Source organism: Podarcis tiliguerta, assembly GCF_965153285.1.
Source record: "Podarcis tiliguerta genome assembly, chromosome: Z".
NCBI lineage: Eukaryota > Metazoa > Chordata > Lepidosauria > Squamata > Lacertidae > Podarcis > Podarcis tiliguerta.
This window is the reverse complement of record NC_139553.1, coordinates 40,009,237-40,152,876: the sequence shown is the minus strand read 5'-3', so window position 1 is coordinate 40,152,876 and position 143,640 is coordinate 40,009,237. Positions and strand designations below refer to the sequence as shown.

General features: G+C 44.5%; 3 protein-coding genes across 7 annotated transcripts; 2 read left to right on the top strand and 1 right to left on the bottom strand.

The window, feature by feature from the left end:
* Positions 1–23,633: 23,633 nt before the first annotated feature.
* Positions 23,634–37,638, bottom strand: FAM199X (family with sequence similarity 199, X-linked). The gene is made up of 6 exons (XM_083422347.1): positions 35,734–37,638; positions 32,417–32,636; positions 32,002–32,151; positions 31,330–31,491; positions 29,565–29,825; positions 23,634–27,684 (listed from the first exon to the last, which is right to left on the bottom strand). The coding sequence occupies exons 1-6, from the start codon at positions 35,934–35,936 to the stop codon at positions 27,514–27,516; spliced, it is 1,167 nt and encodes a 388-aa protein (XP_083278473.1). The 5' UTR covers positions 35,937–37,638; the 3' UTR covers positions 23,634–27,513.
* Positions 37,639–41,543: 3,905 nt separating this feature from the next.
* On the top strand, positions 41,544–81,705 carry COMMD5 (COMM domain containing 5). Of its 2 annotated transcripts, none has more exons than XR_014506943.1 (7): positions 41,544–41,796; positions 57,911–58,071; positions 59,265–59,293; positions 65,717–65,767; positions 66,557–66,652; positions 72,036–72,633; positions 76,670–76,924. XR_014506943.1 is itself a non-coding variant. In XM_083422361.1 (7 exons), the coding sequence occupies exons 1-7, from the start codon at positions 41,631–41,633 to the stop codon at positions 81,479–81,481; spliced, it is 681 nt and encodes a 226-aa protein (XP_083278487.1). In that variant the 5' UTR covers positions 41,547–41,630; the 3' UTR covers positions 81,482–81,705. The 2 variants fall into 2 exon arrangements, 1 of the variants encoding a protein (XP_083278487.1); XM_083422361.1 differs by lacking the exon at positions 76,670–76,924 and adding an exon at positions 81,380–81,705 and having other exon boundaries at positions 41,547–41,796; positions 72,036–72,111.
* A 2,791-nt stretch (positions 81,706–84,496) lies between these two features.
* Positions 84,497–141,387, top strand: LONRF3 (LON peptidase N-terminal domain and ring finger 3). Of its 4 annotated transcripts, XR_014506938.1 has the most exons (13): positions 84,497–87,380; positions 94,683–94,801; positions 96,120–96,242; positions 102,387–102,542; positions 105,917–106,139; positions 108,500–108,590; positions 115,214–115,328; positions 117,017–117,138; positions 129,806–129,964; positions 131,321–131,483; positions 133,167–133,316; positions 134,186–135,114; positions 135,552–141,387. XR_014506938.1 is itself a non-coding variant. In XM_083422307.1 (12 exons), exons 1-12 carry the CDS (start codon positions 86,519–86,521, stop codon positions 134,339–134,341), a joined length of 2,313 nt encoding a protein of 770 aa, XP_083278433.1. In that variant the 5' UTR covers positions 84,497–86,518; the 3' UTR covers positions 134,342–141,387. The 4 variants fall into 4 exon arrangements, 3 of the variants coding, with proteins under 3 accessions (XP_083278433.1, XP_083278432.1, XP_083278434.1); XM_083422307.1 differs by having other exon boundaries at positions 105,917–106,013; positions 134,186–141,387; XM_083422306.1 differs by having other exon boundaries at positions 134,186–141,387.
* The last annotated feature ends 2,253 nt before the right edge of the window (positions 141,388–143,640 follow it).

The window sequence follows — 143,640 nt, the reverse complement described above, 5'->3', positions numbered from 1 at the left end:
ATGGGCGCACAACCCTAGAGTCTGTCAAGACTGGCCCGTACGGGCAGAGGTACCTTTACTTTTACCTAAGCCATGGATGGAGATACGTGCAACCAGAGCCAATGCCCCAAATACTCATTTGCTTTGTTGGAACGTATTTTTAAAATGACACCACATTTTTATAAAAAGAACATTACCAAAACTGTCTACCCCAAAGGAGAACGTGAAGGGGTTTGAAGCTATCGTTGGCTCCAAATGGACGTGGTTTTTCGTTTTGTTTATTTATTGTTAACTTTTGTTGTTACATTCTAAGAATTAAATAAAAATGTAAACAAACAAAAATGTTATGATGGGATGCGTTTTTAAAACAACCCATTTTTATAAAAAATATTACCACCATTTTGACATTGTCTTCCCAGAAAGAAGATTTGTGGAGAGCAAAGTAAGATGGTGATAATGATATGATGACGATATGATGATGATATGATGATGATGATGATGATGACTGCCTGGGTCCATCTTGGATGACCTACTAGGGATGGAAAGACCTGTCACTTTCAGTTCTCTCAGTTTCTAATCTTTTCTATCTGAAATTCACTTCTCCACATTTCTGCAGCAATCTGTAATTTTAGTATGAATTTTTCCTTTTTATATGCAGTTTTGACTAATGTACATATTTTTGCCAACAATTTCTCCTAATATAGTGCATTTTTTGTATGATATGTTCACTGACAGGTTCATATTTTATGCAAATCCCCCCCCCCCAATATATTGCTTTCGTAAATAATATTTGGTTCGAGAACTGCATCGTAAAATTCAGATGTGCAAGTTTCGAAGGATGTCTGTGGATTGGTTCTCATATTGTTTTGTAGTGAATGAATTTGATACATTTCACTTTAAATGCAACCTGAATCAAATTTCTCCCTTCCCCTTTGTCCTACACTTGCTATGCTGTAGCATCATAGAAGAATGTCTTCATTTACACCTGTGTCTCCTTCAGACGCCTTGGTCTCAGTGCTGTCATCCCAAGTTGCTAAGCAAGTTAATATGAGAGCCAGGACCTTTTAAGTGGCTGCTCCATTACTCTGAAATATCGTCCCAGATAAAATTTGTCAGTCCCTCTTCCCCTTGGGGCAATTTTTTATACTGAGGTTGAAAACATTTTAATACTCGTAGGCTTTTATTCTCCTTCTAGGCTCAGGGAAGAGCAGTAACTAAGCAGCACACAAAAGATATCAGGTCCAATTGCCAACACTTCACAGAATCACAGAGTTGGAAGGGACTCTGGGGATCATCTGGGGATCATCTAGTCCAACCCCCTGCAAAACAGGAATATGCAGCTGTCCCACACGGGGATCGAACCTGCCACCTTGGTGTTATCAGCACCATGCTCTAACCAGTGATGTACCTACAGCTTTCACCGCTCAGGGCGGTCACTGACTTAGCTGCCCGTCTCGCTGTTCCTCATCCAGGAGGCCCACCAGTTGGCCGCGAACCTCCCCTCCGCTCCACCTGCCCTTCTTTCCCCCTGCTTTTCAAGGGGTGGGAAGGAACTCTGTTCCTTTTCACCTCAGACTCCTGCTCTTCTTCACTCTACTTGTACAGTAGCACCTTCGTTGCTGAATGCCTTGGAACTCATACGTTTCGGCTCCCGAACGATCAAAACCCAGAAGTGAGTGTTCTAGTTTTCAAACAATTTTCGGAAGCTGCACATCCAAGGGCGGCTGATGCGGCTTCTGATAGGCTGCAGGAAGTTCCTGCAGCCAATCAGAAGCCGCGCTTTGGTTTCTGAACATTTTGGAAGTCGACGGACCTTTTCCCTCTTGCTTCAACCACAGACAAATACTACAAAAACAACACAATGTACAGTGGTACCTCGGGTTAAGAACTTAATTCGTTCTGGAGGTCCGTACTTAACCTGAAACTGTTCTTAACCTGAGGTACCACTTTAGCTAATGGGGCCTCCTGCTGCTGCCGCCACCGCACAATTTCTGTTCTCATCCTGAAGCAAAGTTCTTAACCCGAGGTACTATTTCTGGGTTAGCGGAGTCTGTAACCTGAAGCGTATGTAACCTGAAGTGTCTGTAATCCGGGGTACCATTGTATAGGGAAATAAAACACTATGCTTAAAACTTTAATTCCAACTGATCTATCCCAGCTTGGCCTGGTCATACTTTTGCAAACGCACCCCTGCTTCCCTACTGCACATCTTGACACTCACATATTGTGCTTGTGTGGCGATTTAATATGCTTGCATTGGGTGTTCGCCGTGACCAAATGAAACCTCCTTTCTAGGTCTACCCCACCATGTCTCACTGATTTCTTTTTGAAAAGCAAAAGCTTAAACAGTACTTAAACAGGGGACGGACAAAATCATATATGCCTCCAGTTTGCTCACCTCCCATGTGCACATGGACATCCAAAGCACACAACCATCACAAAACATGGGACATATATGTTTCAGAGTGAATATGACACTTTTGACACGAGAATAGCAGAGAGAGGTGTCCATCGCCAGTCCTCACATCTGGATGACAACACTTGTTTACCAACCAAAGCGCCAGTATCAAGAATATTTGTTGCAAAAGACTAAATAACTTCAGTAAGTATTTGGGTATAATTGCTAGTCTTCCTGTGAAAGCCTGTATATTATGTCTATGTCACATGCACAAAAACATGCTCATCATTTCTTTCATATGATTCACTAAGTACAGCAGTCTCCTTAGAGGAACAGAGTTCCTGGAAAAGATTTAAACTATGCAGAGCATTTCTCCCCAATTTGTGCACGTGCTATGGAAGGACACAACCTTCCAAGTCCTGCTCCTTAGCCCACATTTCAAGGGAAGCACTGGGAAAGATGCTACATCCTTGCCAACTCCCAATTCACCTGCATCTGCATCATTAAAGAGGCTGCTCGCCTTGCTCACCTTGTCAGGTTTGCATTATTTGGTACAGAAAGTAAACCAATTCTAATTAATTCAAGAGAGTTCTGGAAGCTTCTCTGGCTGATGCCAAGCTGGTGTAAGCTGGAAGTTTCAAGCTGATTAGTAAGTTCCTATTCTGCCTGGAAACAAGCATAAGGTTCCTGATGTTTGAGTTATTCCTTCAGAAAAGATGAACAGCTGGTTCAAACTGGTTCTGTTACCTCTTTCTGTCAAGGTCATTGTGTCCTGTAATAAAAGGTCAGAAGGAGCCTGGGTTTCATTCTCTGTCTCTCTTTCCTTCTGGTGTGGTGTTTTGTACATAAAGTCATACCTTGGTTCTCGAACATAATCTGTTCCGGAAGTCCATTCAACTCCTGAAACTATTCGAAAACCAAGGCGCAGCTTCCAACTGGCTGCAGGAGCTTCCTGCACTCAAGCGGAAGCCATTTCGGACGTTCAGCTTCCAAAAAATGTTCAAAAACCAGAACACTTATTTCTGGATTTTCGGCGTTTGGGAGCAAAAATGTATGAGTACCAAGGCGTTTGAGAACCAAGGTATGACTGTAGTATGTTTAAGTGCTAAGATTTTAGTCCTGTTGTAAGTTTATGTTAAGTCTGCTGCCACTGGATTCTTAAGGACTGTGCCAATCCTGAAGATGTATGGATTTGTGACCATTATGCTCATTTGCAATCAGTAGTAAAAAGCTCTGCTGAATTAAGCTGATTGCCTCAGAGTTATTTTTTGGGAACCCTGCAACGTGTTTAAGCTTTTTACTCTGCAAGCTATACGTTGAGGCCTGCTCTGGATCGATACAGAGCAAAAGCACGACACACCTGCCCACCCCTTTCCTGCTCCTCTCCTTCCCAGCTTTCGGTCTAAAGTCCCTGGCTTTGCTAGGAAGCAGAATGTGTTATTGACAAAGGACCATCAAACAAGCCTCTTTCATCTTCCTCCTCCTAACTCTGCATTTTGTTTTTGTTTTTTGCTTGGGAGTGCTAGATAGATTCATCCTGGAAGCGAAACCCCCAGGACATCCCTCCTGCTCCCAATCAAGTTCAAGACTTTTCCTCCAAGCTAACAAGCTTTTTGCAAGGCAACCTCAGATAGCCCCGCTGGGCCAATCCAAAGTGCATCAATAAATGACAGGCGGAGCTTCGGGGAACTAGTGGGGTAGGTACTCGTTTTCCCCATCCAAGTACAACTCTCTCTCTCTCTCTCTCTCTCTCTCATTCATCTTTTTTTCCCCTGTAGAGTGGGACGGGGAGAGGAGGCTCACTAAGGTTGTAGTTGGAGGATTATTGCATGGCCCAGATTATGGGTGGCTTCTTGGTGCACTGGCAAGAAAGCAATGCCTGAGCCAGAGGAGGTAGCAAGTCATGGCTGTGGTGCTGCCCCCCTAAAAAAAGGTGCCACCTGGAGCAGTGCGCCCTCCGCGCACTCCTTAGCTACACCAGTGCTAATTGAGCTATCCATGTCAGGTTCAGAAAGTCTCCTGCCTGAAGCCCAGAAGAGCCAGTGCAGTCAATGCAGACAATACTGAGCTAGTTGGATCAACAGTCAGATTCAGTTATGTAGCAGCTTCCTATGTTCCTAAAACTATTTTATTCTTGAGCTGCTTCCTTTTGATTGTGTTTTTCATAAGTTGGTGTTTTTGTTTTGATGCTCATTTGCTTTTAACTGTGTTGCGCTCTGTATTGCTAACTACTTTCAGCGCTCTATGAGCAGACAAGTTGGGTAAATATGTAAAATTACTTTTTTAAAAAACCTAATTACAGTGGTACCTTGGCAAAAAAAAACCTGTACAGTGGTACAGACACTTCAGGTTACAGACACTTCAGGTTACAGACTCCGCTAACCCAGAAATATTACCTCGGTTTAAGAACTTTGCTTCAGGATGAGAACAGAAATTGAGCTCCAGTGGCGCGGCGGCAGCGGGAGGCCCCATTAGCTAAAGTGGTATCTCAGGTTAGGAACAGTTTCAGGTTAAGAACAGACCTCCAGAACGGATTAAGTTCTTAACCCAAGGTACCACTGTACTCATTTAGAGGAGGAGTCTGTAGGAAGTCATTTTCAGCCAAGTTCAAAGGTCTGGTTGTGGTATCCAAAGCCTGATAAAGCTTGGGCCCAATAAACCTGAAAGATTGTATTGCTCCAGTTGCATACCCTCCAACATTTCTCTGATGAAAATAGGGACGTGGGGAAGCTTCTCCCACGTTTGATCTCGCCGCAAACATAGATGTCATATACTAATCTACATCTGTCGCCTTGAGCCAAGTGCAACCTCTCAGCCTAACCTTCCTCACAGGATTGTTATAAAGAAGCAAGAACTGACAAAGCAACAAATATTACCTTTGTACAGTAGGCTACATTCCAGACAAGCAGAAGTCAGAAGCTTCTTCATCTACGCAAGCCAGAGGCATTGTCACGATTCAGAGACAAATTCCAGGCAGAGGAAAGCATTTGAGGAGAGTGACCAGTGATCATGTGCCTGAAGAGAATCCAAAGGCCAGATAGAAAGTGCCCCCACAGGCCTAAGGTTCCACAGCCCCTGATATATCGATAGAGACAGCCTTCAGAAAGCTATTTTGACACAGGAAGGCCTCACACAGTGCTGCAAATCCAGTGGAGATCGCTGGAAAACACAAAGGCTGTTTTGAACAAACCAGAGGCTTTAAGGGTGAGGGGGTAAATAAATACAAGCAGCAATCTAAACAAATTTTAAAATAATTTCACGAATGGTTTCCCTTTGGGGAGGATAAAGAACTCTGGCTACTTTTGAAGTCACTTTCGATTGATAGCCCTCTTATTAGACAAAAATTAGTGTCCAATCAACTGTGAAAAAGGCAAGCCATTATACGTTAGGAGAGCCGTCAAAGTGACATGGACCACTGTACATCTTGACACTTACTACATAATCAAAGTAAACTTTACTCTCCATTGCAGATCTAATGCAGCTGTTAGTTTATCACCTTCGCCTGCTCAAATGGGCCCATCGTGTCACCTAGGCAGAGATGACAAACCAAATAAATAAATTGCAATGTTATCTCTTTGCGCTGCTCAGGTACAGCAAACAGGAGGAACAGCATTTAGTATTCCGTAATGGAGTTAGGAGTAATTTACTGAGAGATAATTTCTTTTGGACCTAAAAGTGTCCTGCCTCCCTGCCGTGCAGACAAATAGAAGTGGCTGGCAGGAAATGGGGCATGATAATACCCCCCTTTAAATAGAGTAACAAAATGGAAATTCAATAGGCATGCATTACAAAATATACAGCTACCCGTTATTCAAACCTTTGATGTGTTTTTTTTTTATAGTTGTTCACAGCACACACAAGGGGAAAAAATATTATATTCGCTCTTAGAGCCCATTTGAAATAGAAGGAAAGTTTAATCCACGTGCTGGGTGTGTGTTTTAAAGGACTTGCTTGGAAAAGTTACTGTATTTTTCGCTCTGTAAGATGCACTTTCACTCTCCTAAAAAGTAAGGGGAAATGTGTGTGCATCTTATGGAGCGAATGCAGGATGCACAGCTATCGCTGAAGCCAGGAGAGCAAGAGGGATCGGTGCGCACCAATCCCTCTTGCTTTCCTGGCTTCAGGGATAGCCACACAAAGCCTCTTGAGCGCTGCGGGAGTGCTCCTGCCTCTTCGCTCAAGAGGCTTTGCGTTGCTTTCTTGTTTCTTGTTTTCCTCCTCTAAAAAGTGGGTGCGTCTTATGGCCGGGTGAGTCTTATGGAGCGAAAAATGCGGTAACTAGCGAAGGAAATTTTAGGCCACCTCTCTGCACCATATGTTTAAAGGGCTCTTAGAGCACTTCAACAGTCATAGTTTCACCCAATGAATCCCAGGAACTGTAGTTTGTTAAAGGTGCTGGGAAACGTAGCTCTGTGAGGGGCTTTCCATAGTGGGAAAGGCAACCAATGGCTACTATGAGGACTACCCATCTGTGCTACCCATGATGCCTTTGAATAATACCTTAGGTCCTACAGATGTTGCTGGACTAAAACTCCGATCAGCACTGGCAAGCATGGCCAATGACCAGGGATGATGGGTTGACAGAGCATGAGACTCCTTATCTCAAGGTTGTGGGTTGGAGCCCCATGTTGGGCACAAGATACCTTCATTGCAGGGAGTTGTACTCAGTACTATTTTTTCTAGAAAAAGAGTTGCTGGAACTCACCATGAACACCTCCCTCATTCTCTTAGAATGGGAATGGTGAGAGGTGCCAGAACTGAGTTCTGGAAGCTGAAAAAAAGCCCTGGTCCCTCCCAACTGTACATTTCTATGAGTCTAAGAGTTGCAATCCAGCAACTTCCAGAAGGCCAAAGATTCCTCATAGCTGGCCCTAGGGATTAATTTATTTGCTCTGTCCTATCTCCCTGCCAGGGTTTCTTTTTCCCCTTTTTCCCCCCTTTCCCTTTTCCTTTTTTGAATAGCTCTCACCAAACTTTTTTTAAAAAATAAAAACCCACAAATATTTACTGTTTTTTAAGCAAATACAAATGCAAGAACCATTAAACACTTATCCAGCAGTACATCTAAATGGTGTTTGTTCTATCCATTGACTTTAGACACAAGCTCACACATTCAGTGTTCGTAACCTCTCCAGTGAGAAGACTGAGCGGCTGGTATAACAAGGTCTTGGTTTTGGCCATTAACATGGTTAAAGGAAGCGGTCCACATTTCTTGGATGGTGTCTCTCTTTGTTATGCCTTCAATTCCCCTCCTGTGTCTGGTGGGACACTCAGACATTGCCGTATCCCAGATATTATTTTCCCATATCTTCTGGGGTATTCCATTATTGAGCTATTGCTAATCGTGCTGTGGTCAGTAAGAAGACCACTGGTTTAGCATTTAAGTATCTGCTTATAACCACAGCATACAATTTCCATCAGAATCCTTTTGGATACCCAGTACAGAAGCTAAGCATAGATTTAACTGTTATTGGGAATAACTCCAATATTTGCATCACCACCCCACTGCCTAATAACAGCATCTTTCATAAGAACATAAGAAGTTCTAAGCACCTACTTGTCTGTTTCCATCTTTCCCTTTCCCACCTCTGTTGCCCAGGGTGGATCAAGACACCGGGGGGGGGGGTCACTATAAATAAGTCAGAAACTAGCTCCTTATAACTAGGGTTGAAATATAAAAAAATGAAAATCTGGAAACAAAACTTTTTTTGCCAAAGTTTTTGAACTTTTTTTTTTTTTTGCAAATTCTTTTCCTTTTTTAAGTTTTGAGCTATTCTTAATTACAATTACTGCCAATTTCTACACTTCTGACATGAGCTGCCATACATCCAGATTTTCCCGGACATTTCATCAGTTTCCAACTGGAGACTTTTTCAGACGGCCAAACCCCGGCTAAGTCCGAGAAATTCCAGATGTACAGCAACCCTGTTTATAACAAAAAGGGGGGAAATCTCTATGGAAAATCATGTTTTAAAATTTCCTGCTCTCTGGCACCATCTGGTGTTGGATGTTTATAGCATGTTCAAATCACTGTCTCTTTACTAATGTAGCTGAGTCCCCAGTCTGCTTAGGACGCCTTTCTTTCCAAGTTACTTTGATCACCTTTCCAAGTTACTTTGATTACTTTGATCCAGTGCCTTCATAGGTGGGGGGATCAAAAAAGAGCTAGATGAGGCACACAACCTGGAGGCTTAGGCAGACCCAGTGGTATCTTCAACTTGTCCTCTTTGACCCTGCTGCCAACTTCCAAATTGCTTTCAAAAGTTCTACACACTTCAAAAAGTGGGTTCCCGTGTAACATGGGGAGCTGCTGTGCTGTTCACGGATCATGGCCATAAAGTCCCCTTGGGCACATTGCAGGTCAAGTCACACAGTAGCCCTTTCAATTCCAGCCTTTGTTTTTAATTGAAAATATAAAGAGACTTCCATCAGAATCTGTTAGATGGAACTTCAGTCTTGTCTCTCTCCCCAGATGACAAATTACTAAATTTAGGTGGAGGGGGCGGGCAAATAGGATATAAAGAGCTACTGAACCAAAAATGATTGGCATTAGCTTTAAAGCTAGTGATTCTTCCCCCCCCCCATCCCCTTATTGATCTAAACAGAATAAATCCGTAAATGGTAATAGAGTTCAATTTAAATTACTTACAGCAAATGCTGCTTTTCAGCTCTTGTCAGACAATCGTGCTGTCAAGTCCATTTTATTCTGACAAAGCAAATTAATGAGGATAAAAAACAGCAGTAATTTGAAGACAGTTTCTGCAACTTAGCTTTTACGTAGCACTCTGCAACCAGGATTCAGATTTCACTCCAGTGCCAGGAACATCTTTAGCCTAATTACCACTTTCAACCACCATATATAAAAGCTTGCCCAATGGGCAAGAATGATGGAAGTAGGATTCTAGAAACAGTTATAAATGCAGCAGCTATCACTGAAGTATACCAATAACAACATATTGGGAAAATACAACAGTTATTTTTTTTTAATTATTATTATTATTATTATTATTATTATTATTATTATTATTATTATTTTATTATAATAATAAAATCCAACAAAAATATTAAAATACTGTAATACATCAAACATTAAAAGCTTCCCTAAACAGGGCTGCCTTCAGATGTCTGGTAGTTGTTGTTGTTTGTTTTTTGGAACAAAAAAAATGTATTCTATTGTTTCCAGAAAACAGAGATAGTTGTAACTTGATGGAAATGCTCTTCCACAAAACAGGAGCCACCACACTAAAAGCCCTGCTCTGAGTCACTATGGAGCAGGCTTCCGAGATCCATGGAACTTGTAAGAGAAGTTTTTTTCAGCGGGCAGGAAATGTCATGTAGCATATACAACTCTATCCACCCAACTGAGGGGTACAGCAAGGAGGGCTTAGGAGGAACAGCCAAGGAAAATCTGCCAATTTAGGCAGATGCCTTACCTTGACTAATGGTAGGGGCGGCTCTAAGGGATGCAGATGGCACTGTGGTCTAAACCACTGAGCCTAGGGCTTGCCAATTAGAAGGTCAGCAGTTTGAATCCCCACAACGGGGTCAGCTCGCGTTGCTCGGTCCCAGCTCCTGCCAACCTAGCAGTTTGAAAGCATGCCAGTGCAAGTAGATAAATAGGTACTGCTGCGGTGGGAAGGTAAACAGCGTTTCCGTGCGCTGCTCTGGTTTCACCAGAGGTGGCTTAGTCATGCTGGCCACATGACCTGGAAAAACTGTCTGCGGACAAACGCCGGTTCCCTTGCCCTATAGAACAAGATGAGTGCCGCAACCTCAGAGTCATCTGAGACTGGACATAACTGTCAGGGGTCCTTTACCTTTTTAGGGGCGGCTCTGTGGTTGGGAGAGTATCTGGAATTACTTAGATTGCTGTTTCTGTTCACAAATGAATCTTACTGTTCTCCAGGTTGAAAGGAGCTTGGCTGAGCAAAGCAGATAGGACTGGAAGGGGGCTTTTGGAGGACATGATATCAACAGGCAGGAAACTGCCCCTTCGCTGCAAGCATTCTCTTCATATATATGCCTGGCATATGTTAGGTGAAAGTTCCTGTATTTTGTACAGTATTTTGACAATATATGCAGGTCCCGCAGGACACAGGACTCCAGGTGGGGTATGATCAAAGCAGAATAGAGCAGAACTATTACTTCCCCTGATCGGGACACTATGCTTCTCTGTAGCCTAGAATAGCATCACCTTTTTTGCTGCTGCATTACATTGTTGACTCATGTTAAGCTTGTGGTCTACTAAGACCCACAGATCCTTTTCACCTGTACTGCTATTGAGATTCATTTTGTTAGTTTGGGCCCAGTTTTCCAGTATATTAAGGTTACCTTGAACCAGATTCTGCAATGAGTGTCTACAGTCCTTCACCATCCCACCTGAATACCCTAAGCTATCCTGCTCTACACCTACTAAGCTAGCCTGCTGCCTTCAAATTAGGGATATGAGACATCCATTTCCATCCCATGCTGTGTCCATTTCAATCTCTGTTTCCATTATGCTACAGTTCAGTTTATGCTGAAACCTATCCTATTTATCTCACTATGCCTTAATTATCATAATCAATCTTAATTAATTGCTTGATGCATTTCAATGGAAAGGAAATGTCAAAAACAATTCAAAAAACAATGTAATTATTTGCATAACAGTTGCAGACTGGGGGGAGGAAGTGATAAGAAATACCATTCATATCTGCTTGCATAATTTCTGTTCCTGACCTCAAACAAACATGCAAATTTTGGTAATTTCTCCTTCTATTTACAACAGAAGTATCTAATATCCCTGTTTCATATTCAGTAGTGGGTGCTGTGCATTCAAATAAGGTTCAACTGATAGGGATGTTTCAGTATGTGGGATGGGAGTTCTCACCACAGAGAGCAAAATATCGCAGGGCACTTCTGACCACTGTTTTTTTTTCATGACATTCCTTCTCTCAGAAGAACAATGTTCCATGCTAAGCTGATGCCTGTGATATAAGGTGAAATATAAACAGTAATGCTTAATCTTCAAAGAAACCCCTTGAAGATATATATTGGGAACTAGACATTTACAAGACAGATTTTACTAACTTAAACAAAGTTAAAATTACAGATTGTCATTTCCCACCCCCTGAAAACCTTCCATTTAGGGGAAAGCAAATAAAAACGGCAAGTCTCTTTGTCCTTCACCTCCTACCTAGAAGCCAAACCGATGCTATGGCAAAAAAAGCATTAGTATCTAACAACTCAAGGAATTTCAGATTACTACATTGTCTTCTAAATTGCAGCAATCATGTTCGCTACATACGTTGCTGTAAGCAACTGTAAAGTCTCATGTTATTGGTTTGAATTGTTAAGAGATTACCGTTGCTCAAAATTCCTTGGATCAGCATCCGCTCAGGAAGGAAAAACAAAATATTTAGAATTTTGTTCCCAAGAAAAAGCTTCAGACGGACATGGAGAACTGAACTGTTCATTGTTTTGTTTTGTTTTTTTAAAGTATGTGCCAAAGCCAAAATAGCCAGAAAGCAGAATACCAAACTTCTTCTTTTTTTAAGTATAATTGTTAATGGCTTAAAACGGGAGCTGTTGCTCAATTAAAGACATTCTAATCTAGAGCAAAGGGACAAGTTGGATGAGGAATGTGTATTGAAACCATGCATGCATTACACTGGTCAACAACAAATTTGTTTGCGTTTTTTCAGTTGATTTAGGATGAATCTGATGCGCTGAATCCAAAAATCACATTGGTTTTGCTCAATCAGGTCAAGTTTTTGAGCTATGGCCACATGTCATTTTTTTATGTTTTTGTTCACATGTACGCTTGTATGGAGCATTTTAGGAGAAGTTGGTGGGGTAAAATGCCATGTCGAATAATTGTTTTGATTGGAAATGATTATTTTAATGACAAGAAGTATTCAGGTCCGATAGTTCTGGGTGATTATGTCGAAAAGGGTCAGTTTGAAGTCATAAAACCTCGAAATCTTCCATAAATTGGTGCGGCAAAGCATAAAGTTGCTTGCCATGCTTATTTTCGTATTAAACTTGGTGACCAGGATAAAGCTTGGGCGCCACACATGGTGTGCAAGGCATGCACCAAGACTCCATGTGGGTGGACCAATGGCAAAAGGAGTCTGAACTTTGAAATTCCCATGGTTTGGAGGGAGCCAACAAACCATGTCACTGGCTGCTACTTCTGCACTGTTGATGTGACTGGGATCAACAGAAAGAACATGAGCAGCCTCAAGTATCCTAATCTTCAATCAGCACGTCGTCCTGTAGCTCATTGTGATGAAATTCCAGTGCCTATCTTCGGAGAACTTCCTAACATTAGTGACGAAGATGCCTCCAATGTTGAAGAAGAAGAAGTGGTTCTTGAAGATGATGCTCCACATCCATTTTCCCAAAAGGAGTTGAATGATCTAGTTTGTGACCAGATTGGCATCCAGATTGAAGGAAAAAACCTCCTCTCTGACAGTGCTCGCATCAGCTTCTTCCGCAACAGGCATCAAGAGTACCTCCGTTTTTTCTCGGAAGAGAAGGACTTGGTGTACTGTGCAGATATTGCACAGCTTCTGCTCAAGCTTGGAGTGCCACAGTATGAACCCAAAGATTGGAGACTGTTCATTGACAGCAGCAAGCGATCACTGAAATGTGTTCTGCTACACAACGGCAACCAGTTTGCCTCTATACCCCTGGCTCACTAGAGTACACTGAAGGAGAACTATGAAGTAGTGAAGTATGTGCTGGAGAAAATTGGTTATGATCAGCATAAGTGGTTTATTTGTGTTGACCTGAAGATGGTGAACATTTTGTTGGGACAACAGTCTGGCTTCACCAAGTACCCATGTTTTCTGTGCATGTGGGATAGTAGGGACCGTGCTCAGCATTACACGAAGAAGGACTGGCCTGTGCGGGAGGAATTGGTGCCTTGCAAAGAAAGGAACGTCATCAACGACCCTCTGGTGGACAGAGACAGAATACTCTTCCCACCGCTGCACATCAAGCTCGGCTTAATCAAGCAGTTCACCAAGGCTCTGGACAAGGATGGTGACTGCTTCACTTACTTGTGCCAGGCTTTTCCAGGATTGACCATGGAGAAGTTGAAAGCTGGCATCTTTGACGGTCCTCAGATCCATCAGCTCATCAGAGATCCAGAGTTCGGAAACTCAATGAACGAAGTGGAACTGGAAGCATGGAAGGCATTTGTTCTGGTAGTGAAGAACTTTCTTGGCAACAATAAGGCCAGAAACTACGCAGAACTTGTCAACAACATGCTGACTGCTTTCAGAAACCTGGGCTGCAACATGAGCGTCAAGATGCACTACCTATTTTCACATATGGACCAGTTTCCTGAGAACCTGGGTTCAATGAGTGACGAGCAGGGGGAGAGATTCCATCAGGACATGAAAGAGATGGAGACCAGGTATCAGGGTCGCTGGGATGCAGTCATGATGGCTGACTACTGTTGGACTCTGAAGAGAGACCTCCCTGCCGCTGAGCATTCCAGGAGTTCCAAGAAACGGAAGTTCAAGCCCTGAAGTTTGAAAAATGGTGAAGCAACATGCAATTTATGTGTACTTACCTTTATCAATGCCCACCATTCAGTTTACAGTAATCAATGTTTCTATCAGGTAATCAATATATGTTGTTGGGAAAACATTATTTTCTCTTAAAAACGTATTTAGGATGATATGTGTTGACAAAAATCAGCCGATAATGCCACAAAAATGTAATCGGTTTTGTCATTTTTTTCAAATCAACATAGCACAAAACCTGACCTGATGGAGAGAAACGGATGCCATTTCCTGATTCAGCAGTGCAAAAATACCCTAAAGCAGTTGTAGAAATCTAGACAACATTCAAAAAGTAAAAAATTGTTGCACAGTGATTATTAGACTGCTGTAATAAGTTGTGCATGGGGCTGTCTTTGAATACTGTTTGGACCAGTCTTCAACAACCGCTTGCTCCCCAGTTTTTTGGACTGCAACTAGCATGAGTCCCTGCCAGAGTGGAGTAGTAGCCCGAAACATCTGGATAGCACCAGGTTGGTCAAGGCTGGTTTGGAAACAGCAGTTGATTTAGAATGCAGCTGTTTGATTGCTATTGAGACACTTAGAATCAGTTAACACTTTGTCAACTGCCCCAGGTCCACATCTGTTTCCAGGATCAGTAGAATATACTGGTTTTGTTTGTTTTTTAAATCAAAGCACAGTTTGTGACAAGGACATCCAAAAGATCAGTCAGTAAAGGCCCTTCCATAGATTTCTCCACCATCCAAGGCACCGGGGAGCAGTGGCCGTGCCATGATTGTGAAGTGCTCTCTTTAAGGACACTTAAAGAGTTCCATGCCCAGTGTCATTTCAGCATCTGGCAAAAATCTTTTTATACTCCATTTGATCTTTTTTATACACTGCCACTAAGGATTTTTGCCTTTTTTACATATTACATATTTATAGGGAGATATCCAGTGTTTGCCATACAGAGTTTTCTTTTAAGTTGTTTTAACCAGCCCTGGAGCCTTATGGTGAAGGGTATATAAGAAATCTCATAACTAAATAAAAAGACCCATTGAGAACAAAGGATGTGCAGAACTTAAATCCATTTCTTTCAATGGGAATGACTTAGTTGCCAGTTTATTTTATTTTGTGTACAGTGGTACCTTGGTTCTCGAACTTGATCCATTCCGGGAGTCTGTTCGACTCCCGAAACCATTCAAAAACCAAGGCACAGCTTCCGATTGCCTGCAGGAGCTTCAATTGGAAGCTGCGGTAGCCCCATCGGACGTTCGGCTTCCAAAAAACATTTGCAAACCAGAATACTCACTTCTGGGTTTGTGGCATTCAGGAGCCGACTTGTTCAGGAGCCAAGTCGTTCGAGAACCAAGCTACCACTGTAGTTGTAACTGCGTCACCCACCCTTGAAACTCTACTGAAAAGTGGAATATAACTATTTCCTTCTGTGAAGAAGCACTTTTTTTGGAATGTCACGATCTTCCAACATTGGGCTTCATCGGATGGCCCCAAGTTCTCACAGAACCCAAGGCAGCATACATGAGTTTCCTAGGCGGTCAGTCACACATTGAGACATCACTGACCAGACTCAGACCTTTGCTTCAACAAGCTTGTCCTGCCATCTGGAAAGCAGAGTGCAATAAACTCTTTGCCCTTTTCTTTGTGAAAGCAACAACTTGCAGTCTTGGGAATGGGTTCTCTCAACAGGAACACAGGAAGCAGAACATAGGAAGCCACCTTATATCGAGCCAGATTGCTGGGTCCATTTAGTTCAGCATAGTATACACACAACAGTGGCTTCCCAGCATTTCAGGCAAAGGTTTTCCCCACATTACCTGGAGATGACAGGGATTGAACCTGGGACCTTCTGCATGCAAAACAGATGCTCTGCCACTTGGTCTTAGCTATCTCTGTTCTTGCATGCTTTCCAACCAATATTTCCATCTTATTCAGATGCAGTCCTGCCCAAATGAATTTCAGTGGTTCCCAATCGGCTAATTACTGAGGAAACCCCGATTTTTCAAAAGCCAAGCCATGGACCCCTCTACTTTTGCTAATGTTGATAAGTCTATGGTAGTGAACTGCGCAAAGCAATTTGGGGAGGGGGGGAATGTGGGGTTGCCCCTAATAAGCAAAGGATTTTGGGTATACAGTGGTACCTTGGTTTTCAAATGTAATCAGTTCCGGAAGACCGCTTGACTTCCGAAACGTTCGAAAACTGAAGCATTTACTTCCAGGTTTTTGGCATTCAAAAACTGAAACATTAGACTTCCGAGACATTCGAAAACAGAGTTACCACTGTACTAAAAAAACAAACCATGAAATTTTTTTATATTACTGCGCAAAAATGACGAAGATTTAGTTGGGGGAACAGAAATAAATTGAATTTTATTAACGTATAGTACAAGCAAAGAAATTATGACATGTCAAGCAGCTACTAAACCTTAATAACAGATCTAGATCCAGGGCTCTCTTTTTTCTAGAAAAAGAGGTGGTGCAACTTGCTGAGCTTTTTTTTTATGGGAGCACCCACCCATAGTTGTTGAGCTCTTTGTAGGGGGAGCAGCCAAAGTTGTTGAGCTTCATCATCATCATCATCATCTTTATTACGGTCACAGACCAGCATAAGTTAAAATAGAAACACACAGTAATTTAGGAAACAGAACAGATAAAACAGGTGAATGGGGTGACTCAAAGAAGGGGGAATGCGTGAGAGAGACTTAAAATCAGCTAGAGGGTTAAGAGCAAGCAGATGCAAAAGTAACTATAGAAGGGAGGGTGCAAGAGAGGGAACGGGTCTTGAGACTGAGCCTTGTGTTTAGGTCTAGTGTGTGACCCAAACCATCACAGCAAAGCAAAATCTGGCTGAGTATATTATGTCTGGGTTTGCATCTTGAAGTAGCAAGGAGGTACAGTGGTGCCCCGCAAGACGAATGCCTCGCAAGACGGAGAACCCACAAGACGAAAGGGTTTTCTGTTTTGGAGGTGCTTCGCAGGACAAATTACTCTATGGGCTTGCTTCGCAAGACGAAAATGTCTTGCGATTCCTGGGTGGTTTTTTTCGCTCCCCACCCCCTTTTTCTAAGGCACTAAGCTGCTAATAGCCTTTTAGCAGCTAATCCGCTAATCCCTTAAGCCTTTAATAGCCGCTAATAGCCACTAAACCGCTAATAGCGCTAATCCGCTAATGGGCTTGCTTCGCAAGACGAAAAAACCGCTAGACGAAGAGACTCACGGAACGGATTCTTTTCATCTTGCGAGGCACCACTGTATAGAGTTGCTCTGTCCATCCAGGAAATTTGCGTACTATTGACAGGATGAACCTGACTTGTATGTCTTTATAATACCGGCAGTGGAAGAAGACATGTTCAGTAGTTTCTAGTTGCCCTGAGCCACGGGGGCACTTCCTCTCCTTGTACGGTACCTTCCTAAAATAGCGTTCCTGGATAGCTTGAGGGGAGGGCCTGGCACTGGGGCAAAGTGAAGGCCCTTCACTGTTTTGGTGTTTCTGGGTTGTTTATACATGGCATTTGGGAAGATTTATGGCATTTGGGAATTGACCGCTGTGGCGTTTGCCCTCCTAGATGTGTGACATCATACTGGGTTCATAAGGAAAGGGTTAACTTATTGTAAAATGACTAACCAATGGGAACCCAAGGGGGCAGAGTTAACTGTGTATAAGGTTTAAGCACAGAGGGTTTTTGGGAGAGTTAGCGTTGAGAAGACAGTCTGGAGTTAGAAGAGATGGAGAAGAGAAGTTTGTGGGTTGGGCTAGTCTGATGTGAGAGAATGAGAGAATTTGTTGAGGAGTCAGTCAAACAGTTGATATAATCAATCAGAAGGTATTAGGAAGGTATAGGCCGGTAAAGAAACTAAAGTTAAGAAACTGACAGGAATATTATCTGAGAAACCATAAACTTGTTCATGTTTATAAAACAAACCTGTTTATTTGGTTCAATTTTAACAACTGTCTGGACTCAGTGTTTTACCCAACAGTAACGGGTTGGTGGCAGCAGAGAAGCGAGCACAGTGGTGGCACAGCGATCAATAGACCGTTAAACATCCGGGGACCCTGTGTGATCGCCACAACTGCCAGCACACAGCCCCAAGCAAAAAAGGTGCCAGAACATACCTAAGAGGTGCCGGAACTCAGTTCCAGCAAGTTCTGGTTGAAAAAAGCCCTATCTATATCTATATATCTATATATCTCTATCTCTATCATCTCTATCTCTATCTCTATCTCTATCTCTATCTCTATCTCTATCTCTAGCTCTATCTCTATCTATCTCTATCTCTATCTCTATCTCTATCTCTATCTCTATCTATCTCTATCTCATCTCTCTCTCTCTCTCTCTCTCTCTCTCTCTATCTCTATCTCTATCTCTATCTCTCTCTGTCTACTCTCTCTCTCTCTCTCTCTCTCTCTCTATCTATCTTTCTCTCTCTCTCTCTCTCTCTCTCTACTCTATCTCTACCTCTATCTCTCTCTATCTCTCTCTCACTCTCCTCTCTCTCTCTCTCTCTCTCTCTCTCTCTCCTCTATCTCTCTCTATCTCTATCTCTATCTCTATCTCTATCTCTATCTGCCACCATCTGGCTGGGTTGCCCCAGCCACTCTGGGTGGCTCCCAACAAAACGTTAAAAACACATTAAACCTAAATGTGATGGGAGAAATCGTTTCTCTTTTTGTCCTGAACAATCCCCTTCCACATCCGGTTCAATATTTCCTACTTTTATTCTAACATCTGGTTCAACATGCCTGGCACCAAGCTTGAAGCGGCAGCCATCGTCATTCCCGCCAAGTGCTCCCTCCTGCAGCCCCTCTTCATCCCCCAAAAGAATCTGCCTGAGGCCAGCCCAACCCCTCAATGTGGAAGCGGCAGTTGTGGTGGTGGTCTCAGTAAAACACGACCCCTTTCCTCTCCTCATCCCCAAGGCCAATGGGCACAGAAGCATTGTCATTTCACCTGGTATGGTTTCCCACACACAGGTAACAAAAAAGAAAAAGGGGAAAACTTTATCCCCACCCCAATGTACATCTTTTCATGCTCAGGGAATTCCAAGCCAAAGGGCTGGTGCATGCTGGTGCCCACTTCAGGCAGCTCAGGAAGCTATCTTAGGGCAAGCTTGAAAACTGTCCTGGTTTCACCACCACCACTTGGGACCATAACTTTCCTGACTTTTAGCTTTGTACTCTGAGAAATCTGGAGGAGAGGTAATTTATGGGAAACTTTCCTGGTTTCCCCAACCACCACCACCCCAGATCTGGTTCAACATCAAGCCGATTTCTGTGCTTGTTCTTCATATAACAAACTGTTGAAATGTTTGTTCACAAATATATGTGGAACAAAAGGGAACTAGACATTTCAAAGCTTTCTCACCTAACTTCTTATAATCAGCGAAAACCTTCACCCAGAATTGGTCCAGTCCACATTCTTTGAAAAATTATTTCAATGAACTGTCACAAGTTACGTCAACAAGTGCCTATTGCTCTTCCACAGACAGAGCCGTTAGTTGTACATCACCACATTCAAAAGGATTCCTTATCCATGAGTTTTCAGGATTTGGTGCAGGGAAGTAATCTTCTGGTATCAATTCTTTGTCAGTGGTCTCCAGTGTTGGGATGCTAATGAGGCTTCCACCTTCTACTCAGCTTGCCCATAACCTTATTTTTTTAATCACTGCCTCAATCTTATCTTCAGTGTAGAAAATATTCACATCACTACCTTGAAGGCTTGTGTTGAGAGTCTTCAAGTATGTGAAAACATCTGCTAAGTAGGCTACCATACACAACCTCAAAAAGTTGTTCAACTGATCATGTGGAAATTTTCAGAAAAAGTCATACTTCATCACATAACTCAAAGAATCGCTTCAGTATTTTCATCCTTGACAGCCAACACACTTCTGTATGTAAAAATAACTGCATATGCAAGCAAGCAGGCATTGGTCGCAAGCAGAGGCTGGGGTGGTCCATGGAAGGCTTTCACTGTGCAATTAAGAAGATAAGTGAGTCCCCCCAGCAGGGGATGGTGCTGCGGACCCCCAGGGTGCATTCTGCAGACCCCCAGCTGTCCCCGGATCCCTAATTGGGAACCACAGTATTGGATCATAAAAGGATAAATTTCTGTGCATGAAATCATTCAACAGAGATGCAAACCGAGTCCAGTTCTATGCCAAGCTCTGTAGGAAGCTGCTACAGAATCTCTGAGGAATGTGCATACTTAACAGCAGACGGAAGCACACACTCTTAGTAACAATTAAGTGCTCCTCAAGAGAGGCCTGCAGACTTCTCCCTTCTTCTTGTCTAGCATGCATGCCCTGCCCCTTCTCTGGTTGATCTTAACCATGGTTGGATTGGTACACGCATTCATACTAAACCATGATGAAGGAAAGGGATGCACATGGGGCCAGCCCAGGACATTTTGCTTCCTAAGGTGAAGGACAAGGTGGTGCCTCCTCCCCCTTCCATGTACAAAAACCATTTGGATGGGCATTTGAATCTTACATCAACACAAGTGGTGGGATAGCATCCTCTTCTGCACCTGAAGCAGCAAGCTAGTTTAGGAGTGAACTGCCCTGCAACAGAAGGGGATGACTAAAAAAAACTCAGGAGGAACAGCCAGAGGGATTACCCACCACCACTGTCCCCCAGCATCTGCAGAAAGAATTGCTTGCTTCTCTCTGCCAAATGGTAGGGCTGGCATTAAACAGATACAAGCTTATAACCCATTCCCATTCAGTTATCTATAGAGAAGAGAGCAGCAGTGTTACATTGGTCTGTACCATGTGATTACAGTTGGACAATGGAAGGCACATTGGAAAGAAGAGGTAGGGTGTCCAATATCCACATTAACAAACACCCCAACATCCATCTTCTCACAACTGTATAGCCGAAGCATATTCACAGCCCAACATTGGCTGGATGAATGTAAGATAAATGGACTTAATGCAACTAAGCAAACATGACATTTTCCTTGCACTGTGATCACAGATGAGTCATTAAGTAAAATGATTAATCACAAATCAATGTTACTAAGCTCCTTTAGAGACGATGTGGCCCTTGTCATGCAAGTATAAGCTCTCCATTTATGGGCTAATGCATTAATTCTCGCTCTCGGGCTGTTGTTGTTGGTCTTAAACATCAGAGTCTGCCGGAAATTTGTGTGCAATTAAGCTCAAGTGATGACCTCCTTATACACATTTTGGCACTTTTTATCTGGTAGCATGCTGTGCAAATATATAAATGAATTCAAGCATTATATGGAATTGCATTAACTGTAATTTCCAGGCAGACAGATATATTTCAGAATTTTAATACATTCACCAACAAGGTATTCAGCACCATAAATTACTCATTTTATCAGTCTGCAAATAGTTTTATCGGTCAGTGAGTGGATTTGTTCTAGGGCATTATGATCGACTGTTTTGCAGCTGGACAAAACGCAGCTGGTTCCTTTCAACTGTTTTTTTTTCTTCTTCCCCTTTTCCCCAGATCTACTGGTTTGGAAAGAAGGAAGTGGATTTGTCCTAAGAATTACACAGAACATCTGTTTTGAAAGGAGCATGCTGACTGCCAATCCACTACTGAGCCAAATTCAGGGTTCTTACGTTGGCTTATAAAGTCCTTAAATTACACAAGGTTTGGATACCTAAAGGAGTGTGTCTTCTCCCTTAAAGATCTTGGTCCATGAGATCTTGGGGGGAGGTCCTTGCAGCTCTAACGTGGGCAGCTGAAATTCACCATGTGGCAATGGGTCTTCTTGGTGATAGTGGCACCCTGGCTACATGATTCTCTCTCTTCCCAAGATGCAACTGGCACCGATTCTTTTAAGCCATTAAGGTGGGTGGACATACACACCTAAACATGGGTTTGTCCAACTGAGAGCGCCAGTATTCGTGCACATGCTTTGAATGGAAAATAGGTCTCGGATTCAATCCCTGGCATCTCCAATTAGGATGAGGCATCAAGTGGCAGGAAAGAGCTCTGCCCGAAACCCTGGAAAGCTACTCCCAGGCTCTCCCAGGCTGCATACACAATTAAAGCACATGGCTCACCCCCAAAGAATTCTGGGAACTGTAGTTTGATGTGGATGCTGGGAATTATAGCTGTGTTCAGTGCAAACTACGGTTTCCAGGATTCTCTGCAGGAAGCTATGTGCTTAAAAACAGCCCCAGAGTAGACAGTACTGAGACAGGTGGGAGACCTGGTTTGTGACAGCTTCCTATATCCACTGATCATTCTCCCTCGTCGTTTAAAATAGGTTTCCGGCTGCATCTCAGTGACAGACTAACTGCTTCATGTCCTTATTCAACTCCTGCAGTGTCCCATCAACCCCAAGGGGGTCAATAATTTGGGAGATGCTAACCTAGTGCCTAATCCTTGGCTCTTATTGCAACTCAGCCTAAACATGTGTAATTGAAATGATGACATAGTCTTCCCTTGCCCCCTTCTCTAAGGTTTCACTGTGCCTCTTTTAGGCTATCGTACCTGTATTTTGGAAAGTATCAGGAAAGTATCTTTAGAGAGGGGCTCCTAAACTGTGATCTGTGGCCCAAAAGCTTCATTCAGGTGATCCACAACATGTCCACATTAAACATCCATATTGATTCTTAATTGTATTTGTATTGCCTCTTTTTATCTTATACATTGTATAAGACGTATTGCTCCGTATTACAATTTTTATTCTGTGGCATTCAAATTACAATACAATAAAAAAGTAATACTCAATAAAAATACAGTTAAAAACCATGAGCCACTGAGCACAGTGCATTACAATTGCTACAATAGGCAACGATAATGATAATAATAAAATCAGTAACCAATTTGTAAGTGGTCCAGCAGGTGTGGTGAGTTTGGGAACTGGTCTTAAGACAGGAGCTACTGGACACTATCTGGCAGAGTGCTGACCTAAATGGCCTCCAGATATAGTTGTCTTTCAGACTTCACATTTGGCATGTTAATTAGATGCCACCAGTAGAGCATGATCTCATTTTGCTAGAACATATTTAAAAACACCGTTTAACCTTTACTTACAGAAGCTGCCCAGTATCATCTTCCAAGGATCCTTATGCTAATACACATACCATTTGATATCTAAAGGATGGTCCACACAAGTATGTCGGGGGGTGGGGTGCACACATGCAAAAGCCACCACATATACATTTTATCATTCTCATGGAGAAAGCAAACAGGCAAACACCTTTATATGTGTCTAAAATTCTGCTCTGATTGGTTTTGCATTCCAGAAATTGTTTATCTGCACCTACTTGATACATAAGCAATAACTTTTGCTTTTTAAACCAAGGGCTTACTATTTGTGTGGTTGCAGCATGCCCTCTAGTGGAAACCAAAGGTGCTTGCAAGCAAATTAAGATGAAAACAGTACAGTACATTTTTAAAAATTCCTTCTGGCAGTATTAAGTAGTTGGTGCTGTTGGGTAGATGTCAAGGCTGAGGAGGGGCCCATGATGACACACCAATTCTGTCATTTCCACCAGTCCCTGTCCCTGGGAAAAGGTGTTGCAATTAAAGACAATAGGAAGAGCGCTGCAGAAACACTGTAAAGCTGCTACCAGTCTATGATGATACTGAACTTGGTAAGTCAGTGGTCTGACTTGATAGGAATCAGGTTGTAAGCTTCTTGAGAACAGGGATCTATCTGTTTCCTGACTCACTCTGCAAAGCACCATATGCAATGACCGTATAGTACACATAATCCATTTATCTGTAGGAGCAATCCAAGTATGGCACTGAACACATATAGTTGCATTATTATGTTTCTTTTTAATATTATTCCAAACTATCATATCCACTAATTTAAAGTACAATTAAGGGCTTAAGGGGGAGAAAAGTAAAACAGTACCCTATTGGGAAAAACCTTCACAACATCAAAAAATAAAGGAAGAACAGAGTTTTCCACAAACATCATAGTGAGCAGATACAGAATGTACAGCAAACAGTTGTATGTACATGTGCATTTCAGCATACAATACACTTTTGCAGAGAACCTGGAAAATAGTCCAGATTTAATATATCTATTTGTATTTAAGACCATCTGAAGTATATTGCCAAAGGTAAACATCTTCTTTGCTTTGGTTATGAAGCACACATCCTCAGAATGCCAATGCCATTGGCCCTTACAAAGCAACTCTCAACCATGTTTCTGAACATATTTGATGCTCCCTGCATCTCTCTAATCTCTCCCCCCCCCCCCGGTCACAAACCATCGCACACACACCCAATGCATTCTGATCCAGTATGATGCACATGATCTGATAACAGCTCAGGTTATAATGTTAATTGCCCCCCTGCTGCACTGATTTTGGCCAACATGACAAATAATAATCCAAAATAATCTGCAAGACACAGGGAGTATAATACTACTGATCCAAGATGGAACATATTGAAGTGGCTAAACTGTACATCCACCAGATGTGGTTGGACTTCACCTCCCATCAGCCTGAGGGATCAGCGGAGTTGCAGCCCAACAGCATATGGAGGGCCACAGGCTAGTCACCCACAAGTTAAGGTTTCCAGATAAGTGATGAGAATCTGATCTACTGGGAAAACCTGTTTGCAAAAAGGAAGAAAGTCAACAGCATGCTAATATTTAGAAGGCAGGTGTGCCAAGGGGGTGGGGGAAATATGACCACTAACAGGTCCTTTTATTTCAGCATTAGTAAGAAATTTGGCTAATGTCCTATAAGATTTTCTACAAGTGCTGGACACCAGCCTTAAGATGTTTTTAAGTCATATATACAATCTGATGTAATATTTGTGTGAGAAATTCTCTATGGTTTTCTTTGACCAACATACAGAAAAAAACAAAACAAAAACTTATTGCGAACCACAAGATCATCTTAAATGTTGAGATCGCCAACTTCAGCGAGCATTTTGAACAGAACCAGGGTATAGCATCCTATATCCTGCCTTACACAAATGTCACTGCTTTATTTCAATCAAAACATTTCTATCAGAAAATGAAACCAATGCAGATGCAAGAACAAGATGTAAAACAGATCTTATTAGGCTAAGAGAACAACTTTTTCCCAATCAAGTTTTCAGTGCTCCTTCTAAGCTTTGTGAGATCAGCAATTCCAAAGAAGGTGAATTGAGTATTTGCTCACTTGCACTAGTTAAATTATTTATGCATCTTGTAAAGAATTCAAGATAAATAGGACCCAGACAAAAGTCTACCAAGCAGACCCCCCAACTTGCTTCCATTCTATAACAAGTGTGTGTGAATGGGGTGCGGCCTCAGCTATAGTTCCATTTTCACTTACAATGCTAGTTTAATTCAAAATGAATGTTCACTGAGTGACCAGTGTGTTCAGTTTAGACAGAGAAGCACCTTAAACACAGTACATTATGTGCTCAATAGAATGGAGATTAATGGGGGTGGGGGTTTAAAGGGAAACTATAAAGTGTTATGCAACCATTCAGCTACAAAAATCAAGATCTAGGAGGGAGGCAAAATAGATCAAACGCTCAAAAAAATTGTCATAATGGTGTCATAATGTGGTCTTATCCTATTTACTCCAAAGTATTTTACCTGTGAGTTATGAGCTACTTCAAAAAAACAAATGTTTCCTGCTTTGGGGGAGGGGTATGTGTGTGTGTTATGTGTGATTGCCTAATGAAACAAGACTTTAGTAGAAACTTTTTAGAATTAGAGCCAGGAGTATCACATCATCAAGAACCGCTTTTAAAGCAGAAATCCCTTTATCTAGTGAATGTCCAACACTTGTAACTACTTGAAATTCACCCACAGTATCATCAGTTCCTAAAAGTTAGATGTGATTCAGAAACATTAAACTACAGCTTAGCATTGCATGCATGAACCTGCTCCCCATTTCATTCTCTTTATCCTGTGTGGCCGTACAGAGATCAGTAACATCCACTTCAGTTTTAAGCTAACCAGAGTTTGCCACATTCACCTGAGTTGGGAACTACAGTTGCTTTTAACCATGGTTTATGCAAAAGAGCCAAGATCAGAAACCAACCTTTGATTTGGCGTCTTTAGACAAACAGTAGCTTACACTAACCAGTTCGAAAACACTTCAAGTGAAATAAACAGAGGTTAGTCGAAAATGGAAGAAGGTGCTTCCTAGCTGGTATCGGAGGATGCACATAACGCTGAATTTAGGGCATCTCCCACAGATTCACGCTATGAAAGCTAAACAAATGTAGAGGCAGCAGTAATGAAGATGTGCAATGGGTCTTTTAAACACACCTGGTTAACTCTGTTATAGCAAATAATGTCATGAAACCACTCATAAATATTAACCAAATGAGATCACTTTAACCATGAAACTGAATAAAGAAATATGTGGTTTTATGCAAAAACATAAGGTCAGGATGGAAATCTCTCAACCACTGCCTTTTTCCCCCAAAAAGCTGAACAGGGCTTTGAGAAATAAACATTATTATCTTTTTGAAACACCAGGAAAATGCTATCTGCTTAATTTCAATTTTGCAATATTCTCCTCAAAACCTTCACTTTAAAGAAAAGGTCTCAAATAAATTTTAAGGCACATGACACTACAGTGATTTGGAACATATACACACATGCATCTAGAGGGAGGAAATGTGAATTTGTTTCTAGAAGTTTCCTTCACCAGATTGTCCTATTGCTTTGTAACACCACATCAGGCCTTCACACCATGAATGACCCACCCGGCTATATGTAGCCATATTTCATGGCCTGACAGGCACTTGCAAGCACTTCCTGCCTGCCTGGTTTTGAATCCCTGGCAAGCAGAAACGCAGGTTCAATAGTCCCTTGTGGGATACGTATATGTTAGTCATGGGGTGCATTTGGCTTAAAAGGTTCCCCAGTCCCTGCAGTAGATGAAGCCATGGGAGGATTATTGGGGTTTCTTTGTTTCTGTTTTTATTATGTATTCTTTTTTTATTGTAACTGTATGTTGCGAACCGCCCTGAGTTCTATGGGCATAGGGCAAAATAAAAATTAAATAATAATTATTTCAATAAATCTAAAAATGATTTTGTGTAGCCTTAAAGCCTTGATATGATTGCAGCAGGAACAAAAATGTGCGACGTCAAACTGTAGTGTCTTGCTTGTGCAAACAGGACTTGCCCTTGTAGCCCTCCCCAACATTCCCAAAATCTGCTCTGCAAAAACTGAGGGATCCTTCAGAGCAGATGGGGAGGACGCGGGGGGAGGAGAAGGAAGGGCAATCCTGCCACGTCCACTGGGAGAACATGTCACCCAGTAACTATTAATGGAGTTGCAGTTTTTTGTTTTGTTTTTTAAAGGAAATAACATTAAGCCATTCAGGCCAAAAAGCAGGTAGAGGGGGAAATACTCTTACCCAAAGAACAACTATTATATCTATCTGGATAAGGCGGAATTACAAACGAAATGCAAACTTTTCAGTAAAGTACTCACAGATATTTGAAAGCAAAATAAATTAGCCTTAGTTTCTTTTTCTTTCTTTTTTTAAGTATCCTCTTAATCTCTTATCACATGCCTTTTTTTTGTTTTTAAACTATAGATGAGGGACACAGGCTAACTAGCCCCAGCTTCAATCAAAATTTTGGTAAAAATATATGTAAACAATATAATAGGCTTAAGGCTTAGAAAGAACACTGATTGAAAATAAAATAAAAAATCACCCCTGTCACATCAAGACATCCACATCTCTTTCATGGTCGTCCTCAGTGACTTTTAAAGAAAGAACCTCTTCATTAAGGAACAAACCACTCAGTCTCTCCTTTCGAGCCTGCCGTTGCTCTTTCAGTTGTCTCTTGCGCAGAGCCTTTTGCTGAAGCTTGCGCTGTTTAGAACGTTTCTGTCAAAATAAAGGAAATGGCCAAAGTCAATCCCAGTCTCTACACAAAACTGTACACACCACTGTAAAACAAGACACATATTTAACTAGGACTTCATACACACAATACATTTAAAGCACCCCTCCCCCAAGAATTCTGGGAACTGTAGTTTGTTAAGGATACTGAGCATCACAGCTCTAAACCACAGTTCCAACTAGGGTGGGGAGATGTGCTTTAAACTAATCCAATATTTTCAGGTAAACATCTTTTACTGGGATACTGGGATGGAAGAGGAAGAAAGGAACCCTCTTCTACATGCCTCATAATATCCAGTTACATATGGCAATAATCTGATGATGCTGGAAGGCTCCACCCACAGAGATATGCCAACTCTATCCTCCCTACACAAAGTTCAATGAGAAAGGACTCTTTACAGAAATCTGCATGAAAGCAGATTTATAGCAAGGTGGGTGACAGGACCTTTTCAGTGGTGGCTCCCTGGCTTTGGAATGCCTCCCTAGTGAGGCACATTTGTCTCTACCGTTATTAATTTTCAGGAGGAATTTGAAAACATTCCTGTTTGCCCAGACATTTGGTGGCTGAAGAATATTTGTTTCTGGCAATCCTGTAATGATGGGATGGAATAATGTAACTGTAACTGGTTTCCTAATGTTTTAAACTGTTTTAGAATGTTTTTGCTTTCTTTTCTTTTTTTAAGTTGCATATCTGTTTCCTGCCCTGGGCATCTTGAGGAGGTAGGGTGGTATATACCATATTTTTCGCTCTATAGGACGCACTTTTTCCCCTCCAAAAATTAAGGGGAAATGTGTGTGCGTCCTATAGAGCGAATGCAGGCTGCGCCGCTAAGCCGAAAGGCAGAACAGGGAGACGGAGCGCTGTGGAGGGCTCCGTCTCGCTGTTCTGGCTTGGGGACGGCTGCGCGGAAAGCCTCTCCAGGGCAGCGGGGTGCGTTCACCCTGCTCTCTTGCAGAGGCTAGCAAGGCTGTTCCCAAACCAGAACAGCGAGACGGAGGGCTCCGTCTTGCTCTTCTAGCTTGGGGACGGCTGTGCGCAAAGCCTCTGCAGGGCAGCAGGGCGCTGCACTCCAAAGGCTTCAGGGATCTTTGAGGCTGGGGGTGGGGAGAAGCAGCGCTTCCCCCCACCGCCAGCTCCACACGCTCGGGTGAATGCACCTTGAACGCACCTTGTTTTACAGGGGGAGAACAAGGAAAAAATATTTTTTCCCTGTTCTCCCCTCCTATGGTCCGGTGCATCCTATGGTCCGGTGCGTCCAATAGAGCGAAAAATACGGTAAATCCAAAAAACCAACAATTTCTTTTTTGGAGCTATAAATTTAACAACAACATAAGACCATATTAATTGCTTTATTTGGTTCAAAACGTGACTCGACTTGGGAATGGCTGCTTTCCTTCACCTTTGATTATATAGAAATAAAAATTAAAAAAGAAAACAAAAAGGAGAAATCTTAATGACATTTTCTTTGACTACAATCCAAAGTTAACAGCTAGTTTCCCTTTGGGGTCAGGAGTATCCTATGGCTTTCCTGAAGAAATAATATGAGTAATTGAAATTGATGGTGCTATACTGAAAGTGCTAATCTTTCAAAGTTCAATTGTCCACAATGCTAACAAATACTGAACTTGTTTGTTTAAGATGTTTTAGCTCTTATTCCATACTTTCAAATCTGATGGCAAAATAAAAGAGCGTTAGAGCTCATTAAGCTGCAAGTTACCCACAGGAAAGGTGGGCTACCCTTTTCTCCGGAATCCTCAAAAAATAACATTCATCGAGCTTTTGCAACATGTAAATGCATTTATATTTTAACTGTAATGATTCAAAGTATACTAATAAGGTTTTTTTAATGAATCTGAAGCTTTACTTTTGAATCCCTGATTCGCTCTGCAGCACTTGCAGATAAGTTGCTGTCGCTGTGAGCCCGGCTCATGTTAGCGCTGGAGTTTGAACCAGAGTTGCCAATGCTGGAACCGCTACTGCTCGCTGAGCTGACCATGCTGGCGCTGCTGCTGCTGGCGCTGGCACCGCTCACTCCACTGGCACTGCCACAACTGTAGCTGCTTCGCTTCCAGTTCTCCCTTGCAGACCGCTGCCGGGGGCCATGCTCCTTGATATAATTTCTGACCTAAACACACAAAGAAAGAAGTCAAGGCAAAGAGTCGAAGTGGCAAGCGCTTGGATACACCTGGCCTTCAAAAGACTGAGGCCACATCCACACAATAACATCCAAAGCACTAGTTACAGGTAGGTAGCTGTGTTGGTCTGCCGTAGTCGAAACAAAATAAAAAAATTCCTTCCAGTAGCACCTTAGAGACCAACTAAGTTTATTATTGGGCTGAAGTGTGCATGCACACGAAAGCTCATAACAATAACAAACTTAGTTGGTCTCTATGGTGCTACTGAAAGGATTTTTTATTTTATTTTGTTTTGATCCAAAGCACTATTATACTAATTTAATCATGGCTTCTGGCCAAAAAATCCTGAGCACTGTGGTTAGTTAACGATGCTGAGAATTATTAGGAAAACTACTGTTCCCCTCACAGAACTAAAATTCCTACGTGGTTAAGCAATCAATCTCTCTCCCCAAGAAAATCTGGGAATTGCAGCTCTATGAGGGGAACAGGAATCCCCAAATAATTCTCGGCACCATTAAAAAACACCACCCCAAAGTTCCCAAGATTCTTTGGGGAAAAGTCATGACTGTTTAAAGTGGTATGATACTGCTTTGAATATCTACTGCAGATGGGGCCTGAATTAGTGCTGTATGGTCCACATGATGCTATATGAAGATTGTTCAGAAACTTCAGTTGGTTTTAAAAGCAACTACAGGGGGAACCCTACTAGACACACAGGTGCTTTACCAGGTCCAATTGCTGAAATATCCTAGAAGAAACTTTTAAAAATGGTCTTGAACAGGTTGCTAGGCAACAGAAAATTTCCCCAGCAAAAGGTGTTCAACTAAGTCTGGGTCAGTGTAAATGAGCATGTGAAGGAGTCAGCATTAGGTCTCTGGCCGGATAGTTAAAAGAGAAAAAGATTATGTTGCTTTATTTGTTTTCTTTATTAAATGACCAGTGTAAAGTTTTGTAAACAATAAAGGCTCTGAGAAACAGAACCAAATGGTGTTTATTCCTGTAATGGGAATTTCACTAAGAGCTGCAATGCTGCTGCTGTAAAGAAGTAAAAGATGCAGGAAAACTTTTCTGTAAAAGGAACTCTGCTGCAGAAAGAAAGGAAAACCCAAGAGTAGATGCTCACCTACCAACACCAATGACTTTCCCTCCTTTTCAATATACTTTAAAGCCCTAAGTAGCCTGGGACCAGGATATTCAAGGATCCCCATCTCCAGAGAGTATGCTGATAGACGATGATATCCGCAGGCCACTACCTTCAATAAGTATCTCTTTATTAAGTAAGGTGTGGTGGAAATGTTTTCAAGTAAGCACATATGAGTAACAAAAAAAATATGATGGAGAACGAAAGGGATGGAACAACCCTGACACAATTGTAGAAGTATGTATTCTTACTCTTGAGGGGCCCAACAAAGAGGGCTCTACCAGCAAGATCATGCATACCAGAGTAAGACAAACAGTTGGTTTAAAAAGAATCTCAAGCTCAGTTTCACATACCTGTTTCAGCTTTTCATCAGTGAGGCAATTTAGTTCGATAATAAACTCATTGTCTGTAGGAGAAATCTGAGCTGTGGGATCAATAATTTTAATGATGTCAAGCTGCTCTCGAAGCCCCATCTCCATGCTGACTTTACGACTCAGATATTCAATATATTCCACCTAAGAAAACATTGGAACAGGTAGTTAGTTACCAATGATGCTCACTGAGAATTCCACATTCAAAGGGAGACGTGTTGTGAGAGGAGGACAGAGATTTTTTGGCTGAAGCCTCCTGCCTTTGGATTGCCCTCAGAGAAATCTGGGTAGTATCATCTCTGCTCTCATTAGACAACAAGCCAAGCCTTACTGTCTATCCTTCCTAATCCTTTCCTACCAGTTGCTATCTGCTAGTTATGCTTTATCCTCTATTTAGTTTATTATGGATGGCCTTTGGGGGGCTTTTAAAACATTTTTATTAGATGGAGGCAGGGTATAAATGTCAGCTCTTTCACAATTCAAGATACCTTGAATAACAGCAGAGAAAAATAAAACTTGAGAAATTAACGTTCTCTATATAATTAAGAGAATTAGCACTTACTGTTGCAAACCAGAGTTTTATCTGCTATGAATAATTTAGCCCTTAAAAATTTGTTTACAAGCATGCAGTCTCCAAATGCGAAAAGGTTTTACCTGTTCATCGTTAGTCATTGCACTCCATGGAAGCTCATCAAGATTCCTGTGCTTGTTTTTCTTTTTTGGGAGCATGCAGGGAGAGCTTGATATACTGGGTATGATGTCAGAAAGCACATCACTTCCACTTGCAATGTCACTGCCAGGCAGCTTATAGACAAAAAAATACATATATCTGATCAATTTCAGAATGAAGCAATGCAGTCCAACATTCAGCAACAAACTAAAACACTAGAATTAGATACGGAAAATTAAGGCTTCAATCCTAAACACACCTACATGGGAGCCAACTATGTTAGGAAAAGTAGCATTGACTTATGGCTACTGTCTAGCTGGAAACACAGTGCTTTCAATGTTGTTATACAGACCACGGCAGTTTATTAATGCATGGGACAGCCTATAAAAGCATTTTTACCTGCCATTCAAATTCACTGTCTGACCAGTCCCAATATGTACTAATGGAAGAAGAGACATCGCTGCAGACACTACCCTCCGGGAACAGATCAAAAGATGTCAGGTCCTGATCATCCAAAAGTGAGAAGCAGTCATCCTGGTCACCGACAGAGACAGACGAAAACAGTTCTTCGCTGCATTCAGAGCTGGCTACACTCGTGCCACATGAAGTCAAGTTCCACCTGCAAAACAGAATGGCAGTCACATTTGACCTTAGTATTTCAGTAACATTCAATGTTGCTAGCTTACTTGGAATTAAAAGCCAACTAACGTAAGCACCAGGATGAACAGCTGTTGACAGGTATCTGTCCCCCCATGTCTTGCATCAAGCTTCAAAGCAGCCATTCAAAATATGCACCAGTTATGGGGCAACAAAGGGTACATGGCAGATTGGGGATTGTTCATGTTCAGCTCACAGTGAGCCAGACAATGGCCTCGAAGGATGACAAAATAAGCCCTAAGTTAGATCTCTAGTTAATATTTCTTAAGCAATGGTACCCCATCTATAAACTCCATTATCCCATCAGAGGTCCACAAGCTTAGCAGCTTTCCGGGCTTCAGAAAAGAAGTAAATGCACCTCTTTTTCAAATGAACTTCACAGACAAAACTTTAGGTTTCAATATGCTGCTGCATCCAGATGTGTTAATAACTGTAAATTGAAATTGTTTACATTCATACACCATTTTATATGTATGCAGCCTTTCCATAATTCAAACCATGCTCATGGCGGCTTGCAAAATGGGGGGGGGGGGGGAGGAATGCTCAACTACAAAGAAAAGTAGTCATAAACAATAAAACATCAAAATTACATGACCAAATTGAAAAAATTCCACATAAATCATAATCAGACCTAAAATATACAAAAAAAAAAAAATCAAGAACAACCCCCCCTCCAAGCAAATTCCCGAGTATTGTATAATGCTTTATTGTTATAAGTATTTATCTTGCAATTTGTGTGTTTCAAACTGCTTCAGGGATCCAACAGGCAAAAAAGCAGGAATAATGTCCCACTGATTTCTATGACTACCATGAACCCTTCCGAAGTTTATCATTGTTTATTTTCTCTATTAGGGGTTCTGTACCTACAGGTGGAACTCAAAAAATTAGAATATCATGGAAAAGTTCATTTATTTCAGTAATTCAACTTAAAAGGTGAAACTAATATAGGAGATAGACTCATGACATGCAAAGCGAGATATGTCAAGCCTTTATTTGTTATAATTGTGATGATCATGGCATACAGCTGATGAAAACCCCAAATTAACAATCTCAGAAAATTAGACAATTAAATGAAATCAGCAAAACAAGGATTGCAAATAGAGCAATATTGGACTTCTGAGAAGTAGAAGCATGCATATGTATTCAGTACTTGGTTTGGGACGCTTTTGCATCAATTACTGCCTCAATGTGGCGTGGCATGGATGCTATCAGCCTGTGGCACTACTGAGGTGTTATGGAAGACCAGGATGCTTCAATAACAGCCTTCAGCTCTTCTGCATTGCTCGGTCTCATGTCTCTCATCTTTCTCTTGGCAATGCCCCATAGATTCTCTATAGGGTTCAGGTCACGCAAGTTTGCTGGCCAATCAAGCACAGTAATCCCATGGGCATTGAACCAGGTTTTGGTACTTTTGGCAGGAGATTTTGGAGCCCTTCATGCTTCCTTCCGCAGACGAGCTTTATGGGGATGCTAACTTTATTTTCCAGCAGGACTTTGGCACCTGCCCACACTGCCAAAAGTACCAAAACCTGGTTCCGTAATCCCATGGGCAATCTGTTATTGCCACGCCGCATTGAGGCAATAATGGATGCAAAAGGGGCCCAAACTAAGTACTCCGTATATATGCATGCTTCTGCTTCTCAGAAGTCCAATATTGCTCTATTTGCAATCCTTGTTTTGCTGATTTCATTTAATAGTCTAATTTTCTGAGATTGTTAATTTGGGGTTTTCATCAGCTGTATGCCATGATCATCACAATTATAACAAATAAAGGCTTGACATATCTCACTTTGCATGTCATGAGTCTGTCTCCTATATTAGTTTCACTTTTAAAGTTGAATTACTGAAATAAACGAACTTTTCCATGATATTCTAATTTTTCGAGTTTCACCTATACATTACAGGCAGATACAAGACAGGGCAGGCTTCACTCTGCTACAAAAAAAGAAATGAACTTCTTGAATTTCTGCTTTTCAGGAAACATATTAATGGCACAGAAACTTGCTTAGTGTGCAAATATTAACAGTGTAAAAGGCTTCCGTGGGAATATGTTAAGGGCACAGGAGCTCTGCTAGAAAAGAAGCTGCCATCTCTACCCACTGAAAGGGTTGCCACCTTCTCTTCTGACCCTGCTCCTCTGCTCTGAACAGCAGTACTGCAAATAAAAAAACTGAACAAGTGACACCTTCCCTGGTACAGATATATCAGCAATGGGAACGGCTCTGCCTATTAATTTTCTGCATGCCAAGCAGGTTATTAAAAAAAGAAGTGGCAAACCTACCTAGCTTCTACTCAGCCTCAACCACATCAGTGTACTGAAGCCAATATGTTAGTATTTAGTCCCGTCTCTCCTTAGTTTTATTAAGAAAACGTTTTTTAAAAGTCCATACAGTCCCCTCACCCCCAGCAGTCTTCTTAGCTTCCTTGTTCCCAAACACCATGTGCTTTTCAATGCACAATGCGTATGCGACTGGTACCAATTCCCCCCCCACACACACACTGCCTCTCGCCATTAGTGTTGCTCTGAGACTTTTGGGGTGCAGGATTTAAATACCTCGTGGAGAGAATTCTCTTACCTGCCCTCTTCCCAATGGGAAATCAATAAAAACAAAAATATGGGCTTCTACTAAAAATGTTGCATTATTAAATACTACAAAAAAAAATATTATTATTATTAGATGTTGAAGCAGAAGAAGATATGAAAAGATAACCCCCTCGATTCATTCTTCCAGATAGGGAAGGTGTTACAATGGGCATTCGGGCTTCCAAAAAGGAAACGTCTAACTTTCCCCCCACAGCTTCCCACGCAGTTAAGAGGCTTTTAAAGCTGGTGAGGGGAGGGGAGGAAGAAACTATTCGGGCGAGCACGATCCGCAGCACCTCAAACCCGCGTCGACGACCCTTTGAACTCCCACGGCTCTCCCATTCCCTTTCTTCCCAGCCTCCACAACAACCCTGCGAGGTAGGCGGGGGATGGGGCGCCGCTCCATCGGGGGCCCACAAGACCACCTGAGACACACTCCCCCCACACCCTTCGCCCCCACCCCACCCGTTCTCGCCTGTGGGCGTGGAGGCGGCGCAGAGGGTCCGTGCGGTGGCAGGAGGAGAGGTGGCAGCCGAAGTCGCTGACGTCCAGGCAGGCGGACCCCTCATCGCACAAGCCGAGGCCGCCGGCGACGCCGTGCGCGCGGGGCGGCGCGGAGAAGAGGAGGGCGCTGGGCTCGTCGGGGGCCAGGAACTTCTGCGGCTCCTCGCCGGCCATGGCGGAGGCGGCGGGACCTACGCGGCCCTCAGGCGCCCGCGACGGGAAAGCTCAGCCCAGCCCCCATAACGGGAAAGAAAGCGATTCTCCTCCGCGATCGCTGCCGGCTTCCAAACGGAGCCTCCTGTCAGAGATCCAGCGGCCGATCGGACCGGAAGCCTCGATCGCCAGCTTCCTCCCTGAGAGGCAAGTCTCTATGCTGAGCCGCGCGCCTGCCTAGGAGGGGGGGAGAAAGAAGAAAGCCCGTCTCTCCCCCCCTCTCTCTCCCTGCAGCGCCCCCTGCCGTGGAGGCGGGCAATAGCAAAGGGGTGCAGCGAGCTCAAGTGGGCGTTGAAACTAGAGTTTTAAAAAATAGAGCGAAATTGTGGGGAGCATGGTTTCCGCGAGAGTATTTGAAGGACTAGACGGTTGCAAATTTAGAGCCAGGAATGCTCAATTTGTTGTAAAAAATAAGAGGGCACTAGCCTCGGTCTGGCTAGCTGCAGGCGATTGCTAACAGGAGAGGCGTGTGAAACAAATTATCTCTCCTGGTTTGGAGGCTTCAGCACAGCTGTTGCTGGGTGCTACTCAGGTTTGCAATAAAAAGGCTATGTGCTTTGTTGGAGAGGCTCATAACGCGCTGGGTAGCCTTGGGACAGAGACACAACGCTACCACCTTATCAGAAATCTCCAAATTTGAGGCGCCGTTGCTGGCACCAAAGCAGCGTTACGATGGAAGACAACACTGAGAACATCCCTATGTATGAGGGAAATATATTTGGTGTTGATATGGGAACGATCAACGAGTTAATGAGAGACGACAGCATCATAGACTGCTTTGTCGTCAACCCGAGAGATGAAAGTTCCCTCATGGACTGTGACGACGACTTGAGTGACATTTTCGGAGAGGGCGACCATGGCTTGATCCCCTTTGCAGGGCTTTTTGACGACGACGAAGGAAGCATGTCGGAAAGTGCTCCTTTGGAAAGTGAAGTGGCCATGGTGGACCTCCCTCCGTCACCTGCGGATAAACCAACTGTGGCTCCAGAGGCGGCGGCAGCGGCGGCGGCAGCAGAACCAACTGTGGCTCCAGAGGCGGAGGCGGCAGCTACCAAAAAGAGGGCTGGAGGGGAGCCGAGTGTGACAAAGGGTTTCAAGAGTACCGAAATGCTTCCATCCTCTGAACCGAAAAAGAAAGTGAGAAAGACAAATCGAGAAGTGCCAGATGAGGAGCAGCCCTCCTGTAGCTACCAGGAAGCCCCTTCCGAAGCCTCACCTCCGTACAACGTGGAGGAAGCAGTTGCTGCTGTAGACGCGAGGATGAAGACTTTGGTGCCATTGCGGACAACTCCAGAGCCGCAGCTCTTAAGTGAAGTTGACGTGGGGGAACTTCAATCAACCGAGGATGAAGGAGAAGAGGAACGCGAATGGAACAAGACCCCTCAGAAATTGCTCCGTGTTCTTCAGCAGAAAGTTGCCACAACTGGCAAGGAAACCATCAGCTTTTTTGAACTAACATATAATATGGGCTGCAAGGAAGTAGGAGGAACATTCTACTGTTTGTTGGAGCTTGCAAATATGCGAGCTATTGACATGAAGCAAGAGGACATATGCAGTGACATTACTATAATTCCTGCTGACAAATTCTATGAGCTTTGAATGTTTGGCTTACTGCATTGTTAGCACAATTAGTGGTCACCTATAGAAGAAAGGGAAAGTTTATTGTCTGCAGAGTTAATGACTTTGGGGTTTGACTTTGGAGTTTGGGGTTGTTGCATATCTATTACTATTTTGCACTGGGTGCAACTGCATTGATGAAAAAAAAATAAAAAAAATTGGTTCACCTAACTATGACTAATTCACTTCTTTACAATTATCTGCTTAGTAAACTAGAATGCTATGTATTTTAATTAACTACGTATTTTAATTTAAAAAAACTAATGAGACAATAGGTTGCCCATTTTGGGTCTTCTGGACCCAAAATGGGCAACCTGTTTTTGTAATAGTTTTTGTAATAGAACGTTCCCCGGGAATGGAAGGGTTAGCGACCTGCATTCCAACGTACTTTAAACAGATGCAGGTCCTTGCAACTATCATTTAAGTGCAAGAAACAATGCGTGTTAGATTTTGCATTCCTTTACTGTCCATTTCCGATAGCTAGTTGCAAGCAGGGGAGAATTCCGCTACCGAGCACAAATTGCAATTAAGTTTCCTTCCCCACTTGTCGCTTTGTAAACTCTTAAGCATTTTCAAGGCTATGTAGAAATGCCATACATCCCGATTACAGGTTAAAGGCAAATTGCAAGCCTTGAGGGAGCGGGTGCCCAGGCGGCTTAGCATCAGTGTACAGTGCACTGGGGTGCGGGGGGGGGGGGAAACCAGGCTAGTCCCGGGTAAATTGGTTACTAATAGAAAGGGGTCGTGCCTGATTCAACCGGCCTCCAGACACAACAAGAAACTTTGCAAGAGGCGCGGCGTGAAGAGGGTGAAGGAAGACCTTTCTCAGAGTCTACTCGAGAGCAGGCTTTGCGCGCCTCCCGCCTCACCACTTTCCTTGGCGTTCGGCGCCATTTTTGAAGGGCGGGTGGGGTGGGGAGGGGAATGGCAGCGCCTCGCCCAATTCTACCCGCAGATTCCCATGAACTGAATCGGGGGTCGTCTAGAGCAGCTAGATTGTGAGCAAACAGGTTGAGAATAATAAATTAATAAACCGAGGAGGATTTACATTTCCGCCATTGCCCAGGCTAGTACAAAGAGGAACATGAATCTATTTACAAATATGTGAATAAATACAGCTACACGCTCGTTAGCGACTTAAAATGTTGCAAGGTGATTCCCTCCCCTCCACACACTGCTTTTCATATGGGGTTTTTGTTTTGTTTTTAAACAAAGCTGTACTTAGGGGTGCAACCTTTGTTCTGGCATGATACGGGGCGAAGCGGGGGCGATTTTCGTTTTCATTTTCATCTGGTGCTGAAGAAATCCGTTACGACCTATTTGCAGCCCAGCAGGACAGCCCTTCTGGAACTCGCTGCACACCTCGGCGCACACTTAGACCTGAATTTGTACATCTGTCTGTCCCTGGCTACCCAGAGCTTAAAGACATGTCCTTTCCCACATCCTTTCAAACACACGCGTTTCGGGAGCGCCCCTAACTTGTCGAAGAGAGACACAGAGGAGACCTGAAATGCAGGACAAAACTATCAATACAGGGCGTATTTAAATATTTCAAATATTTCACGTATTTCACATTTAAATACAGGGCAACCCTGCATCCGGCGGCAACCCCAGTGGGCACACCAAAGAGGGAGCGGGAATGTCTTCACCCAGTGTACATTACTGGATTTGTTTGCCTGCATCAAACTCCCATTCAACGAAACGTTTTTCCATCGCGTGTGGCAAAGCCGGTCTCAAAGGTAGACATCGGAGCTTAAAAACTGATGGAAGCTGGTTTGAGGGAAAGCGTATCAAAGAGGAGTATTTTGAAATAAACTACAGTATACTTGTGGATTGTGGCTAATGCCGTGTGCATTAGACTTTAAACAAGAGCAGCGGGAGCGCACTGGAGCCACAGTAAGCGGCAACGTGTACACAGCCTGTGTTGCTGGCGTAAATTCCCGCTACGGCTCACCTGTGCATACAAATATGCATTTATCTTTCACTATATATGCCTGCTCAGAAGTAAGACCTCTGTCTTTCAAGTGAACTTGTTTGCAGTTAAGTGGATCTAGACTGCAGGCTTTATCAGCAAGTTAAAAATAAATAAGTACAGGCGTATAACATTATTAGATGAGTGTGGTTTGTATCTATAAAAGTTTTTGGGTTTTTTCGTTTTAAGAAGATTCTTTATTACAAAACAATTTACATAGAACACCGCATCTGACATTACATACCCTTTAACTTCCTATTCACCTCATTGTGCTTTTTATACCTTACTAGTGTATACGCACTTCATATTTATTATTCTTCCCAGTTAATTATCGAGGTGGGGGGAATTTTACTCTATAATTTCCTTGAACTTCAAGATTCAATCCGAATCTGTCAGGAGATTTGTGTTATTACAGTACTTTTAAAGATATTCTTTGAACATTATCCAATCTTTACTAAATTTCTGGTTAGAGTTTCCCCTTATTCTCCCAGTCACCCTTGCAAGTTCTGAATATTCTATCTTCTTTGTTTGCCAATCAGCTATTGCGGGGATTACATCACATTTCCATTTTTTTGCTATTAAAATCCTCGCCGCTGTGGTTGCCGACATAAGGAGGGTTCTGGGGCAGAGGGTTGTATACCAATGGACATAATGCCTAACAAAAAGGCTTCAGGGTGTTTTTTAAAGGAAAATTTAAAGATCTTTTTGAGTTCATTGGATATTATGTCCCAAAATGATCTTATCTTCACACAGTCCCATCACATTTGCAACCGCTTTTTTGCATCTCCATCAAACGTCAGAGCTTTTCTTCTACATCTTGGCCAGTTTGGCCGGGGTCAGATACCATCGGTACAGCATTTTCATTATGTTTTCTCTCCAAAGCCTTTCATATATATATATATATATATATATATATATATATCCAATGTCCCGGGCCCAATGGACCATAACTGATTTTACCTCTTCCTCCTTGATTTCTTGTCTATAAAAGTTAATACGCAGAGCAATTTATTATAAAAGTATGTTGCTGTGACTGGACATAATTTGCAAACCTAGACATTATAGCCAAATCACATAATTATGAATGATGATTACTATTCTCATTTGTCGTCCTAACTTTATTCAATTCATAGGTGCAGATGCAAAGTACTGTTACGCGTGCCTAGAATGGTGACTGTTCAATTTGAGCTAATGTTGATAACTGTTTACATACATAGACGGGTCCGGGTTCACACATTTCTTGATTCCTCTAACAAGCAGCTAGCTGAATGGACCACACTAGAAGCACCCTTTCCACCTGAATATTACGTAACCGTTATCTCACACCATAATGTAAGAATTGGTACTTTATTTTTAGCAATGCTTAGGTTGGGGGGGGTTTTAAAAAAGAAAATGTCAAAAACTGGCTGTGATTAATTGGCAGCATTTTAAACAAATTGATGCAAACAAATTTAAAATATCTGGGGGGCACCAGGTTGGGTAAGCCTGTAATATCTGCGCATTATATGCGGAGTGTCCTATTCATGCCTCACAGGACGCTATTCCCGTTGCAGTCATCAAACGATGGATTGACAAGTATGCAGACGGACGCTCTTTGTCGGGGCGCGAGCTTTTACCCTTTACTTCCCGAAGGCAGACAAATTCATAGAATCACAGAATCATAAAGTCGGAAGGGGCATCAAAGGTCCTCTAGTCTAACCCCGCGCAATGCAGGGATCTCAACTAAAGCATCCAGAACAGATGGCCATCCAACCTACATGGAAGCAGGGGCCACCTCCTCTCGTGGGAGTCTGTTGCACCGTCAAACAGCTCTCACTGACAGAAAGTTATTCCTGATGTTTCGTCGGAATCTCCTGCCTTGCCATTGGTTCGAATTCTGCGCTCCAGAACAGGAGAAAACAAGCTTTCTCCCATCCTTCATTTCGGACTTTGGGCCATTAGGGGGCGCTCGAATGAAATAGAACGTTCCCCGGGAAGAGGAGAGTCACGTGACTTGACAGCCGGGCCTGCATTTTTTTTTTTCTCTTTCGTTTTTGCAAAGCCTTGCAGAGGGGGCTGCTGCTGCCATGGCTGCGATTGCGAAGGCCCTGTTACCCCATTACCAGCACTCGGGACTCGAGACTAACCTCAGCAGGGTCAGCTTTCTGGGGGCTCGGATACCCGCAGAGGTGGAAGCGATGGCCAGGAGCGTTCGGGAGCTGGACAAGGAAACCTTTCGCAAACTCCTCAAAGGTAAACAAACGCTTTGCCGGCAGGACAGGTAGAGGGGTGGGAATCAGTGCCCGCAGGGAATGAGTTCTTGCCTTTGAGAGCTTATCCTGCTTAGGCGCTGGTTAGCTTAACCTCCTTCCAGCGATCCTGAAGTGAGCTTGGCCGTAGGCTCTGCGTGGCCCTTTCTTCTTGACAGCAGAACATCTTGCTGTTGCTGCTTTTGTGCTTCTATCTTAACTGCTTAAGTTTCTTGCGGATTGCTTCCAACGCTGCGATGTGAAACTGACTAGTTAATGTGATGGCCACAGGAAATGTTGTTAATCAGTTTTGCCATTAAAACAGTTTATTGCGCTTCTTATAAACTGGGTGGTGTAATTTTACTTGCATGTTTCCGTTTGTTGCAATCTGCCCGCCAGTTCCTTAGCCCCCTTTCCGGAGCAAGTGGTCACACACCAGATCCAGGCACTTTTGGAAGAAACTGATTTCCTGGAATGGGGTTTGGCCTGGTTTTGCCACAGAAACTGCTTTGGTTACCCTGTATGATGACCTTTGTGGAGAGAGAGAGAGAGAGAGAGACAAGGGAAATATGTCCCTGTTAATTCTCTTGATCTCTCAGCATCTTTCAATACCATCAACCATGGTATCCTTCTTGAGTGACTCTGAACTTTGCGGTGGTTCCAGTCCTACTTGGATGGTTGTTCCCAGAGGGTGTTACTTGGGGAATGCTTTTCAGCCCTGTGGAACCTTCAATGTGGGGTTCTGCAGGGCTCAATCCTATCCCCTATGTTGTTTAACCTCTACATGAAACCACTGGGTGGGGTTATCCAGAGGATTGGAGTACGTTGTCAGCAGTATGCTGATGACACTCAGCTCTATTTCTCCTTTACATTTGCGGGTGAGACAGTGGAAGTGCTGGACCAGGGTCTTGCCTCAGTAATGGACTGGATGAGACCCAACAAACTGAAGCTCAATCCAGATTAGACTGGGACACTGTTAGTGGGTGGTTCCCTAGACCAGATGGGTGGGAGATTGCCTGCTCTTGATGCGGTTGTCTATGCTCTGGTAACCTCTTGGTTAGATTACTGCAATGTGTTAGAGGTGAAGTTGCCTCTGAAGAGGGTTTGGAAACTTCAACTGGTGCAGAATTTGGTGGCCAGGTTGTTCCAGGAGCAAAATACAAGACAGATTTTACATATGTATATAGTTTTAATTCTATTAATAGTTCATTGCTTTTCAATGATAGCTTTTTCTGTTCTTGAATTCCGTCAGGGGGAAAGGTGCAATTTAATAAATAAATATAAAAGATAATAAAACTATATAATAATGCCCTCTGTAATGGCCTCTTCACAGATATTTTTCCCTGTGATCTCCAAGCTCAACAACTTTGATATCCTAAAAAAAATTCAGCAACTTTGGCTGCCCCCCCCCAAAAGACAGAGCTATAGCCACACGTTTATTTTGTCACACCAAGAATAAAGGTTAACACTTTAGAAGAATTCTAAAATCCGTATTCGGACAATCCCTTTACTCGGCCTGTGTAAATGCCATGAAATAGTGTGAAAAATAAAAAAGGTAAAGGACCCCTGACAGTTAAGTCCAGTCGTGAACGACTCTGGGGTTGCGGTGCTTATCTCTCTTTACTGGCCGAGGGAGCTGGTGTTTGTACGCAGACAGTTTTTCCAGGTTATGTGGCCAGCATGACTAAGCCGCTTCTGACGAAACCAAAGCAGCGCACGGAAATGCCATTTACCTTCCCGCCGGACCAATACCTATTTATCTGTTAGTACTCTGATGTGCTTAAAAATAGATGAGTCTTAAAATTATTGTTGCAATTCTAGTTCCATTTTTTCCATAAGGGGGGGGGGGTGCTTGCACAAATGTTCACAATGGACAAATTAATTACAGTCAGATTAAAGACGCTTGGGGTTAAATCTTTTCAGGTTGCGTCCCGCGGCGACCCAGAAGTACCAGAACGGGTTACTTCTGGCTTTTGCCGTTCACGCATGCGCAGATGCTCAAAATGACATCACACACAGGCACAGAAGCAGTGAATTGCGACGCGCAGACACGGGTTGCATTCTGCTCAGGTCGCGAATGGGGCTCCGGAGGTTTGGAGTATGTTGTCAGCAGTATGCTGATGACACTCCGCTCTATTTCTCCTTTACATCTGCAGGTGAGACAGTGGAAGTGCTGGACCAGTGTCTTGCCTCAGTAATGGACTGGATGAGAGCCAACAAACTGAAGCTCAATCCTGATTAGACTGGGACACTGTTAGTGGGTGGTTCCCTAGACCAGATGGCTGGGAGATCACCTGCTCTTGATGGGGTTACACTTCCTCTGAAGGAGCAGGTTCACAGCTTGGGGGTCCTCCTGGATCCTTTGCTGTCACTTGAGGCTCAGGTGGCCTCAGTGGCCCAGAGCGCCTTCCATCAGCTTGGGCTGGTAGCCCAGCAATGCCCCTGTCTGGACAGGGATGGCATAACTACTGTTGTCTATGATCTGGTAACCTCTCGGTTAGATTACTGCAATGTGTTAGAGTTGAAGTTGCCTCTGAGGACGCTTTGGTAACTCCAACTGGTGCAGAATTTGGTGGCCAGGTTGTTCCAGGAACAAAATACAAAACAGATTTTACATATGTATATAGTTTTAATTCTATTAATATTTAATTGCTTTTTAATGATAGCTTTTTCTGTGCTTGAGTTCCATCAGGGGAAAAGGTGCAGTTTAATAAATAAATGTAAAAGATTATGAAACTATAATAAAGCCCTCTGTAATGTCCTCTTCATTGGTATTTTTCCCTGTGATCTCCAGGCTCAACAACTTTGATATCCTAAAAAAAATTCAGCAACTTTGGCTCCCACTCACCCACAAAAATCCTGGCTATACCCAGGAAAGTGAAAGACAGAGCTTATTTACACGTTTATTTTGTCACACCAAGAATAAAGGTTAACACTTTAGAAGAATTCCAAAATCCGTATTTGCACAGTCCCTTTACTCGGCCTGTGTAAATGCCATGAAATAGTGTGAAAAATAAAAAAGGTAGAGGACTTCTGACAGTTAAGTCCAATCGCGAACGATTCTGGGGTTGCGGTGCTCATCTCGCTCTATGTCCAGGCATTTTTCCGGGTCATGTGGCCAGCATGACTAAGCCACTTCTGGCGAAACCAGAGCAGCACATGGGAACACCATTTACCTTCCCACTGGAGGGTACTTATTCATCTGCTAGTACAGTGGTACCTGAGGTTAAGAACGAAATTCGTTTTGGAGGTTTATTCTTAACCTGTAACTGTTCTTAACCTGAGGTACCACTTTAGCTAATGGGGCCTCCCGCTGCTGCTGCGCCGCCATTGCACGATTTCTGTTCTCATCCTGTAGCAAAGTTCTTAACCCGAGGCACTATTTCTGGGTTAGCGGAGTCTGTAACCTGAAGTGTTTTTAACCTGAAGCATCTGTAATCCGAGGTACCACTGTACTTTGATGTGCTTAAAAATCGGGCCGCCGGAGCCCGATTTCTGTTCTCATCCTGATGCAAAGTTCTTAACCTGAAGCACTATTTCTGGGTTAGAGGAGTCTTTAACCTGAAGCGTATGTAACCTGAGGTACCACTGTAGTTGAGTCTTAAAATTATTGTTGCAATTCTAGTTCCATTTTGTACCATAAGGGGGAGTGATTCCACAAATGTTCACCATGGAAAAATTAATTACCTGAGGAATGCTTTTCAGCCCTGTGAAACTTTCAATGTGGGGTTCCTCAGGGCTCAATCCTATTCCCTATGTTGTTTAACATCTAAATGAAACTGCTGGGTGGGGTTATCTGGAGGTTTGGAGTACGTTGTCAGCAGTATGCTGATGTCACTCAGCTCTAGTTCTCCTTTACATCTGCAGGTGAGACAGTGGAAGTGCTGGACCAGGGTCTTGACTCAGTAGTGGACTGGATGAGAGCCAACAAACTGAAGCTCAATCCTGATAAGACTGGGACACTGTTAGTGGGTGGTTCCCTAGACCTGATGGCTGGAAGGTCGCCTGCTCTTGATGGGGTTACACTTCCTCTGAAGGAGCAGGTTCACAGCTTGGGGGGCCTCCTGGATCCTTTGTGAGGCTCAGGTGGCCTCAGTGACCCAGAGTTCCTTTCATCAGCTTGGGCTGGTGGCCCAGCTACGCCCCTATCTGGACAGGGATAGCCTAACTACTGTTGTCTATGCTCTGGTAACCTCTCGGTAAGATTACCGCAATGTGTTAGAGATGAAGCTGCCTCTGAGGATGGTTTGGAAACTTCAGCTGGTGCAGATAACAGTGGCTAGGTTGTTCACTGGAGCAAGACGGTTTGAATATATTACACCAATAGTGGTCCGACTGCACTGGCTACCAATGGGTTTCCAGGCCAAATTCAAAGTGCTGGTTTTGACCTATAAAGCCTTCAGTGGCTCAGGACCACAATACCTCAAGGTCCACCTCTTTCCATATGAACCCTTATATCCCACACCCTTATATCATAATTTGAGGCCCTCCTTCGTGTGCTTCCTCCTCAAGAGGTCTAGAGGGTGGCAACACGAGAACAGGCCTTATCTGCAGTGGCTTCCCGTCTGCGGAATGCTCTCCCCAGGGAAGTTTGGAAATACGTGGGGCAGTTTGGAAATTTCAGCTGGTGCAGAATTCAGCTGTCAGGTTGCTCATCAGAGCAAGACAGTTTGAGCATATTACGCCGATCCTGGTCTGACTACACTAGCTACCATTTAGTTTCTGGGCCCAATTCAAAGTGCTGGTTTTGACCTATAAAGCCTTAAATGGCTCAGGACCGCCTCTTTCCAACTGTACCTACCCGGACCCTGAGATCATCTTCTGAGTCCTCCTTCGTGTGCCTCCTCCTTGAGAGGTCCGGAGGGTGGCAACATGAGAACAGGGCCTTCTCTGTAGTGGCTCTCTGTCCATGGAATGCTCTCCCCAGGGAAATTTGCCTGGCGCCTTCATTATACACCTTTAGGCGCCAGGCGAAAACGTTCCTTTTAAACTAGTCCTTTGGTTGATCTGATTTACATACTGTGCCCTTTTAAAATGGTTTTTTTGGGGGTGGGCGCACTATTGAGTTGTTGTTTTTCTTTTTATTATATATTTTGTGGTTTTATATCTTGATTTTATTCCTTGAACTGCCCTGAGGCCCCCTGGTATAGGGCGGTATATAAATTCATTCAATAAATGAAATGAAATGAAATGAAATCTGCTTTGTAATTAAAATAGTGAGTTGCACTTCTTTCAATTGAAGAAGCGTGCATCAAAATGGATATATTGGTAAAAATAATATACAAAACTGCATTACATTTGGGGAAGTTGCTTGCAAACTTGTACATAAGTCAAGACTGCATGTAAAAATGTGTTTATAAGGGAAACTTCACACTAAAATACTGATGCATTTTCATGAGTTTTGTTTTAATGCAAATTCCTGCAAAATGTGGAGAACTCCATTTAAGATTGGAAAAATGAGAAACTGTGAGAACCATAATTGGCAGATCCTTTCTTGCCTGGTTCCTGCTATGTGATGTGTGCTTTCTTGCTGGTTCCTGATTTGAAGTTGGTGTTTTCCAGTGGTGGTGTGATATAGTCTCTTTAGGATTGGCTTGTGGGTTGCGTGGGAACTTGTTAGAAGTCCTGGAATAATGAGCCTAAACACAGGTGCCTCTCATATTCAATGGAATGACTGTGACTGATTCTCAGTTAAACATCTGGCTAGATAATAGGACAGTCTTAAGCCAAGTTAAGAGCTTTGAGAATTTAAGGAAGAAACGTCAGTTGATCCAGGGGCAGTCCAGATATACTTATTTATCTACTGGTACTTCGATGTGCTTAAAAATACTGTAGTTGAGTCTTAAAATTATTGTTGCAATTCTAGTTCCATTTTTTACCATAAGGGGGAGTTCTTGCACAAATGTTCATCATGGAAGAATTAATTACAGTTATACCTCGGGTTAAATGCACTTCACTTAAATCTTTTAAGTGACACGGAAGTACTGGAACGGGTTACGTCCCGGTTTTGCCATTTGCGCATGCGTAGATGCTCAGAATGACATCACACAGGCACAGAAGCGGTGAATCGCGACCCAGAGACGCACAGATGTGGGTTGCCTTCTGCTCCTGTTGCAAAAGGAGCTCTTAACGCGATTTCTGTTCTCATTCTGAAGCAAAGTTATTAACCAGAGGTACTATTTCTAGGTTAGCGGAGTCTGTAATCAGAAGTGTCTGTAACCTTAAGCATCTGTAATCCGAGGTACCACTGTATTTTGATATCCTTAAAAACCGTTGAGTCTTAAAATTATTGTTGCAATTCTAGTTCCATTTTTTACCTTAAGGGGTAGTGATTCCACAAATGTTCTCCACGGAAGAATTACGGGTGATTACAGTGGTACCTCGGGTTAAGAATTTAATTTGTTATGGAGGTCCGTTCTTAACCCGAGATTGTTCTTAAACTGAGGTACCACTTTAGCTAATGGGGCCTCCCGCTGCTGCTGCACCGCCAGTGCACAATTTCTGTTCTCATCCTGAAGCAAAGTTCTTAACCCGAGGTACTGTTTCTGGGTTAGCAGAGTCTGTAACCTGAAGTGTCTGTAACCTGAAGTGTCTGTAACCAGAGGTACCACTGTACTTGAGGAATGCTTTTCAGCCCTGTGGAACCTTCAATGTGGGGTTCCGCAGGGCTCAATCCTGTCCCCCAAGTTCTTTAACATCTACATGAAACCACTGGGTGGGGTTATCTGGAGGTTTGGAGTACGTTGTCAGTAGTATGCTGATGTCACTCAGCTCTATTTCTCCTTTACATCTGTAGGTGAGACAGTGGAAGTGCTGGACCAGGGTCTTGCCTTGGTAATGGACTGGGTGAGAGCCAACAAACTGAAGCTCAATCCAGATTGGACTGGGGTGGTTCCCTAGACCAGATGGCTGGGAGATCACCTGCTCATGATGGGGTTACACTTCCCCTGAAGGAGCAGGTTCACAGCTTGGGGGCACTCCTGGATCCTTTGCTGTTGCTCAAGGGACTTGTGGCCTCAGTGGCCCAGAGCGCCTTCCATCAGCTATGGCTGGTGGCCCAGCTATGCCCCTATCTGGACAGGGATAGCCTAACGATTGTTGTCTATGATCTGGTAACCTCTTGGTTAGATTACTGCAATGTGTCAGAGGTGAGGCTGCCTCTGAAGACGGTTTGGAAACTTCAATTGGTGCAAAATTTGGTGGCCAGGTTGTTCCAGGACCAAAATACAAAGAGATTTTACATATGTATATCATTTTAGTTCTATAAATATTTCATTGCTTTTCAATGATAGCTTTTTCTGTTCTTGAATTCCATCAGGGGAAAAGGTGCAATTAAATATATAAATATAAAAGATAATGAAACTATATAATAATGCCCCCTGTAATGGCCTCTTCACAGGTATTTTTCCCTGTTATCTCCAAGCTCAACAACTTTGATATCCTAAAAAAAATTCAGCAACTTTGGCTGCCCCCCCCTCCCCCAAAAAATCCTGTCTATACCCAGGAAAGTGAAAGACAGAGCTATAGCCACACGTTTATTTTGTCACACCAAGAATATAGGTTAACACTTTTGAAGAATTCTAAAATCCGTATTTGGAGAGTCCCTTTACTCGGCCTCTGTAAATGCCATGAAATAGTGTGAAAAATAAAAAAGGTAGAGGACCCCTGACAGTTAAGTCCAGTCGTGAACGACTCTGGGGTTGCAGCGCTCATCTCGCTCTATGGGCCGAGGAAGCCGGCCTTTGTCCACAGACAGTATTTCTGGGTCATGTGGCCAGCATGACTAAGCCGCTTCTGGCTAAAACCAGAGCAGCGCACGGGAACACCGTTTACCTTCCCACTGGAGTGGTATTTATTTATCTGCTAGTACAGTGGTACCTGAGGTTAAGAAGGCAATCCGTTCTGGAGGTCCATTCTTAACCTGAAAGTGTTCTTAACCTGAGGCACCACTTTAGCTAATGGGTCCTCCCGGTGCCGCCCGCCACCACCGCGCAATTTCTGTTCTCATCCTGAAGCAAAGTTCTTAACCCGAGGTACTATTTCTGGGTTAGCGGAGTCTGTAATCAGAAGTGTCTGTAACCTGAAGCGTCTGTAACCCGAGGTACCACTGTATTTTGATGTGCTTAAAAATAGTTGAGTCTTAAAATTATTGTTGCAATTCTAGTTCCATTTTTTACCATAAGGGGGAGTGATTCCACAAATGTTCTCGACGGAAAAATTAATTTCTTGGGGAATGCTTTTCAGCCCCACGGAACCTTCAATGTGGGGTTCCTCAGGGCTCAGTCCTGTCTCCCATGTTGCTTAACCTCTACATGAAATCACTGGGTGGGGTTATCCAGAGGTCTGGAGTACGTTGTCAGCAGTATGCTGATGACACACAGCTCTACATCTCCTTTACATCTGCTGGTGTGGCTGTGGATGTGCTGGACCAATGTCTTGCCTTGTTAATGGACTGGATGAGAGCCAACAAACCAGCGCTCACTCCTGATAAGGCTGAGGCACTGTTAGTGGTTGGTTCCCTAGACCAGATGGCTGGGAGATCACCTGCTCTTGATGGGGTTACACTTCCTCTGAAGGAGCAGGTTCACAGCTTGGGGGCACTCCTAGATTCTTTGCTGTCGCGTGAGGCTCAGGTGGCCTCAGTGGCCCAGAGCGCCTTCCATCAGCTTTGGCTGGTGGCCCAGCAATGCCCCTGTCTGGACAGGAATAGCTTAACTACTGTTGTCTATGCTCTGGTAACCTCTCGGTTAGATTACTGCAATGTGTCAGAGGTGAAGTTGCCTCTGAAGACGGTCTGTAACCTGAAGCGTCTGTAATCCAAGGTACCACTGTACGTTGATGTGCTTAAAAATGGTTGAGTCTTAAAATTATTGTTGCAATTCTAGTTCCATTTTTTACCATAAGGGGGAGTGCTTGCACAAATGTTCACCATGGAAGAATTACTGGTAATTACAGTGGTACCTCGGGTTAAGAATTTAATTCGTTATGGAGGTCCGTTCTTAACCCGAGACCGTTCTTAACCTGAGGTACCACTTTAGCTAATGGGGCCTCCTGCTGCTGCTGCACCGCCGCTGCACAATTTCTGTTCTCATCCTGAAGCAAAGTTCTTAACCCGAGGTACTGTTTCTGGGTTAGCAGAGTCTGTAACCTGAAGTGTCTGTAACACTGTACTTGGGGAATGCTTTTCAGCCCTGTGGAACCTTCAATGTGGGGTTCCGCAGGGCTCAATCCTATCCCCCAAGTTCTTTAACATCTACATGAAACCACTGGGTGGGAGACCTGATGTGCTCAAAAATAGTTGAGTCTTAAAATTATTGTTGCAATTCTAGTTCCATTTTTTACCATGAGGGGGAGTGATTCCACAAATGTTCACCATGGAAGAATTACCGGTAATTACAGTGGTACCTTGGGTTAATAATTTAATTCGTTATGGAGGTCTGTTCTTAACCCGAGACTGTTCTGTCTCTGAGGACGGTTTGGAAACTTCAACTGGTGCAGAATATGGTGGCCAGGGTGTTGCAGGATCAAAATACAAAACAGATTTTACCTATGTATATAGTTTTTATTCTATTAATATTTCATTGCTTTTTAATGAAAGCTTTTTCTATGCTTGAGTTCCCTCAGGGGAAAAGGTGCAATTAAATATATAAATATAAAAGATAATGAAACTATATAATAATGCCCCCTGTAATGTCCTCTTCACAGGTATTTTCCCCTGTGATCTCCAAGCTCAACAACTTTGACATCCTAAAAAAAATTCATGAACTTTGGCTGCCCCCCCCCCAAAAAAAAATCCTGGCTATATCCGTGCTTCACATCGTGAAAGACAGAGCTATAGCCACACGTTTATTTTGTCACACCAAGAATAAAAGTAACTATGTTCACACTTTAGAAGAATTCTAAAATCCGTATTAGGACAGTCCCTTTACTAGGCCTGTGTGAATGCCACAAAATAGTGCGAAAAATTAAAAAGGTAAAGGACGACTCTGGGGTTGTGGCGCTCATCTCGCTTTATTGGCCGAGGAAGCCGGCGTACAGCTTCTGGGTCATGTGGCCAGCATGACTAAGCCGCTTCTGGAGAACCAGAGCAGCGGACAGAAACACTGTTTACCTTCCCGCCGGAGTGGTATCTACTTGCACTTTGACATGCTTAAAAATAGTAGTCTTAACCTGAAGGGTATGTAACCTGAGGTACCACTGTAGTTGAGTCTTAAAATTATTGTTGCAATTCTAGTTCCATTTTTTACCATAAGGGGGAGTGCTTGCACAAATGTTCATCACGGAAGAATTAATTACTTGGGGAATGCTTTTCAGCCTTGTGGACCTTCATTGTGGGGTTCCGCAGGACTCAATCCTATACCCACACCGTGATATCCTCTTCTGAGACCCTCCTTTGTGTGCCTCCTCCACATGAAGTCCAGAGGGTGGCAACACGGTAAGGGGCCTTCTCTGCAGTGGCTCCCCGTCTGTGGAATGCTCTCTCCACGGAAGTTCACCTGGTGCCTTTATTATACACCTTTAGGCGCCCGGCAAAAGTGTTCCTTTTTAACTAGGCCTTTGGTTGATCAATTTACATAGTATGCCCTTTTAAATGTGTTGCTGTTTTTGTTGTGGGGGGCTATTGGGTTGTTGTTTTTCTTTTTATTGTATACTGCATATTGTATACTGCCCAGGCTGCACAGAAAAAGCATTTTGGCTGCAGAAATTCATTCTGATTGTTTAAAGCAGAGGTTTTCAACCCTTTTGAATCCATGGCTCCCTTGACCAACTGCATTATTTCTGCGGTTCTCCTGTGGGGCTCAGGAGCCTAGTTATGTCACCCCTTGCCTGCAGAACTGGCAGCCTCTCACCCTCTCACCCTTGTAGTGTTACCCCAGCCTCCCCTCCCCTCTCCTTGGGAGTCCTCTGGGCAGCCGTTGCTGTTGCCCCTGGTTCTTGAGCTACCCCCCACCCAGCCCCAAAGAAAGGTGCCTCCTCACACTGCCCACAGGGGCCTGGCAGAGGATGCCCCCAGCCTTAGTGGCCTAATGGAGAGTGGGCAAAGGTGAACGTGAGGCCAGCACCTTACCTCGGGAGGCAGCAGTGGCAGCAGCAGGCACTGCCAAGACAGACTGGCTCCCCTTCAGCACCAGGCACTCAGCTCCCAGGCAGGCCTTGCACACAGCAAGCACAAGAAAAGCCAATGCAATGCCTGCCTGGTCTCCCACTTGTCTGTCCATTCCCAACAGCAAGGGTTGGTGGAGTAGCTGGCTGGGCTCTCTTATCCACTTGCTTGCTTGCTCATCTCCTGGCAACCAGCACCCCCTAGCCAGCCGCGGAGGCACCATTCACCTGGGGAGCTTGTAGCCAGCTTCCTCAACAGCTGTGCAAGCTGGGGGGGGGGCAGAGATGCAAAAGGGCATCAGAGGATGGAGGATGGGAAAGAGGGACAGAGGCCAGTGTTGCTTGCGCCATGACCATCTTTTAGGGGTTTCACTGCACACTGGTTGAAACCACTGGTGTAAATAAAATATAACATAGAATTCTGCAGTATTGAGTATTGGTGTGTGAAAACAGTCCAGATCCAGTGACTCCCAGGCATGCACCTCCAGGTGGTGGAGCTGTCAGGTGCCATACTGGCGCCCAGGAATCTTCACTTGGTCGCAAGTGGTCAAAAGTCAGGTGCAAAATGTGCCTGGCGCCTGGCTAATTTCGAACACTGATTCCATTCCCTGCCCCTGTACACCCCTAACATTCTGTGGTCATAAAGTATGCTCAGTCCTCATTAGGCTGGATTTTTTGGGGTGGGGTTTGGGGGTGTAAAATGGTTGCCCCCTCACTGAAGTGTGTTTAGGATTTTTCACCCTTTTTCTTTTGTACTTTGCAAACCTTGCTGTTTCCCTGAGTATATGGATACCTCTCTTGTTTCTCAGTTTCCAGGTTTGGGTTTTAATCCTGTTGGCAGATGCATTTGCTGTTAGAGGGAGCAGTTATCCACAGTAGTGGGAATAAATGGGACCAGTGTTGTTGTTTTTCTGGGGAGACACAGGGGTACACATGCCCCTAAACATTTTGTGAATCTTTTTACTTTTGTCCATTTGCTGTATTTATTTTCCTCAATTTGAACTGTACAGTAGACGCTTGCAGGATGCACGTTCGCAACCCGCAGCAGTGCATCTGTGCATGCGCAGGTTGCAATTCAGCACGTCTGCACATGCACAAAGCGTGATTTAGAGCGCATGCACAACCGCTGAAACAGGAAGTAACCCTTTCCGGTACTTCCAGGTTTCCGCAGTCCGCAACCCGAAAAAAAATAACCTGAAGCGTCAGTGACCCGAGGTATGACTGTAAAATGGTGATTTTCTTGAGTCAAAATGAGAGTACAGTTGTACCTTGGGTTACATACGCTTCAGGTTACATACACTTCAGGTTACAGACTCTGCTAACACAGAAATAGTACCTTCGGTTAAGAACTTTGCTTCAGGATGAGAACAGCAATCGTGCGGTGGCAGCGGTAGGCCCCTTTAGCTAAAGTGGTGCTTCAGGTTAAGAACATACTTCCAGAACGAATTAAGTTCTTTACCCGAGGTACCACTGTAGCCCTAAACATTTTTTTAAGGAAAAAACAACAACACTGAATGGGACTCTTCCAAAATTTCTTTACAGCTAAACCACATGGTTATGTTCTGCCTCCACTGTTCAAGGTACAGTGGTGCCCCGCAAGACGAAATTAATTCGTTCTGCGAGTTTTTCGGCTAGCGAATTTTTCGTCTTGCGAAGCACGGTTTCCCATAGGAATGCATTGAAAATCAATTAATGCGTTCCTATGGTCAAAAAAAGTCGGAACAAAGCCAAATTTGGTACAAGAACAGTTTATTAAGTGCTCTTTAAAGTCACACATACTGTAAAGAGCATTTCAAAAATGGAAGGAACAATAACTTAACTTTGTAAACATGGCAGAAAAGCATTTTCTAAGACTCTGGGGGACAACTCGAAGAAGGTTCCTCTTCTACTCTCTGCTTCTTGGTGAAGAACCTGGCCATGGTCTGCTGTTTCATCCGCCTTTTCAGGACCTGCCTGAAAGACGACATGACCCTCGTGTCAAAATTGTTCACAAGGTCACGGGTCAGGTCCTTGTCATGGTGGTGCCACTCTGCAAAAGCCTGCACATCTTTCCACTTGAGACAAATGTCCCTCAGTTCTTTGGAGGACAGCCATTCTTCAGTTGCTTCCTCTTCTTCCAGCGAGGCCTGCTCCTGTGCAGCCTCTGCCTGCAGTTCAACAAGATCCTGGGTGGTCAGCTCGTGGTCGTGCTCCTCCACCAGCTCGCTGACGTCCTCCTCTGTGACCTCCAGGCCCATGGTCCTCCCCAGGGAAACAATGTCCTGCACCACTGTTGACTCTGGTGCATCAGAGTCACTTGGTGCCACACAGTCCGGCCACAGGCTGCGCCAAGCGCAATTCAAATTCCTCTGGCTGATCCCGTTCCAGGCCGTGGTGATCATCTTCAAGCAGGTGACGATGTCAAAGTGGTCCTTCCATAATTCCCGCAGGGTGATGGTGGTGCAATCAGTCACCTCGAAGCATCGCCTGAAAAGCTCCTTGGTGTACAGTTTCTTGAAATTGGCGTTGACCTGCTGATCCATCGGCTGGAGAAGTGGCGTGGTGTTAGGCGGCAGGAACAGGATGTTTATGAAGCTGAACTCCTCCAACAAGTCCTCCTCAAGGCCTTTGGGATGAGCAGGAGCATTGTCCGTCACGAGCAAAGCCTTCAGTGGCAGGTCATTGTCCAGCAGGTACTGTTTGACAGCAGGGCCAAAAGAAGATTGACCCAGTCTACAAACAGCACACGTGTGACCCAAGCCCTACTGTTGGATCGCCACATGACACTCAGCTGCTCCTTGTCGACCTTGTGTCTCTTGAAGGCCCGTGGGTTCTCAGAGTGGTACACCAGCAGGGGCTTGATCTTCAGGTCGCCGCTTGCGTTGGCACAGAAGAGCAGGGTCAGACGGTCCTTCATGGGCTTGTGGCCAGGCAACTTGGCCTCCTCCTGGGTGATGAAAGTCCTTTTGGGCATCCTCTTCCAAAACAGCCCGGTCTCGTCACAGTTGAAGACCTGCTGTGGAACATAGCCCTCCGTCTTCACAACCTCCAGGAACTCCGCTGCAAAGTCTTCAGCCGCAGGAACATCTGAACTGGCAGCCTCTCCATGCCTGACCACGCTGTGGATTCCAGATCTTGCCTTGAACCGGTCAAACCAGCCTCTGCTTGCCTTGAAGACTTCTGGCTCGCCTGAGGTTCCTGGCTGTTGCTGGACGAGGTCTGCGTGCAAGGCCTTGGCCTTCTCACAGATGGCGGCCTCGGTCACTGTGTCCCCTGCACGCTGCTTCTCTTCTAACCAGATGAGCAGCAGCTTCTCCACCTCCTCCAGAACAGCTGGGCGGTTCTTGACGATCCTGGTGATTCCCTTGGCCACGTCCGTCGCAAGGATCTTCTCCCTCATCTTCAGGATGGTCCCGATGGTGGATGGATTCCTCCCGTACTCCCTGGCGAGGTCCGTCACACGCATTCCACCGTCGTGCTTCCAGATGATCTCCTTCTTCATTTCCAGGGTGACCTTCTCCTTTTTCCTCTCGCCGGCCTCTGCAGCAGCAGTCTTCTTGGGCCCCATGGCAGCACTGCTCCTACTTTCGCAAACCCCAAAAAGAGAAAATCAGTGCTGCACATCCCAAAAATCCAAAAGCACAAAACCTCCCAGAAAACAATTCTCTGACCCCCCCCCCCAGCCACCCTCCACACAGAAATCCAAAGCCTGAATTTTTTTTTTTAAAAAAATGGCAGTTTGCCCCAATGGTCACAGCAAGTCAGAAAAAATCAGAAAAACCTACAAAAGCTTCCAGATTCCTGCAAACCCCTTCTCAACAATTCCCTGACCCTCCCCCCCAGCCACCCACCACTCAGAAATCCAAAGCCAGAATTTTTTTTTTCAAAAAAGGCAGTTTGGCCCAATGGTCACAGCAAATCAGAAAAAATCAGAAAAACCTGCAAAAGCTTCCAGATTCCTGCAAACCCCTTCTCAACAATTCCCTGCACCACCCCCCAGCTACCCACCACTCAGAAATCCAAAGCCAGAATTTTTTTTTCTTTTCAAAAAAGGCAGTTTGCCCCAATGGTCCCAAAAAATCAGAAAAAATCAGAAAACCCCCCACAAACTTCCAGATTCTTGCAAACCCCTTCTCAACAATTCCCTGAACCCCCCAGCCACCCACCACTCAGAAATCCAAAGCCAGACAATTTTTTTTTTAAAAAAAGGCAGTTTGCCCCAATGGTCCCAAAAAATCAGAAAAAATCAGAAAAAAACCCACAAGCTTCCAGATTCTTGCAGACCCTTCCCCAACACCAAGTCCTTGAATTCCTAACACCCCAACCCAAAATCCAAAACCCCCCAAAAAAGTTTTAAAAGTTTAACTTACCAAATGGCTGCAAAAGAAGTTCTGGAAAAGCTTCAAAAAATCACTGAAGTCTTCAAAAATCGCAGAAATCGCAAAAAAGGCTACCACACCGCGTGCTATGAGTTGCTCCTCGAAGTCAAGTCGCAACTGCACCTCTTGAAGCAATGCACCCTGGGTATTAACAGTTTTAAGAAACAGGAAGCAAGCCCATAGGGAAATTCGTCTTGCGAAGCACCTCTGAAAACGGAAAACCCTTTCGTCTTGCGAGTTTTTCGTCTTGCGAGGCATTCGTCTTGCGGGGCACCACTGTAGTTTGCTTCTGAATGTCAGTTTCTGCGAGCGACAAGTGGGAGAGTGGTGTTGCGCTCAGGTCCAGTTGGCAGGCATCTGGTGATGGCCACTGTGAGAACAGGATGCTGGACTAGATTGGCCATTGGCCAGATTCAAGAGGGCTCTTCTGAAGTTTGTATGCTGTTCTTTCCCATTTAAATTTCCCTCCCCTGTTTTGTGCACAAACCTCCCCCTTTAAAGCACGACTAGATGGTGTCAGATCCCTAGATGCTGCTGCTGTTGCAAAGTCGCCAGTCTTTTCCCAGGGGCTTTTCATCATGGTGAAATTATGTGCTTGTACTTGCTGGACTCTGCCAAAGTTGATAACTTAACCTTTATCGTTATTTTGCCAAACAGTCACTGTCAGCGCCTTAGAAGGAAAAGACTGCAAAGAAATGGTCAAAGTGATTGCCGAGAATGCAAAACTATCAGATGAACAGCTTGCTGTCCTCATCTCTGGAATGTATACTCTCCTGCGAGAGGCCTTGAGGCTGCCCTCATCATCTCTGAAGCAAGAAGTGAGTAGAAGGCATACACATTCCTCAATAAAAACTATGTATGTGCTAAACTGTGAGACGAGCAAGATGGTAGCTCCAAAAAAGGGATGGGGAACCTGTGACCCTCCATATGTTTTAGCTCAGACGTAAAGCAATTGCTTCGCGTGTAGGAGGTCTCAGGTTCAATTACAGTGGTACCCCTGGTTGCAAATAGGATCCATTCCAGAGCCCCGTTCGCAACATGAGCAGAACGCAGCCCGCGTCTGTGCGGGTCACGATTCGCCACTTCTGCACGTGCCATTTTGCGCGTCTGCGCATGCGCGAGCAGTGAAACCCGGAAGTAACCGTTTCCGGTACTTCCGGGTCTCTGCGGGATGTATCCTGAAAGAACATGAAGCGGACGTAACCAGAGGTATGACTGTACTGCTATTTCCCAGGTTAAAGGACCCCTGACCATTAGGCCCAGTCATGGGGTTGCGGCGCTCATCTCGCTATATTGGCCGAGGGAGCCTGCGTACAGCTTCTGGGTCATGTGGCCAGCATGACTAAGCCGCTTCTGGTGAACCAGAGCAGCGCATGGAAACACCGTTTACCTTCCCACTGGAGTGGTACCTATTTATCTACTTGCACTTTGACATGCTTTTGAACTGCTACGTGGGCAGGAGCAGGGACCCAGCAACGGGAGCTCACTCCGTTGCGGGGAATCGAACCTCCGACCTTCTGATCGGCAAGTCCTAGGCTCTGTGGTTTAACTCACAGCGCCCCCCCATGTCCCATTTCCCAGGTTAGGGCAGGGGAATTATTCTGCCTAAAATCCTAGAGAGCTGCTGCCCGTCAGTGTAGACAGTACTGAGCTAGCTCTGGCAGGGGACACGTACTCCTTTTTCTGGGCAGTTTGTCCACCCTTGCTCCCCACCCTGCACTCAGCTCTGACCTCTGGCTCCTAGACGCTGTCAGCATGCAACAGAGGCCACATTCCGGGAATGGTTTCAACTGGTCGGGTGTGTGGTGTCAGCCACTCATGAAAGCTGCCTATCTTGGGTCACCCAGACTTAGCATACTCTCACCCTGAGGTTTGGATGCATCAGTTGCCAGGGGGGGGGGGTTCACTGTCTTCTGGATCCCTTTCCAGTTTCCCAGACGTCTGAGGGGCACCCCCCCCCTTGTTCTTGCAGAAACTCTCCTTGAACTCTCCTTGTCTTTTTGTTTTGCAGGTTTTTAAAGAAGACCTACAGGAGCTCAGGTATGCCTGTTTTTTTGGTCAATCTGCCAGTTGCTTGTGTCAAACATGATTCATAAGTGGTTTCTGAAAAGCAAGGGGTGGGAAACTTTTTTCCCCAGCCCAAGAAGAACTGGACTTCTGGGGGGAGGGGGACTGCATCCCCGTGGTGGGTGATACCAGATGCAAAAGTAGTTGGAGCAACAGGTGTGACTCGTACCTTTTGTACGGTAGACTGAATTTCTGCTCTCTCTTTCTCCATGTGGCACACACAAATACTTCCACCTCCCTCTCTCCCACCAGGAAAGCAAGAAGCATTATCATGGTTGAGAAATACTTTCCAGCTAGGAATGCATACCTGAGAGGCTTGGAGGGCCACATTATACCTGCAGGCTTGAAGCTCCTCACCCCTGCCATAGAGCCCCTTCATGTGTTACTTGGATGAAGCGAGGCTCCACATGTTGATGGGAGCAGTGGTTGGGGGATGCCCTGTTGGCCCAGCCTCTAGCATCCTTGAGGCATGGGCTTCAAGGCATTTTGGAACCGCAGTCAGCTCATGGGAACCTAAACTACGGGTGCCCATTCTCAACACATGGATATCTTGAGCGGGGCTAGTCAAGTGTGTGTGATGTCAACAGGCAGCAGTGGCGTAGCGTGGGGGGGTACAGGGGGGGCCGCCCGCACCGGGCGCAACATCTGGGGGGGCGCACTCGCACTCGCAGCTCTCTGCCCCTACCTGGCTCACTCACTCTCTCTCACTGCAGTGCTGGCTGTGCAAATCCGATCCGAGCCGCCGGGTCGTCGCCCACTATGGAGGGGGGGAGGTGCCAGGCATGCGGTGCGGAGAGAGAGCGAGGGACTATCTGGGGGAGGGACAGTGCAGCAGGGGGCACAAATTACTTGCCTTGCCCCGGGTGCTGACAACCCACGCAACGCCACTGACAGGCAGCACCTACATTCCAGAGCACATGGAGGGGGCATAAGGCTTTTCTGCTCCACTGCCCTCTGCAAAGAGAGAATAGTGAGGTCTTGGAAATGGGGCAGGTTTTCTTAAAATTACACAAACAGTTGATCACTCAGTGTTAGCTAAGGAAGACATTTCGTTAGGCCACAGTTAGACGGACACACAGAGAAAGAGGGAGAGAGCAGCACACACAGGAGGTGGCTCTGGAGTCGAAGAACTTGACAGATTTCAGGTTCCAGTTGTAGGCTGCTAGGCTTACTCCAGTCAGCTGAAACACAAAGTGCAATGGTCAGGAGTAGGACCTGGGGGTGCAGGGTTTGAATCCCCACTCAGCCATGAAGCTCCCTGGGTGACCTTCGGCCAGTTAGCATCTCTTCACCTAACCCACCTCACAGGGTCGCTCTATAGGCTGAGGGAGCCGGTGTTTGTCCGCAGACAGCTTCTGGGTCATGTGGCCAGCATGACTAAGCCGCTTCTGGTGAACCAGAGCAGCACATGGAAACACCATTTACCTTCCCGCTGCAGCGGTACCTATTTATCTACTTGCACTTTGACGTGCTTTTGAACTGCTAGGTGGGCAGGAGCCAGGGACCGAGCAATGGGAGCTCACCCCGTCGCAGGGATTCGAACTGCCGACCTTCTGATCAGCAAGTCCTAGGCTCTGTGGTTTAACCCACAACACCACCCACGTCCCTAAAGGCAGTATATAAAATACAATAAATAAATAAAACTTTAAGCGTGGAGCCCCATTTACTATGTAAACTTAAATGACTATGATATCATTTTAAACAAGCATCCTGGTAACTGTAGTTTGCTCTAAGGGCACAGAGGGTCAGGAAACACCCCCCACACACATACACACATTCCCCTCACATAGCACAATTCCCAGAGTGCTTTAATAATCCCTTATCCCAGGGAATAATCCCTTATCCCAGGGTGGCGCTGTGGGTTAAAGCCTCAGCGCCTAGGGCTTGCCGATCGAAAGGTCGGCGGTTCGAATCCCCGCGGCAGGGTGCGCTCCTGCTGTTCGGTCCCAGCGCCTGCCAACCTAGCAGTTCGAAAGCACTCCCGGGTGCAAGTAGATAAATAGGGACCGCTTACTAGCGGGAAGGTAAACGGCGTTTCCGTGTGCGGCTCTGGCTCGCCAGAGCAGCAATGTCACGCTGGCCACGTGACCCGGAAGTGTCTTCAGACAGCGCTGGCCCCCGGCCTCTTGAGTGAGATGGGCGCACAACCCTAGAGTCTGTCAAGACTGGCCCGTACGGGCAGGGGTACCTTTACCTTTACCTTTATCCCAGGGAAGTCTCTGAAGTTTAGCTGTGCGAAGGAAATAGGGGCATCTTAGCAGCATCCTTAACGAACTACAGTTCCCACGATGCTTTGGATGAAGCCATGCCAGGTTAAAATGGTATCGTAACGCTTTGGCTGTATAGTGTAGAAGTGGGCTTGGTCTGTGCTTCATCTCAGTTTTCAGGCAGGCTAATTCATTAGCCTGTTAATATTACAAATCAGCTGATGAAATATGGCTGGCAGCTTCTTCTCCCCACCCCCCAACTATCACAAAAGAGATTATTGGTGCTTAGGAGAGAAGCATTGCCCTGTCGTCCCACTCAGATGGAATTTTGCATGTAATAGTTTACTAATGAGCTCATTGGAAGCCAGGAGAATCACCCTGATGTTGTATAACATGTCCCCTTTTTTTGATGTGGTGCTGAGTGCATGTTATATAGAAGAGATGGGCCTCTATCAGTTCTCCTAAATTATATCTTTCTCGCATGCATGTAGTTACCCACTAATACCTTCCCTCACACACACACACACAAACTTTTTATTGTTGTCGTTAATAGCAAGACAGTTGGTATTTCTGAATGAGACGCCCTGTCCTACTTTTAAAACATTTCCTTCTGTTTTCAAAGGACGGTGATATAACAAGCAGAATCCGCCTGTATTGTCTGGGTGTGATCGCTTGTTCTAATTAGCAAGCAAAATATGCCATTTGTTACGTGGACTTAGTCAAAGTCTCTGCCGGGTGGTGTAGAGCAGAGGCTTTGCATAAGCACCAAAGTGCTGCAGAGGCTGCATATGAAACATCCTGTCATTGGACATAGCAAGAGAGAGAAAATGAGAGAGACCTGCTGGCAAAGATTTGGCTGGGGTTTAAAAATGCATCAGCACTGTTGCATTAATGCTGTATCATACCACTTTAAACAACCATGGCTTTCCCCCAAAGAATCCTGGATACTGTAGTTTGTTAACGGTGCTGAATGTTGTTCAGAGACACACCCACCCCTTAACCTGCCTAGGGCTACTTGTTCCTTGGCAAGAGGGATTGATTGTTAAACCACTCCGGCAGTTATAGCTCTTTGTGCAGGATAGGGGTTTCCTAAATGCCAGTTCCCAGGATTCTTTGGGGAAAACTAAGGTACAGTGGTGCCTCGCAAGACGAAATTAATTCGTTCTGCGAGTTTTTTCGTTCTACAAGTTTTTTCATCTTGCGAAGCACCACTGCGTATTGACGGTTTCCCGTAGGAATGCATTGGCGGTTAAAAAAAAAGGCGCAAGACGTTTCGTCTTGCGAAGCAAGCCCATAGGGAAATCCGTCTTGCGAAGCAACTCAGAAAATGGAAAACTCTTTCGTCTTGCGAGTTTTTCGTCTTCCGAGGCATTCGTCTTGCGAGGTACCACTGTAAAGGGTAAAGGGACCCCTGACCATTAGGTCCAGTCGTAACCAACTCTGGGGTTGCGGCGCTCATCTTGCTTTACATGCCAAGGGAGCTGGTGTACAGCTTCTGGGTGATGTCACCAGCATGACTAAGTCGCTTCTGGCGAACCAGAGCAGCGCACAGAAATGCTATTTACCTTCCCGCCGGAGCAGTACCTATTTATCTACTTGCACTTTGACGTGCTTTCGAACTGCTAGGTTGGCAGGAGCAGGGACCGAGCAACGGGAGCTCACCCTGTCGCGGGGATTCAAACCGCCAACCTTCTGATCGGCAAGTCCTAGGCTCTGTGGTTTAACCCACAGCGCCACCCGCGTTGGGGGAAACTATGGCTGTTTAAATTGGTATGATACCACTTTAAACGTATAGTGGAGACTGAGCCACAGACTCTTCTTCCAGCTATGTTGGTGAACTGTTGGCTCACCAACCCCTTCACCTCTCGCCTCCTCTCCTACCCTGAAGTTCTGGGTGAGGTTTTCACTCAGCTAGGGAAACTTCCCTGTTCCATTTACTCATCTTTTTAAAAAAGTCTATACCCCACTTTTCACCACCTGGGGCCCAAACCAACTTACAAAATACAATATACAGAATTCAAAACAGAAATTGAACATTAGAGGATCAAAACATCGGAGAAGCATTTGTGATAACAAAATCAGCTGTCCAAGACCCTTAGGCTGAAATACACACCTGTAACCAAAATCTCTCTTTAAAAACTTGATTCTGTATAGTTTGACCACAAGGTTGTTGTGCTGGCTTTCCTTATGGAGGGACTTCCTAAAACAACAACAACAACAACAACAACAAAAAGAAAAACATTACATCAAAACAGCAAAAAACAACAACACAAAAACATTTAAAAACATATCCAATATTTCCATATCTTTATCATTCATTTACTTGTTTCGTCAACCTCCTCACACCTCCCTTTTTTGTATTCTAATTCAATTAGCTATTTCAGCAAATCCTTTCCATCTTTCTCAATTTTTGTTCTATACTTTACTTAACAAAATCTAACTTTATATTTTCCACTTTGGCCAATTAACAATCAGTTTTGCTTAATTCTTTATAACATTTCTGCTAAAACCATATAACTTCATTCCAGCATTCTACTAACATTCATTAATTTTGCAGTATTTCTGTAAATATACTTTAATTTTTTTCCAATCTTCTTCCACCGACTCTTCTCCCTGGTCTTGGATTCTGCCAGTCATTTCCGCCATTTCCATGTAGTCCATCAGCTTCATCTGCCATTCTTCCCGGGTGGGTAAATCTTGTGTCTTCCAATACTTTGCGATAAGTATTCTTGCTGCTGTTGTGGCATACATGAAGAAAGTTCTATCCTTCTTTGGCACCAATTGGCTGACCATGCCCAGGAGAAAGGCCTCTGGTTTCTTCAGGAAGGTATATTTAAATACCTTTTTCATTTCATTATAGAAATGAAATTATCTCCCAGAAAGTCTTAATCCTTGGGCACGTCCACCAAAGGTGAAAGAATGTACCTTCAGTCTCATTACATTTCCAGCATTATTGGGCAAATGATAGATTTTTGCAAGCTTGACTGGTGTTATGTACCACCTGTAAATCATTTTCATTAAATTCTCTTTTAAGACATTACATGCCGTAAACTTCATACCTGTGGTCCATAACTGTTCCCAGTCTGCCATCATAATGTTATGTCCAACATCTTGTGCCCATTTAATCATAGCAGATTTCACCGTTTCATCTTGAGTGTTCCATTTCAACAGCAAGTTATACATTCTTGACAGATTCTTGATTTTTGGCTCTAACAATTCTGTTTCTAATTTTGATTTTTCCACCTGGAAGCCTAGTTTTTTGTCCAAATGATATGCCTCCATTATTTGATAATAATGGAGCCAGTCTCGCACTCTGTTTTTTAATTTTCGGTATAAGTGTAATATAAGCTTCCTTCCACGACTCTGGTGCCCTTTTCCCCTCCAATATTTCATTACAGACTTCCTTTAAAGGTTGTATTAACCATTCTTTCAGAGATCTGTAGTATCTTGACGTCAATCCATCCGGTCCTGGAGATTTACCTAGTTGCATGTTCTGAATGGCCCCTTCCACTTCCTGCACTGTAATTTTGTGATTCAGCATTAACTTATTTTCCTGGGAGATTTTTTGTAGTCCATTAATTTTCAAAAATCTATCAATGTCCATTTCTTTCTGCTTCTCCTGTGTATATAGTTGTTTAAAATACCTCTGGAAGCACTTTCTAATTTCTACTGGATTCTGTGTATTCTTTCCTTCCATTTCCAAATTCGTAACTGTATTGAGTTTTTGTCTTTTTTTCAGTTGCCAGGCCAAAGGTTTTCCGTATTTATTTGCCGATTCAAATGTCTTTTGTCTCATCTGTCTAATCTTCCATTCTATTTCCTGATTCATCATTTTCATATATTGTACTTGATATAACTTTATCTCTTTCAGAATCTCCTGCGACTTTGGTTTCACCCTCAATTTCTTCTCTCCTTCCTTTATTTTTTCCAGGATTTTATATTTTTTCTCATTTTGTATTCTCTTCTTGATTGCATTCTGTTGTATCAAAAATCCTCTCATGACCGCTTTACTTGCATCCCAAATTACTCTTTTTTCCACTGTAGTGTACATATTTATCTCAAAATAGTCTCTCAAGGTTTTTTGGGCCTTCTTAGTCACTTCTTATCTTTTCTTTAACAATTGGGAGAAGGACATACTTCATAATGGGGTTCGTGTGCCATTTGCCTCAATTTGCTCTTTTATTTTAAGGATTCCAGAAGATTTCATTGTGGACTTCGCCACTGTAGTCTTTGGAAACAGGTAAGTTTGCAGATTTTCAGTTTTTCCCTTTCCCTTTCTTGAGATTTGCATCATTCCCTAACCTATATTTCTCTCCACAAGGTCTTATTCTTTCATTTAATATATTTCTGAACAAGCCATTTATCAGAAAGTTTATTGGTTCCCCCTAATTAAGGAGGGGGAATTAGGGGGTTACCACAGAGAATGCCCTCTCTTGTGGGTGGTGGACGTACCAAGAGGATCCCCTTAATATCCCAGACACTGATACTGGCCCATGTTCCTTAGTCATGGCAGTATACCTTACTCTTTAGATTATTCACTGAAGTCATACTCCAGTCTTCCCAGTTCATTGCCTCTGGAGCAATGTTGGTGAACTCTGGCCCTGGGGCCAAATGTGGCCCTCCCAACCTCTCTGTCTGGCCCTCGGGATTCTCTCCAGGCCACACACCCGCCTTATGCCACACTCCCTCCCTATGCCACACCAGTGTCTTGCTGCACACCCTCCTTGAGTGTTTTTGCCTGGCTGGAATTTGCCCTTAAACTTTGGCTATTTCTCTTGCTTGCCTGAATGAAGGGGGCAGAGAGCTAAGTGAGTGTTTGCAGAAAGTTAGCTTGGTATACAAAGGTAAAATTTGCTTTTGCCTCTCGAGCTGCTTTTCCCTCTGATCCTGCCCACTGCTGGGTGTGGCCCCCTGGAAAATTGTCCAGAATGCAATGTGGCCCTTGGGGTACCAGGTTCCATTGCGCCACTGCTCTGAAGAGTCTTGCTCCTGCTTTCTTGAGTACCGTTTCTTTTTTTCTCACCAACAGGCAACCTGCTCTTGAAGAGGCCATTCAGAAGCAAGCTAGTAAGCTGCCTAGAATCGAAGACTTCAAGTGGAGGGTAGATGTGGCCATTTCTACCAGGTACAGGATATATGAAGCCCATGCCTGAATTTTCAGTGGGTGTCTATGGAGGCTGGCCCAGTTTGGGCAGATGGCAAAAGTGCCCCCCCCAACTCAAATCTCCCCTCAGCCAGGTCCCACCTGGTTAGGAAAACACGAGCATGAAGACTATGTGTTACCTCCAGTAGCTGGGGGTCAAGAGAAAGAGAGTGTCCTTCTTGCAGGCTTCCCATAGGCCTCAGGGTGGCCTTTGTGAGAAGAGAATGCTGGACTGGACAGGCCTTTGGTTTCATGCAGCAGAGACGTCCCCATTCTTAAAAAATACCTTCTCAAGCACATTTAGGAAAAGCCTAACCACCAGGACAGATGTAAACCCAGAGGGACCCTGATTGTGTTCTTGTTGCCAATTGACAGTCTGACATTCTCATAGTTGGTAGTTTTCCAGGCTGTAGCAGACAGGGAAGTAGGGAGCTGGTCTGCTGAAAGTCAGTCAGTCAGTCAATCAATCAATCCATTTATTGTGTATAGCTAAAGGCCTTTACAAAGGCAGGAGCAAGACTCTGGAATCACACGACATAACCTATAAAAGTTTGAAGCATAAAAAGTTTACAGCATAAATATTTAAAATTAGGAAGCATTAACATAACTGGAACAGAGCAAATTTGGCTACCAGGTGTGTAATTTGTAGATCTTTTATCAGCTAAGCCTAGGCGTTTGACTGTCACTTCCTGAGGGGGATCAGCCTGAGAAGAGGAGATAAAAAAAAGTTGTCCGTGCATTGTACCGTTTTTTTCCCGCTCTATAGGACACACCCAACCATAGGCAGCACCTTGTTTTAGAGGGGGAGAACAAGAAAAAATAATTCTCCCCCTCTCTGCGTTGCGCCCCTTCAGCGAAGCAGCAGGAGAAACGGAGCCCCTTCCATTTCTCCTCCTGCTTTGCTGAAGGGGTGCTGCGCCTTAGCTGAAGGGGCACCTACGCTTCAGCGAAAGGAACCCGAAGCCTCCGGAGCACAGCGGGAGCTCCCGCTGCGCTCCAGAGTCTTCAGGCAGCTATCTTTGAAGCCTGGAGACCGAGAGGGGTCGGTGCGCACCGACCCCTCTCGCTCTCCCACACTTCAGCAAAAGCAACACAAAGCCTCTGGAGTGTGACGGGAGCGCTCCCACTGCGCTTCGGAGGCTTCGTGTTGCTATCGCTGAAGCCAAGGAGCCTGCATTCGCTCCATAGAACGCATACACATTTCCCCTTAATTTTTGGAGGGGAAAATGTGTGTCTTATAGAGCGAAAAATACGATATATAAGGGGCAAATCAGCAGGTATTGCATGATACCCTCAACCTGATTGCATCCATAAATGCATTTGTGTTCCATATTGGGAATTCCTGGGTGTCTCCCTTCTAAGTATGCTGAAGGCATCTGTTGGAACCTTGGTTCAACAAAGGCTCTGTGTAGTTGCCGGGTAGTCAGTGTCTCAAGGTACAGTGGTGCCCCGCAAGACGAATGCCTCGCAAGACGGAAAACCCGCAAGACGAAAGGGTTTTCTGTCTGCAGAGGCGCTTCGCAAGACGAATTTCCCTATGGGCTTGCTTCGCAAGACGAAAACTGACGAAAAATTTTGAGGGTTTTTTTTGCTCCAAAACCCTTTTTTCTGAATCGCTAAAAGCATTTTAGCAGCAAAACCGCTAATCCCTTAAGCCTTAAAAAGCCGTTTTTAGCCCTTAAAGTGCCAATAGCGCTAATAGCGCTAATCCATCAATGGGCTTACTTCGCAAGACGAAAAAACTGCAAGACGAAAAGACTCGCGGAACGGATTCTTTTCGTCTTGCGAGGCACCACTGTACCGTATTTTTTGGCCCGTAGGGTGCACCGGCCTATAGGACGCACCTAGTTTTTTGGGGGGGGAAATAAAGAATACCCCCCCCCCAGGCGCGGGGCTGGGGCGGGGGAAGCCCGAGCTTCCCCAGTCCCCAGAACAGGCAGCTCTCCGCAAGCCGTGGGAGAGCTGCGTGAAGCCCGAAGCCTGGGGGATGCTGAGCTCAGCGCGCCCCCATGTTTTGGGGTGCAGGCAGCTCTCCATATGCCCTGGGAGAGCTGCGTGACTTCATGCAGCTCTCCCACGGTTTGCGGATAGCTTCCTGAAGCCTGGATTCGCCCCATAGGACGCACACACATTTCCCCTTCATTTTTGGAGGGGGAAAAGTGCGTCCTATAGGGCGAAAAACACGGTAATCTGCTGAACATGTTTTAGGTAGAGAAACCTGACCTGACAGGAGCTGTTGAGGGAGCTGGATCCCTCTATTTATTTGGAGTCAACAGTACTATCATAACAGTGGCTTTTATTATATATTGCGCACCAACGAAAGACCGGAGAGCACATAGCTAAATATTCTTCACCTTAGTTGTTTTGGGAGGTGTAAACAGTCCTTCCTTGGAGAACGTGGGTTCCATTTTTGGGTTTTCTTCCTTCTTGGTTTCCATCGCTTGCCAGCTCCCCCAGAAACTTCCTGTTTATCCTCAGGCAACAGCCTCACCTACAGGCACGGGGAGAGTTCATTCTTGGCCATACAGCTCTTGGCATCTGCTGGTTTCTTTTCTAATTTTGGTAGAGGCCAACTGGCTGGCAGAATGGCACACACAGTGATTCATTTTCTACTTCTGGGGGGAGTTCAACAAGGCTGGCTCCAGAAAGGCCCTTCCCTCAGTTTGGTTGCCATAACGTCCTTGCCCCCTTTTCAGAGAGATGGGTTTCTTTCTCAGCCGATGTGGGGTTGCCGTTGTTGTTTTGATAACTTTCAATCAGAACGTTTCCCCACATGCCCTATCTCTATTTAGATCTAATTTTCCATGTTTGGATTATGTGTGCTTTTGGTTTCAAATGAAATCAAATTTAAACTCCTTCAGTTTTAACACCTTTCAACTCCCCTGCCGCCCCCTTTTGCAAATACAAATTCATTAATTTATTTTACAGATTGTTTTTCATATCAGGCTCAAGGTGGTTTCCAAGCGTAGCCAGAAAAACAACTAAGGATTAATTTAAAAACAAAGCAGCAGGAACACCTAAGACAGGGATGTTCTCATCCAGCTAGAAAACCTTGAACAAGCAATAATGACTCAAGGTTGCTTCCCGGGTCGTGTATTAGGTAAGGGCATGGTGACCCTCACCTGCTTTGCAGGGTAGCAGAGAGTGAATTACTGTTTTTGAAACTGCCCAGTTTGAGTGATATCATCATGCAATCATCCTGTTTCTAATTAGCTTTATGAAACAGTGTATTTTCAGGAATGGAAAAATTTTCCGCAAATGAGAAACGCAGTGGTACCTCAGGTTACATATGCTTCAGGTTACATACTCTTCAGGTTACAGACTCTGCTAACCCAGAAATAGTACCTCAGGTTAAGAACTTTGCTTCAGGATGAGAACAGAAATCGTGCTCCGGCGGCGTGGCGGCAGCAGGAGGCCCCATTAGCTAAAGTGGTGCTTCAGGTTAAGAACAGTTTCAGGACCTCCGGAACAAATTAAGTACTTAACCCGAGGTACTGGTGTAGTGGTTAAGAGCGGTAGTCACGTAATCTGGGGTTCGCTTCCCCGCTCCTCCACCTGCAGCTGCTGGGTGACCTTGGGCCAGTCACACTTCTTTGAAGTCTCTCAGCCCCACTCACCTCACAGAGTGTTTGTTGTGGGGGAGGAAGGGAAAGGAGAATGTTAGCCGCTTTGAGACTCCTTAGGCTAGTGATAAAGTGGGATATCAAATCCAAACTCTTCTTCTTCTTCTTGGAAAACTGCTCTCCCCTGCCACCCTGTTGACTTCCTGCGTGCTAGTTTGCTGAGAGTGCATCCTTACTGAGGAATGCTAACTCTCATAACACTTTCAGAAATGAATCCCACTACTAGGAGAGAGAGAAAGAGCAGTAGGTTGCATTCAACCAAACCTGGGCCCATTGAAATCAATGGGGCAAAATTAGTCATGCACATTAATTTCAGTGGTTCTGCTCTGAGTGGGACTTAGCTGGGACCAGCATTAGGGGAATTAAGGAATTTAGAGGGGGGCATAATACCAGGTTGAAAGCAGCTGACATCATACGATGGGATAGATTATAATGTTATGGAACCTTTTTTGGCTTCTTGGAAGGACCTTAGATCAGTCCTTTGCATCTCCAGTGAAAAACTTCTCTGATAGGAAGAAGAAAAGGCTCGCTCCTGAGATCTTAAGCGAGCAGTTGCCTGTCACAGTAGGTAATATACTGTGTTAGTGGTCCAGCTGTTTGAGCCTTTGATAGAGCAGCCCCAGCAGTTTTTCTTTCATTGGGGGGTGGGGGGGGGGGAGTATATGAATGATGAAGTCACAAGAAACAATAAAACGATACCAGCAATAATGATTATTTAAGCACGTAACCATAGTCTCCAAGAATACATCTTGTTTCATGCTTTAAACTGTGGAGAGCTCGTCAATTATTTTATTTATTTATTAAATCTTATATGCTGCTCTTCCTCAGAGTATCACAAGGCGGTTTGCAGTATAAAAACACAAAAATACATAGCCTAACAATAAACAAAACAATAACACATGCGCACGCACGCACACGGTTTAAAAGGCTGTAGAGTGTTTAATTAGCCAAAGGCCTATGAAAAAAGCAGCTTCTGTGCCAAAATGGGCCTAGACCTTCATTGAAATGGTTATATAAAATCAGTTTCCTCCAAGAGCGCATGGTTGGAAGAACACCTGTCAGGGCCATCTTAACCATAGGTGCCAAGGGTGCAGGGCACCTGGGAGCCAGGCTCTCAGGGGCTCCAGGCCAAGAGTCTGGGGCCCGAGAGTTGGAGTCTGGGGAAGAGGCCACCCGTCGGAGCACCACTGCAGGCTCTTCTGCTGTGGGCAGCTCTGCACCATGAGTTCGGGGGCGAGCGAGCCAGCGAGGCACTGAGGCGGCTGACTGGCTCCGCCCTCCTGCGTGCCTGGGATTGGTGTAGGGCCGTGGAGAGGCCCGCCCAGTGCATGCTGCTCACACCACAAGGCGCCTGGCTTTGCTCAGTTGCCAATGCCTCGGGCTCATTTGTTGCGCGGGGATGGGGGGGGGGCGCCAGGTGGATCTTTGCACCCCAATGCTGCATATGCTTAAGACAGCCCTGACACCTGTGTTTTTCATATAGTGGTTATATCTTAAGAAAATTTGCATTGTATTTTTTACCCATATACATTTGCTTACATGTAGAGTCCAGCTGTTGTGGCCATTAATTGGATCTGGATTCCTGTCCAGCTTAAACGCACACATTCCCCTGGAATGTAGCAGATACTGCCTGTGGGGTTTTGTTGTTGTTGTTGTTGTTTTGCACTACATGTAAAGGACTCATGTCCAAGTCTTCCTTGTTCCCCTAGCAACTCTAATGGTAATAATGTGATTGATTTCAGCTCATTGGCTCGGGCTTTGCAGCCATCCATTTTAATGCAACTAAAGCTCTCTGACGGGTCAGCTCATCGCTTTGAAGTAAGTACTGCCATTGCTAAATAAGAGTGGGCTCGCTTTACATTCTTCGTACAACAGTGAATAGCTGTTTACTAGGAATTTTAGAAAGCCTTTGGAAGCAATTTATATTCATGGATTTGTATGGAGTTCTCTGAAAGACTGCTCTTAAGAATCAGGCACAGGGTGACCTGCAAAACAAATTAAAGCTCTCAGAGTGCATTGCATTATCTCTATTTCCAATATTCATAGAGTGAGTGCCGTGGTTTAAGAGGTTAAAACAACAGTGCCGAGGCATAAGGGTTGTGTGCTTTAGGGAAAAGGAGAGACCCCAACAAGGGCTGAGCTTGATGGGTGAAAAAATGGAAATATACATCTCTCACTCTTCTGGATTCAGAGAGAAACATGAAAAGCAAACAAGTCTGATAAATCCAACTGAATGGGCTCTGGCTCAGTGATAGAGCATGCCAGTTGTCTCAGGTCCAGTTCTAGCTAGGGCTGGGAATGCCATACACCTGAAACCTTGGAGAGCTTCTGCCACTCAGTGTATTATTTTTTAAAAAATAATATTTATTAAATATTTTATAGTTATGAAAAGAAAGACAATAAAAATTTCATATCTATATCTTTCATTTGCTTATTTCCTCGACTTCTTCGCACCTCCCTTTTTTGTATTCTAGTTCAAATTTGCTAATTCAACAAATCCTTTCCCTCTTCTTCAATTTTTGTTCTATAATTTATCCTAACACAATTTAACTTTAAATTTTCCACTTTAACACATTGACAATTAATATTCATATAGTTCTTAATACACTTCTGCTAAAACCATATAACTTCATCCCGATATTCTTCTAACATTCATTAATTTTGCAATATTTCTGTAAATATACTTTAAATTTTTTCCAGTCTTCCTCCATCGACTCTTCTCCCTGGTCTCGGATTCTGCCAGTCATTTCCGCCATTTCCATATAGTCCATCAGTTTCATCTGCCATTCTTCCCGGGTGGGTAGCTCTTGTGTCTTCCAATACTTTGCAATGAGTATTCTTGCTGCTGTTGTGGCGTACATAAAAAAGGTTCTATCTTTCTTTAACACCAATTGGCCGACCATGCCCAGGAGAAAGGCCTCTGGTTTCTTCAGAAAGGTATATTTAAATACCTTTTTCATTTCATTATATATCATTTCCCAGAAGGTCTTAATCCTTGGGCACGTCCACCAAAGGTGAAAGAAGGTACCTTCTGTTTCTTTACATTTCCAGCATTTATTGTCGGGCAAATGATAAATTTTTGCAAGCTTGACTGGAGTTAAGTACAGTGGTACCCCGCAAGACGAATGCCTCGGAAGACGAAAAACTCGCTAGACGAAAGGGTTTTTCGTTTTCTGAGGTGCTTCGCAAGACGGATTTCCCTAAGGGCTTGCTTCGCTAGACGAAACGGCCCTGCCTCTCCTGTCATGGCGACGCTCATTGCACGCATGCACGCACGCTCGCTTCCCCGCTCCTCCCTCCCACCTTCCTGCTGACGGCACCTCCGGCTCCCTCTGACCTTCCGGCTGATGGCCGACCTTCCGGCTGCCTTGCGCCGCTGCCCACCGCCCTCGCGCGCTCCCCTCAGGAGCCGTTGCCGCCAGCAGCCAGTGTTGCAGCCGGAGCCGCGCTCCTGAGCCCCGCCGCCCTCCAGCAGCCGCATCACGCGGTGGCCACAAGGCGCGGGTGAGTCTAAGGTACCGGCTGCGGCAGCTGCCCTGCTTCTCCCCACCCCTCCCCGCCGTGGTGCTTCGCAAGACGAAAAAACTCGCTCTACGAAAAAACTCGCGGAACGAATTAATTTCATCTTGCGAGGCACCACTGTACCACCTACAAATCATTTTCATTAAATTTCCTTTAAGGCATTACATGCCGTAAATTTCATACCAGTGGTCCATAACTGTTCCCAGTCAACCATCAGAATGTTATGTCCGACATCTTGTGCCCATTTAATCATAACCGATTTCACCATTTCATCTTGAGTATTCCATTTCAACAGCAAGTTATACATTCTTGACAAGTTTTTAACTTTGGGTTCTAACAATTCTGTTTCCAATTTTGATTTTTCCACCTGGAAGCCTAATTTTTTGTCCAATTTATATGCCTCCATTATTTGATAGTAATGGAGCCAATCTCTCACTCTGTTTTTTAATTTTTCAAAACTCTGCAGTTTTAGCCTGTCTCTCTCTTGCTCCAGAATTTCCCAATACTTCGGCCATTTGGCCTCCATATTGAGTTTTTTCAATGCTTTCGCTTCCATTGGTGACAACCATCTTGGGGTTTTATTTTCTAGCAAGTCCTTATACCTTATCCAAACATTAAACAGTGCTTTCCTGATAACATGATTCCTAAAGGCCCCATGGACCTTAACCTTGTCACACCACAAGTATGCATGCCAACCAAATACGTTATTAAAACCTTCCAAATCCAGAACATCAGTGTTTTCGGAGGCTAAGATGACATGGACAAGAATTGACCAAATCTGGGTAACTAGAGGACTGGCACCAAAGACTAATAAAGTAGAAAAATTAGCCCTAAAATTTACTCCGACCATAATGTGGTCAAGATGGAAATGAAACTGTCACCAACTGGTTCCTTTAGATGGAGAATGAATGACGCCCTGTTTCGAAGTGATGAATTCACCAAGAAGGCCCAAAAAACTCTGAGAGACTACTTTGAGATAAATATGAATACTACAGTGGAAAAAAGAGTTATTTGGGATGCAAGTAAGGCGGTCATGAGAGGTTTTTTGATACAAGAGAATGCAATTAAGAAAAGACTACAAAATGAGAAAAAAGATAAAATCCTGGAAAAAATAAAGGAAGGAGAGAAAAAACTGAGAGTGAAACCAAAGTCGCAAGAGATTTTGAAAGAGATAAAGTTATACCAAGTACAATATACGAAATTGATGAACGAGGAAATAGAATGGAAGATCAGACAGATAAGACAAAAGACATTTGAATCGGCAAATAAGTGTGGGAAACTTTTGGCATGGCAATTGAAAAAAAGACAAAAACTCAACACAGTTACGAATTTGGAAGTGGAAGGAAAGAATATACAGAATCCAGTGGAAATTAGAAAATTCTTCCAGAGGTATTTCAAACAATTGTATACACAGGAGAAGCAGAAAGAAATGGACATTGATAGATTTCTGGAAGTTAATGGACTACAAAAAATCTCTCAGGAAAATAAGTTAATGTTGAACTTTAAAATTACAGAGCAGGAAGTAGAAGGGGCCATACAAAACATGCAATTGGGTAAATCTCCAGGACCGGATGGACTGACTTCAAGATATTATAGATCTTTGAAAGAATGGTTAATACAACCTTTAAAGGAAGTCTGCAATGAAATATTGGAGGGGGGAAAGGCACCGGAGTCGTGGAAAGAGGCCTATATTACACTAATACCAAAAACAGAGACTGAAAAGACACAACTTAAGAACTACCGCCTCATATCACTGCTTAATGTGGATAACAAAATTTTTGCAGATATATTGGGTAAAAGATTTAAAAAGTTATTAGCAGAGGTAATTCATAAAGATCAAGCGGGCTTTCTCCCAGGCAGACACTTGTCGGACAATACGAGGAACATAATTGATATTATTGAAAAACTACAGGTGAAGATAAATACTAAAGCAGTTCTGATATTTGTGGATGCAGAGAAAGCCTTTGACAACATTTCTTGGAGTTTTATGAAAAAGAATTTACAGGGGATGGGGGTGGGTGAAGGTTTTGGAAATGGTATAGGTGCAATTTATGCAGAACAGAAGGCCAAACTAATTGTGAATAATGTGGTGACGGAAGAATTTAAGATTGAGAAAGGAACGCGACAAGGGTGCCCAATCTCTCTACTGCTCTTTATATCGGTTTTGGAGGTTTTGCTGAATATGATAAGAAGGGACCAACTGGTTAAAGGGATACAAGTGGGGGCTAAACAGTACAAATTGAAAGCATTTGCTGATGACCTGGTATTAACTTTACAGGAGCCAGAATCTAGCACTAAAAGAGCATTGAAATTAATTCAAGATTTTGGTCAGGTAGCAGGCTTTAAGTTAAATAAAATGAAAACAAAGGTGCTGGAGAAAAACCTAACTGCAATGGAGAGAGATAAGTTTCAGAAGGAGACAGGACTAACACTGGTTAAGAAAGTGAAATATTTGGGGGTGAATATGACTTCTAAGAATGTAAACTTATTTAAAGACAATTATGAAAAATGCTGGTCTGAAGTGAAAAAGGACTTAGAAATATGGTCAAATTTGAAATTATCATTGCTAGGTCGAATTGCTGCTATAAAGATGAATGTATTGCCAAGGATGTTGTTTCTGTTCCAAACATTGCAAATTGTGGATAAAATGGATTGTTTCAAGAAGTGGCAGAGAGATATATCTAAATTTGTCTGGCAGGGCAAGAAACCTTGAATAAAATTTAAGATACTAACAGATGTTAAAGAAAGAGGTGGATTTGCGCTGCCAGACCTTAAACTTTATTATGAATCAGCCGCCTTTTGCTGGCTGAAAGAATGGATGCTTCTTGAAAACACTGATGCTTCTGCCAGTCAGTGTAGACAATACTGAACTAGATAGACCACTGGTCTGACTTCATATAAGGCAGCTTCGTGTGTTTACTGTTTCCCATACATTTAGGTTGCAATCCTATACATACTTACCTGGGAGTAAGTCCCATTGAGCTTAAGGTACTTCCTTCTGAGCAGATCTTCATAGGAGTTCACTTATGCATTCACCTTAATAGTTTATCCAGGTTACATTTAATTGCATTTTAAAAATAAATTAAAATCTTTAAGATTCCCTTGAAACTACACTTAAGCCTGCCACTTATGAACATCCATCAGTCAGTCAATCAATCAATCAGTCAATCAAAGTGTATGATTATATGATCTCCTGGTCATTTCATCCAAAAAGAAAATGCAGAATATACCAGAATTATATTCCTATATAATAGGAAATAATTAATTTGTAGTGTGTCAGGCATTGTTTAATAAAAACATTCTTCTCCAAAAGCCACAGATCATCTCAGAAGAAATTCAGCACAAAGTATCAGTGTGGGTTCTCCATATGTTGTTGGTCAACCATTTCTGAGGAGTGTATGGGGTATTAGGGGAAAGGTAGCACCCCTGGCACATCATGCTCCCTCTGCGATAGCTTGTCCACCTTTGGTCCCTACCCTGCACTCAGCTCTCACCTGTGGCTCCTAGAAACTGTCAGCATGTGACAGCAGTCACAACTCAGAAAACTGCTTCAACTAGCTGGCTAAACTAAGTGAGGGTAGCCAAAGGGTCTCAAACCTTTAGTGAATTAGGGAATTCCCCTGCATGTGAAGACAGGCTCTAGCAGATTGAGATGAAGAGACCAGTAGTGGGTCTAATGGTCAAGATGGTGGTTTCTGAATAAGCTGTTGAAGGAAGTGAGGGGCAGATGGGGTTTGTCAGCCTGGGAAGGTGGCTCATCTAGGAGAAGGAAAACTCTGGTCCTAAACCTCTGCTATACTCATTCGTGAGAAAGGCTTCGGGAGTAAACCCCAAAGGGAAAATCCATCCCTTCTGCTTTGTGGGACATCTTTGGAAGAAGAAAAGGCTCAGGAGTAAACCCAACACAAATCCAGAATGGAGTCCCTAAAATGGTTGGATGGCACCTTGTACTCCTCCTTCCGGCAACTGCTGCAGCCAAGGTGGTGCCAAATGTATTGCTCAGATTTCCTTTGGGGCACACCAACAAGGCTGATAAGAGAGTCTTGTTGTCTGGGTAGCCCAGGACCTCCATACACACTGCCCAGGCTTGCAGCCCAGAGATGAAGCTCGCTCCATTGCCTCTTGAGACAGACTGATGCCAAGAGCAGTTCTTGTTGGCCACATTGGTTGGGGTTTTAGGGGAGTTCAACAGCATTGGGAGGGGAGCCACACTGGCTTTCCCTAGCATTGTCTGCTGCTGCTGAACAGACTTTAATCAGCTCAGCCGTCTAAATATGCAAATACCGTATTTTTTGCTCTATAGGACGCACTTTTCCCCCTCCAAAAATTTCCCCCTCCAAAAATTTCCCCCTCCAAAAATTTTCCCCCTCCAAAAATTGTGTGTGCGTCCTATGGAGCGAATGCAGGCTCCTTGGCTTCAGCGATAGCAACACGAAGCCTCCGAAGCGCAGAGGGAGAGCTCCCCCCGTGCTCCGGAGGCTTCGCGTTGCTTTCGCTGAAGCCGCCTGAAGCCCCCGGAGCACAGCGGGAACTCCCGCTGCGCTCCGGGGGCTTCAGGCAGCTATCCGCAGGTCTTCAGAGTGCAGCGAGAACTCCTGCTGCACTCTGGAGGCTTGCGGATAGCCGCTTGAAGCCTTGAGTGAAAGGGGTCGGTGCACACCGATCCCTCTTGTTCTCCAGGCTTCGCTTTGCTGGAAAGGCGCTGCACAGTTTTCCCTCTCTGCGCAGCGCCCCTTCAGTGAAGCAGGAGGAGAAATGGAAGGGGATCCGTTTCTCCTGCTGCTTCACTGAAGGGGCGCTGAGCAGAGAGGGGGATAATTTTTTTCTTCCCTATTCTCCCCCTCCTATGGTCCTATAGAGCGAAAAATACGGTAACTAATGAATATTTGAAATGCAAGATATAGTTAGGAGTGTAGGAAGCTCGCTTATACCAAGTCAGACCACTGGTACATCTAGCCATGCATCCTGGCTGACAACAGCTCTCCAGAGTTGTCTCCTAGCCTTACCTGGAGATGTCAGGGATGGAACCTGAAGCCTTCTAAATGCAAAGCAGATGCTCTGCCCAGTGAGCTATGGTGCACAGCCTTGTAAATTCACACTAAGCTTTGGTCTTCAAACCTTTCTAGAGCTGCCACTCTGCTTTTGCAGAGAATTGCAGGGTTGTAAAGTACAGTGGCCATGGAGAGGTGCTTGCCCACACAAACAGTGCCTTCTCGAAAGGGGGGCCCTTCTAGTGGTTCACACCTCTTTCTCAGAGTGGTTCCTGCAAGGCTGCCTTCGTGTTTAAGCAACAAGTTTTAGCAAGCCCATGTATACCAGTTGCTGGAAATTGCAAGCAGAGAACATTGGGTTGCCCCCATGTCCTGCTGATGGACTCCCAGGCTTCTGGTGGCCATTGTGAGAGCTGGATGCTGAACTGGGTGGGCTTTTAGCCTGGTCCATTAGAGCTCTTAAGTTCTCCCCCATTCCTTCTTGGAAGGCGGGGGCAACATGGAACTGAGTGGGCAGTATTGTAGCTCTGCAGAAATTAATGTGGAATGCAGTTGTTGTGGTGCGGACAAGAAATAATTCTCCAGAGAGCAAGTTCTCCTTTTTGCCTGCATTTGATTTGAAAATCCATAATGTAGGTCAGGGCTGGGTAGCCTGTGGCCTTCCAGATGTTGTTGGAATCCAGCCCCTATCAGCAGCACACACACCCTCCAGCATTCAGTGGTGATGGGAGTTGAAGTCTAGCAACATCTGGAGGACCACAGGTTTCGCAGCACTAATGTAGATCCTACAAAGCTTAATCTGGAGTACGAAGTGTGTGATGTGAGAGGTGAATTGGTATCAAACAGTGTGTCTTAAACCTGGGTCTCCAGCTGTTTTTTTGGACTACCACTCCCATCCTCCTTAGCTAGCTGGACCAGTGGTCAAGGATAGTGGGGACTGTAGTCCTAAAACAGCTGGGGATGCAAGCTTGGGAGACCCCGGTATAGAATCCTAGAATTGTAGAGTTGGAAGGGACCCTGAGGGTCTTCTAGTCCAACCCTCTGCAATGCAGGACTCTTGCCCAGTGTGGGGCTCAAACTCACAGCCCTTACATTAAGAGTCACGTGCTCTACCTACTGAGCTGTATGTTTGGCAGCAGGGAGATAAGCAGTCATTTCCACAGATTATCTCTCATTTATTTCATGAATCTAATGAAGGGATTTGGCAAATAGATGAGGAAAATCCTTAGTGCTGCTGGCAGGCTGAAAGAGAAATTGATCCTGAGCTATCACATTTTTCTAAGTCAGCATACTCATGTGCTAAGTGGCCAGGTCGGATCCTGTACTCTCTAGGAGGTGGGGAAAACGCAGAAGTTGCTGAAACTGCGGCTTTTCTTTATACAAAGTTATGCAACCAGCTTGTTTGTTTTGTTCTGGGTGTTTTCAGGAGGTTGTTCCATCAAAGCAACATGAAAGAAGTTTTTCCCCCAATGTTTTTCAATGCATTTGGGTTTGGTTCAATGCATGTTTGTTTTTTAAAAAGTATTTTGGAAAGTTGTGCATTCGGACACCTTTTAAGATATCATTAGCACATTTTGGGTGATTATTCCCGAGGAGCAGGTTTCTACCTATGTTTGGATATAGCAGGATGCCATTTTCAATCAAGATGGCAAGCTAAATGTTTCAAAACTGATTTTAACCGCTGACTTCAAAACTGCCCCGATATTTTGGTATCTTTTGAGTTCCTGAGTAACAAGTGCAAGGCTGCTGCTAATAAATCTAACAGTTAGATCTGCTGTTGATAATCAGTTTTGATGACAGACTTAATGGCAAAATCCTGTACATGCGTACTGGTTGAACGTTATTATTATCTGCAGAGGAGAGAACTCAATTGGTAGATCCCGTATCCTCAGAATTGCAGGGAATGACAGACTGGGAAAAGGCATTCTCTGTGACAGCCTCTAAATTGTACAACTGCCTTCCTATCTGGCACCGTCATTATGCAGCTTCTGACAGATGCTGACGTCTCACCTTTTTGTCCCTGGCCTTTGACGATTAAAGTAGTGCGTTTTGTGGGACCCGCCCCTTTTGCTGAATTTATACTGTTCTGTTGCGTTTGGAATGGATTTATGTGTTTTATCACTGTAATGCTGTTGACTTGTTCTTATAATTTCATTTTCTGTAATTGCATATTGTCAGAACTTGCCCTCAGACCTTACAGGGCAGATAAGAAAGCTTTGCAATTTGTAAATAAATACTTGGGAGTAAATCCACTGAGTTCCAAAGCGCTTACTCCCAGATGCATGGGTACGGAATTGAAGGAGGCTCAAAGTGGCTAGGAAATGAAAGATGCTGTCTCCCTTTGTAGTCATGTCGGGCAGGAAATTTTTGTGGGCTAGTTAATATCTGCAAAAATGCAATTAATTAGATCATTTCAATTTGGGGGACATAATGTTCAGGTGACCTGTCAGATTTCTCCTCTGGTGATTTGTCCTCTAAGTAGGTTCAGGATTCAGGGGCCTCCTACAAGGCTATTATATATTCTCAGAAGAAGATGTTGTGCCCTGACCTTTCTGGGTATTTTTATGTTCCAGGTGCCAGCTGGAAAATTCCAAGAATTAAGGTACAATGTTGCTCTGATCCTGAAGGAGATGAATGACCTAGAGAAAAGGAGTGTTCTGAAAATTCAGGACTGAACCCTTTCTGATTAAATTATTGGGCCTTGAAGACATTAGGAGAACCACACAAGAAACACCATCAAAAAGAAGTTGCTTCTGTTTTGTAATCACATGTATTGCAACATCACCCTTCTGATAATGTGGCTGTAAATATTTTTTCGCCTGTGTATTAGAAGCAGCTGTTTGTTGTTATTTTTTCTTTAAGTTTTACACATAAAGATAGCATTATCTTCGTTGGATAAGCCCTTTTGCGTGATTCATTGAAACGTTTTAAAAATAGCTGTTCCTATAGATGTGAAAAAGCCCTTTCTGAAAGAGTGCTGATTCATCTCACTAATTATTTCTAAGGGTTTGTGAGAGATTTGCTCACAACCCGCTCTACAGGCAGCATAGAAAAACAGGTGGGGAAAGGTGTTGTAGCCTTTCAGGTGACCTTTAGCTGAAAAACAGGGAAATTTGTCAGGAATGAAATTCAGTTTGTTTGTTTGCTTTCTTGCGTGCGTGTGTGCACGTGTGCTTCCTTGTTTGCTTAAAGAAGAATTGCAGTTGGCATTGTGCTGCATACAATGAAAGTTAAAAGAGACTTGAAGTTTGTTGAAGAAGAAGCAGCAGGGAAGTATCCCTAAACTGTGTAACTCCACTCAAGGCCTTTATCATATTGTATTGTATCGTAAAACCTTTATTGGCATCACATACAAACATACAAAACAAATCAATACAGAATTACCACTTCCCCAGTGGCACAAAACATTTGCTAGAAGAAAGGAGGCAGAGCAGTCTATCCTCACATCTCCAGGGAGATCAGACGTCTGCAGTGTATTTCAACGACAAAAAACCAAATAGAGATATTTAGCCACTAACTTGGTGAGCTCCTGATCATTCGCCAGTAATAGAAAATGTATGACCTCTGACTCTGGTTTCCATATGGGGATACAGAGTTGATCTAGAAATTGCTAGTGGAGATCAGTATATAGTTTACAATTGAAAACCATATGTGTGAGGGTTTCCACCAGGTGGTCTTCACATGGGCAAGTTCTTTCTCCTTCCACCCTACCAGAGAACCTTCCCCAAAGGAGATTTGATGGATTTGAATTAAACCTGGCCCTCGAAAATGCCCTTCTTTCTTAAGGGTCAAGGCCTTTATTAATTATTGTGGGGAACTGGGGGGACTGTTGGCCAGGCCGTAGTGTCACTGTTGCACGGGATCCTTGGCATAGAGTTGGAAGGGGCCACAAGGATCATCCACTCCAACAACCTGCAGTGCAGGGATATTTTGCCCAGTGTGGGGCTCAAATCCATGACCCTTAGATTAAGAGTTTCATGCTCTACCGATGGAGCTATGGACCCAGTTATCCAAACTTCTTCTGTTCAACTGAGCAATATATGCATTCAGAGGGGAAAGAAGAGCCTGCTGGATCAGGCCCCATCTAGTCCAGCATCCTCTTTTCACAGAAGCAAGCTAAATGCCTCTGGGAAGCCTGCAAGCAGAATCTGAGAACAACAGCGCTCTGGATACATCGTCGGAGGCAATGTATTCAGAGATGTATTGCCTCCGACAATGGAGGTAGAACACGGCCCTTGCAGCTAGTAACCACTGAAAGCTTTATCGTCCATGAATTTTTCTAATCGTTGCAACATCCAGTCTAAGCTGCTTCCCACCACTCCTTCTTGGGGGGGCAAATTCTGCAGTACTTCCTTTTGTGATCAATGCCTAAAAGGTAAAGGTACCCCTGCCCATACGGGCCAGTCTTGACAGACTCTAGGGTTGTGCGCCCATCTCACTCAAGAGGCCGGGGGCCAGCGCTGTCCGGAGACACTTCCGGGTCACGTGGCCAGCGTGACATCGCTGCTCTGGCGAGCCAGAGCCGCACACGGAAACGCCGTTTACCTTCCCGCTAGTAAGCGGTCCCTATTTATCTACTTGCCCCCGGGGGTGCTTTCGAACTGCTAGGTTGGCAGGCGCTGGGACCCAACAACGGGAGCGCACCCCGCCGCGGGGATTCGAACCGCCGACCTTTCGATCGGCAAGCCCTAGGCGCTGAAGCTTTTACCCACAGCGCCACCCGCGTCCCCCCGATCAATGCCTACATGACACTTTAAAACAGGAGTGGGAAACGTGCACCCCTAAGGCTGCTAGCCTAATTGCAAAAGCAAGTGGTCAGTTGAGACAGCTGGCAAGAGCAATCTGACCCTCCCCTGGACAAGGAGAAAAGGTGTCAGCAAACTAATGTGGAGAATTGAACTCAAGAGTGGGAAAATGAACTGAGAAACCAAAACCAACAGGTTCACCCGTTGCTAACCCCAGTCATCTTTGCTGACAGCCAAGAGCCAGACTTGTCTGATATCTTAAATATTCAGCACTCATTTAATTTATGAAGCCCCTCTGCTTTCATCTCCAGCTAATATTTTTTTCATTGCGAGCAGTTAAGCAACTGCCTATTACAGTGGTACCCCGCAAGACGAATGCCTCGGAAGATGAAAAACTCGCTAGACGAAAGGGTTTTTCGTTTTCTGAGGTGCTTTGCAAGATGGATTTTCCTAAGGGCTTGCTTTGCTAGACGAAACGGCCCTGCCTCTCCTGTCATGGCAACGGTCACTGCATGCACGCACGCTCGCTTTCCCGCTCCTCCGGCTCCCTCTGACCTTCCGGCTGATGGCTCCTCCGGCTCCCTCCCACCTTCCGGCTGACGGCCGACCTTCCGGCTGCCTCGCGCCGCTGCCCACCCCCCTCACGTGCTCCCCTCAGAGAGCTGTTGCTGCCAGCAGCCAGCATTGCAGCCAGAGTCGCACTCCTGAGCCCCGCCGCCCTCCAGCAGCCGCGTTGCGCAGTGGCCACAACGCGCGGGTGAGTCCAAGGTACCGGCTGCGGCAGCTGTCCTGCTTCTCCCTGCCCCTCCCCGCCGTTGTTAGTGTTTAAATGCAGTGGTGCTTCGCAAGCCAAAAAAACTTGCACAACGAAAAAACTCGCGGAACTAATTAATTTCGTCTTGCGAGGCACCACTGTATATAATAGCTGCTGAGCAAAGTAGCTGTTCAATAGTGGAACAGATTCCCACAGGAGGTAGTGGACTCCCCTTTCTTGGAGGTTCTTAAGCAGATGTTGAGTGGCCATCTGTCATGTGTGATCTAGTTGAGATTGCTGCATTGCAGGGGATTGGACCAGGGAACCCTTGGAGTCCCCTCCAACTCTGCAATTCTCCCATCATTGCTTAAGTCTCCTCCTCCCCTGGGTCTTCCCCAGGCAATCTGAGACTCGGTTGCGGTGCCTGTCTTTGCTCCTTCCTCTTCATACCTTCAATGGTTTTTGGAGACCAGAAGGTAGGGGAGTTGCGGCAGGAGAGGCTCTTCACCATCCAGACTCCTCTCTGCCTCTTGGCCTCCTTCCTACTCTGCTTCAGCTTTTGCCTTCTGAGCTTTTCTCTCCCACAGACATCTCCAGGCCACTAAGCCCTGTTACCTCTTCAGCTTCCAACACTTCCTCTTCCCAGGCTGCTCCCTCTTCTCCCTCTGACCACTCATTGTTGTCCCACCACCAATCCCCAGGTTCTGAACCTTCTTCCCTTAGGAGTTCCCCAGCTAGTTCCTCGCACCACTCATCTGCATCCAGCTAGGCCATGACACTTCCTGGGAATGCTGAGGATTGAATTTGCAACCTCTGGCACTGAGCTGTCGCTCTTCCCCAAGTACCACCACATCCTGGCTCCATTTTATCATCATCTGAGCCCTCCCTTTCAGCAAGCCTAGTTGAGCTGTGAGCCGTGCTGAGCCACAAACACTTAACAAGTCTATTATAGGGAGATGTGTAAAAGTTGTTCATGCCCCCATTTTTTATTCTGGGAGCTTATTTACAAACTGAGAAAATCTGACCCCCTTTTTCACTCATCTTTTCATAATTGCATTATCAGTTTTTCTTCCTGGCTCTTGCTTTGATGGCCACCTGTTGCTATTTTCAATACCCTTCATCGTAAGAGTGATTCCCACTGTGAGAGGCAATTGGCCACTTGATCTCTGAATGAAGATATGCTTGCAGCAATGACACATTTTTGCTGTTTGTTTTGAAATCTAAACCTTAGTCACTTTAAATGTGCCTCTCCCAGCTATTTGAGGCATAATTCACCAAACTGTAGCTCTGCAGACAAAATTACATTAAATGGGTCAACTGCGATGCAAAGTCAATGTGTATACTGTAAACACACCGAAGCACACTTAAGGGTAAGTAGAGCAGTTCACTGTAATGTGATGCACTTGCAGTGGGGAAGCCTAGCTGCCTATCAACTGGCTAAGCTGGTGTGCTCAGGGGATGAAGCTACTGGAATGTTTGCAGACCTGCTTCTGTAAGGGAAGGGAATGTTGTCAGTTTCGGGAATGAAAGCATGCAGGTCCCCAAGGACAGAGGGACCACCTGAGAGAGTTTGATGCAGCAGCTTACTCCTAGGTAAACTAAACTGGATGCATAGGTTTGCAGTTCTGCTAATCCAAATAAGAGGAGCCTGCTGGATCAGGCGAATGGCCCATCTAGTCCAGCATCCTGTTCTCATGGTGCCCAACCAGGTCCCTTTGGAAAGCCCCCAAAGCAAGACCTGAATGTCCAGTCCGAGTTTCTGTGCGCATGAGTAGCTGACCTGTACAAATCAGCATGTGCACAAGCATTTGAACACACGCAGAGACACCTCACCGTGTACAGTGCAACGTGTGGACACAGTGCATTTCTTTCGTATGGGGCTTCCGTGGATGGGATCTTGGGGAGCTCTTGTTAGAAACGAACGGCAGGCTGAATCCTGCCCCTGTTTACCCACCCGTGTTGTGGGGTTGCTTCGGCGAGCTAACTGAAACGAGGAGGTGAACCCAAACTCCAAGCGCTTCCCTCGTCCTGCAACTCGCTCGCAGCAACAACACATTATAAAACTGCCCGGGTTTTGTAACCATCCCGCACGCCGCTGCCCAATGAGCGGCTGCAGCGGGAGGAGGGCGGGGTGGAGAGAAGGAAAGCCAGGCAGACAATCGCATTGGCCTTTTGATTTTTACATAAGTATTTTGCATAGATGAGGTACTCTCATGAGGGGCGTGTCTGGGGAGGGAAGCCGGCAGAATGGAGAGGCTGGCGCTTCCACAGAAACAGACGGGCAGCAGCAACAGCGCGGTGTAGACGCTGCCTCTGCCTCTGCCTCCTCCAGCTTGTCGCGCTCCGCGGCGCCACTTGAGCAGCGTGCCCGCCTTCCCGAGCCGAAGCCACCCACCGCCTCCGCTCAAGCAGCCCGCCCAGTCATGGGCTCCCCGCAGCGGCAGGAGGAGCAAAAGCTACCAGCTCCAAGCTTGGCTGCCGAGGCTCTCCAGGCGCGCGGTTCAGAGCGCTCTTCTCCCTCGGCTTCCGGCGCCCTCTCTGCGTCCTCGCGGCCGCCAGAGACCACGATGCGCCCGCCCGAGTGGCAGGGGATGCTCCAGAGGGCAGAACGGTGGCTGGCGCAGAGCGGGCAGCTCCCCGAAGTCCTTCGGCTCTGTCAGCTGGCGTCGGACAACACTCGGCTGCTGCGCGCGGAGCAAATGGGCGAGCTGGTGGATTGCATGGCGCGCAGCATCCGAGTGAAAAGCAGATCGGCGCCGGTACGTGAATGGGAGGTCTTTGGCTGCCACAAGTGCCAAGGTTTCCTCTACGAGCCTGTCTCGTTGCTCTGCGGCCACACTTTTTGCAAAAAGTGCCTGGAGAAGGAAAGTGGCCAGGCGGCAGGATGCGGCATCTGTCCAGAGAGCAAGGGCGCTCTGCCCCGGCTCCGGATAAATGTCGTCCTCAGCAACCTGTTGGCCAAATGCTTTCCTGAAAGAGTGAAGGCGTCGCAGCTCCGGTGTGAAGGGAATCTCTTATATAAGGAGAAGAATTTCCAGGCTGCCCTTCAGAAGTACAACGAAGCGATCCGGTTAGGTAAGTTACCTTGCGATGCGGTCCGTAGGTGAGGTGGGCAGTGGATTACTCAGCGCCACCTTTTCTTTTCTTTTCTTTTCTCTCTCTTCCTCTCGCTTAACCAGGGACCTGTGGGGTTGTATTTCTGCTAGCCTGCTCACGCGTGAGCGTAGAACGCGTTATTCCCTTCCTTTCTTGCTGACTCGCAAATGAGCGTGTGAGTTTCCTCGCTTTGATGGGGGAAAGTGGTATTCTTGGCGGGGTAGGGTGGTGTGGTTGAAACTTTTCTCCGTGTTTTTATCTATCTGGTGACTCGTGCACGTGTGCAAGCTACCACAGGAAGTTTCCGTTTCCTAGAAATAAATACCCACGCAGTGGCGTAGCGTGGGGGGTGCAGGGCGGCCGGCCGCACCGGGCGCAACATCTGGGGGTTAGGGTTAGGGGCGCAAATCCACGGGTTAGGGGGCGCAAATCCACGGGTTAGGGGGTGCAAATTACTTGCCTTGCCCCGGGTGCTGACAACCCACGCTACGCCACTGTACGCACGTGTGAACCAGCTCTTTGTCACTCCTTTGACGTTTCCCGTTCTCCTTGCAACTTCTTAAACTTTTCTGAGGGACACAGAGGTGAGGTGGCCAGCTGCTGTTATTTGTTAAACTGGCCCTGCTCTCCAGCCCTGTCTTGTATCCTGACAGGCAGAAATTCAACTGGTACAGCTCTTGGCAATATGTAGAGCTGCTGCTGGGGTGTGGGTGGATGGGTGTAAAGGTATAGCAGCAGATCAGTAAAAAAGAAGAAGCCAGCAACCTTATACAGAAGATGTGCACCGATTGTTATGAATCTGAGTTTATTGTACTCCAATCGCAGCTTGTTTTGACAGATTTAGTATTGGTGTTGGGTCACTATTGTGAGTGCCTAAACAAGGGCTCTGTTTGCCGTGTATGTTATCCAGGGCAGATCAGTGTAACTGCTTGTGCATAGTGTGGTACCTGGTGAGAGTGCGCATTCATACAACCAATGTACCCCACATCTACACCTGCCATGTAAGAAAGCTCTTCTTGCCTGTTGGCAGGATGGAATAGAAGGTAAATACAAACATGATAAATTACAGCTTAGTAACACTGATTCAGACCTTCAAGGTAGTCTTATCACCACCAGTGGCGTAACGTGGGTTGTCAGCACCCGGGGCAAAGCAAGTAATTTGCGCCCCCTAACCCGTGGATTTGTGCCCCCTAACCCCCAGATGTTGCGCCCGGTGCGGCCGGGCCCCCCTGCACCCCCCACGCTACGCCGCTGATCACCAGTATGCTTCTGGCCGCCTCTCATCTTTGTATAAAGCCAAAGTGTATTCAAAGAACGACAGGTGTGTTTCCTCTGGGATGCTGACGGTATCAGTTAATGTGATGGGTTTCAACCTGAATACTGTATCTTGGTCAGCTTATACTGCCGGCCACGAAATACAGTGGTACCTCGGGTTACATACGCTTCAGGTTACAGACTCCGCTAACCCAGAAATAGTGCTTCAGGTTAAGAACTTTGCTTCAGGATGAGAACAGAAATCGCGCGATGGCAGCGTAGCGGCAGCAGGAGGCCGCATTAGCTAAAGTAGTACTTCAGGTCTGAACCTAACAGTTTCAGGTTAAGAACGGACCTCCGGAAGTACTTAACCCGAGGTACCACTGTAGAAGGGGATCTAAGTACCCACCCCCCTCCGAGGGGTGTAGCCTGCAAGGTCTTTAAAAGGTTCGGCGTGACTAAAATGTACATATGCTGATTTATATGTACAGCTATAATATAGATCCGTAAGCTGCACGGTGCTTTGCAGCATGCTGAGCTGCCCTATAAACAAAGTTGTTGTTGTTGTCGTCGTTTTTTTTTAAAAAAAGCTTTTTTAAAAGTAGAGGAAATGACAGGAGATCACGTAAGTCCCTGGACCGCGCACACGATTAGCAACACCCCCTAACTAGCATCTAGCCCAGGAACGGAAAGAGCAATGAACCCTGGCTGTGTCTTGTCCATCAGGCAAACCCTCACCTTTGCATCCTCACCAAAGTCTTGTCGATTCCGTCCGAAGTGAAAGTAGGTCAGGAGAACAGTATGTTGCATAAGCTTAGTAGCCCGGTCTTAATTCCCTGCCCCCTTCCTATGGAATGGTTGTGTAACGAAGCACAGGTCGCGTTTTCCAAAGCATCCCACTGGCGGGCTGATCATATTTAGTTAAATTGCCAATGACTCACTGCTGTGGTCTCTTGCTCACTGGAATTAGATTTTATTTCTAGATGTGAACAGTGGCTTTTTGTCTGCAAAGGATCCCCCCCCCCCCCAGCGCGCGCGCGCCGTCGCCGCCGCCCCACGCATTTCTCTTTGAAGCAGCATGCAAGCTAGGATTAATAGACACTGTTGAATTGAGTGAAATGCCTTTTTAAGAAAGTATTGATTGTGCTAAATCGAAGGGGTCAGTGTCAGTGATTTCAGAAACTGCGGAAGCTTTTCCATAAAGAATTTTAATTTACCTTTTCTGTAGCAAGAGGCTTGACACATGAATCCTGCTGGCTTTTTTAAAAATCTTTTTTCTTTTGGCAAACTATTGCATAACTTCCGATTGGTAGCTGTGTTAAGTATTTTGCAGCCAAAAAAAAAAAAAAAAAAAAAAAACAGAGAGAGATCAGGGGTTCTTTGTGGCACCTTTTAAAGATGAAAGGAAAACTCTTGGGATGCCATGAAGTTTTTGTTGTGTTTAGGGGGAAAAATGTTGAGCCATAGAGCATCATCTGTAGTGAAAATCGTAATATCAAATCATCAAATCATGCAGCCATACCATGTAACCATAATATCAAGCAATCGTTCATACAGCCATAAATAATAATAATAATAATAATAATAATAATAATTTTATTATTTATACCCCGCCCATCTGGCTGGGTTTCCTCAGCCACTCTAGGCGGCTTCCAACTGAATATTAAAAACAATACAGCATTAGACATCATCACAATATCATACAGGCATAATATCATACAGTAATAATTTGACCCTGCATTTGACATGAGTGTTTTAGCTCAGTACAGTAGTGCCTCTGGTTGTGTACTTAATTTGTTTCAGAGGTCCGTTCTTAACCTGAAAGTGTTTTTAACCTGAAGCATCACTTTATTTAATGGGGCCTCCTGCTTCTGCTGCACCACTGTTGCATAATTTCTGTTTTCATCCTGAAGCAAAGTTCTTAACCTGAGGTACTATTTCTGGGTTAGCGGAGTCTGTAACCTGAAGCGTATGTAACCTGAAGTGTATGTAACCCAAGGTACCACTGAAATCTGACCTGGTATGCAACAACTTCCTGTGTCCACTAATTGGTCTCCGTCATCCTTTCAAAACTGGTTTCTTTTTTAAGGAAGATGTTAGAGCATCTGTTTTGTGTGTGGAAGGTCCTGGGTTCAGTCCTTGGCATCTCTGAGTATGGGGGGGAGAGAACCCTGCCTGAGACTCCGGTGAGACATTGTCAATCAGCTCAGTGCCGGATTTATGTATAAGCTAAACAAGCTATAGCTTAGGACCCCACTCACTTGGGGGCAAAAAAATTTAAAGGGAAAAAACTGGGTGTACATTTCCAAAATATAAGATTAAAAAAAATAAAATAAAACCTACATACAGCAACAGTGTTTTGGGTTGTGTAGGCTCCTGTGATGTACAGAGGTACCTCGGGTTACAGACACTTCAGTTACAGATGCTTCAGGTTACAGACTCCGCTAACCCAGAAATAGTACCTCAGGTTAAGAACTTTGCTTCAGGATGAGAACAGAAATCGCGTGGCAGCAACGGGAGGCCCCATTAGCTAAAGTGGTGCTTCAGGTTAAGAACAGTTTCAGGTTAAGAATGGAACTTCAGAACTAATTAAGTTTTTAACCTGAGGCATCACTGTACATATTTTGTTATGTGCAAATGGCTTTAGGTCCATAAATTACCATATTGCATATATTCAACACAAAAAACAGCGGCAATTTGTTGTTGATAAAGGACAGCTGGACATATAAAGGGCCCCATTACCTTCAGTAGCTTAAAGGTAAAGAGACCCCTGTCAGTTAAGTCCAGTCACGGATGACTCTGGGGTTGCGGGGCTCATCTCGCTTTACGTGCCCAGATATCACGCGGACCCCCCTGGTTGAAATTATCAATTTGTCCCTTAACACAGGGACATTCCCAGGGGAGCTGAAGGAAGCAATGGTGTGTCCGCTTTTAAAGAAAACTTCACAAGATCCTTTAGATCTATCTAATTACCACCCAGTTTCAAATCTCCCATATCTGGGTAAGGTAATTGAGAGAGCAGTTGCTGAACAGCTTGGCAGGTTTCTGGAGGAAACATTGGCTTTAGATCAATTTCAGTCTGGATTCCGTCCTGGTTTTGGAACCGAGATGGCTCTGGTCGCCCTAACAGATGATCTCCGCAGACAATTGGATCGAGGCGGGTCGGGACTGCTGATTCTCTTAGATTTGTCAGCAGCCTTTGACATGGTCAATCATGATCTTTTGGACCACCGCCTCGCCGATGTGGGGATACAGGGCATAGCCCATAAATGGCTGTGCTCTTTTATCTCTGGTTGGGGACAGAAGGTGGCACTAGAGAGGGAAATGTTGTCGCACCACTCCTTGGTGTGTGGAGTGCCGCAGGGCGCAATTCTCTCCCTGATGCTTTTTAACATCTTTATGCGCCCCCTTGCCCAGATTATCCAGAGCTTTGGGCTGGGCTGTCACCAATATGCTGATGACACTCAGCTCTATCTGTTGATGGATGGCCACACTGACTCGGTCCCGAACACACTGACCAGATGCTTGGAAGCTGTGGCTGGATGGTTTCATGGGAGCCGATTGAAACTGAATCCTTCGAAGGCAGAGGTCCTCTGGCTGGGTTGGGATGGTATGGGGATGAGGGACCAACTCCCTTCTCTTGCGGGGGCCCAGTTAGTGCCATTGCCTTCCGTTAAGAGTTTGGGTGTAATCCTTGACGCCTCCCTTTCCATGGAGGTGCAGGTTACAGCAACAGCAAAGGCGACATTTTTCCACCTTCGCCACATCAAACAGTTGGTCCCTTACCTTTCCCACCCCGACCTGTCCACAGTGATCCATGCGATGGTCACCTCCAGACTTGACTACTGTAATTCGCTCTACGCGGGGCTGCCCTTGAAGCTGTCCCAGAAACTCCAGTGGGTACAGAATGCTGCAGCGAGGCTCCTCACGGGGTCTCTGCCATGGGAGCATATTCACCCAGTGCTTTTCCAGCTGCATTGGCTCCTGGTGGAGTCAGATTTAAGGTGCTGGTTTTGACTTTTAAAGCCCTTCACAGCCTAGGACCCTCGTACCTACGGAACCGCCTCTCCTGGTATGCCCCACGGAGGACCTTAAGTTCCACATATAGCAACACCCTAGAGGTCCCGGGCCCTAAGGAAGTTAAATTAGCCTCAACCAGAGCCAGGGCCTTCTCAACACTGGCCCCAGCCTGGTGGAATGTTCTGTCTCTTGAAACCAGGGCCCTGTGGGATCTGATCTCTTTCCGCAGGGCCTGTAAGACAGAGTTGTTCCACCTGGCCTTTGGCTCAGAATCAGTTTGATTCCCTCCCCTCTTTCTTTTTCCTTTCTCCTCCTATGAAGAGATTGCTCCTGAATTGTTTTAATGTTGTATCTTAATCTTTTAAATTGTATTTTAATCAACTTGTTTTTATTATTGGTTGTTAGCCACCCTGAGCCCAGTCTTGGCTGGGGAGGGCGGGGTATAAATAAAAAATTATTATTATTATTATTATTATTATTATTATTATTATTATTATTATTAATATTATTGGACAAGGGAGCTGATGTTTGTCCACAGACAGTTCTTCCATGTCATGTGGCCAGCATGACTAAGCCGCTTCTGATGAAACCAGAGCAGCGCACAGAAACGCCATTTACCTTCCCGCCAGAGCGGTACCTATTTATCTACTTGCACTTTGACGTGCTTTCGAACTGCTAGGTTGGTAGGAGCAGGGGCCGAGCAACGGGAGCTCACCCCGTTGCGGGGATTCGAACCGCTGACCTTCTGATCTGCAAGCCCTAGGCTCTGTGGTTTAGACCACAGCGCCACCCGCACTTAGGGCCTCATCAAACCTAAATCTGGCCCTGATCAGCATAGTCAACGTTGAGTTAAAAGAACCAGTAGCCTAGATGTGCCTATTAGGCAACTGCCTTCATTGCAGGGGTTGGACTAGATGACCCTTGGGGTCCCTTCCAACTCTACAATTCTATGCAGTTTAAGTAGTTCTGCCCCTATAATTTCCAAAAGAAAAGCTTCTGGGTTTTCTTATTCATGTATGCTACTACAGCGACAATAATGTTACCCGCCCTCAAAATGGAAAGATGCAGAAATCCCAGCAAAGGAAGAATGGATACAAAAATGTACGGAGTATGCAGAAATGGTGAAATTTACCGGAAGAATAAGAAATCAAGATAACAAACATTTTCTAAAAGAATGCAAATGGTTCATTAAATATTTACAGATAAATTGAAAACAGATAAAGAACATTGGCGGGATTCTTGTAATAACCTGCAGTTTCATAAGAGTACATATTTAAAGTAGATGAATAAATGAGCAAATTAAGTTAATTTGGATATGTGGAAGATATTAAAAATAAATTTAAGGAACCCCAGAAAGGGGGAAGGAAGTCAAGTTTTGAAATGTTAAAATGATTGTAAAATTAGTGAAATGTATAAACCTGAAAAGCATTAATAATAATAATAATAATAATAATAATAATAATAATAATAATAATAAATAATTAATAAAACAACTATGATTCTACATTTTATGTGGATGGTGCTGTTTCAATTGCATTAGCAGCAGCGCCTGCCTCTGAACATTGCAAACAGAGGGAGGGGAGCACTGGTTCCTGTCACCCTTATGTAAAGTTTATTTAGCATAGAACACACTATGAAAAACACTGTTTTAAAAATCAGGAAATTCATGTTTTAAACGTCACTGTCTGCTAAGGTAGCCTTTTTTGATCCACCCTTTTGTAGAAATAACAGAACCTTCATTTCCTCCCCACTGATTTATAGAAACTGTGTGATCTTATAGCTTTGTCATCACCTGTGTTTATGAAACTCCTGAAGAGCTTGTGTAAGACAAACATGATGGCTCTTATAACACCAGTTCCTGAGAGCTCCAGTTAATTTAAAACTTAAATAATGGATGTTTCCAAGACGTACCGGAGACGAAGTGATTATGAAGGATACTGTATACATCAGAAGTGCCTATAGTTCTTGTTAATAGTTGTACTGAGTCAATGTTCCCATTACTTCCAGAGCCCAATGATCATTTGTCATATAGCAACCGGTCCCAGGTTAACTCACTTTTGAACTGTTGGGAAGAAGCTCTGAAAGATGCAGAAATGGCCTGTGATCTCCAGCCAACATGGATAAAGGTGAGTGCCAGTTTCAGATTCACATCTTTTTTATGTAACTGAGCAAATCGTCACTGTCCGTGTCACAGTGGAAATAAATGTCTCTGATTTATGGCCAATTGGCAATTCCTCAAACAGGCCAGCAGATTGCGCGCAGTTAAATTTGTGATGGGAAAAATGCAGTGGTAACTTCTGAGATTGCAAATAACTCCACGCAAGTTACTAGTCCACAAACGTTTTGGTAAAGGTAAAGGTAAACGGATCCCTGACCATTAGTTCCAGTTGTGGCCGACTCTGGGGTTGCGGCACTCATCTCGCTTTATTGGCCGAGGGAGCCGGCGTACAGCTTCCGGGTCATGTGGCCAGCATGACTAAGCCACTTCTGGCGAACCAGAGCAGCGCATGGAAACGCTGTTTACCTTCCCGCTGGAGCGGTACCTATTTAGCTACTTGCACTTGACGTGCTTTCGAACTGCTGGGTGGGACTGAGCAACGGGAGCTCACCCTGTCACGGGGATTTGAACCGCCAACCTTCTGATCGGCAAGTCCTAGGCTCTGTGGTTTAACCCACAGCGCCACCCGCGTTCCCCAACGTTTTGGTAGTTTCTGGCAAATTGGTGGCCTGAAAGAAAAAATCAAGTTATCAGCTACGTTTACAAAATATTCTTCCTTGCCTATCCACTTGGAGGTAATTTTGCTCACTACAGATGACCTAGTATGGCAGTGGTGAGGAATCTGAGGCTCATGGGCAAATGCAGCTCATTAGATATCTTTGTCTGTCTGTCAGGACTCTCCATAGGCTACACCTCCTCTTCCCAGCCCTCACCCTCCTTGAGTGGTTTTGCTTGGCTGAAATTTCTCCTTGATCTCTGATAATGGTTTGTGTATGCATGCTTTTGCCTCTGGCCTTGCCCATCACTGTTATGTGGCCTCCAGAAGACTTCTCGGAAAGAATGTGGCCCTCAGTAAGAAAATGTTTATCGGCTTTTGTGGTATAACAGGGCTGGTGCACTTGCCGCCTTCAAGATGCTGGTGCACTATAGGTCTTCTCTGCTGTATCCCCAGAAGCACAGGAAGGGCTGTAGCTGGGTGGCAGAGAATTTGCTTCACATGCAGAAGGTTCCAAGTTCAATTCCCAGAGTCTCCAGGTACGACTAAGAAAGACTCCCTCTCTGGAACTCTGGAGAGCCCTTGCCAGTCCATGTAAACAATACTAAACTTGATGAACTAAACAATGGTCTGACTCTATACAAGGCAATTTCCTGTGTTTTTACTGCATATGTTTAAGTTGTTAGGTGAGCCTAGGAAAAGGCAGTGATGACTCAATTCCTTCTTGCAGGGTCACTTACGGAAGGGACAAGCCCTTGTTAAACTTGGGAAAACAGAAGAAGCTTTTCAAGCCTTTTTATTCTGCCTTGCCTTGGATTCTGGGAACAAAATGGCCAAATCAGAAGCTCAAAGGGTGAGTCCTATGTATCTTTTTATCTGATGTCCACATCTCTAACCGTAGCACCATCTCCTGCTTTAAAAAAGAAGCCAACCTATAGCTTGCCAGTTTATCAGTTTATGGGATGTGGTTGTGCTTCATTATGCTCTCCACTATTGTATTGGCTGGGTGAACGTTATGTAAGTTATTTTGGAGCAGGGAACTGTCACCATCTTGTTGCCATATGAAGCTGCCAAGCACATCGGTGGTGCTGTGATGGAGAGGTCACACTGAGTCCTTCGCAGTGCACATGACAGACAGGCAAAATAGCAAATCAGATGTTTGTTCAGCCATCGGTCTTGCCCCTTTTGCACCATGCTCACTTTTTATTTTATTTTTTTGAAATAATATTTATTAAAGGTTTTATAGTTACAGAAGAAAAAAAAGAAAAAGACGGTAAAAAAGAAAATTAAGAGACAATACATCAAAAATAAAAGGAAAAAAACCAATACATCAACACAACAAGAAAAAGCAAAAACATTTAAAAACACACCCATTTTCCATATCTTTATCTTTCAATGACTTATTTCCTCGACCTCCTCCCACCTCCCATTTTTGTATTCCAGTTAATAATTAAATCAGCAAATCCTTTCCATCTTTCACTGCTTTCTATCATTTAGTTGTCTTAATTTATTTTAACCTTATCTTACCATCGAAATCTTAAAATTTATCTGTACTTAAATCCTTATCATATTTCTACTAAAGTCATGTAATTTCATTCCACCATTTCCCAACATTCCTTAATTATGCTATATTACTCTAAATAAAATTTTAAAAAAATTCCCAATCTTTTCCCACCGTCTCTTCCCCCTGGTCTCGGATTTTGTCAGTCTTTTCTATCAGTTTCATACAGTCCATCAACATGGTGCTCTTCTATCCGAGGCTCTTAACTCATCTCCCTGTCCTGTCTGCAGATTTCTTTTGAAGCCACAGATTAAGTCCCAAAGGGTTTCCATCTTAGCAGCTCCTTGATTCCATCTCGACAAGTTAGCCCATACTCCATATTCGAAGCTGTAATCCAAAAGATGTTCCAGAACATACTCCAAAGACCCTTTGAGGCTAAAGGGCTGCGCATCTCCAATCTCTCCCTCAGTGCCTCCCTCCATAGGGAAATCTGCACATCTTCCCTTCTTCAGTCCAAGCGGGGCACCGTCTCTCCAAATCTGACTCTCAAGCTCCATCACCTCTGAATTCAGCTTATGTCCATCAATTTGTTTCTGTGGAGCCAAACCATCCACTTGAGTTTCTTGAGATACAGAAGCAGTTTGTTCCATCATCTTCTCCAGAGCTTGCCATTTCAAAATGGGTTCCTGAGTCACATCCCGAGTAGTTCCTGTAAAAGTGTTCACTTTTTGTTCCAAATCAGTTACATTTTGTCCCAAATTATCAACTTTCTTTACCGCCAAGTCCATCTTCTCATGTAGTTGTTCCAACAAAGCATTTATTTTGTAAAATGCATTCACTAGAGCTTCTTGTTTTGCTATTCTTATCCAGGGTCTTATCCAAGGTCACTTATTTCGCACAGTCCTTAGTTCTTGGTGGAAAATTCCACTTCGCTGTTGCAACAGTTTCAGAGGCTCCCTCTATAGGAAACAATTTCTATTTGTATCTATCCTTATAATTCCAAGTCCAAATCCAGTAACAAAATTACCATTCCACTTTTCTCCTTTTTAAGTGCCAAGAGAACAATAAAAAGGATATATATCTCTTATTCAACTGTCCATCAGGATGTATTCCATTCCCAGTTATTGATTTTCTCAGATCGTCAATCTTTTTGACAGCCCGATCCCAGGCTCGAGACAGTGGTAAATTATCTCGTCTCACTCACTCTCCTGCAGGTTTAAACAGTCCACAAAGAATTCCCCCCTCTTCTCCTGCTTCCAAGCAGGGTGTTCTTAAATGATATCTTAAATGATGAGAATTTAATGTTTTACAGAATACTTTCCCCAGGCTTTAGCTTGCAACGTCTTTGCTTTGATCTGTTTACAAAACGGAAGGCGGACTTCCTGTTTAGACCTTCACGTTTCAAATGCCAAATTACGATGTTTAAAAATTCCAATTTTCTGTTTTACTTACAAATAGTTACTTAGAGTCCAAATGTCCACAGGAAAAGTTGGCGCTTTCTGGCAACAGCAATGCGGCTTCACTCCTTGAAAGAAGCGGTTGATTCGATGTACCGCGCCGCTCACCCCACGTCGCTCCGGAGCCCCGAAACCGGGTCTCCCCGCGAGTAGGGGAGGCGCAAAAGGAACCTGCCGAATCCCAAATCCACGGGCTTCTTCCGCCCGTGGTTTCTAAAGGGTCTCCGCCTCGCCGTGGCGGTCAGACCCTAATTTCCAAGGAGCGGATTCCTCCCGATCGGAGGAAATCCGCCATTACCAGAAGCGCCAACCCGGAAGTCCACCATGCTCACTTTTTAAAATGTAGGGTGTTCACTTCAACTTTGATCCCCACCACTTCATCAATAATATTTTTTTAAAACTGCTTCAGGGATTGGTGGTGAAGTTGGCATGGATCTTGTGACTTTCTCCCTTTGCAAGTTCCCCTTACTTGTAACTGTATCCTGGTTGCCCTACATGGCTCCACCTTTCCCCCATCAGCTCCTTCTTCAAAACCCACCTTTCCCTTAGAAGCACTTAGCATAACCCCATAGTTCTCATGCCTCACGTCTATTGCCCATGGGTTTCTAAAGTAATTGCATATTGTTCCCGTGTCTGCCCTCTGCATCCATCTCCCTAATGGCATTGTATAAATAAAAAACAGCCATAATCATGATTTTTAGTCCACTTTTTGTCAGCTGTCATATTAAACCTCTAAGCCAAGTCATGTCATCATGTTGTAAGATTTAAAAAGGGGTAGAGATAGCTTAATTATGGTGATGTTGGTGCCATCAAATGCACACAGTTTTCCTCCCTGGGATGAACTTTGAAAAACCAGTTGCACAAGGTTTTTGGCATGATTCAGGCTGAACTGGGGAAAGCTGGCTGTGGGGAGGAAGGCTGCCAGTTGGCTAGTGACTCTGATGTCACCAACCCGCCACTTCTTCTTTTCTTCTTGGCAGCCCCTGAAGCAATTTTGCAACTGGTTTTAAAATTAACTTCCTTTTCTTGGTAAGGTGAAATACATACATATATCTATATTGTATGTATGTATGTATGTATGTATATATATACCGTAAATATATGCCAACTTTTGTATCTTGGCATGTCCCTTTCCCCCTGCCTCCCTGACAAACCATTGCCTTATGTGCTGTCATTGTGCCATGTGCTGTTTTTGTACTGGTGTGTCTCATTTCAGTGCTGTTCCTCAGCACAACGCTGCAATGAACTGATAACGTTCATTTTCCAAAGTTGCATTGGTGACAGTGCATTGTGTGAAGGAGGCTGTTCACTGCTGCATTTAATGATAAAAGTAGCCTTTGGGTGAATTGGATGACTGTCCTCAGAGCACAGCACAGTGAACTTGTCTGATTCTTCACTAAGGCTGTTCAGGCAGTTGTGACACTCTTCTTTCAGAAGTGCTCAGACTGAACCCATGAAGCTGAGCTCATCCTAGCTGGTTGCTTAGTTTATAATTGCCATCATCCTAAGAAGTGGGTTGTGTTCAGTGAGCATGATAAAGTTCGGGGAAGCAACCTGACCTCCCTTCTACCTTGGAATTCCAATGTGGAGACTGGGAAAAGTCTCTGTTCCAGATTCAATGCCTGTTTATTACAGTATATACCTTTGCTTGCAAGGGCTCTTTAAGTCACCTCCTTCTCCAGTGCAAGGGCTCTTTAAGTCACCTCCTTCTCCAGTGTAAATAACTAGAGGCTCTGGCAGGATTTGAGTATCTTGAGCAATCCTGAGCAGGTAGGGGAGGGGAGGTAGGGGAGCAATCTTGAGCAGGTAGGGGAGGTAGGAGTGGGCAGGTAGGAGTGGGGAGCCTATGATATGGTCAGACTCCCATCAACCATGGCCATTGGCCGTGCTGGCTGGGGAGAGGCATCTGGAGGGGCACAGGTTCCCCAGCCCTGAAATAAAGTGTGGGGAGGAGGTTAAAGAGCCCTTTGGCTTGGGTCTTAGGTAATATGGAAGCAAATAAGTTTCTGGCCCTCTAGCCCTTGCTCAATTCAGAATATTGCCTCCGGGTTTCACAAATGCTGTTTGTTCAGGAATATAGGGGAAAGGAGTTGGGAGACATCTCAGCCAAGAGAAACCCGTAGTGTCCTGTGACTTGGTCACATCACACAGTGTGCATGAGGCTTCCACTGTGCAATTCAAGCTAGGAGGGTTGCAGCAAACTGCACTGGGCCCATGCAATGCAATATTGATGCCAATGGTTAGCGTTAGCTTCTTAGTCTCATGAGATGAGAATGCAAAACTGCATGTAGGGGATAAATGGCCCTCCAGATGTTGCTGGGCTAGTGGTCAAGGTTGATGGGAGTTGTAGTCCTTACAACCTCTGGAGGACACTGGGCTCCCTATCCCTGGTGTAGAGGGCAGAAAAAAGGGATTGTCTCTAAGAAACAAAAACATAGGAAGCAACCTCATACCAGATCAGAGTACGTATTTGTCTGTCTAGCCCAGTGTTTCCCAAACTTGGGTCTTCAGCTGTTGTTTTTGGACTACAATTCCCATCATCCCTGATCACTGGCTTTGTTAGCAAGGGATGATGGGGGTTGTAGTCCAAAAACAGCTGGAGACCCAAGTTTGGGAAACCCTGATCTAGCCCAACGTTGTCTATGCAGACCAGCAGCTGCTCTTTGGGCAAAGGAATCTTCCTATTGCTACCTGATCCTTTTGACTGGAGAGGGAAGGGGCTAATGATTATTATCCAAAGGAGCCCAGGGCAGCAAATGTACATGCAATAAAATATATTTAAAAGAATTCCATTACAGGTGTAGACTTTGAAAGCTCCCTACTTAAAAGTCTTACTGAAAGAGGGGATGGCTTCTGGTAGCTGCCAAAAAGGCAACAGAAGCAAGCCTTGGATTATTTTAGGAGCCCAGGAAATAAAGCAGCAGAATTTTCCAGCCTCTGATTTTATTTTTATGCTGAGATAGCTTGCAGTTAATAGTTTTCAGATGAATCAGCATTCTTTTGATGCTGGCACTTAACCAGTGGTTTTCACATCTTTGTGAATCTGTTGGCTCTCTCTCTCTCTGAATGTATGATGATCCCATTTTGGAATGTAAAAGCACACAGCAAATCTTGCTTTGGTGCAGAGGATTAAACTTGATGCTTACCTCTGTTGGATTTCATTCAGAGATGGGATGCACAGGCTTGGCCCATCCTGTTGAACCTTGGGTTTAGATTCCTGCCCACTTCATGTAGCTTTGAACTATGTTCTAATGCTTATCCCAAGAGGCAGGGAATGTGCTCTAGCTTAACCCACCCCACAATGTGGTTGTGTAGATAAAAGTAGGATAACCCCAGGTATGCTCGCCTCTTCCCTTTAAAAGACAGGTAGGATGCAGGTGTTTAAATTTTTAATGGTGTGGGTAGAACGCAAGTCAAATCTGCCCTGCCCTGTGGTCAAACCCAGATGACTGAAAATTGTTTTGTTTTGTTTTGTTAGGAGTCTGTCTATTAAACAGGAAGTGTATGACTATCAACCTGTTGGCATTGACGAGATGAGTTTGCATTGCAGCAGCCTTTTGTGTGTGTGCTTTTCATAGCTTAACTGTTCCTCAGGGAAGCTTAAAGAGCACTTCTCTCCTGAATACCCCAAGCCTCAACATCTGTTGCTAGCTTACACTAAATAAGATCCTTGTCCCAGATAGCCTTGTATTGACGGCCATGGCTGACAATGGCTCTCTGGAGCCCCTGTAGAGCTTTCCCATCACCTGCTGCCACATCCGCTTCATACATTTAAAGCATATTTCATGGTCAAGAATCATAGGAACTGCAGTTTGTTAAGGGTGCTGGGATCGTAGCTCTGTGAGGGGGAAACTACAGTTCCCTGGATTCCTAAGGGCAAGCCATGTGCTTTAAATGTGTGTTAAATCAAATGTGCATTAAATTTATAGTGTGGATGTGGCCTAGTCCTCAGAAGTGGAAATGCCAGGAATTGAACGCAAGACTTTATGTGTTCAAATTAAGTAATGAGGTGTGTGTGTGTGTTTGTTTTATATCATAGCTTCTACTTAATTTAATTTCGCGTGTCCCGAGGGATGCTCAGGAACGCATGCCTGATATCCTGCAGCTGGTATCCCGTCACCCTAAATTAAAAGGGAACCTTTTAAGTTCATCACCATCTGAAGGCACCATCCATAGCCTACAAAGTTTGATCCAGGTAACACTTGTCTGTGATACTGTCCTTGTATGTTAATATTTGGTTGTGGAGGGGAGGTGGTTGCGCAGTTTGCTGCTGGGTGAGTGTGTAGGGTCATTGGCCTGGTGCATGAGTGGACGCTGCTGACCACCCTGATATTTTATTAGCAAGGCACATGGGGGTTCTAGTTTTATTAACAAGACGCTCATGGGGTTCTCTGAGAATTGCAGCCAGTCATTAGGGAAAGCCTTGGCAGAAAGGTTGGGGTTGAAGACTCATTAAACTGGGTCTCATTTCTTACAACTTAAGAAGAGTCTGGCTGATAGATCAGACCCAAATGGTCCTAGGCCTCCCGCCTCCTTCCCAAAGCCTGGTTTGTGCTTTCCCAGCTTTGTAAGGAGGGGGAGGGCTCTAGGACCCTGTCAAAATCCTTGTGCCTCCTTCCTAAGGGGGGGGGGGCTCATTATCTGCCTTTGGGAAGGCAGTAAGATGAATGAGGGGTGTCATAGTACCCAAGTCCCCCCACAGCCAGGTGCTTCTGGGAAATGTCAAAGCTGGACATGTGGGCAATGTTTTTTATTTTTTTTATCAGTTCTCCTTTCAAGACCTTGACCAGAAAGTGTTATCTATGAGTTCAGAATAGGCTTTGTATGGATTTACGGGGCTGCAAAGAACTGATCTTGTGTTTTTGGGCTGGTGAGATAGATCAGCCATTGTATTTGCCTTCTCTGTCTGGCCCTTGGTACTCTGCCCAGGCCACACCGCTCATCCAGCCCTGCTTCAAACCTTCCTTGAGTGTTTTTGCCTGGCTGGAACATGTTGTTGAACTCTGATCATGCTTCTTGCTTGTCTGGATATAGGACTGAGAGAGGGGTGAGTGGGTGGGTGGGTATAGAACCTAGCCTATTGCATAAAGGTAAACTTTACATTCATTGCTCCACCCACTTCTGGCTGTGGCCCTGGCAGGGAATGCAACCCTTAAACTGTTTTACTGCTTAGTGTTGCACCCAGTGTATTATCTGTACTTTCAGCACCGGGTTTAGTGTTGTGCAGTCAGTCCCCGTCCCCCACACAAAAAAAGTGCACCAAGGGGGTGCAAATTTAAGAAGATCCATAATTGAGAAGATCCATTTGGGGATGCAAAATTTTGGCCACGCACAGGGCGTCATATTACAAAAGATTATTCAAGTCTGCCCCTGTTACTTTTGCAGAAGGATTGTTTTTCTATTGAAGTCATTTGCTGCTCATCCTGCTTCAGTTGTCTCACGACAAATTGTGAGCAAGATGCTGTACAGGCAAGATGTTGCAGAAGTTCTATTTAGAATTAGGGATGATTCTGCAACCTTAAGCCTGATTTTGGGGGATGTGTAGCTTTTTCTGCAGGGTGATTTGATAGCTTTAAAGCACCAAATTGCATTTTAGGGCTTGAGTTGAGAGGCAGTTTAATTTATGGACTCTCCCTTCCAGCATTAAGTATTTATTGTTCCTTGGAAACAAAAGGACCCCTACCTCTTCCCCATTCTCTGGTAGTCACCTCTGATCAGGGCTGGTCCACTCATGAGGCAAGGTAAGGTGACTGCCTCAGGCAGCAGATCCCAATGTCAATCTTTCTCCCCCACCTTGTTCCTGATGTAGGTCTTTGCTGACGCCTTCTTCCCTGGAGGGCAGGGGCTGCCATTTTGGGGTCTGCCTCAGCTGCCAAAATGTATTGGACCAGTTTTGTCTCTGGTGGCTATCTCTGAAACGGGTCAAGGTAGCTTTGGGGAAGAGTTGCTCTTTCGTCATGGGGCAGGGAAGAGGTTCCTAAAACACAGAATCATTGCCAAAGCATCCTACATAGCAAACTCATTCTCCAAATGAGGATCCTTGCACAGTCCAAATGGCTGCGTCTAGTATCCATGCCAAAGAGGGCAGTGTGGACAAGCTTGTGGGAAGTACAAAAAAAACCAAAGGTGGAGAAGAAACTCCCAAAAAGCATCTTAGTGAAGGCTGAGCATGCTAAATGGACCCGGGAAAGTGTTCAGGTGGGTGGGTTAGATGGAAAACTGCAGAGAGGGGAATAGATTGGAACGGATTGTCTTGGGAAAAGGTGTGACTGGCTGGCAGGAACCCTGAGCAGGAACATTCTGCACGGCACCATTTTGTTGTGAGTCCCATCTAGAATCACAGAATCGTAGAGTTGGAAGGGACCATGAGGGTAGTCTTGTCCAACCCTGTGCAATGCAATGATCTTTCACTCAACGTGGGGCTTGAATCCACAGCCCTTAGATTAAGAGTCTCATGCTCTGCCAACTGAGCTATCCCACCAATGCTAGTCCTACTCCCAGCAGACGCATTAAAGTGAATAGGACTGACTAACATAGGGACCATTAATAGACAGGACTAGCTAAAGGTCTACTATAACTTAGTCACATACAAACTCCAGATTTTATGTAGAAGCATGAGATGTACCCTGCCTGGAAGGCCCCTTGAAAAAACTCAGATAATAGTTTGCCCCAATGGCAAACCTTGGCTTATGACTGCTAAGGTTAAATCTTGACTGGCTCTGGTAACCAGGCCTTTTAAAGCTTAACCTCAACAATAGCTTATTTTCTATTTTGAGTGTTATTAACTCCCATAAGAAATAGCCTCAATTTTCACAAATCAATTGAATGAAGTAGTCAATCTTTTTCAAAGCCATACCACTCCATACTACTACAACTACTGACATTTTATTTATTTATTTTATTAACATAATACTGCTAATAATATACCTGCATGTTGCGAACCAGCTTGTTGGGCAGAAAGCAAAGTTTGAAACCTTCTCCCTGACATCGTACTTTCCTACATGCAGGGTATGTTTGGGAGGGGGAGGGGGGAATCATGTGAGCCTTCACTTGTAGGCTGAAATGATACCACCCTGAAGCAGATTTATTTTATTTACTGACCTTTTCATTTTCCTTTCAATATTTCCAAACTACCTCTGTATTTGTTTATCAGCTAAGCAACACATAGTGATAATTTCCCTGGGAAACATACAAACAGGAAGAAAAATTTAAAAGCCACTATATGGGAGAAACACCATGAGAATGGGAGTTAAAATATCTCCCTGCTGCCCGTGGTGAGCAGGGAGTCAAATGAAGCTCTCTTCTCTGATAGAACCCTGTTCTTTGTTATTTCTTGGGCCTCATCTGCATTCTACATTTAAATCAGTATCATACTGCTTTAACCAATCACAGCTTATCCCAAAGAATCCTGGGAACTGTAGTTAGTCAGGAATGCAAGATAAAAAGGTTGTTAACAGAGGTGTTCCATGCTCTGTGCAGGTGCGCTTTGAGGATATCTGTGAAGGTCTTGTGAAGAACATCGTTGCTGGGGATCAATAGTTCTAAAGAATAACCTTTTTCTTTGCACAGAAAAAATTGATAATGCGTGCTGCTCGCCGTGAAGATCAGAAAGCAGCTGACCGCAGTGGATTACAAAAGTCCACCCCAGTGGCAGAGAGCAAGACAGGTAGTCATGCCTCTTCAGCGACTGAATCAGCCACCCCTATATCTGATCAGTGCAGTCTTCTAAAGAGAAAATACTGCTCTGATGAGGCCCCAAACACTGACCCACCTAGCAAAATTATGAAAAGGGGTAAGCTTTCTTAAAAAAAAAAAAGAAGAATCTATTTTAGCACTGAAGTAAAGTCGGGGACGCGGGTGGCGCTGTGGGTTAAACCACAGAGCCTAGGACCTGCCGATCGAAAGATCGGCGGTTCGAATCCCCGCGGCGGGGTGAGCTCCCGTCGTTCGGTCCCAGCTCCTGCCTACCTAGCAGTTTGAAAGCACCCCTAAGTGCAAAAGTAGATAAATAGGGACCGCTTTCTAGCGGGAAGGTAAGCGGCGTTTCCGTGTGCTGCGCTGGTGCTGACTCACCAGATGCAGCTTAGTCACGCTGGCCACGTGACCCGGAAGTGTCTTCGGACAGCGCCGGCTCCCGGCCTCTTGAGCTAGATGAGCGTGCAACCCTAGAGTCGGTCACGACTGGCCCTGATGGGCAGGGGTACCTTTACCTTTAAAGTGGCAATGCCAAAAAAAAAAGGATGGCTTATAATTTTTGAGAAGTTTGCACTTTCTAATTTAGATGCATTTTTAAAATGTTACTTTAATTTAAATAGCAACACAGTACAGCTCACCATAGTGTGGGAAGACTGAGGAGGTCACCTGAGTACCTGCTTAGTCTTCCATTCAGATGCTGACTTCTGATAGGCCATTTCCGGACCCTCATCCCTTCTGAAGTTTCTTTATTTAAATTGGGCTTGGACCTGAGAACCTTTCAAACAGAGGGTGGTTGTATCCAAGAAAGTTTTACTTGCAAGGCATTAAGGGAAAATCAAATCAATATGTTCTATAAAGTAAAGGTAAAGGGACCCCTGACCATTAGGTCCAGTCGTGGCTAACTCTGGGGTTGCAGCACTCATCTCGCTTTATTGGCCGAGGGAGCCGGCGTACAGCTTCCGGGTCATGTGGCCAGCATGACTAAGCCACTTCTGGCGAACCAGAGCAGCGCACGGAAATACCGTTTACCTTCCTGCCGGAGTGGTACTTATTTATCTACTTGCAGTTTGACGTGCTTTTGAACTGCTAGGTTGGCAGGAGCCGGGACCGAAGAACGGGAGCTCACCCCGTTGCAGGGATTCGAACTGCCGACCTTCTAATCGGCAAGTCCTAGGCTCTGTGGCTTAACCCACAGCACCAACCGCGTCCCTGATAATATGTTCTATAGGTGGTATCTAACACCTTCAAAAATAGCTAGAATGTATAAAACAAAACATTTGTTTTTTTCTGTTTTGTTGTTGTTGTTCTGATGTATCAATAAAATCTATTTTTAAAAAGGAAATTAATGGACCTGCATTATGGATGTTCAGTACTTTCAGTAGGTCTACTCTAAGTAGGACTAGCATTTGATACAAATCAGGATGTCTTCAAATAGAGGGAAGAGCCTAAATTTAAATTCAGTTGTAAAATCTGAATATGTACCTTTTTGGAAATGTTACTTGTAGCCAGGCTACATGATGTGCAGAAAGAGGTGGTGGATTGTACCACTTCACATTGCATATGCCAGGGTTCACTACATCTTCGCATGAAAAAAACCACCACCCTCTATGTGTAAAAAATTAGCCCATCAGAAAGCGAGAGAAACTACATGTAGGAAAGTCTTGTTCATTATTTAAAAAAAAAATTGCCATGGGGCTGGAGGATTCTAAAATACAACAAATCCCTGCTCCATCCAGAATTTTACCACTGTATGTTCTGCATAGGGACGCGGGTGGCACTGTGGGTTAAACCACAGAGCCTAGGACTTGCTGATCAGAAGGTCAGTGGTTTGAATCCCTGCAATGGGGTGAGCTCCCGTTGCTCGGTCCCTGCTCCTGCCAACCTAGCAGTTCAAAAGCACTTCAAAGTGCAAGTAGATAAATAGGTACCGCTCTGGTGGGAAGGTAAACGGTGTTTCCGGGCGCTGTTCTGGTTCGCCAGAAGCAGCTTAGTCATGCTGGCCACATGACCCGGAAGCTGTACGCCGGCTCCCTCGGCCAATAAAGCGAGATGAGCGCTGCAACCCCAGAGTCGGCCACGACTGGACCTAATGGTCAGGGGTCCCTTTACATTCTGCATAAAGTACGTGTGGATTAAATACCCCCCTAAACACAATGGTGTGGGGTGAGTGACAACACTTTTCTCTAAACTATAAAACTTTATTATTAAGCACTTACGAATGTTAGACCTTTGAACCTGCAGACACAATTGTGATGCCCAAAAATGTGAGGTGCAAATGGTGGGTTCTTGTGGGAGAGACGATTGTTAAGTCAACAATTTCGATTGTTTGGCGTTTACACATCTGTGGCCAAGTGCACACTTTTAACTCCAATATATGCTCCTTCCAGGTCTGTAATGTGTGTGTTTGGTTTCCCCCTTCTTTGTCCCGCCTCCCCCCCCCACTCCCACTTTTAACAGATGCAAGTAAGGGGAAAGAATCCGGTGCTGTGAAGAGTTCTCTGTTTGGATTTGTGGAACCGTCAGATATGGAGTGTTCGTTGTGCATGAGGTAACCATTTCTATCTTCTTGTCTAAAATAGGTACAGGGAACTTTTCAGTATGCAGGCGTTGATTGACTACAACTCCCATCATCCCTAGTCCTTCTCCGTGCTTGCTGGGGCTGATGGGAGCTGGCATTCAGCAACTTATGGAGGACCAGAGGTTCCTTGTGGCTCATGAGGAGACTCTCCCCAGAGTCTGCAGAGGAGGGTGGAGGAAACCCCAAAAGACCAGAGGCACAGCAGGGCTCTGTTTAGGCTTCCCAGCCTCCCTGCCTAACAGCTGATGTGCACGGTCGCACAGCAGCAGCTGCCGCTTTCCCTCGTGTCCTCCAGATATTTTGGTGTGGGTTGGAAAGAGACTGGGGGAGAGAGAGCTGGAGAGCAGGGGAAAATAGGCTTTTAGAGGCTTTTTAGAGGGTGTTCCCTACTTTACACAATTCCACTTAGGCACGCAGGGGCCCAGAACTTAACCCCCATGTAAGTGGGGGGATGCCTGTACTTCTTAAATAGGGTCCAAACCAGTGGACCTTCCACTTATCAGCCTAACTGACTCACAACTTGCTTGGGGAAAACAGGGCTGGTTTCCAACCTTATCCCACCCCTGAGATCAAAGCAACTTGCTCATTTCCCTGGTAGACCCCCTCAATTTCCCAAAGCCCAGGAACTCCAAGACAAACTCACCTTGCATTTCCCAGGCAGCTCCATGATAGTTTATTCAGAGCATAAAGGTAGACCATGCTCCCACAAGTCTCTTCCAGGGGTGGAAGAATATGCTGATCTCCTATGACTCTGAGCCTAAACTTTCAGCAACTGGATTCCAAGTTTCTAGGGATTCTAGAGTGCTGGGACTGGCAACCACATACGTATCAACAGTCGGATTATGAAAATTTATCAGAAATAAAGAAGTCTTGAAAAAAGAGACAATGTACATAATTTTTTAAACCAAGAAAATCTTTAATAAAAATTATTTTTTATAAAAGAAATAAATGGTGGGGGAAAGCAGGCAACAGGTCAAACAGAATGCAAAATAAATCAAAGTGCTTTGGCTGTATAGCTGGACTAATCCTAGCCTATTCGCCACAGGAGAGTATTTTTGGTCTACTTACAAGTAGGCAGCAAGGATGGTCAGATCCCTAATGGTAAGAGGGACCATAGCTGCAGCTCAGCTTTTAAAGGCTTTCTCTCCTCTCCTTGGAGGGAGCAACCCCTGGCTCTTTCTGACTAGTGACAGCCACAGTCAGTTTGTCAGATATGTCACACCTCCCATATGGGAAACCCAAGTCCCCTTTTGCATTGGCAGGAAATAGGTGACAGACCGGCTTAGAGAAATGGTGGAAGCAGGAGATCTATCCTTTGTGACAGATGCAAACCAAGGTGCAGTGTTAACTCAGGAATAGAAACCCACTTGAAACCAATTCCGGAACCTGCTTAGTGCTAACCATGGTTGATGGTGGTGCCAACATAACCCTGAAAGCTGGAGGGTGGCATTCAAATTCTTCAGGAGAGGGAATGAAAAGGAATGTAAGCATGAACACCTAGAAGCAATTGTTCAGGTTGCTAGGCAGGTGATAGGTTGCGTGAATTGCTGGAAATCCATGCAACTGATTTGGCATGGGTCTGAGTCTCTTTACTTTAACTTGTAGAGCTTGTCATAATTGCCCATAAGGAAATTCAACGAAATCTGCATACTGTATTTCCATGAACCAGTAACCCAGTGATCTCATCTCCAACCGGCCCAAGCTGTTATTAACCCAGTTTGCCCGCCCAACTAAGTAATGTAGTTGACCTACATCCAGGGAGTGAGTCAGGGACAGACCAGGAAACCTGCATAAACACCTGCAGCACACCTAGGTAATTGGACAGAATTTCTCCGAGGCTGCTTTTTAATCCTCTCCCCTGATCCTTCTCCATAAAACACATTCAGACTCGTACCCTGAACTGCTTTGAACTCAGGTGCTTGAATCCTCAGCCTTGTTCCAGGTGAGCTAATAGAATACAGTGATACCTCGGGTTACAGACACTTCAGGTTGCGTTTTTTCGGGTTGCGGATCTCCGAAACCCGGAAGTACCAGAACAGGTTACTTCCGGGTTTTGGTGGTCGCACATGCACAGAAGCGCTAAATCGCTTTTGCTCATGCGTAGAAGCGCCGAATCGCAACCCGTGCGTGCGCAGACGGGTTGCAAACTTGCATCCCGCACGGATCACGTTCGCAATCTGAGCGTCCACTGTAATTTTGGCTGCTCTGCCAGAAGTGACAAGTTGCTGGAGGAGAGAACTTTCAGGCCCACCCCAAATATTAACACTTTCAGCCACCGCCACTGTATTAACATTTCAGGCCCCCAATCTATAACAACTTTCAGCTGAGTCATGGCTTTCCCCAAAGCAGCCTGAGACTGTAGTTTGTAAAAGGTGCTGAGAATTGTTGGGAAACCCCTATTTCCCTTTCAGAGCTACAGTTTTCACAGTGCCCTGGGAAGAAGGGTTGGTTGTTAAACCACTCTGGGAATTGTAGCTCTGAGAAGGGAAATCTGAATTCTTTAAAAAGTTGCATGAGACATTGATAGACTATTTGGATTACAATGTGATTCTGATGGGGGATATGAACGGAGTAGTATCTACAAATATGGACAAGGCCCAACGACAGGTAGTTACTAAAGATGGCAGACTACCAAAAACCTTTTTTGAGATGACAGATAATTTGGACTTAGTGGACATCTGGAGAACAAAGAACCCCCTGGGGAGAGAGGGAACCTTCTTTTCTGAAGCCAAAATGACATGGACAAGAATCGACCAGATTTGGGTAACTAGAGGTATGGCACCAAAGACAAAAAAAGTGGAAATCTGCCCAAAGACTTGCTCCGACCATAATGCTGTGAAGATGGAAATGAACTTAATACCAATTGGCTCCTTCAGATGGAGGATGAATGACACCTTATTTAGAAATGAAGAAGTAACTAAGAAGGCACAAAAAACCTTGAGAGATTATTTTGAGATAAATATGAATACCACAGTTGAAAAAAGAATAATCTGGGACGCAAGCAAAGCCGTTATGAGAGGGTTCTTGATACAACAAAATACGTTAAAGAAGAGAGCCCAACAGGAAAAGAGAGACAAAATTTTGGAGAAGATAAAGGAAAGCGAGAAGAGACTGAGAGCAAAACCAAAGTCACAGGAAATTCTGAGAGAAATAAAGTTATACCAAGTACAATATATGCAAATGATAAATCAAGAGATAGAGTGGAAAATTAGACAAATGATACAAAAGACTTTTGAATTGGCAAACAAGTGTGGGAAATTGTTAGCTTGGCAAATGAGAAAAAGACAAAAACTAAATACCATTACTAATTTGGAGGTTGAAGGAAGGACTATACAGAACCCAGCCGAGATTAGAAAGTGTTTCCAGAGGTATTTTAAACAGCTATATACACAACGGCCACAGAAAGAGGCGGGCATAGATCAATTTTTGAAAATAAATGGATTACAAAAAATCTCTCAAGAAAATAAACTAAGGCTGAACTACAAAATAACTGAACAAGAGGTAGAAAGTGCCATTCAGAATATGCAATTGGGTAAATCTCCAGGGCCGGGTGGACTGACTTCTAGATATTACAAATTGCTGAAAGAATGGTTGATACAACCTTTGAAGGAAGTCTGTAATGAAATACTGGAAGGGAGAAGGGCACCAGAGTCGTGGAAGGAAGCGTATATCACACTTATACCAAAAACAGAGACTGAAAAGACACAACTTAAGAACTACCGCCCTATATCATTGCTAAATGTGGATTATAAAATCTTTGCAGATATTTTGGCTAGAAGATTAAATAAAGTTCTAGTAGAGGAGATTCATAAAGACCAAACAGGCTTTCTCCTGGGCAGACATCTATCTGACAATGTGAGAAATGTAATTGATATTTTGGAATTATTACAAGAAAAAATTAATACTAAGGCAGTTCTGATTTTTGTGGATGCTGAGAAAGCCTTTGACAACATTTCTTGGAGTTTTATGAAGAAGAATCTCCAGGGGATGGGGGTAGGACAAGAATTAGAAAATGGTATAGGTGCAATTTATTCTGAACAAAAGGCCAAATTAATTGTTAATAATGTTGTGACGGAGGAGTTCAGGATAGAAAAAGGAACACGACAAGGTTGCCCAATCTCCCCACTGCTCTTTATATCGGTCCTGGAGGTCCTTTTGAATATGATTAGAAGGGACCATTTGGTCAAAGGGATACAGGTCAGAGCCAAACAATACAAATTAAGAGCATTTGCAGGTGACCTAGTTTTGACTTTACAGGAGCCAGAATCTAGTACAAAAAGAGTTTTAGAACTGATTCAGCAATTTGGTCAAGTAGCAGGATTTAAATTGAATAAATTAAAAACAAAGGTCTTGGAGAAAAATTTAACAGAAAATGAGAGAGAGAGGTTTCAGAATGAGACAGGTTTGACAGTGGTTAAGAAAGTGAAATACCTGGGGATCAATATGACAGCTAAGAATGGGAATCTATTTAAAGACAATTATGAAAAATGTTGGACGGAGGTGAAGAAAGATTTAGAAATCTGGTCAAATTTGAAGCTTTCACTGCTAGGCCGTGTTGCTGTGATAAAAATGAATGTATTGTCTATAATGTTGTTTTTGTTTCAAACATTGCAAGTTATTGACAAAATGGATTGTTTCAAGAAGTTGCAAAGAGACATATCTAGATTTGTCTGGCAGGGCAAGAAACGAAGAATAAAATTTAAAATACTAACAGATGCAAAGGAAAGAGGTGGATTTGCCCTGCCAGACCTTAAACTATGAATCAGCAGCTTTCTGCTGGTTGAAAGAATGGCTGCTTCTTGAAAACACAGACATTTTGGATTTAGAAGGTTTTAACAAACCATTCGGATGGCATGCATATTTGTGGTATGAAAAGGTCAAAGTGCACAAAGCATTTAAAAACCATATTGTCAGGAAAGCATTGTTTAATGTCTGGATAAGATATAAAGACCTACTTGAAAATAAAACCCCAAGGTGGTTGTCACTGATGGAAGCGAAGGCTGTGAAAAAGCTCAATATGGAGGCCAAATGGCCGAAATATTGGGAAATTTTGGAACAAGAAGGAGATAAATTGAAATTGCAGTTTTGAAAAATTAAAAAACAAAATGCGAGACTGGCTTCATTATTATCAGATAATGGAGGCATATAAATTGGATAAGAAAATCGGCTTCCAGGTGGAAAAATCAAAATTGGAAACGGAATTGTTAGGACCCCAAACTAAGATCTTGTCAAAAATGTATAACTTGCTGTTGAAATGGAATACTCAGGATGAAATGGTAAAATCTGCTATGATTAAATGGGCACAAGATATTGGACATAACATTATGATGGCTGACTGGGAGCAGTTATGGACCACAGGTATGAGGTTTACGGCATGTAATGCCTTAAGAGAGAATATTATGAAAATGATATACAGGTGGTACATGACACCAGTCAAGCTTGCAAAAACCTATCATTTGCCCGATAACAAATGTTGGAAATGTAAAGAAACTGAAGGTACATTCTTTCACCTTTGGTGGACGTGCCCAAAGATTAAGGCGTTCTGGGAGATGATCTATAATGAAATGAAAAAGGTATTTAAATATACCTTCCCGAAGAAACCAGAGGCCTTTCTCCTGGGCATGGTCGGCCATTTGGTGTTAAAGAAGGACAGAATTTTCTTTATGTACGCTACAACAGCAGCAATAATACACATTGCAAAGTATTGGAAGACACAAGAACTACCCACTTTGGAAGAATGGCAGATGAAGGTGATGGACTACATGGAATTGGCGGAAATGACCGGCAGAATCCGAATCCAGGGAGAAGAGTTGGTGGAGGAAGATTGGAAGAAATTTAAAGACTATTTACAGAAATACTATAAAATTAATGAATGTTAGAATGATGTTGGATTGAGGTTAAAGGGTTATTAGTAAAACTGTGGTGAAGGAACATGGAAAAATGGAATGTTAATAGACAAAAAACTAAAGGTATAATATACTAAGATTAAGATAAGGTAGAGGGAAGGGATTTGCTGATCAAATAATTGAACTGGAAAACAGAGAGGGGAGGCGTGGGGAGGTCCAGGAAATAAGCAAACGCAAGAAATATTATGAAAATTGAATTGTTTTTATCTGTTTTTATTTTTGTATTTTTCTTTCCCCCCCCTCTTATGTGAAAATCTTAATAAAAATATTATATATATAACACAAACAAAGGGACATCAGTAGGTTCAGGGAAATCCCAGGATTTGGAAAGAAATAAAAAATTAAGGAAGGGACACCTCAATCAGCCCAATGAGGACTGAGTATGCTCAATGATCAAGGCATTCTGACTGATTTAGACAAGAAAAATGAGGAAACTGAGTGGAGTATCCTCCAAAAGGGTAAGGCTGGCTGGCTGAAACTCTGGATAGGAAGACCTCACATAGCAACATTCTGTTGCTGTTCTACTTGTAACACTCCTGATGTTTTTGGTCCTTGGGATGTTTGGAAATTCACCCTTGCAACGTTGATTGTTCATGGGTGTCAACTGCTGTGAATTCCCATGCCTTCCATTATTCCTACTAAAAGATTGTATTGCTTTTCTTTCCTCTCCTGATTTTTCCGTACCAGGGTCTTCTTTGAACCTGTCACCACCCCTTGTGGACATACCTTCTGCATGAAATGCCTTGAAAGATGTTTGGATCACAAACCAAATTGCCCCCTGTGCAAAGAGGGTCTCTCAGAGGTGAGCCTGTGTTGCTTGTGTCTAGTCACTGATGTTTCTCTAAATATTGGCATGCGCCTGGGTTGGGTTAGGGACTGAAATGAGTCATGAAACTGGAAGGACTCTATCACAATGGGCAGAACAACTGGTTTCCATGCAGGAGATCCCAGGTTCAAATCCCTCCATCTCCATGTAGGGCTAGGAATTTCCCTCCGGAATAGGCAGCTTCCTGAGTTCCTGTATTGAAATGCTCCTTTTGCCATAGCCCATGTTAGGCATTCTGCTCATGCCCCCTCAACCCCTGCCCCCCTTGGCTTATGAAATACAGCAGAGGGAGGGTAACTGGTTGGGTCCAGTGGTTAATGCTTCACTGCATGAGAGGGTGGTCCCTGCTGCTTCTAAAGAAACTGGCTCTGGACCCTAGGGATTGAAACAGCTATTGACCAGTTGCCAATACCCCGTTTTGGGGGAAGGTGGTGGAGAAGTCTGTAGTGAGGCAGCTGCAGGCATTATTTGAGGACATGGATTATTTGGATCCATTCCAATCTGGGTTCAGGCCTGGCCACAGAATTGAGTCGCACTTGGTTGCCCTGATGGATGACCTTTGCAGAGAGCAGGACAGAGAGGGAGTGTGACTTTGCTCCTGCCACTTGATCCTTTGTAGGCATTTGATACCATTGACCATGGTATCCTCCTGGACATTCATGCTTATACAAGTCTACCCCAGTGCTTAATGGGATGCAGCTGGTGCTGTGGTCTAAACCACAAAGCCTAGGGCTTGCCGATCAGAAGATTGGCGGTTCGAATCCCTGCAACGGGGTGAATGCCCATTCTGTTGCTTGGTCCCTGCTCCTGCCCACCTAGCAGTTCAAAAGCACTTCAAAGTGCAAGTAGATGAATAGGTACCGCTCTGGCAGGAAGGTAAACGGCATTTCCGTACACTGCTCTGGTTCGCCAGAAGCGGCTTTGTCATGCTGGCCACATGACCTGGAAGCTGTACGCCGGCTCCCTTGGCCAATAAAGCGAGATGAGCGCCGCAACCCCAGAGCCATTCACGACTGGACCTAATGGTCAGGGGTCCCTTTACCTTTCCCCGATGCTTACAAATACTGGCGTGAATTTTAATCCATTTTAACATTTCAGTCCATTTAGCATTTAACGTTTTGTATGTTTTAGGTTCCCTGCTAGGTATAAAAACCCTTACCATGTTCAGGGCATGCAAAGCACTGTGTGGAACATCACCCCCCCACCTGCCTTAGGCCCAACCCCATCTTTGCCTGCCCCACACTTGATGTCAGGTGTAGAGCAGGTAGCAGTGCTTGGTCGGTAAGCATGGTTTCTTTGCAAACTTTCGTATTCATAACTCCGCCCACCTGGAAATCACGCAACTCCCCACCCACTAGTAGAATTTAGCATATTGGGCTTCTGCCCCAGAACCTATTGATTCAGACATGTTAATGGCACTATTATTTGCTTGTCACATTTTATTCCATACACCCTTGAAAGGGCTCCATACAAGGCAGGGCAGTTTCAGAGGCACTCAGGGTGCCCCCACTAAAGGCTTGTCAGCAGTCTGTTAGCTAGAGGACAAAAAAAAATAATCAAAAAAAATCAGATGAAGCTGAAGATTTTAACAGGGGGAGCTGCTCTAACGGAATCCTGAACATTTCTAAACCAAGCCTGAGAGGAATCCCTGTTTTCTGTTCCAGTGTTTGGCAATGAGGAAACACTATAAGACAGTGCTGGTGGAAGACTTAATAGCCAAGTACCTTCCTGAGCAACTCACAGAAAGAAGGAGGCTTCATGAAGAGGAAATTGCTGAACTTTCCAAGTATGTCATATGTCTTTTCTCCAGTCCCCTCCAAGTGGGTTTCCCCTCTTCCATCTCCCTTCCCAATATTTAACCCTCCAGGAGTGAAGAGTTATGAAAGGTGTCAGAAAGTTATTCTGTTGATGCAGAACTGACCTAGTGCATTGGGGGAGGGAATCAGAACCTTACCTCAAATACACTCAGCTATCAACCTACCAAAAAATGGTTTCATGTAACAAATGTTTGTAATGGTTCTGTATAATCATTTTTAAATACAGTGGTACCACAGGTTACATACGCTTCAGGTTACAGACTCCACTAACCCAGAAATAGTGCTTCAGGTTAAGAACTTTGCTTCAGGATAAGATCAGAAATCAGGCCCCGGCGGCGCGGCAGCAGCAGGAGGCCCCATTAGCTAAAGTGGTGCTTCAGGTTAAGAACGGTTTCAGGTTAAGTACGGACCTCCAGAACGAATTAAGTATTTAACCTGAGGTACCACTGTAGATTCATGGATAAGGGTTATAGCTAGCTAATTCTTGCTTACAGTAAACCCACTGAAATTAATAGACCCATGTCCGTTAATTTCAATAGGTCTGCTCTTGAGTGGCTACAACCGTAAGTGTTTATGACTTAAGGTTTGACCTGAAAGTTTTGTTTCTTAATTATCCTGTCAGCTGGGGTAGAATTCCTTTGTGCCCAAGGTGTTGCTGGGGTTTATGCGAGCAAAGTCCAGCAAAGCAATGAAACTTTTTCACCTGGAGGCAAAGGCTTAGGAGAATTTTCCGACTGTTGCTTCCTTCAGAACCAGCTCACCCATTAGGCAACTTGAGCCTGCTACTTCAGGCGGCAGGAGCCCCTGGGGAAGCACACCCACAGGCAAAGTGCCAACTCTATCTGTGCTGATTTTGGGCAAGATTGCATCCATTTGGGGCAGGATTTCTCCCAAAATCGCATGAGACCTTGTGGCGCTGGTGGCAGTGCCTAGTCTCTGCCATGCTGGATGGGGCAGAGCAGGAAGTGACAGGAGCAGGTAGATGGTGGCAGCAGAACCAAGGCAAAATTGGCACTTCTCGGTAGTGGCACCCTCCCTGTGGAACACCCTCCCTTCAGATGTCAAGGAAATAAACAACTACCTGACTTTTAGAAGACATCTGAAAGCAGCTCTGTTTAGGGAAGTTTTCAATGTTTGATGTTTTAGTATGTTCTGATATGGGCTGTGAGCTGCCCAGAATGGTAGGGGAAACCCAGAAAGAGGGGCTGGTAGTAATAGTAATAATAATAATAATAATAATAATAATAATAATAATAATATAATAATAATAAATAATACAGTAACAATAATGATAATTATTATTATTATTATAAAGCCTATCAGTCTTCTCTTGAATCTCTCTCTGGTACCAGAGGGGCTGGTAATAATAATAATAATAATAATAATAATAATAATAATAATAAATAATAATAATAATACAGTAACAATAATGATAATTATTATTATTATTATTATAAAGCCTATCAGTCTTCTCTTGAATCTCTCTCTGGTTCCAGAGGGGATTCACATAAGCTTTTAGCATTCTCAGAACCAGTGGGTTTTTTTAATTAAAAAATGTTTAGAGGTACTCTCATTTTTACTCAAAAAAAAAAAAAAAACATTTTATAGTTCAAATCAGGAAAAATAAATACAGTAAATGGACAAAAGCACAAAGATTCACAAAATGTTTAGGGGTATTCATACGCTTGCATCCCCACAGAAAAAAGCACTGCTCAGAACTCTCACACCAAGCAGGCTTTGGTACCCTATCTTCTGCAACATCTCTGTGCAGAAGTCTGCATTTGCAAGCTCCCCTTCTCTGTTCAGTTAAGCGGAAAGAGTAGGAACACGATGTGCCATCCTGGTACAAGATAAGGGATCACAAGCTGCGACCTTGATTCTCTCATCAGCAGTACATTGAAAAGATAATCCTCTGTGTCCAACAGATCAAAAACAGGTGTTTGGAGAAGGACAAGAGATTGGGGGGGGGGCAGCTTGTTCTGAATAACCCTCCATGCGCTGCTGAAGAGGTTCAGCGAAGTGTACAGCTGTGCGTGGGTTTCATATGGCTGATGTACTCACTGATTACACTGTATATGATGCACCAATCCCCCCGGGGGAGACTTTTTAAAAAAAATAATATTTATTAAATGTTTAATAGTTACAAAAAGAAAAAAGGGTAAAAAAGAAAAGAAAAAACAATAAAAAATTTAACAAACAATGCATCAAAAATAGAAAGAAAAAACAATACAGCAAAACAACAAGAAAAAACTAAAACATTTAAAAACACATCCAAATTTCATTTCTTTATCTTTCATTTGCTTGTTTCCTCGACTTCCTCGCGCCTCCCTTTTTTTATTCTAGTCCAAATTAGCTGATTCAACAAATCCTTTCCCTCTTTCTCAATTTTTGTTCTATAATTTATCTTAACACAGTTTAACTTTAAATTTTCCACTTTAACCCATTAACAATCGATTTTTATATAATTCTTAATAACACTTCTGCTAAAACCATATAACTTCATTCCAGTATTCTTCTAACATTCATTAATTTTGCAATATTTCTGTAAATATACTTTAATTTTTTTCCAATCTTCTTCCATCGACTCTTCTCCCTGGTCTCGGGTTCTGCCGGTCATTTCCGCCATTTCCATGTAGTCCATCAGCTTCATCTGCTATTCTTCCCGGGTGGGTAGATCTAGTGTCTTCCAATACTTTGCGATGAGTATTCTTGCTGCTGTTGTGGCGTACATAAAAAAAGTTCTATCCTTCTTTGGCACCAATTGGCCGACCATGCCCAGGAGAAAGGCCTCTGGTTTCTTCAGGAAGGTATATTTAAATACGTTTTTCATTTCATTATATATCATTTCCCAGAAGGTCTTAATCCTTGGGCACGTCCACCAAAGGTGAAAGAAGGTACCTTCCGTCTCTTTACATTTCCAACATTTATTATCGGGCAAATGATAGATTTTTGCCAGCTTGACTGGTGTACCACTTGTAAATCATTTTCAGTAAATTCTCCTTTAAGGCATTACATGCCGTAAACTTCATACCTGTGGTCCATAACTGTTCCCAGTCAGCCATCAGAATGTTATGCCCAACATCTTGTGCCCATTTAATCATAGCAGATTTCACCATTTCATCTTGAGTATTCCATTTCAGCAGCAAGTTGTACATTCTTGACATGTTCTTAACTTTGGGGTCTAACAATTCTGTTTCTAATTTTGATTTTTCCAGCTGGAAGCCTATTCTTTTGTCCAAATTATATGCCTCCATTATTTGATAATAATGGAGCCAATCTCTCACTCTATTTTTCAATTTTTCATAACTCTGCAGTTTTAGCCTGTCTCCCTCTTGCTCCAGAATTTCCCAATACTTCGGCCATTTGGCCTCCATATTGAGTTTTTTCAATGCCTTCGCTTCCATTGGTGACAACCATCTTGGGGTTTTGTTTTCTAGCAAGTCCTTATACCTTATCCAAACATTAAACAATGCTTTCCTGATAATGTGATTCTTAAAGGCCCTATGAACTTTAACCTTGTCATACCACAAGTATGCATGCCAGCCAAATACATTGTTAAAGCCTTCCAGATCCAAAACATCAGTGTTTTCAAGAAGCATCCATTCTTTCAGCCAGCAAAATGCGGCTGATTCATAATAGAGTTTAAGGTCTGGCAGGGCAAATCCACCTCTTTCTTTAGCATCTGTTAATATCTTAATTTTTATTCGATGTTTCTTGCCCTGCCAGATATCTCTCTGCCACTTCTTGAAACAGTCCATTTTATCCACAAATTGCAATGTTTGAAACAAAAACAGCATCCTTGGCAATACATTCATCTTTATAGCAGCAATTCGGCCTAGCAGTGATAGTTTCAAGTTTGACCATATTTCTAAATCCTTTTTCACTTCAGACCAGCATTTTTCATAATTATCCTTGAATAGGGAGGAGACTTGCCCACTCTTTTTAGCTGGGCAGCAGGGAAGAGCCTACTCTGTTGGAAATTGTTGTGTTGTGCGGGAGTCTGGACCTACCCATCCCTAATTTTGACTGCATCAAGATAGCTGGAGTTGCACTGGTTGGGTTTTGCTGTATGGCTGTATTCAGACAACATTTATCCCATTTTCTTTACATTTCCTTCCCGCCCGCCCGCCCCCCCAATTTTTTCATTGATTTTCCAAATTTATAACAAACTTCAAAAAAGGAAAAAGGAAACAAACAAACAAACATAGATCCTAACTGTAATAGTTCCATTTTTGTTAGAAGAAGAAGAAGAAGAAGAAGAAGAAGAAGAAGAAGAAGAAGAGGAGGAGTTTGGATTTGATATCCCGCCTTTCACTCCCTTTTAAGGAGTCTCAAAGCGGCTAACATTCTCCTTTCCCTTCCTCCCCCACAACAAACACTCTGTGAGGTGAGTGGGGCTGAGAGACTTCAGAGAAGTGTGACTGGCCCAAGGTCACCCAGCAGCTGCATGTGGAGGAGCGGAGACGCGAACCCGGTTCCCCAGATTACAAGACTACCACTCTCAACCACTACACCACACTGGCTCTCATTGTTAACATTGTTGGGTTACTTCTTTGAATCCCCTGGTTGAGTTTCTCTGTATATTCAATGCTGCACCGTGAGTGTTGGGGAAGGCCGCTCCCTCCTCATGCTAACTCCACCTGGCCCATGGGGCGGGGCCCAGACTCACCTCCGCTACAGTTTTAAGGACACTGGTGCTGCTGCAGCAAATGTTAAAAATGTTTTTATATATTTTAAAGTGTTTTAAAGGTGTTTTTACTTTTTACTTTACCGTGAACAGTGGTTTTTATCTATGTATTTTTATTTTGTTCCGTTTTATTGTGGTTTGGGGTGGGGATTGGTTTTGTTTAGGTATAATTGTTTTTGGTTTGTTTTGTTTTTCTATTTTGTAAATGGAGGCTTGTATGAGGCTTGGGATTGCTACCGTAGAGGGGCGACTGAGGTATGGCGGTGGGGGCAGATGTTATAGGCGAAGGGGGTCGAGATACAGATATGCTCGTACCCCTTCCAATCTGCGCCCCATCCCGAGGGACGAGGGTAGGATGAGCAAGGATTACTCACCTCCGTCACTGGGACTTCCGGGTTGGCGCTTCTGGTAATGGCGGATTTCCTCTGTCTCGGAGGAATCCGCTCCCTGGAAACAAGGGTCTGACCGCCACGGCGAGGCAGAGACCCGCAAAAAACCACAGACGGAAGAAGACCGTGGGCTTGGGATTCGGCACGTACCTTTTGCGCCTCCCCTACTCGCAGGGAGACCCGGTTTCGGGGCTCCGGAGCGATGTGGGGTGAGTGGCGCGGTACATTGAATCAACCGCTACTTTCAGGGAGTGAAGCCGCATAGCTGTTGCCAGAAAGCGCTGACTTTTCCTGTGGACATTTGGACTTTAAGTAAATATTTGTAAGTAAATTGAATTGGATTACTAAACATTTGGATTTGGCACTTGAACGTGAAGGTCTAAACAGGAAGTCCACCTTCTGTTTTGTAAAAAGATTAAAGCAAAGCCGCTGTAAGCTGAAGCCTATGAAAAATATTCAGGAAAGTATTAATTTCCACCATTTAAGACATTGAACACCCCCTCGGAAGCAGGGGAAGAGGGGGGAATTCTTTTGTGGAAGATTTAAACCTGCAGGACAGTGAAGAAGACGATTTAATTTACCACTGTCTCAAGCCTGGGATCGGGCTGTCAAAAGGCTTTATGATTTGAAAAAATACTAACGGGGAATGGAACACATCTTGATGATCGGTTGAATAAAGACATATACTTTTTCGTATTGATTTCGTGGTATTTAAAAAGAAGAAGAGCTGATTTGCAATTTTGTTACTGAACTCTGAACTGAAAATAATGAAAATAGAAACTGTTGCCGATAGAGGGAGCTTCAGAAACTGTTGCGACTGTTACACTTCTGAGGCAGAAAATTCTATTAAAGAATGGAGGCTGAGAAATAAGCAGCCTTGAAGAATTTTAAGATAATACTGGAAAAACAAGAAGCTCCTGGGAATATGGCTGATAAAATAACTGCTCTGTTGGAGCAATTGATAAAGACAGTGGACACTCTTGAACAAAGTGTCTCTGGCTTGGAACAGAATGTATCTGTCTTGGAACAGAAAGTGAGTAATTCAACAGGTGCTGCTCGGGATGTGGAACCAATTCCGAAAGGGCAAGTGGTGGAGAAGAGGATGGAACAACCAAAACAACCTGTTTTGTCTCTGCAAGATGAAATTCAAGTGGAAGTCTTGGCCTCAGTGAATCAAATTGATGGACATAAATTGAAGTTCGAGGTTATGGACTTGGAAAGTCAGAACTGGAGAGGCAGTGCCCCACTTGGACTGTGTAAGGCAAGATGGATGGTTTTCCCGTTGGAGGGTGGCACTGCGGGAAAGTTGGGAAAAGTGGAATTCTGTAACCTCAAAGAGACTGTGGAGTATGCTTTGGAATACCTCTTGGAGTATGATTTTGAACATGGAGTATGGGCAATCATGTTGAAATTGAATAAAGGAGCTGCTGAGAAAAAAGCCCCATTGGATTTGATTTTAGGTACTGAAAGAAACCTGCAGACAGATCAGGGAGAAGAGTTAAGAGCCTCGGACATAAGAGCACTGGGTTGATGGAATTAATGGAACTGACAGAAAAGACTGATAATTGGCAGAAAATACTGATAAAATCCAAAACCAGGGGGAAGAGATGGTGGGGGAAAATTGGGAATTTTCTGAAACAGCATTTAGTATAATATTGTACAATTAAGGAATGTTGGGAGATGGTGGGATGAATTTATTTGACTTTAGTGGAAATATGATAAGGATTTGAGACATTAGGATTTAAGGGTATAAGATTTAAGGGTTTTCTCTTTTCTCTTCTTATTAGATTGGAGTATAGATAATTTTCTAGATGTTGATGGGAGGAGAAGGTTTAAATTAAGATAAATAAGTGAGTAAGCACTGAAAGATGGAAAGAATTTGCTGACTTAATAATTGGAATACAAAAAGAGAGGTGGGAGGAGGTCGAGGAAAAAAGTTATTGAAGGATGGAATTCTGAAAAATGGAAGTGTTTCTTTTTTTAAATGTTTTTGTTTTTTGTTTTTTCTCTTGTTGGTGGGGTGGAGGGGTGGTTTTTAAATGTATTTTTAATTTTTATTTTTTGTTTTTTCTCCCTTACTCTATTGTATTTTGTCTTTTGCAAATTTTTTTGTATTTGTGAAAATTGAAATAAATATTATTTAAAAAACAACAACAATCTGCGCCCCATCCCGAGGGACGAGGGTAGGGTGAGCAAGGATTACTCACTTCCGTCACTGGTGTTGTGCAATGCCAGGTCTATAGGCAATAAAACCGCCACTCTGCGAGATTTCTTTACCTTGCAGGGGGTCGACCTGGCTTGTGTGACGGAGACCTGGGTGCGCGAAGGGGAAACTGTTAACTTACGAGAGATGGCGCCCCTGGGTTTCTCCGTCCTCCACCAGTCACGAACTGTGGGCCGGGGGGGAGGGGTGGCATTATTAATCCGGGAAGATTGTTCTTTCAGGGCTCTACCATCGCCATCGATCCCCGGCATTGAATGTATTGGCCTAGTGTGGGGCTCTGAGGTGAGCTTGGCTGTCTGGCTGGTGTACTGGCCACCTAGCGCACCAGCAGCCACCCTGTCAGGCCTGCTGGAGGCGGTGGCCGCCTGGGCCTTGGAGTTCCCTAACCTATTGGTATTCGGGGACTTCAACATCCATGCTGATGCCACTCCCTCCTCACAGGCTCTGGACCTGGTGTCTTCCATGGCGACACTAGGGCTCTCCCAGTTTGTTTCAGGCCCCACACATCAAGCAGGCCACACGCTGGATTTGATCTTTGGCGTAGGTATAGATGTGATCATGTCTCCTTCGATGAAGCTGCCATGGTCTGATCACTACGCTCTGAAAGCCAGGATTGACTTTCCACCCCCACCCTGCTTAGGTGGTGAGCCGATTTGGGCTCGCCCGCAGAGGCTGATGGACCCTGATAGATTCCGTCAAGCCTTGCAGGACCTTGCTCCCCCTGGCGACTCATTGACTGAGCTTGTTGAGGGCTGGAATATCCAGCTCCTGGCAGCCATCGATGAGATTGCACCTAAGTGCCCTCTGCGACTCCGCAGAAACCGGGCTCCCTGGTTTACCGAGGAGCTTCGGAAAATGAAGCGGGACCTCAGACGGCTAGAGCGAGTATGGCGGGGTGCCTGTGACAGAGCCTCAAGAACATCTTATAGGGTTTTTATGAAAACCTATGAGATGGCAGTGAAGGCCGCTAAGAAGTCTTACTTCTCCGCCTCCATTGCATCCGCTAGCTCTCGCCCGGCACAATTATTTAGTATAATTAGGTCTTTAACGTCCCTTGAAGGACAGCCAAATTTAAATAACAATCTGGCACACAGCTGTGAGGCATTTGCGAGCTTTTTTGCGGAGAAGGTCCTGTTGCTCCGCCATGACCTCCCTGCCAATTTGGATACAATAAAGGAACTGGAGGCCCCTCGACTATCCTCGGGTCCAGTATTGGACCACTTTGACCGGATATCCCCAGCCGATGTGGACAGACTCCTCCGAGCTGGAAAGCCCACCACCTGTCCTCTTGACCCGTGCCCGTCTTGGCTGATTAGAGCGTGTCCAGACGAGGTGCAGGCCCCCCTGGGGGATATCTTCAATTTGTCCCTTGGCACCGGGATTTTTCCAGGGGAATTGAAGGAGTCAGTGGTGCGCCCACTTTTAAAGAAAACATCATTAGATCCCTTAGATCTATCCAATTACTGCCCGGTTTCGAATCTTCCATTCCTGGGTAAGGTGATTGAGAGAGCGGTTGCTGAACAGCTTGGTAGGTTTCTGGATGAAACATCGGCTCTGGATCCATTCCAGTCTGGCTTCCGCGCTGGTCATGGGACCAAGACGGCTCTGGTCGCCCTAACAGATGATCTCCGCAGGCAGCTGGATCGAGGCGGGTTGGGGCTGCTGATTCTTTTAGATCTGTCAGCAGCCTTCGACATGGTCGATCACGAACTCCTGGACCACCGCATTGCCAATGTGGGGATCCAGGGCACAGTCCTTCAATGGCTGTGCTCGTTTCTCTCTGGTCGGGGACAGAGGGTGGTGCTTGGGGGGGAATTGTCATCGCGCCACTCCTTGGTATGTGGAGTGCCTCAGGGTGCGATACTCTCCCCGATGCTTTTTAACATCTTTATGTGCCCCCCTCGCCCAGCTTGTCCGGAGTTTTGGGCTGGGTTGCCATCAGTATGCCGATGACACCCAACTCTATCTGTTGATGGATGGCCATCCTGACTCGGCCCCAGACACACTGACCAGATGTTTGGAAGCTGTGGCTGGATGGTTACGTGGAAGCCGGCTGAAGTTAAATCCTTTGAAGACAGAGGTCCTCTGGCTGGGACGGGACGATATGGGATTGGGAGGGCAACTCCCATCTCTTTTGGGGGTGCAATTAGTGCCAGCACTGTCCGTTAAGAGTTTGGGTGTAATCTTCGATACCTCCCTCTCTATGGAGGCGCAGATTACAGCTATAACAAAGGCGGCATTGTTTCATCTCCGCCAAGCTAAGCAGTTGGCCCCTTATCTCTCTCACCCTGACCTAGCCACTGTGATCCACGCAACAGTCACCTCCAGACTGGATTATTGTAACTCGCTCTACGTGGGGCTGCCCTTGAGACTGACCCAGAAACTCCAGTGGGTGCAGAATGCAGTGGCGAGACTCCTTATGGGGTCTTCGCTGCAAGATCACATTCATCTGGTACTATACCAGCTGCACTGGCTCCCGGTGGAGTACAGGATCAGGTTTAAGCAGCTGGTTTTAACCTTTAAAGCCCTATACAGCCTAGGACCCTCGTACCTACGGGACCGCCTCTCCTGGTATGCCCCACAGAGGAACCTACGGTCTGCAAATAAAAACATCCTGAAGGTCCCAGGCCTCAGAGAGGTTAGGCTGGCCTCAACTAGAGCCAGGGCTTTCTCGGCTGCGGCTCCAATCTGGTGGAACTCTCTGTCACAAGAGACTAGGGCCCTGCGGGACCTGACATCTTTCTGCAAGGCCTGCAAGACAGAGCTGTTCCACCAGGCCTTTGGTCAGGGCCCAGCCTGACTCCCTCCTCTGGCAACCTGCACAGAATTTTGCCTAACGGTTGCCATTAATTTGATTTTAATTAATTTTTATAATGAAATGTTTTTAGAATGTTGGATTATTTGATTGTTTGATTATTTGATTGTTGTTAGCCACCCTGAGCCCAGCTTCGGCTGGGGAGGGCGGGATATAAATACTTATTATTATTATTATTATTATTATTATTATTATTATTATTGTAACAGTTTTCCAAAACTATTTTCACATAAAATTTACTTAGTCAATTAACACCTTTCTTTCTTTTCATTTTTACTTTAAACATATTGTTTTATAATATCACATATTTAAATCCTAGGCCAATATGGTACTTGCAAGTATTTCTGTTTTAGTTATCTTAGCATATTTAGCTAAGTAGTCTTTAAATTTCATCCATTCCTCCTGGTGTTCCTCCTCCTTCTGGTCGCGGACTCTTCCGGTCAGGTCAGCTAGCTCCCAAAAGTCCATCATCATCATCTGCCATTCCTCCTTCTTGTGTTTTCCAGTTTTCAGCCAGCAAAATTCTAGCAGCAGTTGTGGCATACAAAAACAATCTAACATCTTTCTTGGGCAATTCCAAACCTATTATTCAAAGAAGAACATTTTCTTTACATTTCCTTACCTGATAGGCCACATGCAAACCATACATTTAAAACACTGTGGTGCTACTTTAGGCAATCATGGCTTCCCCCCACCCAAAAAAAAATCTGGGAGGTGTTAAAACATTTACCACAACCACCCTTGGGGAGTGTTGGCTATCACTCGTAGCTGAGTAAGATTGTCTTCCATGAGCACAGTGTTAACAGTGAGTCCATAAGTGACTGTGGAGGCCAAATCTGGATCCACACGTCCTTCCACAGTGGGGACATTGGTTTCCAGGCAGGAGTTGATCACGGCGTGGATTTGACAAACGTGCCTTCCTCTTAGTATGTTTCTCCCTTGCCTCCTGAGTTCAAGTGTCTTCAAAGCTCATGACACCTTTGGTAAAGGCTATTCTCCAATTGGAGCACTCGCAGGCCAGGAGCAAGGATCCATTAAGTCTGTTTTTCTCTGAGAGGACCCTGTTCTTGGATTTAAGCAAACATGGCTTCCAAATAATCCTTGGAGGTGTGGTTTGCCAAGAGTGCTGAGAGTTGTTAGGAGACCACCTATTCTCCTCACAGAACTAAAATTACCAGAGTTTCTCTGAAAACTGTAGCTCTTTGAGGGGAATAGGGGTCACCTAACAACTCGCAGGGACGCGGGTGGCGCTGTGGGTTAAAGCCTCAGCGCCTAGGGCTTGCCGATCGAAAGGTCGGCGGTTCGAATCCCCGCGGTGGGGTGCGCTCCCGCTGTTCGGTCCCAGCGCCTGCCAACCTAGCAGTTCGAAAGCACCCCTGGGTGCAAGTAGATAAATAGGGACCGCTTACTAGCGGGAAGGTAAACGGCGTTTCCGTGTGCGGCTCTGGCTCACCAGAGCAGCGATGTCACGCTGGCCACGTGACCCGGAAGTGTCTCTGGACAGCGCTGGCCCCCGGCCTCTTGAGTGAGATGGGCGCACAACCCTAGAGTCTGTCAAGACTGGCCCGTACGGGCAGGGGTACCTTTACCTTTAACAACTCTCAGCACCCTTAAACTACAAGTCCCAGAATCCTTTGGGGGAGCCATGACCATTAAAAGTAGTATAATACTGCTTTAAATGCATGGTGTGGCCTGAATATGGCTATGATCTTTCCCACAACATAAAAAAACCCACCTGGGAATCTAGTGGAAGTTTAGTACCCATTCTGTGTTCATTGTTTCCAGAGAGAGAGAAAATCAGCTTGCCACCCTGTTAACTTGGAAAATAGCAGGAGTTGTGTGTCACTAAATATGAAGCGGCATCCCAGCATACACTTCTTTCTCACCATTTAAAAACTAGTGTTCCATTGCAGTATATTGATCAAAAAGCCACAGTCTCATAGACCAACAGATGCTGCAGCATAAAAGGGATGTTAGAAACCGAGACAGAAGCACCAGGAAAAACTTAACACAATACAGTGGTATCTCTGGTTACGTACTTAATTCGTTCCGGAGGTCGGTTCTTAACCTGAAACTGTTCTTAACCTGAAGCACCACTTTAGCTAATGGGGCCTCCCGCTGCTGCCGTGCCGCCGGAGCACAATTTCTGTTCTCATCCTGAAGCAAAGTTCTCAACCCGAGGTACTATTTCTGGGTTAGCGGAGTCTGTAACCTGAAACGTATGTAACCTGAAGGGTATGTAACCCGAAGCGTATGTAACCCGAGGTACCACTGTAAACCCCACATATGAATGCAGATGACAGCTAAAAATCTAGTAGATTAGCAAAACGATACAAAAAACCAGGAACTGCGGGCTTGCCCTCCTAGTACGATACGACGAAACAAACGATATTCTGAGTTGATCGCCGCCCTCTCTGTCAGTTTAATATTTGCCCCTCTTCCACATCCTGCCTCTCTTGTGTTTTGCATTGTGAGCAAGTGTGGCACGTTCAGAGTTTTAACCCAAAGGTTTGTCCTGCAGCTTGAATAAGAATGTCCCCATCTTTGTCTGCACCATTGCCTATCCTACCGTCCCTTGCCCGCTGCACATCTTTGAACCATGCTACCGCCTGATGATCCGCAGATGTATGGAAACTGGCACCAAGCAGTTTGGGATGTGCCTTGGGGACCCTGTCAGAGGGTGAGTGACAGAGAGCATGATGCTGTTATGTGCTGCTAGACCAGCTTTGCCCAACATGAGTCCCTCCAGATGTTTTGGACGTGGGGGGGAGGAGGAGGAAGGGTCACTGCGCAGTGGTAGTGCACAATATTCCAGCATATCCAGGTAGGGCTGGGAGGGGCTCTTCTCTGAATGCCTGGGGACCTCCTCCCAGTTGGCGTAGACCAGAGGGGAATAAGCTTCTTGAGTCCAGGGGCCACATTCCCTTCCCACCAGGGGCTGAATTCCAGTGGTGGGTAGTACCAGAGGAAAACGTGGGTGGAGCAACAGGTGAACATTTTGCCTTTGTACAACAGGGTAGTTTGTGCGCACACTCACTCTTTCCTCCACCCAGGGAAGCAAGAGGCATTATCAAAATTCAAGGGCACATTCCAGCCAGGCATTGTCATGGACTGGTTGGGCACAGAGGAATGGTGGGAGAAACCAGCTGAGGAACCCCCAAGGGAAGATGGCTCAGAGCCTGCTGAGTGGTAGTGGGGCAAAGATGAATGGCCAGAGGGAGAAGAGGCGGCAGAGTGTGGGGAGGAGGTGTTGGATGCTGAAGACGCAACAGGGTTTAGCGAGCAGGAAGAGGCTGGGGCAGAGAGCAGTCCAGAATCTGAGGCAGAAGAGGAGGCTGTAGAGGAGGCGGGCCAAGAGGCAGAGAAGAAGCCAAATAGTCTGCCTTTCCTGCTGTGACCAGCTCCCCTCCATCTTGGTTGCCCAGTACCCACAGAGGTATGAAGAGGGCAGAGCAGAGATACAGAAGGTGAGGAAGGCTCAGGCTCCTTGGAAGAACCCGGGAGGAGACTTAGCTGTGGGAAGGCAGGGACCTTTAGTCTTTGCCACTCCCTTATAGGGGCAAGATCCACCAGCTGTGCTCACTAGGCCTGGCCTCCTGAACTGTTTTTTCCCTTTAATAGCTCACACTGATGCTGTGTGAGTTATTACTGACCCGCTCCTGGTACCCAGCCCTGACAGGTACCAACACTCAATGAGGTTGCAACGCTGGGCCAATGAGGTGTGTGGTGTGGAGAGAGTCATGAGGGCCAAATAGAGAGGCTTGGAGAGCCACATTTGGCCTTTGGGCCTGAGGTTCCCAACCCCTGCTGTAGGCAATACTGAGTGAGATGGATCAATGGTCTGATTAGACAGCTTCCTATGGTTCTGTGGACCACAAGCTCCATCTGACTGGGGGTAAATCCTAAAATGTCTGGAAGGACACCAAGTTGAGCAAGTCTGAAGTAGACTGCTGAATGTCTTCACCATTGACCTGTGGAAACTGCGGCCAGAAAAGAGTAACTCTTGTTTCTTTACCTTGTCCTTTCTGGCTAACAGATTTGCAGATTATGGCTGTATGCTGGAGATAAAAAATGTGCAGTTCTTTGCTGATGGCCGATCTGTGATTGACAGTATTGGCAAGAGGAGGTTCAAGGTGTTGAAGCATGGCCAACGCGATGGATACAACACCGCAGACATTGAGTACATAGAAGATCAGAAGGTGAGCATTGACTCGATGTGCCAGAGCTACAGCTTCCAGAGTTCCCTGGGAACAGGAATTGTTGTTAAACCACTCTGGAAACTAGAGCTCTATGGTGTCTCCAAACAACTCTCAGCCCCTTTAACAGACTACAGTTCCTAGAATTCTTTGCAGGGAGCCATGAACGTTCTCCCTCGGGAGGTGGTGGACTCTCCTTCCTTGGAGGTTTTTAAGCAGAGGTTGGATGGCCATCTGTCATGGATGCTTTAGCTGAGATTCCTGCAGGGGGTTGGACTAGATGACCCTTGGGGTCCCTTCCAACTCTACAATTCTCTGATGCATAGTAGGGATGTGGTCTTGTGTCCTCCCTTGACCATTGGACCGACAAGATAGTAACAGGACTACTTTGTTCCTTAGGCTCAGGGAAGGTGTCTGTCATGGCCTTGGCTCTGCAGACCCTAATTTGTGGAGTCCTGATGTTCAGTGGTCTCCTGCCTCCCACTCTCTGGTTCAGTGGGCCCCAGTATCTGGCTCAGGGCCAGAAAGCCAGTCCTGCCCCTCAGTCAGTGGACCTGCGGCTATTGATTCAGTGTCATGGCCACCACTGCATTCTGGGTTCCTGACATATCCATGCTTTTTTACTGCTTTAATTTAATTTAATTTAATTTAATTTAATTTAACAGGATTTATATGCTGCTTCATCAAAACCTACCTGGTTTACATAAATATATACATTAAAATTACCAGGTAAGGTAAGTTGGGTGGAATATTTTTTAAAAATAAAACCAGCAGGTTCAAAGATAAACATATATAAAATAAAACTACATGTCAAATTGCCATGTCTGGGTAGGCTTGCATAACAACAACAACAACAACAACAACAACAAACAAACAAATAAAGGTAAAGGTACCCCTGCCCGTACCGGCCAGTCGTGTCCACCTCTAGGGTTGCGCGCCCATCTCGCTTAAGAGGCCGGGGGCCAGCGCTGTCCGAGGAAACTTCCGGGTCACGTGGCCAGCGTGACGAAGCTGCTCTGGCGAGCCAGCACCAGCGCAGCACACGGAAATGCCATTTACCTTCCCGCTATAAAGCGGTACCTATTTATCTACTTGCACTTAAGAGTGCTTTCGAACTGCTAGGTGGGTAGGAGCTGGGACCGAACGACAGGAGCTCACCCCGCCGCGGGGATTCGAACCGCCGACCATGCGATCAGCAAGTCCTAGGCACTGAGGTTTTACCCACAGCGCCACCCGTGCTGTGGGTAATTATATATAAATTATAGCAGGTGCCAAAAACAGTACAGTAAAGGCAGCTGCTCAATATCAATTATTTATTACCAGTATCATTCCATAGCCCCCTTTCCTCCAAGGAGCTGGTTGTGGTATACTATTTTATTCTTGCAACAACCCTGTGAGCTAGGCCAGCTTCAGTGAGGAATGCCTTGACTTGAGCATCCCAAATCCAGCCTACAATCTTGACAATTAATCCAGGTGCCTGGGTTTCTTAGAATCCCTCTAAAACTGTTTTTCCCCTGACGCTCCCTGGTGATACCTCCTGGGATAGCTCAGTTTGGTAGAGCATGAGATTTAATCTTAGGATTGTGGGTTCAAGCCCCACGTTGGGCAAAAGATTCCTGCGTTGTAGAGGGTTGGACTAGATGACCCTTGTGTCCCCCTTCCAACTCTACAACTCTATGATTCCAGGTGCAAGGAGCAGAAAGTGCTGAGCTGATGCTCCTTCACGAGTCTGTATATGACGAGGCCTCCAAGTGGTTTGATGCCCTCGGTGCAGGGCTCAAGGGTCGTATCCTCGGTCACTTTGGTCCAATGCCTGCCAAGGAAACAGATCCACAGGTAGGTACAGGATGTAACACTACGGCAGGGACAAGAATTTGAGCTCACTCAATTTGCCCAGTTCAATCCCAGGCGTCTCCAGGCAGGCCTGGGAGTGTGAAAACCTTGGAAACCTGGAGAGCTGCTTCCAGTCTGTGTAGACAGTACCAAACTAGATGAACTGATGGTCTGGCTTGGTATAAGGCAGCTTCCTCTATTCCTTAACCTTGGAGTGCAATGTTTAGAACAGAGTGATTCTTTGCATGCCATCCTTGCATTTTTTTGTGTATTTTACCTTGGGTATGGTTTCAGCTATTTAATTATATTACGCTTATTCATATTGTTATATACCATATTTTTCGCTCCATAAGGCACACCGGACCATAAGGAGCACCTAGTTTTTAGAGGGGGAAATCAAGAAAAAAAAATCTTATTCCCCCCCCAGCCCCAAAGAGCAGCGGACAGGCTGCGCGGACAAGTCTTGCTCTCCCGGCTTCAGCAAAAGGAACCTGAAGCCTGCGGAGCGCAGCGGGAACTCACGCTGCGCTCCAAAGGCTTCAGGCGGCTATCCCTCTCACTCTCCAGGCTTCAGCGAAAGCAACACAAAGCCTCCGGAGTGTGGAGGGAGCGCTCCCACTGCGCTTTGGAGGCTTCGCGTTGCTATCGCTGAAGCCAAGGAGCCTGCATTCACTCCATAGGATGCACACACATTTCCCCTTAATTTTTGGAGGGGGGAAAGTGTGCCCTATAGAGTGAAAAATACGGTACGTTGCCTTTTAATTTAAGATGTTACAATTAGGTTGGCGGTTCCTGAATACGGGATTCCATCCTGCCACTTTCTCCAATTATTAACCATGGCTGTTAACAATAATGCTTGCTCTTCCTTGCAGGGCAACCCCAATGGCCCTGCCTGGTGCTGGTGGATCCTTGCTGTCTTTCCTCTTGAGAGCAGAGCCCAGCTCCCATTTCTTGCCATGACATCCCTGAAAGAACGTCTCCTTGGCATCAAGCGCATTCTTGACTTTATGGCCAACCCGGGACCATGAGGATAAGCGGCGCAAGAGATCCTGTGAATCCTGCTAGAATACTTGAGCGTCTCTCAGCTGTTTCCTTACACTGATGACTTCTTGAGCTTTCTCTCCTGCTATTACATCTCATTGTCTGCAAGGTTAAGCTTCATGGGTGGAAGAGCCCTTTAACTAGTTGCAATGATGTGTTAACAGAGAATGATTTTTTTGGAGCAAGAAATGGCTCTAACTTGAGTTCATCAACACAGCAAAAACTATAGCTACTGTGCGGGGAGCATGCAGCACGATCCCAAGCACGTTCTACTCAGAAGTAAGTCCTGGAAAGCGTGACAGGTCTTTACTTCCATGTAACCACACTGAAGGGCTGCAGCCTTAATGTTGTTGAGTTGGTTCTTCAGTTCAAAAAGAATTGCCAATGTTTCCATAAATATATAGATATCTTTCTACATATATGCATAATGAAAGTGAACAAAACTGATGTGAACTTTTTTTCTTTTTCCTTTTTTGCTATAAATTTTTTTTTAAAGGTTTGTCCAAATTTTTATTTTATTTTATCTGGGAATAGATGCATTGAAATATTTCTGGTTTAATGTGAAGCTGAAATAACTAGCCATCGTGCTGTTTTATTTCAAGGCATATTCCAAATGGTTCTGGTTTGGTGTGTTTTTTTAAAAAAAAAATCTGTATATTAACAGTATTCACAAGTTTTTGATGGATATTATTAGTATTATTTTGGAGTAAAAAATGTTTATTTGGTTTTCAGTTGCAAATTCACAGCATGATCCTCTAATGTAAATCCTGCTACATTCAGTGGTGATTAGCTTACTCCCCTAGAAAGTGTGTTTAGGATCATAGCCTAAGACTGTGTGTATTCTTCATAGAAGTCTGGCTGTTTTGCTATCTTATAGTGTTTTTAATAATGAACATGAAGATGGGGAGTGGGAGTGTTAATACACAGTCTCATGCTTGATAACTAATTTGCTTTTACATTTTGTGGAAGGTCTAAATGGCACTGATACAATGGGTTGGATCCAGACTTTGTCATACTTAGAGTAGACCCATTGACATGAATGTGACATTATCAGGATGACTAACCTAAGATTAATTTAGGTGGGTCTGTTCAAAGCATGACTAACGGCACCACCCTAACCAAGTCCACTTAGAAGTAAGTTGCTTGAATTCAATAGGACTTACATCTAGGAAAGTGGGGTTTGGGTTGCCACTGAAGTCTGGATCCAACCCTCTAATTTTTGAAGATGTGCCAGGGTATGCTTCAATGGATTTCTCTCTCTCTCTCTCTCTCTCTCTCTCTCTCTCTCTCTCTCTCTCTTTAAAAAAAAAATAGTACTTACAATTCTTTCTGTGAGTACAGAATTATCTGTACCTGGTACCAGGAATCAGATAACATCTGGACAAATCCTGTTTTGACATTTAATTTGTTAAAAGGATGTTCAAGGACAGCAGTGAGGGTCAAAAGAAGAATGATCAGGGACAGGGGAACAAGGTGTACATAACACATTGTCCTTCATATTGTTGTTTAGAGAAGCTTGCTGTGACAGTTTGCTTTGGGTTTGCTTTTATTTTTCTGATCTAAATGAATGTCATGGCTTTGCCAAGCTGAGCTCTTAAGTGGCTGTTCACAAAACAACTGCAGACCACTTTGAAGAGACTCTTTTACAGCATTTCTTTGGTAGCCTTTATACTGGGGACAGGTTGAATGGCAGCAACAGGAGGACACAAAGAACTTTCCACATAAGAAGATTATGTGCATTGCCAACAGGAGAGTAACAGATTGAGATACTGCTCCCACTGGCTTTATCAGTGTTACTCTCCCATTGGTAATTCTCAATTTACCGTACTCTCCTTGGGAATGTATTCCTAAATTGGATAACGGTCATTGCTCAGTGGTAGAACATCTGCCTGTATGCAGAAGGCCACCAGTTCAATCCCTGGCATCTCCAGTTAGGACTGGGAGAGACCCCTGTCTGAATCCACAGAGTCACTTCCAGTCAGCATAGATGATATTCAGCTGGCCGGACCATTGATCTGACTCTGTTCTAAGGCAGCCTCCTACATTCCCTTTCCTTTGTTGCTTTTCTGACACCTGCATCCTCTGGCTCCCAATTGCTGCAAAACTGCATTGTTTTTATTTAGATAATGTGATAACAACATCACTTTTTAAAAGCATGTATCTTTTATCTTAACTGTACTGTGAGGTTGGTGGTGGTTTGGATGCCTCCTAAAGTATTTCTGGGCAGGTTTTGCTGCAGTTCTCAGAAATGCTCTTACGTGAGGTCTGCATTGCAAATGGAAATGCATTGCAGTTGTATAAATTTTGGGGGGAGTGGTGGAGGGGAGATTGAGTTGTTCTGGGGCTGAAAACTACTGTGATGGACGTTAATGTGCAGAAACATTTACCCTTTTTAAACTTCAAAGAAGGAGGTTGAAATGCTGCTGCCACCGCGCACTGCTCCCCTCCTCTAGACTCATGATGAAAACCTGTCCTTAAAACCAGGTGAAATGTCTTATTTAATATTTGCACTCCTACCAATTGCATTGCCAGATTTATTTATTTTATTTTTAAAAAAATCTGTTTATTTTCTACTGGAGTGCTCAAGGCAGTTTACAAAAATATGAAATGGCAAAAGTAGGCAATGATTGAAAACAAGATGGTGCAAAGGTATCATGAGATCTATATATACATATACATGTGATCAAAGGAGAAGACTTAAATGCGGGGTACAGCAATCAAAAACAGTTCATAATAGCCGAAAGCCTGGCAGAATGAACATGGACCCCAACAGACGTTCCTTTTATTCTGCATTCATGACGATTTGTGCTCTTGATGGTATCGGGGTGATTCTACTTGATTCTGCTTTCAGTACTGTTTGTGCCATCTAGCAGTTCGAAAGCACGTCAAAGTGCAAGTAGATAAATAGGTACCACTTGGGCGGGAAGGTAAACGGCGTTTCTGTGCGCTGCTCTGGTTCGCCAGAAGCAGCTTAATCACGCTGGCCACATGACCCGGAAGCTGTACGCCAGTTCCCTTGGCCAATAAAGTGAAATGAGCGCCGCAACCCCAAAGTCGGCCTTTTACCTTTACCCTTCCGAATAGCAATAGAGCAATAATATTGCAGGAGCATCCCAGAACAACTGTTGCAGAATAGCATACAACAGTGCTATTTTTCTAGAAAAAGAGGTGCCGGAACTCACCATGAATGCCTCCTTTATTCTCTTATTATGGCAATGATGCCCACCTGAGAGGTGCCAGAACTGAGTTCTAGTGAGTTCCAGCTGAAAAAAGGCCTGACATGTGGACAGCCTAGTGTAAATCTGCCACTAATGCACTATTATTACATAAATGACTCCTCGAAGAAGGGGCAACCCTATGACACTTAAAGAGATATATGGTGGACCTAAATGGGGATGCAATTCCAAAGCAGTACTGCCACCATTAGAAAAGTCCTTTCCCCAAGTACTTACAGAACTGTAGCAGAACAGTTCTGTACAGAACAGACTTGGGAATTGGGGCAGAGGATGTAATCTCCACCTCCGCCTGCTCATTGGCTGTGCTCTAGCAATTGTGGAAAGCAATTGATGAAAATGCCCATGAAAAGGGTCAAAGTTGGTTATGCTACTAATCTGACTCACTGCTTTCTACATAAATCTCCATTGTGTTCTATTTTGGAGGACAGCTCTCTGCATTTGAAGACCTATTTGAAGATGCAAGTTCAGTTTAATGAATTGTTGTTGTTGTTGTTGTTGTTGTTGTTATTTCCAAATGTGCATCCGTATGTAAATCGGCATGTTGTACTTTATGCAAACCTGTCTTTCTTTTCTTTTTGGTTGATGCATTTCCTCACTTGTTGCACTATGTAACTGGCCACTCCAGGCATTATATATAACTAGGTCCTCATAGACTTTTCTCCCACCTGTGGATTTTTGCGTCGGTTTCCCTCCCACCCACTCCAAGTGATAGTGTAAAAATGAAAAAGAAAAACAGTAACGGAAATGATCTCATTCAAAAGTGCCCAGCATTTTGGGTGTGCATTCGCCTGAAAGAAACCAAAGATGTGTCGAGACCAAAACTGTACTGTGAAGTTACTCATTAAATATATGCAGTCACACATAGGGAGCAAAGCAACACTGCAGTTGTGTGGTTTGGTTGTGTGTGCCCATACTCACCTCCTCAGGTAGAAGACCTTTCTGGGAGGTGGACAATAGCAGTTTGCATATAGCAGAGCTGAATAAATTTATGTAACCAGTAATGGAAAATTTGGCCTGCAATGAGTTATATTTATCTTCTCTGGATGGGTCTTGCCCAAATCTTTTCTATTTTTTGTTAAACCACTGGTATCCACTGGTTACTAGGAAGGTTGCCATATTGGTAACAAAAGAATTTGGCACACGTCCATTAAGGGTGTGTAAAAGAAATGTGGACAACAGCTTTTCTTGTGGGTGGAAAAACCAAATTGTTGCTTTCTCTCTGTGTGACATTGAGAATGGCTGAATAAGGGGACTCATGATGCCACTGCCATCATGATTTTTTTACAGTTCTGCACCTCTACAGTTTGCCCTAATTGGCAGAGACCCCCTTCAGGCCATCTTTCAATATAGTCCTAGTCAGATGAGATGCTATATCTGGGGGGGGGGGGGGCAGAATCTTAAGCACGCAATGCATATTAAGCCTATGGTACTGAGCAAGATTGGTAGAATATCAACGATTCAATATTTAAATTAATCCCTTAAATGAAACTGTTTTGAAAAAGGTTTTACTGGATTTTGAGGGTGACCCTGATGGAGTGGGCTGCAGATATTTAAATAACTTTTTTTTTTTAAAAAAAGCAATCATATTTTTTTAATATATACACAGACTTCAAAATCCTCATGTGGTGGGTGCCTCTTTCTCTCGCCCTGCTGAGATGCTGTCTGCCGCCACACATGTATTTTGAGGGGGGCTGGGGGGCGAGAGAGATGAAATGTTTATTTTTAGAATGGTTGTTTTTATTCCTGTGCAAAGTTTTACAGCTCTAGCAGTGCAGTCCTATTCATGTTTATTCAGAAGTAGGGCCAGCTGTGTGTTCAGTGGGGCTCCCAGGAAAGTGTATACAAGAGTGTAGCTTTGGGCTGCAGCCCTATACCCACTAACAAGACTAATAAAAGCCAGTTCAATGAGGGTTTTAAGGGGGGGGGCACTTGTCAAAGGCCTCCCTCCTTCAATGAGTGAGTCTGCCTCCTCATCACCATAGCAACCTGTTGCTGTTGCTTCTGCTTCTCCCTTTCCTCATCGCTTGCTCACACCTGCGTGCCTTTCAGGCAGGGGCTTATCAGTGAGCAAGCAGCCATGGGATGTACTCCTCTTCAAAACCAGTGGGAACTGGTCTGTTGCAATAATGAAGAGGAGGACCAGGGGGTTCTTGTTAGAATTCCCTCTGCTGGGCAGTGCCAGTGGAATTCCTGAGTGGGCCTTAAAAAGTCATACAATTAATCAGCAGAGACTTTTTAAACCTGAAATCTAACAATATGCAGTTGTGATAGTTAGTAGACTGACCTGTCTCAGTCTCTCTCTTGGTTTTTCAGGATGTTTTGACATACAGTCTCCTAGAGCCCACAAAACTTGGATAGGCATTGGCAAAGTCGATGTCTGTTGTTCCTTTAAACTTTGAAGTTTTCATACGACAAGAATGACTTAACTCCTGGATTTGAAGTGCCTGAATACTTTTGTTAGTTGCTATTTATGAGCTTCTCAGACTACATGAGCCATATACTACTTTTTGAAGAAGATTTTGAAAATACGTTTGAGAGTAAATTTTGAGCAACGAAAAGGTTTACAAAGCCGTAGTGTAGCAAAACCAGTGTTTTATGCTTTGAAATGTTTTCTGTCAAGGCTTCGGCCTAGTCTACACAAACAGCAGAACAAGGTGGCAGATTGTTCCTGAGTTACACTGCACCATGTCTGAATGCTCCTTTAAGGGTTGGTTGGTTTAGGAACTCCCTGCAAGTAGAAAACGAGCCTATTGGCTGGGGGAGTAGGTTTTATCCCAACCCGGTTTCTGCTGTATAAGATTTCTACATGCAATGAGTTATGCTGGTTTGTTTAATGAAATGTGTATTTTTAAAAATGGCACCTCACCTGTAGTTTGTAGTAGTACAGGTGGGGCATGCAACAAAATGTTGCAGCATTAACATTTCCTGTTCATTTCCATGTCCACTCCATTTCCCTTTCTATCTACTTTTCATTTTTTTCCAGCATTGGTCACTGAACATGCTTAATCCTACATCTTACACACACACACTGCACCGCCCCTTTTAGGGCTTTTTCTAAAGATTTATTGTTGTTCTGCAGATTTTAAGGTGTTGGTATTTTTAAGCCTGCTGAAGCTTCATTCTTTCATGTGGTTCATACTGCTCTAGCTATATATGCCGCAGCAGTCGCATTTAAATATCAGAGATGGAAGGAGTGCCCATTTTACTATTGCAGTACTCTCAACAACTCAGCTAGTCTGCATGTGTAGAACAGGCCAAAGTTCAACTAGGTTAAGTTGCTGCTCCTCAGCAATCCCATAAACCAGGGGTGAGGAACCGCTGGCCTTCCAGATGTTGCTGGAATGAAACTCCCATTAGCCCCAGTCAGTATGGGCAATGGGCGTTGCAATCCAATAACATCTGGAGGGTCTCAGTTGTCTTAGCCCTGCATTAACAATAAAATGTTTCTGATGCCAGAAATTAAGCCGCCCCAAGGTAGCCAACCTCCTGTGAAATTGCAAAATTACATCACTTTGTACAGCATTCTTTAAAAATGAATGAATTAATAAACAAGCAAAAGTTTGCACTAAAATGAACTTGAAGTGAAATTAAGTATAAATTCTTATCATGGTTCAGCTACCTCTTTCTGTTAGGTTTGATTAGGATTTTTCCCCCCAGTGCATTCTGATTTGTCATGTTATAAATGTATTTCATAGTCTAGTTTAAAAAAAAAAAAATCTGTATGTGTTCTTATGTCATTTTGTATCAAAGCTTTGGTGATCTGTGATTTGCTAATAAAAAAATTGTTTGTTGACTAACGTGTGTTGGTGGCTTAACTGATATGGGATGTCATTGTGTTGTTTTGTAACAGAAGATTGCACATTATTACTTAGCTTATTGACTGCGGCGTAGGCACACATTCTGTTTCTGCAAAAGAAATCTGACACCCAAAACCTGGAGAGTGAAAAAAACACACACACCCTTTGATATGTATAAAGTGAGGCACAGTTTAGCTCAGGGCTAGTTAAACCCACACTTCTCATAGTACAGTCTAGCTTTTAATGTATGCATCTATTTTATAGCTCACCTTTCCTCCACGAAGTCATCACACAGGGTTCTTCCCATTCCTCTAACCCACCTCAAATCTGTCCTCTCAAGAACCCTATGATGTAGGTTTAGTCTGAGAGAAAATGGCCTAAGATCATAAACCAGTGTATTTAGGGATGTTGGTAGGTGGGAACAAGACAAAAGTGGGTGGTGTACATTCAGATATAAAATCAAATATACGCAAGGACATGTTTCTCCAGCCAGGTATTATCATTGCACAGACCCACTCCAGCCAGGTAAAAGCACTTGAGGGGGACCAATGAAAGGTGCAGCCTGAGGAGACATGGCCTAGGGAAAGTCTTGAGGGCTTGACAGAGAATTTTGAAGAGCCACATTTGGCCCACAGGCCTGAGGTTCTCCAACTATGCTCTCACCACTACAATTCACAAGTCTTTTTTTTTTTTTTAATCAAAGTTACAAGCTTGGTGGATCAGGGGAATACTGTGGACGTAGTGTATTTATTTTCATTAAGGCTTTTGACAAAAGTCCCCCATTATATTCTTACAGAGAGGGTGGCAAAATTGGGCTGGACAAGGTAACTGTGGATTTGTAGCTGGCTGGCTGACCAAACCAATGGTTCCTTGTCATCCTGGGGGGGAAATGACAAGTGGGGTGCTGCAAAGTTCTGGATGAGGGAGTTGGGGGGATGCTCAGGAAAGTTGCAAATGACACCAAAGTGGGAGGGGTATCTAATGCCACAGAAGATAGAATTGGAATTCAAGATGACCTTCACAGATTGGAGAACTGGGCCCAAACTAACAAAATTCATTTCAACAGGGACAAAAGCAAAGTTCTACACTTAGGCAGGAAGAACCATCTGCAGAAATGTAAAAAGGATCAAGGGGGTCTTAGCTTAACCTGAGTCAACAGTGTGATGCAGCAGCAAAAAAATCTAATGCTATTCTAGGCTGCATCAACAGTAGTGTTAAGGTCAAGGGAAGAAATAGTACCACTCTATTCTGCCTTGGTCTGGGACGCGGGTGGCGCTGTGGGTTAAACCACAGAGCCTAGGACTTGCTGATCAGAAGGTCAGCAGTTTGAATTCCCACAACGGGGTGAGCTTCTCTTGCTCGGTCCCTCCTCCTGCCAACCTAGCAGTTCAAAAGCACGTCAAAGTGCAAGTAGATGAATAGGTACCGCTCTGGCAGGAAGGTAAACAGTGTTTCCGTGCACTGCTCTGGTTCGCCAGAAGCGGCTCAGTCATGCTGGCTACATGACCCGGAAGCTGTACGCCGGCTCCCTTGGCCAATAAAGCGAGATGAGCGCCGCAACCCCAGAGTCGGCCACGACTGGACCTAATGGTCAGCGGTCCCTTTACCTTTACCTATTCTGCCTTGGTCAGACAACACCTAGCCAACACATTATAATAAGGTTATTGACAAGCTGGGAAGTTTGCAAATGAGGGCCACCAAGATGATCACGGGTGTGGGAACCCATGAGGAACAGTTGAAGGAGCTGGGTATGTATGGCTTGGAAAAGACTCTACAGTTCTAAGATTCTGTGAGTCTACAACTCCCATCAGTGCTGGCTGGGACTGATGGGCACTGCAGTTCAAAACATCCAGAGGCGCCAAGGTTGGCTGAGGTTGCTGTACTCAAAGACCTACTAACCTGTCTAAATCTCTGCTCTCTCCAGCCTAAAGCCAGGAAAACTATTGCTGCTGTACCAACCTGACAGATGACACCTTTCTGAACCCATGGAGTTCGGGGAGGGGTCATTAGAACTACATGTTGTGTGCATTGTGGCCCAGTTACATAACCGGGGTAATAATAATAATAATAATAATAATAATAATAATAATAATAATAATTTTATTATTTGTACCCCACCCATCTGGCTGGGTTTCCCCAGCCACTCTGAGCGGCTTCCACAAAGACCAAAAACACACTAAGATGTCTCATATGAATGTCAGGTGTCTTCTGAATGTCAGGTAGTTGTTTATCTCTTTGACATCTGATGGAAGG

Coding starts and splice junctions, on each gene's coding strand:
- COMMD5 (XM_083422361.1), top strand. CDS start 41,631: ATGGCTGCGATTGCGAAGGCCCTGTTACCCCATTACCAGCACTCGGGA. Junction 41,797..57,910: donor CTTTCGCAAACTCCTCAAAG/GTAAACAAACGC, acceptor TTTGCCAAACAG/TCACTGTCAGCGCCTTAGAA. Junction 65,768..66,556: donor ACTGTAGTCTTTGGAAACAG/GTAAGTTTGCAG, acceptor TCTCACCAACAG/GCAACCTGCTCTTGAAGAGG.
- LONRF3 (XM_083422306.1), top strand. CDS start 86,519: ATGAGGGGCGTGTCTGGGGAGGGAAGCCGGCAGAATGGAGAGGCTGGC. Junction 108,591..115,213: donor GAGTGTTCGTTGTGCATGAG/GTAACCATTTCT, acceptor TTTCCGTACCAG/GGTCTTCTTTGAACCTGTCA. Junction 131,484..133,166: donor AGTACATAGAAGATCAGAAG/GTGAGCATTGAC, acceptor CTATGATTCCAG/GTGCAAGGAGCAGAAAGTGC.
- FAM199X (XM_083422347.1), bottom strand. CDS start 35,936: ATGGCCGGCGAGGAGCCGCAGAAGTTCCTGGCCCCCGACGAGCCCAGC. Junction 31,492..32,001: donor CAATGACTAACGATGAACAG/GTAAAACCTTTT, acceptor ATGTTTTCTTAG/GTGGAATATATTGAATATCT. Junction 27,685..29,564: donor AGCGAATCAGGGATTCAAAA/GTAAAGCTTCAG, acceptor TTATTTTGACAG/AAACGTTCTAAACAGCGCAA.